Source organism: Cavia porcellus, unplaced genomic scaffold, assembly GCF_034190915.1.
Source record: "Cavia porcellus strain 051 isolate PalLab524CR breed Dunkin Hartley unplaced genomic scaffold, mCavPor4.1 scaffold_2, whole genome shotgun sequence".
Lineage (NCBI taxonomy): Eukaryota > Metazoa > Chordata > Mammalia > Rodentia > Caviidae > Cavia > Cavia porcellus.
In genome coordinates this window covers 95386454-95510968 of record NW_026947485.1, presented here as the reverse complement: position 1 = coordinate 95510968, position 124515 = coordinate 95386454, and the positions used below count along the sequence as shown (strand labels likewise).

At 37.5% G+C, this 124515-nt stretch overlaps 1 protein-coding gene across 6 annotated transcripts; it reads right to left on the bottom strand.

The window, feature by feature from the left end:
- Positions 1-26640: 26640 nt before the first annotated feature.
- Positions 26641-95545, bottom strand: Plekha1 (pleckstrin homology domain containing A1). 6 transcript variants are annotated; one of them, XM_063244881.1, is made up of 13 exons: positions 95307-95544; positions 73315-73475; positions 65187-65243; positions 62515-62560; positions 57192-57289; positions 42541-42666; positions 39965-40108; positions 38443-38511; positions 33897-33961; positions 33332-33395; positions 31511-31600; positions 30240-30310; positions 26641-29045 (listed from the first exon to the last, which is right to left on the bottom strand). In XM_063244881.1, exons 2-13 carry the CDS (start codon positions 73453-73455, stop codon positions 28835-28837), a joined length of 1182 nt encoding a protein of 393 aa, XP_063100951.1. In that variant the 5' UTR covers positions 73456-73475; positions 95307-95544; the 3' UTR covers positions 26641-28834. The 6 variants fall into 6 exon arrangements, with proteins under 6 accessions (XP_063100951.1, XP_063100952.1, XP_063100949.1 ...); XM_063244882.1 differs by having other exon boundaries at positions 30270-30310; positions 95307-95482; XM_063244879.1 differs by lacking the exon at positions 30240-30310 and having other exon boundaries at positions 95297-95545.
- Between the last annotated feature and the right edge of the window lie 28970 nt (positions 95546-124515).

Here is a 124515-nt window from a genome sequence, read left to right as displayed (position 1 = left end):
TTGCGCTTGCCCCTCCTGGGCAGAGGCAGCCAAAGAGTGATGGACAGATTGCTTCTAAATTTGGGGCAGGGAAAAAAAGAAGAAGAAAAAAATAAATTTGGGGCAGGGAAGAGGCTTAGGGATGTTTCTCTAACCTGCATCAGGTTATTTCTTTGTGTACACGTCCCTTTTCCGAGAAAAAGTTTGAAAACTAAGATGTATAGCCTTAAAATACGCCCCAATATGAGCTTTGTCAGCGTCTAGGTTTCAGAGAAGGCCCTTGCAGCAAGGGCCAGGAAACCCGAGGCCAGGCAGCCTGGGACCTGAGGAATGTTTCAGTGTCCCCAACCTAACCCTCAAAACCCATAAAGCCAGAACCTCGTCCTGTGAGAAGGAGGACCTGACCCAAATTCCCGAGGGGTGGATATCTGTGTTGACATACGGGAAGCCCTAAATTTCCAGCCAAATGAAGTAAAAGGGGCGCCTGGTGGTGAGTAATTGAGTGAACATGTCTCTTTCCAATTCCCTTATTTTTACAGAAAAGTACCAAAGGCCAAAAAGGCTAAGTGACTCCCCCTGACAGTCCCTCCTGCATTCACAAGATCAGAGATGGAACCAGAATACCTGCTGAACAGTCTGTGCCTGCCAAGGCCCATCCTTCTGCCTCCAGTCAACTGGCAGGACCCAGGAGCAAACCAGTTCATTAAAAACAGTGTACTCCCATCACTTGGGAGGCTGAGGCAGAAGGATCATGAGTTTGATGCCAGCCTGCACTACAAGATAAGACCCTGTGTCAAAAAGAAAAGGGGAAATGGGGGCTCCATTGTGTGATCACGGTTTCCTCACTGTTTCCTGGGGACCTGCGTGGGGAGGGGTCTCCAAGTGTTACTGTGGGTAACGATGTCGGTGAGGGGTTTCCAGGTCCTTGTGCAGGACAAAGCATTAGTCATTGAATGCAACTGTACAGAAAAGGCAGCTAAGTTTAATAAAGGTTAAAGGGCAAAGTTATATGGCAGAAAGGAAGAATGGCAAGAGTTTATTCCCAAACTTTCAGATTTGAAATTTCAAGAATCTATCAAGGTGGGCCCAGGGATCTTCCTTTCTCTTACTTCTGGCTCTGGTATAACCCTTATGGAAAAGGTGGGGCCGGTGACCCTGGGGCATTGCCCAGTTCAGGCAATTGGAGGGGAAGGGGTCCCTTAGTCACAATTGTACTCCCCACATTAAACAGCGCCTTCTGTCAGTCTATTCCCAGACCCCTTTGCCTGGACAGTATCAAAATAAACCAGAAGGGTTTAAAAATAGGCAGAAAGGAAACAAAGTCGTAATTCTGTTTTGTATTTTTCTGCACATGGTCTCAGGAGCTGGTTTTGAACTCCTGGTGATCTTCCTGTTTCTGCTTCCTCCCTCCACCTTATTTGTTTCTGGTATTATGATACTTTTGGCCTCAAGTTCATCTCCTATCTAAAATGCTATGTGATTTGTAGCTGGTAAGCAACATCTCCAGATCTTTTAAACCCTCTCTGTGTTCCTTATGAATGGTACAGGTCCCTAGTCATAAAGATCTTTGGGGTGAATTTTGAGTAAAGCCCAGCTGTGTGTACAGAACCTTTTCGCTGCTTTCCCAGTCTTTTGATGAAGGTTGGAGCGGCTGTGTGCTTGGAAACAAGGATAATTACTCCGAACGTAAGCAACAGGTTTCTCCATGACTAGCAGGGACACCAGGACAAGGCAGGGCAGAGCTGCCCATCACAGGTGCATCTGAGCCTAGAGTAACAGAGCTGAGCTGCACCACACCACCATCCACACCTCCACCCACCCCACCCACCCCCACCCCAAGCAGTGCTGACTCCGCTAACAGAGCCGAACCCTCTCTGTCATGTTCTCTGGGATAACGTAGGGGAGCTGCCCCCTCACAGTTGCAAATCTAGGAAGCAGGGCAGAACTGCTCCTCTAGGCATTTTTGGCTCTGGGAAACTGGAGTGAGAGAGCCCCTCCACACAGTGAGACCCAAGATGGGGCAGCCCCAGCTCACCCAGCCTGACCTGGGGGCAGGGAATAGAATCCCATCTTTTCTTTTTCCTTTCTTCCTCTATTTGTCTCCAGAAGTACACAAGAGGGCTTAAAGGCATGAAGTATATCTTAGGGATGATTATGAGTAGTTCATCATTTTCCCCTCAGACATCCGCTTTAGGTTGTATTTTATGAACTTGCAGGAGTTTTCAAAAGTTGATTGTTCTCCAAATGTAAAAGACAAGGCCTCAAACTTGGTTTACAATAGAAAGGGAACAAAAACAAAACTCCTATCTGGCAACATGCAACTCTTCTCACCCTCATTGGTTGTGTGTGATGTTAACTAACAAGAGAAGGATACTCAGAGTGGCTTAAAGCATGAAAAATTACGACTGTTAAGAATTATGTGCAAGTTTCTCTCCCTGGGTTGGTGGAAAATGCTAAATTGGCAGATCAGATTTTAAATAAAAGATCTATAACTCTTAAAAAAAAAAAAAAGAATTGTGTGAGAAAAAAAAAAGTGCTAAGTGCTAACCCTAAAGAAAGTGCAGACTAGTCTACAATAGTTATAAACCCAGAACTGTGAAAAAGAGTACTGTAATTCAACATGGCCTAAAAGTGCACCTTGACTTAATATAATTGTTTTATGTGTTCTGGGTTTTCTTATCAGTCTGCCTGTTAATCTGTTTTAGTAATTGGTTAGAGTTCCTGCAACTGTTTGATTAATTTTTTTTGAAGGCATATAAAATTTTTTTTGTTTTGGTTCTTACAGACTTCTGGCTCTCTTAGAAATTTCCAGTTAAAAAACACAAATAATCAAGGGTCACCAAAATCACTTAAATTATTAAAGGGTAAAAACTACTGACTCAAGGCTTACCTAAAATTTGTAAATAAGAACCCTAAAATTTGGTAACATATGATTTAGGTTAATATGTGTGTTTCTGGTTGCTAACTTTCAGGTGTATGTTATTCTGTAGAAGTTCTGTTTACGTTGGCTTATACCGTAGATAAGTGGACATTCATGCCATTAGACCAAATGGTTTTGTTCATGTGGTTTACTGGTAAGCTCATTAAAATTGCTTAGTAGGTAAGAGTAAATATGTCTTTAAAGTTGGTGATAATATTTTTGTCCTGGTCATTAGTCAATCAAGATAATATTTATCTTTTAAAAATTGGGTTTGGCCAGACATGGTGGCACATACCTGTAATCCCAGCACTTGGAAGGCTGAGGCAGAGGGATCACCTCAAGTCTGAGGCCAGCCTAGGCTACATACTAAGTTCAAGACCAGCCTAAACTATGTAGGGAGATCCCCCCAAATTTTTGATTTTATAAATGCAATGTCCATTGTTTTCTGTATACAATAATTTAAAAGTTTCCTCTTGGTTAAAGATATATTTTTTAATTATTTATAAATAAATTGTAAATGTTTCTACTTTTAATAAATTATACAAATTATGTATCTATTTTATAAATTATATCTAAATTATATATTTTATACTTTGATTTATACATAAATTATATATTTTATAATTTATATATAAATCATATATTTTTATAATTTATATAATATATATTTTTAGAAAAATACATATATTTATCTGGAGAGAGAAAGCTTAAGAATATTAACTATACTCTGCTTTGGTTTTCATGAGTAATCTGAAGTAATTGTTATTTACTAAAATTAATGCTTATAAATGTAACAACATTTGGGTCATCAGTTGCTAGGTATGAATTCAAGTATTGGCTTCAGGTTTATAAAAAATATATTCAGTCTATTAAATACATTTTCATAAATTATTAACATATAAAGGTTTAGGATTGCTTCCTTAAGTTGACTAAGGATTAAATTTCTAGTATACAATTTTATTTTAAAACAATGTTTTTTAAAATGTTGCCCTACAGCGGGGCACCCTTGGCCTCAAGGAGCCGCTGGACAAAACTCTCCCCTGTGACTGAGAAAACAGCTCCCTGAACCAATTAGCTTCAGTTTTCTCCACTGATAAGTGGCTTCTCTGGTTTCTCCCCGAGTCTTACTGTTCCATGCCCAAATAAATGTTATTTAAAAAAAAAAAAAAAATATATATATATATATATATATATATATATATATAGAGAGAGAGAGAGAGAGAGAGAGGGGGAGAGAGAGAGAGAGGTTGGCTATAATTAAAACAGTTAAAAGCTTTCTATAAGCAATAAGATTTTCTTAAAATATTTAAATTCTCTAGGTTAAACTTTTGAAAACATGTTTTATGTTATGTGCTTTCCATTGTTATGCTTTTTGTTAATTAAGAAGCAGTTTTAAGAGTTAAAAATTATTTTTAAAAAGGAGTTAAAGATTATTTAAATGTTGATTTGTAAAATGTTACCAGTAGTTTATAACTGGTTAAATGAATAAATATCTTAGTATGTAGTATACCCTATCTATCTAAGACTACAGATGTAGTCTTAGAAGACAAAATACAAGTCTTGAAGACAAAATATACTACGAATCTAAGCTTTAAAGCTGTACATACAAAATAAGTGATAAGTGCTCTCTTTTTTACAGTATGCACTACATCTAGACCAGTGATGATGACCCTGTATGCCTCAGCAGGCTGTTTGTACCACTGAAAGTTCTGAAAGGTTTTCCATCCTGGATCTAAACCTTAGACATGTATAGTGACAACATTTTTGGCATGTCTTTAAATTTGGACCTGCCATTTTTGATCTATATCTATTGGCTTTGACTAAAGCATTTTGTTATTGTATAAATGACATACACGTGTATATTGGGTAATAAATCCACTTATAGTCATTAATATGTCTTTTAATTATTGTCAGTGTGTTGACACCCTGTAAACCTGTTAAAGGAATCTAAATTTTGCCTTAAAAACTAATATCTATGAAGTAAAAGCGAAGTGAGTATCTAGAAGACTTCTGTGTAGCTGTGGTGCTGGTTATTCACCAGCCTCATGGTGTGCTGAATACATTGTGTTTCCCAAGTGAAAAGGGACAATCTATTCATAGATGGGAAGACCAATTTACAGGTAAAAGAAAGGACCAAGGCTTATTATGTCTTTAAGGCCTTAGGAATATTTTTTACTAGGTTTGTGTCTTGAAGTTGCAGTTTTTTACTAAAAGTACAATATTAAAATTATGATTTGCCTTGTCCTTCACTTTTTTCTCTTTCTCTCTATCACACCCCATTTTCTGAGATATCACCTGGGAAGAGACTGTTTTTTGTTTTTTGAGTTAGGGTCACGCATGCCAGGCAAGCACTCTGTCACTGAGCTACATCCCCAGTTCTTTTTATTTCACTTCAAAATAAAGTCTTAACAAGTTGCCTAGGCTGGCCTCTAACTTGGGATTCTCCTGCTTTAGTCTCCCATGTAGCTGGAAGTCTATGTCAGCTGGCCCAGCCTTTTTCCCTCTTTTAGATTCATCCCCATCTGCTGCCCTTTATAAAAACTTTTTCAGGAGAGGCGTTTTTGTTTGTTGTTTTTCTTTTTGGTGTTGTTGTTGTTTTTTGAGACAGGGTCTCGCCATGCAATTCAAGCAAGCAAATCAATTTACAATGATTCTCCTGCCTCAGCCTCCTGGATGCTGGGGTTACAGGTGTGTACCACACCTGAACACAAATGATAATTTCTTAAAAGCTCAGCAAAGATAGTTTCTTAAAAGATGTATTTTTTTTTTTTGATGCATCATGAAAATGCATTTCTTACCCACCAGATCTTGGCACTGTTTTCTAGAAAGAATTTTTCCAGAGAAACTGGGGCAGCTCTGAAGACAAGCAAGTGAATTCCCTGCCATTCTCTCTACAGCCCTAATTGAAAGTGTTTAAGCTTTACTTGAACAATCAAGTCTATTCATAAGTAATGACCTATGAAACGCCATAGCTGCCAAAGCTTCAATTATGAGATGAGGCTCCTGAATTGGAACCCAGCAACCATGGTTGCTGCCCAGTAGAAGAAAGATCTTCCATCCCAGGCCTCTGTTCTAGATGTACAAAGAATTCCAAATACCGGGGACTCAAATTGGATGTCCTATTTCACAGGACCTACAAGCTGAAGAACTGTATTCATAATTTGAAGTTTTCCTACAATCTTACCCCTATGCTACTTTGATCGCCAGGGGCTGTCTCAGTAAGATCAAGTCCATTCTGCTTCACCTGACTTCCAAAGCCCACCATGCACTCACCCAAACCGCCATTATGCTAGTCCCAGGGTTTCAGGCATCTTTTTCCACCCATCCAGTCTCCCACAGTGACAGAATGCTGCCTGGGGACATGCCACCAGATGAGACCTGAATTCACTGAGTTGTTGCACTGGCTCATGTGGTTTTTTTAGGCACCAGGAGTCAAACTCACGACTTTATGCTTGCCAGGCAGATGCTGTGCCACTGAGCTACCTCCCCAGCCTCTGAATTCATTTTTATTTTTAGTTTTTGAGACAGGGTTTCACTATGTAGTTCAATTTGGCCTTGAACTCACTCTGTAGCCCAGGCTGACCTTGAATTCAGAGTGATTCTCCTGCCTCAGCCTTCCGAGTGCTACAATTACAGGTGTGTGCCACCACTCTCATGTTCTTATTCATTTGTGGGACCCTAAAAAATTCATCATGTACAAAAGAATGGCCTACTGGCCACTAGAGACTAGGAAGAGTATGGTAGAGGGGGATTGAGAGGGTTTGGAAAGGGTAGCAAAGCAGTTAGCTAGAAGGAATTAGCACTAGATATCTATAATATATTTCAAAATAGCAAGACTAGTCTGAAGTTCCAAACATACAGAAATGATACATGCTTAAGGAGGTGGAAACGTTATTCTCCCTGATTTTATCATTACATATCATATATAGTTATTACACTGTACTCTAAATATGAACAAATATTATATGTCAATGTCGTATGTTTAAAACATTTAAAATTTCCTGAAAAGAAGAAATTATAGTACTTCTTTGGAGAGGATTTGGCTAGTGGAGGCAAGGAGAGAAGCACACAGTTAGGGTCAGCATTATTAATCAGCCTGGCAGGGTAGAGGGGTGTCCAAGCTGTGAAATGTGACTGTTGACCGGCAGGGGTCCTCAGTGCAGGAGAGACAGCTAGAGCGGGTGTTGGGCCAGATTGTGAAGGCTTTGGCTGTTCTTGCAAGGAATCTGAACTTCTCACTGGTGCTGAGGAGAATTTCCAATCAGCGTTTAAGACATATGTGTTTTGACATAATCATCTTGCTAAAGCATGGATGATAAGATTTTTTAAAAATTCAATAACACATTTTTAAATGTAGATACATGCATTATTATATTTTAGGCTGAGGAGTACTAGGAATTACATTGATGCAATTAATATAACCTAACTAAGAAGAGAACCCATTAGCTTTGTTAGCAATTCATTTCAGCATGACTTTTTCATTGTAAACTCATCTTCAAAAACAGCACAAGGTGGCAACATTTAAATATTTTTTGAGAACTTCTAGAGTACTTTAGAAGTGCTATTTTCCTAATATAGTCATCAAACATTCTTGTCTTTTAATGAAAGAAAGAACCCTAAATACTAATCCCTGGCCTGCCTGCTGCCATTTCCCTTTCATCTTTTTTTTTTTTTTTTTTTTTTTTTTTTTGTCTTTTTCCTTTTTATCAGTACTGGAGATCGAACCCACGACTGCCTGCTTGCAAGGCAGGCACTTATGCCACTGAGCCAAACCCCAGCCCCTTCTCTTTCATCTTTTAAGTTCTATATATTTTAAAGATCCATAACTCATACTTTCATTAATTTAGACTAACCTTTCTCCTAAATAAATTGCACAAGACCAACAGTCCATTTTTGCACTATTTGGTTCCTTAGAACATATTTGCTTTAGAAAATTAAAAGTGTGTGACATGTGACCGGTTCTTTACTCTCAGTGATGAAGATCAGAGAGACCCAAATTCAAATAGAAACCACAGGCAGCTGCCAAAACATAATGAATGATAATTTTCTGATATCCTGGGGCAGCATGTAAAGCTGAGCAAGCAAGGTCACACTGAGGATGTGCTGCCTTTCAGGCAGAATTGTTTGATTTTGAATCAAGGAAATTATGACCCAGAATTTTAAACATTCTTATAAAAAGAAAAAAATTAGAAAGGAGACAAAATTTTCCACCTTTGAGTTACTTCATTATCTAATTGTATAGTCCTATAGTGAGCACAAAGGGCCAAAATTCTATAAGCTTTAAAAAGCATTTTCCAAGTGTATTTGGCAACATGGTTTCAGCATTTTAAACCAACTTGACCCAGCAGATCCAGATTCTCCACAAGCTTGGGGTTGTTTTCTTATGCATATAGCAAAATGTTCTGATCTCTAACTGTATGAGAAAAATAACAATATAAGACTAAGAGCTTATAGAAAGAATGATACTACTCCAAAAATCTGGATGAGAACTGGTTGACAGCTGACGTTTATGCTTCCTTCTCAATCTAGTTTGCCTGCTGGAGGATGCAGTCAGGTGGCCTTCTATGTGCCCTGGTTTCTACATCCCACTCACAGTCTCTCACTAGTGCTCCTTTCTGTGGCCTTTGTATGGCTCATAGTAGACGTAGTAGATGTATTCATTAGTATTCCCAACTTTCCAGCTATAGAGAATACATACTTTGAGATACTGAAGCACAAGAGGAGTTACTTACTTGATATGCTTGAGTTACTTTGTACTACAGTGGCCCTAACCCTGCTTGGCCTCCCCACAGCTGTGGCTACAAGGTCTTCAAACTGAGCAGGCGGCAGAAGCCCCTTTGGGGCTGATTAAAGTGCAAATTGCTGGACTCTCCCTGGAGCTTCCTATTAGGTGTGGGGTAGGCCTGAGAAGGTACATTACTAAAAGTTTACTGTGATGCTGATACTGCTGGCCCAGGGACCCCACTTTGGTTAATAAGCCATGAAACTGAGTCCTCTGTGTCTCCTTCTGTCCCTTGTTTACCTCCAGTTCATTCTGGGTATTATGCAGAAGGAACAAGGCTTTGGGGAAATCCGCAAGAGCCACTGAAGGGCTCCCAGGGACTCCAGAGTTAAGTCGAAAGAGTGAAAGGGGTCCACACTAGTGGTAGCAGGGGCCAACCATCCACAACACTGCTGCTATTTATTGAACATGAAGGAATCTTGGTTTAAGCCAGGAGAAGGATGTGATCAGAGTTCTGGGTCGAAATAGTCACGAGGTAGAAGCTAGTCTGAGAGGGAGAAGCAAGGAAGAAGGAGCCCAGAGGCAGTTCTAGAAAAACAGAAGAGGGGCTGGCAATGCGTGGATTTCAGCACCTGAGATCATGACCCCTAGGCCCTTCCCACTCCAGTGCCAAGTCCAGTCCTTCACAGTGGAAGGGTACCACCCCACTAAGGAGGACAGACTCTCTGTCCCAGGTCCCTCCCCCGCGTCACTTACAAGCCTCCGGGTGTGGAAGGGAAGGTGTTGTGTTCCAGGGTACAGAGATGAGACTCAGGGACAAAGGTACTGTCCCATTACACAGCCGGGTACTTATTTTTTCCTGAGTCACACAAAAGTACCCCAGGGGCTAAAGCACCATGACAACTGTGCCCTAAATGTTGAGTGCCCTTGAGAAGGACACTTCTTTCTGGCTCTCACAGTTCTTATCTGTCAGAGGACAGAAGTCCTGGGGTTATAGAATTATCTGTGTAGATTTTAGAAAGTTCTGATACCCAGGACGTTGGGAAACTTGACTAAGTTCACTAGTTTACAGAACCCAATCAGTGCTGATTTTCTGATTTTGATAATTTTACTGCAGTTGCATAAGAGAAAATTTTGTGTTTTTAAGAAAAAACTCACTGAATTATTTAGAGATAAAGGACCTGCATGCCTGTAACTCGGTTGGCTTTAACTTTTCAAAGAATGTGGTAGCAAGTGTGGTAAAAGATAACATTTGTGGAATCCAGATTGGAGTTTTATGCTAGTTTGCAATTTCTCTTTACACCCAAAATTATTTCAAAATAAAGATTTGTGTGTGTGTTGGTACCAGGGATTGAACTCACAATTATGTACTTGCAAGGCAGGCACTTATGCCACTGAGCTAAATCCTTAGCCCCAAGAATTTTTTTAAAAGGGAAGAGAAAATATTCTAGATCAATCGAATCAAAAGTCTAAGGGCATTAATAGCACACAAATAGATCCTCAGTATGGTTCATTAGGAACAAATCAATAAATCAAAACCACACTGAGATCCCCTTTCTTCTGCCCTGGGCGGCTAGAATCAAAAAGTCAGGCAATAATAAGCAATGGCAAAGACATGGGGAGATGGGAGCCCTTGGCCCTGCTGGCGGGAATGTAAAATGGAACAGCTGCTTTGGAAAGCAGTCAAATAGTCCTTCAGTTCAACAGAGAACTTATGACCCAGCATTTCCACCTCCAGTTACCGTGTATACCCACAATAAATGAAAACAGGTTCCCACATAGAAACTTGTACTCAGAGGTCCATAGCAGTACTATTCATAAGAGCCAAAAGGTGTAAACAACCCAAATGTGCATTAGCTGGTGAGTAGATATAGCACATTCACAGTGGAATCTATTCAGCCACCTAAAACAATGACGTTCTGGCACATGCTGTACTGTGGACCCACCCCAAGAACACTGCAGCCAGTCGACCCAAATACAAAAGACCACACAGTGCATGACTCCACTCATGACAAATGTCAAGAGCGGGCAAATCTACAGAAACACAATGATTAGTAAGTGCCTAGGGCTGAAGGGTGGGAATGAGGAAATAGAAGAGCTCAGGAGAATGTTTTAAAATTGTGTTGATGGGTGTACATCACTATGAATCTAAAAAAATCATTGATTTGTACAACTTTAATGGGTGAACTGCATGCTATTTGAATTACACATGCATAGCACTATTTAACAGAAGAACTCTGGAGAGGACCACGGGTCTCTAGCATCCCAGCAAGCAGTAGGTCTGACGGCTAGTTACTGTGTATTATCACAGTGTGTATATGCCTTTAAACCATCTGGTTATTCTAGGCAAGGTAATGATCCTAAAGGTGTGACACTTGATGACACTGGGAATTCCACTTATTTAGCTCCCCCCCCCCTTTTTTTTAAACAGGGTCTCACTCTGTAGTTCAGGCTGGCGTTGAACTCTACATATCTGCAGGTGCATCCTGAGTGCTGGGATGACACATGTGCGCCACCACGCCCAGCATCTCCATCTTTATTTGCCCAGGCAATCTGTGTCCAGATGGGCCACCACATTGTCCTTCCCCAGCAGGCTGGGCACTGTCTGGTGCAAGAAGCTGATCTCCACATTGTGCCTAACAGCACTGGCCACATAGAAGGCTCTGGGCTCCTGTTGCTTGTGTGAAAAGATGCATGTGGCAGCAGTCAGGTACAGCACAGGAAGAATGCAGTTTTTGTCTCGGTGTTTTCTTAAACTTGGTTCCATTTTTTTTTTGTCTTTTTCCTTTTTATCGGTACTGGGGATCGAACTCTTGACTGACTGCTTGCAAGGCAGGCGCTTATGCCGCTGAGCTAAATCCCCAGCCCTATTGGTTCCATTTTTTGATGTGACTTTCAGCTGTCAGTTGTCTGCACTCCTGGACGGGTGATGGCATGGCCTTGGCAGAACATTATCCCTGATGACTCACAGCGAGGTACTTTTCCACTCGGCCAGCTGCCACACTCCCTTCTTCATCCTTCAGGACTGCTCTGTCACCTTGCATCCTGGAGACTCGGGTCTCTCTCCCCGGCTAAACCCTGGTTCTTGGGAGCAGTTTCTGTGAGTATTCTTTTGTACTTTAATGCATCCAGTTATGAAATCAATTCTGGATTCCTTTAAAAGGAATACCATTTTGAGAAATCAGGCCCTTCAAGGCCCCACCGCTTTCCTCTCAGAAAGATCTACAGCTTGGAAGGAGAGGAGGGAGAAATAATCTAAAGCCCTAAGCTTCAGGAAGACCAAGCCCAGCCACTGTGATCATTCCAGGAAATTCAGGAAATCCTCCCTAATAGTTAAACTTCCCTGGCTTGAGATGTGAAAGGAAATCGGAGCCCCAGGTAATGCTTTTAGACTAAGCCAGAAGTGCAGGCTATTAAGCCAGGCATACTGTTGCTCCCAATGAATGGTTTAAGAAAGTGATACTCAGATTCAGACTTGGAAGGAACTGAGGTTCACTGTGATTCATTTTGGATGACAGAGTCCTGGGTGATATTGCGGGGTATTTTCTACATTTTTCATGCACTAACCATTAATACTGGGAGAGATGGGCAGTTATTTTCAGAGGTTTTTCAGTTAGAAGGCAGGAACCAGGCTGTAGCTTAGTGGTAGGAGGTTCAAGCTTAATACATGTGAGACCCTGAGTTCATTTGTTCCCCAACACTGTCCAAAAATTAATTAAAATCAAAAATGAAGATGACTTCTTAGATTCTTTAGGCACCTCATTCTCTCAACATATGTATGCAGTCTTTTAAAAAGAACCCTTAAGTCTTTAGATAAACTGTTTCAGTTGTGGACACAGCTTACTCAGTCTGTTTTCCCAATTTCACCTTCCTCACCCCTCATAACCAGGGCATGTGTTTCCTTGCATGAGGAAATGGCCTATCAAACTCTCCCCATGCAGGCAGCGATCCCAGGATACTTTTGGAGGTGGTGTCTAGCTGTCACAACATGCAACAGTGAAGATGGTTTGGTTTTGGCACAGGTCATGGTTTATGTCTGTGGCCCCCAGGCCTCATGAATTTGCATTGTGTACTTGTGACTGGTTCATTGTCTAGTGCTTGGATTGATGGTGTCAGTGCTCCACCCACATAGGGTGGAGCCAGGATGTGATGTAATGGCAGGAAGAAGGTATGTCTTGCTCTTTTGCTGGTTCCTGTTTGCTGTTTGCAGCTGCCATGAACAGTGACACAGTCATGCCGGCCTGTCTTGGAGCCAACTGAGTGTGGACTGAAACCTCCAAAAACTGTAAGAAATAAACCTTTCCTTTCCCAACTTTGGGCTTCAGGTATTTTGTCTCAGTGACGAGTAAAAAGTAACCAAGACAGCACACAAATAAACAAATAAATCAACAGAATAACAGGGAGTCCACAAGGGCTCACATATGCTTATACTCACCTGATTTAACAAAGACACAGCTGCAAATAGGGAAAGCAGGATCATTTCAATAAACAGTACTGGGCTAATTGCTACTCATGTGAAGAAAAAAATGAACTTTGGTTCCAAACATTCACCACACATAACAATTAATTTGAAGTGGATCCTGGACCCCAATTTGAAGGCAAAATATAAAAGCTCCAGGCATAAACAGCCCATTTAGGAAAATCTCTTCATGATTTTGAGATAGGCAAAAGATTTCATAAATAGGATGCAAACCCACTAAAGAAGAAAAAAGACTTTAATATGACCTAATTAAAATAAGGAACTTAATGTTCATCAAAAATGAAAAAGAAAACAATGTAAAAACCATATGTTCATTACAAATGGATTGCCCATTTCCATGCATGGCTTAGTTGTATATGGCTTCCTTGAGGGAAAAATACAGGATTTCTGAATATTCTCATATAAATTTTAAGCGCTGATCATTTGCAATTTTGTTGGGACTGCTATAGAGTAGATTGCATTGTTCAAGTACTTATAGGACTTCATTGGGCTAAATGACACATCATTTGATTATTTTGACTTACTAAAATGCCAATCTGACATAGTTTGATCTAATATTCCCCTGACACTTTGGTGTCCAGCTTGATTGTGTCTTTTTCTCCATGAAATGAAATGAACTGTGAGATATAGTGGCAGTGTCACCTTCTGAACAGTTTTAGGAGTGACAGGGTTGGCCTATATCTTATTGTAGTAGGGTCCTTCCCAAAGGAATGTAGTGAGGACCTTCATAGGACAAAGGAAAGCAATGTGACACGATCAACTCCTATGTCCACATGTGTAATTCTGACCTGGCTCTGTAACCTAAACTGTACCCCAATCAGGCTGTAGTATGCTACCATGTCACCATGTAAAGGAGACAAAGAGACAAAAATTGTGAAACCGCACTGTGCTTGGGGCTCAGCCTTTGAACAAGCATCCACTTAATCAGTGCTGGCAAGAATAAAAGCTGTTTCCTGGAGAAAGCTTTGGTGTCCTGTCACTCTATGCAAGAATCATATAATATTATCTGTCAGCCATGAACATCAGACATTTTCTGATAGAAACTGCTCAATTTTCTTGGGTCCCAGGTGAAAAATGACAAAGAGTAAGCTATTGTCAACCCATGTGGACATATAGAATATACATTTAAGAATAAGAATCCACGATGAGCCAAGTGCATTGCCAAGAAAAATCCAACAATTAAAACTGCCTCCATTAAAATTGCCACAGAGTTGTTTCTAGAATCAGAAGGAAACCCAGTTGCACATGGGTGCTAGTCCCTGACCTTTGGAGCATCCTTCTGTCAGCAGAAGGATGGCCCCCAAGCCCAAGGCAGCCGGAAGCTAGAGATAACTAGATGACTTGGGGCCTTTGTAGTCTGTGAGACAAAAAGTGGTGAAGATGAGGGATGGGAAACTGTCAGAGATATTTCCACAGGAAGGTAGCAATGTTGTGAGACCCCATTGAGCAGAGAATAGATTATAAAAAGAGTAGAAACAGGGATATAAGAGATATTCTCTTGGCAATCATAAATTACTATTATAGACAGCTAAGTTAGGTAGAAATACTACAGGCAGTGAGACAGGGCTGGGCCCTCAAGGGAATGTGTGCAGGGGATGAGAGCACAGTGCAACTGTGGTGGAAGGTGCATCTGTTAATGACCAGACCTCGAGATAAAGATGGAATGACCTGGCCTACATGCCTCCGCAGGGGGTAAGATAATTAGCACCATCTGGTCCAATAAAGTCTAGATAGGCATCAGTCACCCAAGCGGATGACCAGAAAAATCTCCTGATCCATGTCTTAATAAAAAAGTCCTAGTTCTTTCCACATACCCTTGCTTTGTGACCTGCTTCCCCACTGGATCAATATTACCTAAGTGGTTATACTTGTAATCTTATTGGTCAATCAGTTTTGACCCATGTTGTGCCCACCTCATGATTTTGCTCTATAAAACTTCCTTCGAGAAGTGGGCTCATTGGCCACCCACTTTTTGGGCCCCTTCTCTCAATATATTCCTTAGAATACATGCTTTGATTTTAGGGAACATAAACTCTGTATACTTGACATCTAGCAAGTTGGAAATTATATTTCTGCTATATCAATACCAATACTGACAAAAGGGAAAAAATTTTTAATAAACCAGGACCTACATTGAAAAGACATATTTAAAAACAAATCAGAACCTGCTCTGGAAAAAAATCAAGGTCTAATAGTTTCATGTCTGAATTATTTGACACTTTAAGTGGACGTATAACTTCACATTCTTTTAAGCATGGAAAAAAATGAAAAGTTTTCCAGTTAATTTTACAAAGCCAGTTCACCCCAATACTAAAATTTGTCAAAACAAGTATCCTATCTCAAAAAAGATCTGCAAATCAAAATAGTTTATGGGTACAGGTTAGAGCTACCAAACATAATTTAAACAAACCCATCTGGTATTAAAGAATATAATATGAATGAAAGAATGGCTTACTATTAAGAATGGCATACTATTATAAGGTGTGTTACATTCATTTATTATATTACTTCATAAGCTGCCAAGAAGTCTACAAAAATTTCCTGTCCATGTTTGAGGGGAGTGAAGTGGGACCTAAATTTTAGAAAATTAGGAACTTTGTTAGCACAGTAAAGATTATCTCAAGTTGATAATCAGCATCTTACAAAATAATAAAGCAAAAGAAATGTTCACATTTGTGTAGGAACTAATGCAAGGATGCCAGCACTTGAAACTCTGATCAACATAGTAAAAAAAAAAAAAAAAATGAAACCCAAAAATAAAAATTGGGAAAAGGGAGGTGAAAGAATCATTTATTGTTGATGATACCATTGCATTACTAAAGCCATCAGGGAATCAACTAAAACATATGGGTAATTCAATCTAGTTGCTAATATAAAAGATTAATTTACACAAGCTGTAACTTCACTACAGACCTCAATAAGTGGTTTAAAAAGAACAGAAAAGAGATGCCCTTTAATGAAACTAAAATTATAAATAGAAAAATTACATATAATAAAATAACACCACAAATACTTAAACAATTTAATAGAACTACCTAGACATTTACTGAACAAAAGCTCACAAGAGCTCTATGAGTCCAATTACTGAAGGCTTTAAAGATTTGGCTACAGGAAAGATGTACAGTACTATTCCCAGATAAGAAAAGTATTACTTATCTGGAATGTTATGAGTTCTTAGTGTGCAGATACAGACATTTTGCCAGCTCACAGGCTTTTCCTCATTGATTTTAGGGCCTCATCCCGACATCAAAGCTCCCAGGATTTGTCTGATGGTCTCCAGAGTGTTTCACATCACACACAAGCAGGAACGCTCTGCTCCCCTTCTGCAGCAATTCAGGTCAGCTGCTGGCAAACTCTCCCCTGGCCAGCTCACCCCACTCGAGGGCCAGTTGTGCACAGGGAGCGGATGGTGGGAGGAAGAACGCCTCCTTCCCTCTCTCCTCACTCCTCTACTTTCAAAAGCACTTGAAGCAGTGGTACGCTGACAACCTGTTTCCTAAGGGAAAAATAATATAAATTTTACTGATACCAGGGAGATGTAAGGCATGATTTACAAATAATGCATAACATTCATGAAATCCATTCCTCCTTGGGGCAACTTGTGGTTTAGAAAAATGGTGTTTACAGTTTTAAATGGTTTAAAAAGGAAGAATAATGTTTCTTGACACATGAAAATTATGTGAAATTCAAATTTCAGTGTGTGCAGTAAATTATACATGTTATATTAGAATGCAGTCTTGTTCATCCACTTAAATATTATCTATGGTTGCTTTTGCTCTATACCAGCAGAATTAGTTGTTGTGACAGAGACTGTGTGGCCTACAATGCCTACAACATTTACTGTCTCTGACCTGTCACAGAAAAAGTTTGTCAATCCTCCTCATCTAGAAAAATCATCAAAACAGTGATGCATGCTCTAATTTGTAGCGTTTGCCAATTTCCATGTTTAAATACTCTTACTTGCCAGTAACAGCTATCAGTGTGACATCACTGAATGTGGAATTAAGAAGAGATGTGTAGCAGCACACCATTAAATACCTTACCAAAAATATTAGATGCAAATAATCTCAAGAGTGCAGACAATAGTGAGTGAGGGGTAGCAAAATTGGTGGAAAGTGATGAGCTTGAGAGTTTCTTATCTTTGTTTTTAATATAATTTTAATATAATCCAGCTACAAGTAGGTAGAGTTTAATTTTTAATAATATTTAACAGCCAAACTTGCAAAGAGTCCTGAAAATTTGATGCTTGGCTCTCACCAGCTGATTTGGAGTGACCAATGGTGATGGAGATGTCAACCCTTGTGATTCTACAGTTTCCACAGTAATGAGCTGAACAGCCTTCTATGTGTCCCTTCTGCCATTGGGGTCCAGAATGAGTGGCACTTCTTGTCAGGACCACCACTCCCCCCACCCCCAAACTGCAGATGGCATTGACAGCCTTGAAATCAGAGCACACAACTCAGGCTTCCTCTCTCTCTCCACATCCGCAGCTTCCTCTGGGCAAAGCTTCACCCATGAAAGCAAGCAGTTCCCTGGGCAATGCTTAACTGGGAGAATCCTCTGTCACAGAGTCATCAAACACAGCTAGGGTTGAAGTGTGAATATTGATGTTCCCGCAAAATCTGTATGTTGGAACCCAAGACCGCTGAGATAGTCTTAAGTAGTAAGGCCTTGGGGAAGTTATATTATGTGGGTTCCTGAGATTATTCCATTTAGAAAAGAGGCTGGAGTGAGCTCCTTTGCCTCATGCAGTGCATGACGACACAATAACAATGAGCCAGCATCTCTGAAGTACAGAGTGAACCCTTACCACACAGAGTGTGCTGGTGACTTTATCTTGGAATTTCCAGCCTCTACAATAAATTTTGTTGCTTAAAGATTACCCAATCTAAGATATATTGTTGCAGTAACCCAAAAATAACTCAAAGGATACAAAACAACATGCATAGAATTGTCACAAACATGTAAAATTGGTTGCACAGATGTGCAGGTAAGCATGGTGACACTTAGACCAAAGAGAGGTGACTGTTACTTTTGTTGTTTTGTGTGGTATATAATGTTTGGCTTGAATATCAAGACTGAAACAATGTGCATACACCTAAGCCAATTGAAATATACATATAGTAAAACACTTGAATGGTCATTTCTTGGTGGTGGCAGATTATTTTAATTTGTTTTTTTTTTTTTTTTGCTTACACAGATGTTCCACAATAGTGTTCCACAATAGTATGTTCATTGTAAAATCAGAGAAAAAAATTAAGGCTATTCTTTTTAGATAAAACAAGTATTCTCGCCTGGAGGAACTCAATTTTGAAAAAAAGAAAAAAGAAAAAAGAAAGAAAAATACAAGGTATTATTAGTGACTACATGTTTACAGGAGCATAGAGCCCTTAAAGAAGGAGTAGCCTGCATCAGCAGGAAGGCTTTGAAGAGGGTAATCCATGGCATGTAGAGTCATGGAAGCAGCAAAGAGTTAACAAATGGGCAGAGAAGGAGGCAAAAAGTGCTCAAGTCAAAAGGAACTTGAAAGGTTGTTGCCGTAGTATAAATTACTGTACAATTATGGCGGTGGTCTAACGTGGCAGAAGACCAAAGCGGAACGCCTACTTCCTGCTTCTTCTTCAATCCTAATTGCAACTTCCTGTTTGCATGCACAGAGAATTCCAATTGGTTCCTCACACGTCAGCAATATCCACCCCACGCGCCACTTCCATCAGAGGTCATATAACCCTCTGCCTCTCTCTATCTGGTGAAGGAGACAGCCCAGCTGCTATGGGATGTGTGCTCCTTTCCATGTCCTCAACTCAATAAACCTGTTCATTTTGTACTTTTACTTCTCTATTGTGCCAGAATACTCTAACAGAACGTATTTTCATAGTATTACACTCAGTGATAGTTTCTTATTCCAAGGATGAAAAGCTAGAGAATTTTTCATCTACAAAAACTGTCAAGAGAGCATTCACTTTCATCTCACTCCAGAAAGAATGAGATCACAAACTCAAAAAAAAAAAAAAAAAAAAAAAAAAGCAAAATAACTGGTGAGATTACGGAGAAGAAGGAAACCTTCCATATTTTGGGTAAGAATGTAAATTAGTACAACCGCTGTGGAAATGGGTATGGTATTCTTCATAAAACTAAAAATAGACCTTGTATTCAACCCAGCTATACTTTATCTATGTATCTTCTCCCAAAAAGTTAAATAAATCATATTACAGTGTTATATGCATACCCATGTTTGCAGCAGCAAAATCACAATAGCTAAATTGTGGAAATAGCCTCTATGCCCATCAACAGATGAATGGATAAAGAAAATGTGATATATGGGAATATTAGAATATTTATTTGACTATTGAGTCATTTGTAGGAAAATGAATGCACCTTGAAATCATAATCCTACATGAAATAAACTAGACATGGAGGGTTAAATATCACATGGTTTCTTTTATTTAAGAAACCCAAAGTATAAATACTTCAAAGAGAAAAATCAAAGATAGATAATAGAAAACATGGAGTGAGACCTTTTGCAGATGGGTAGGGAATCTAGGGACAGAGGTACATGGAGGGAAGAGAAGGAGGCCAAGTAAAAAGGATTAAGACACAAGATGTATATGCACCAACTGCCTATGATGAATGTATTCATTATGTATCACAAACATGCACTAGCAAAACATTTAAAGAAAACCTTAAAACATTGGTCCCCATGTCACTCACTATTCATAACATGACCCACATGACAAATTTCTGCACACCAAATGCTTAGAAAGCTCTCTGCCTCAAAAAAGTGATGCTTCTTTCTGTCAAACAACAAAGACTCTCACAGAACTTAATGCTTTTCTTTTTGGTTGCCAGAAATCTTAGTCAAACCCTCAATACTTGCTAAAATTCAGTCTCTATAAACATCAGGTATAGAACTCTTTTTATGGGAAGTTTAATTGGTCAGAGTATGTCCACAAAGGTTTTGTACACAAAACCTTTCCCAGTGAGTTTCCTCATGTGGACCATAAAACAGAGATACTGATCTGGGCGCCTATTTCTCAGCTTTCCTAAGGATTCTATAACACTGTGTGGCATTCTAGATGTATAGGACAGAAGTCAACTTGTTACATGCAGTGGGTACCTTAGGGAAGAGGATTGCCAACTTGAATGGGCATCAAAATGACCTGAAGGGTTTGTTGAAAACAGGTTGCTGGCCATATCATTAGACTGATTTTGTAGAACTGGGATGGGACCCATAATTTCTATTTCTAGAAAGTTCTGTGGTGATCTTGATGGTATTCATCTTGGGAAACACAACTTTTCAAAATCTGTTAGGAACAGCCTAACAGAACACTCTCCCATTTTTCCCATGAAATCAGGTAATGCCATAAAACTACAAAAGATTGGAACCACACAAAAGGAAAATATGGCCCAGTATATATAACACACTTATGCAAAAAATGAAATAGTAGCAAAGAGAATCATGCAACAAATTTTTAAAGTAATAAATCATAACCAAATGGGATTTAGTTAGAAATGTAATGGTAAGTATTAAGAAGAAAATTCATGTTTTTACCAAATTCATCTAAAAAGTAAAAGATGATTTCTGTAAACATTGAAGAATAGATATTGAATATCTTTTAAATTTTATTTAAAGAAAGACTAAACAAAACAGAAAATGGGTAGAAATAATACATACGTTCAAAGAAAAAATAAACAGTAAGAAATCACTAGTTGATGTTTACATATTGCCCTCTTACAAACTGTTGTTCAAGATAAAAAAGTAGAACATAAAGTGGGAATTCAAACAGTGAGACTGCAAACAGTTCTGTTCAACTATCCAACCAACACTTAGTAATATGGTTATCAATCCTATACACTTAAACATACATGCAGTTATCCATATCTTCATAGATTTTGAATAGTGACCAAATTCATCCATCATTCTTTATTTAAAAAAAAAAATCTTGATAAGGCATGAGTATTTAGATGCTTCCTTAACCTGATTAAACATTTCTGCCTTGGCACAAAAGCCAGCATCATGCTTACAAGAACCCACCAGAGCCCTTTCCCCTGTAATCAGGGACATGACAAAAATGCCTACAGTTACCGACGTGGTAATCTGTGACCCTGGAGCTCAAGTGAGCTCTCAGTGTTGCTGGGAGTTCCCATCTCCCTACTCAGTTCTTTTCTACTATCCTAGATAGTTTCACATCCTTTCTTCTCTCTTCAAGCCTCTCTCGCCCCCTTCCCCATCTCACAGTTAAGGATTCTGTTTCATAATGTGGTGAAACTCAGGCAGACAGACTTTTCAAGACTTATCCTCCCCACAACTACCCATTCACCCAGTGGTGGTGCCTCTGTATTGTGCTTTCCTACCACAGATAAATGACTGCACATGCTAAAAAAATAAACCCAGCCATTCCTCTACTTGTACACTGCTTTCCTTGTCACCCGACCACTCAAAGACTTGTTCTGGTATCCTCTGATCTCTTACACAAATGACCCTTTTACTACTAACTCATTGTATCAAGAATTAAGGCATTATTTCTTTCGTTTTCAAAAAATTCCTAAACTCTCCCCTGCAAAACCTCTACTTTTAATGCTAGAAACAATTTGATTTTTCGAATCCCCTTGCAACAAAATTCTTCCAAAGTTTTATTTGTTCCCAGTATTGTCACAGAACTGCTGCTCTCAAGATCACAAATAACCACCACATTGCAGAAACAATGGGCATTTCACCTTGTCTCCTCACCTATGTGCGGCCTTTGATACATCTGATGAGGCCCTTCCTCTTTCATCTCTAACTGCTCTTGGCTTTCCAGATAGCGCCTGCTCTTGACATACATTTGCCTAGTAGACAGGCCATCTAGTTAGCTGTTTCTACTTCCTCTTCCTCAGAGCTCTAGACGTTGCTGTGTCCCATGCTCAATCTGTGCTACTTTTCACCTTCTCAAATGGTGACCCCATCCAGTCTCGTGGCTTCAAATGCCATGTAATATGCTGAAATCTCTCAATTCCAAATGTGTGTATTTAACTACTTGCCTAAACTGTCTACTTGGATGTCTTTTGTTTTGTTCTGTTTTCCTCTCAAATTCTATCATGAAAAATTTCAAACATACAGTAAGCTTGAAGGTACTTTTCAGTGGATGTCCACCATCTGGTGCCACGTTTTGCTAGCTTCAATTTTCACATATCTGTCAATTTATTTGCTAGCTTCAATTTTCACATAGCTGTCAATTTAGCCATCTCTCTCCATCCATGAATTCACTGTGTGGCTTGATGCATTTGAATTGTAGACATTTCTCCCTAAATAAGTCTTCATACATGTCAGTAGAATTTTATATTAATACATATTTGCAATACGTAATGATTATATTTATAGTGGGGGATTTGCACATAACATATACTAATTCTTTTCCCTTCTGCTCCCATTTTTCTCTGCTCCTCAACTTTTGTTCCCCTTTCCTTTGTAGAAGCTCTATTTCCATTTTTAAAATTCTTCATCCCTTTTCCCTTTCCTTCCTCCCCCCCTCCCCTCCATCTCATGGTCCCCTTACCACTTGAAAAAGGTTTCTCTACCTCCCACTCTTTATTTTGCTCTTTATATTTTGGGTTTCTCATCCAAGAGAAACCATGTGTGTGTGATTCATTTCACTTAACATGTTCTTGAGTGCACTTTCTTTATGGCAAGGTAGTACTCCATTGTGTATAAATACCACCTTTTCTTTATCCATTCATCTGTTGACAGGCATATAGGCTGTTTCCAAGATTTAGCTATTATAAATTACACAGCTATAAACATAATATGATAACTTCAACTTTTTGGAGAAGATACCTAAAAGGGGAATACCTGGGTCACATGGAATTCCTAATTTTAGCTTTTTGAAGAATCTCCATATTGATCTCCACACTGGTTGTACATTAAAGGATAGTCTATATTCTTACCAACAACATAGAATGTTTCCTTTTTTCCTGCAGCATCACCAGCATTTATTACAGTTTGATTTCTTGATGATGGTAATTCTTTCTAGAGTGCTAACGATATCTCAAGTATTGCTTTAATTTGCATTTCTCTAATGGCCAACAATGTGAAGTACTTTTTCATGTAGTTATTGGCCATTTGTACTACTTATTCTGAGAAATGTCTATTAATTTTGGTTTCCCAGTTTCTGATTGGGTCTTTTATTTGGTGGGGTTTAATTATTTTTCAGTTCTTCATATATTCTAGACGTTAGCACTCTGTTTGAGGAATAACTGGTAATTTTCTCCCCAAACTGTAGATTATCTAATCACTGCTATGATCCCATTTGTTGATTCTTGGTATTATTTCTTGTGCCTCTGGTGTTATGTTCAGAAAGTCTTTGCCTATGCTCATGATACTGTATGATACTTTTTCCAAATGTTATCACTGGGTAAAACTGACTAAAGGGTATGCAAGATCTGTGCTTACAGCCACTGTGAAACTACAATTATCTCCAAATCAAAGTTTAACTTAAAAATCCATTTTTAAACTGTGGAATAATTTTGATACTAATTTTAAAACTATCCAAAGTTCTTTATGTCAGGTGAAACAAGGTGACATTATCATCAAATGACTATCAATTTATCATTGGGATATCCAGAAGGTGGCGCTCATGTCACATAAATAGGCAATGATTCTCTTCACTTTTAAGTATTTTAAGAATAAAATACTAGAGTTTTATCAATTAAAATTGTAAATTTTACTCTTAGCAATATTTTCAATATATCTTGATGTTTTGGAACAATAACTTTCAAAAAGTCATTTAAAAACAATTGGTTTTGAATCCCTATAATACTGAAGACAGCACATGAAAAGTATAAACCATCTAATTAAATGTAATTTTAATCATGTCCTATATGAAGTGCCAAACCCTCCCAAACACAAGGAAGGTCTAGTATCATTATGCCAAAGTTGGTGTCCATTTGTTAAATGTCTTCGTTTGTAATACAAGTGTTTCCTGATTCACTGTTAACTGTTTTCTTTCAGAGTCAAGGTCTCACTATGTTGCTCAGAGTGGTTTTGAACTCTAGGGCTAAAGCGATCCTCCTGGGTAAGCTGTAATTACAGGTATATGCCACTTGCATCTGACTTGTTAACAGAACATTCAAGATACAAATGCCATGCTAAGCAAATTCTTAAACTGCAGAGGAAAGGTTCTATTTTTAGAATTTTTAAAAAATTAGTGCATGTTTTAGTTTTGGGGCATTGGCAAACGGATATATCCTGATAATTTTTAATCCCTTTCCTCCCCCTCTTCCTGTTTCTCCCTCTCTTTCCATGATTCTCTCATCTATTTCCAAGAATTTAACTTCTAATTTTATTATTTCTCCTTTTATTCATTTATCTTAGGTTTCTCATATGAGAAAACATGCACTGTTTGTATACTTTGCTTAACGTGATGGAATCCAGTTTCATTTTCCTGTGGTAATTTCCTTCTTATATTCGGCTGAATAAAATTTCATTATGTACACATTTTCTCTAACCATTCCTCTGCTAATGCACAAGTGGACTGTTTCCACCACTCAGTTACTGTGAGTCGTGCCACTGTAAACATGCACGTATTACTGTAAGACACCGTCTTTAATTCTTTCAGGAATATACCCAAGCATGGTATAACTGGATCAAGTGGCTACTTCGGTTTGGACTTAGGAATCTCCATACTGGTTCTCACAGTGATTTTACTAGTTTATATTTTCCCACTAGTAATGTACGAGCATTTTCCCCCCTCATTGCCACCAGCATTTTATATTCTTCACGATAGCTGTTCTAGCTGAGGTGAGATGAACTGTCAATCAGTTTAACTGACATTTCTCTAGTGGCTAAAGATGACAAACCCCTTGGCCCCTCTCTCCCATAAACTTACTGGCCATTTGTACTCCTTTTGAAGACAGTCCACTCAGCCCACCTGCCATTTCAATTGGGTTGTTTTGGGGAGGTTAACTTTTTGTGTTCTTTATACACCCTCTACCAGAAGAGTAGCTAGTACAATTTTTGCCCACTCAGAAAGTTGTCTCTTCTTCACTGTTTCCTGTGCTGTGCAAATAAATTTTTTATTTTAATGCAATTCCATTTGATTCTTGATATTTTCAGTGCTACTGGAGTTCTACTCAGGAAGTCTACCAGGGCACATGGGTTCAAGCGCTTCCCATTGTTTTCCAGCAGTTTCAAGGTTTCTGTGTGTATGCATCTAGTCTTTGATCCATTATGATTTGAATGGTTATCTTTTTCCCAGAAACCATTTGTTAAGCAGGTTATCTTTTGTCTACCATGTTTTTGGTTACTTTGTCAAGTATCCTATAGCCATAGGTTCATGAGTTTCCTTCAGTCTTTTTAATTCCACTTGTCTGTTTTTATGCCAGTACGAGGTTGTTTTTGTTACTGTGGCTTTGTAGTATAACTTAGTAACTGGCATTATGATACTTCTAGCACTGTTTTTTTTGCTCAGGATTGTTTTTGGTTATTTCTTTTTTTCAAATTCCCTAAGAATTTGGGGATTGGTTTTTCTAGCTGGGTGAAGAATATTCATACAGTAATTTTAATGATGATTGCACTGAATCTGCAGGCACTTTTGGTAAGGTGATATGGCCATTTTAACAGTATTAGGCCTGCTGATCCATGTACAAGGATTCTTTCCACTTCCTAATGCCTTCAATTTCTTTCTTCAGTGTTCTGTAATTTTCATGGTAGTTTTTTTTCTTGTTTGTTTTGCTTTTTGGTACTGGATATTGAACCCAAGACCTCATATTAAACTACATCCCCAGCCCTTTTTAAAAATTTTGATAGCTAAGTGGCAAATTTGCACAAGGCTATGATCTTCCTACCTTGGCATCCCAGAGCACTGAGATTACAGGCATGCACCATCACAGCTGGAACTTCCTTCTCTTTGATTGCTAGGTATTTAATTTTTTTTAAGCTAATGCAAATGGAACTGCAAACTTGTCCACAGCAGTCAAGGAACAATTTATTATCAAAAGGGAAAGTTTGCAAAGAATCTTTAACACTTGCCCTGGAGTTTTCTCAGTGCATCTCAATGACATTACTGGGGATCCAAGGCCCCCTGCATTCACTCTTGTATTACACCCAGTCTAACCAGTAAATAAGCCCAGTAAGTGATCCAGATGATTCAAATATGCTCCACAGAGACACATTTGATTTTACTTTTCACACTATGGAACTTTTGAGACAAGGTCTCACTATGTAAGTTCAGGCAGGCCTTGAACTTATGGCAATTCTCCTGCTTCAGCCTCCCAAGTGCTTGAATTACAGGCATGTGCCACTATGCCCAGCCAGAATGTGGTTTTTAACTAAGTAAAATAAGTAAGTTCCTTTTTTCCAACAAACACATTTTCACTTATATGATTTCACATGAAGGTATGCCTTAAGAATTCACAGACATGGTTTCTTATTCTTTTTAAGATTACCAAATTATTAGTCTTTACATATGTAAATTCAGATTTGGTTAATTAACCAAAACACACTCTGCCAGTTCTGTTTACTTGTTTAAAAGATACTAACTAAAATAAAACGAGAAGTTAGAATGAATTCTGAATAGTTTATTATCAGTCATTACAGTGTTCAATCAGATCGACATATAAAGATAAAAGACATTAACAGTAAACATTGGGAGGTACACATTCTCATTCTGAAAGAAGACATGTTGTATACACAGAAAAAATGCAGCAAACATTAAGGTATTCAAATTTCTGACACTTTAGGTGTGACATATTTACAAGAAAAGTGTAAGTTTTAAAATAATTAAATAATTTCCATAGACTTATAAAAGATGGGAGATAAATATTAGGAGACCCTGACCATCACAAGAACATTTTCCTATGCAACAGGATAGTTCTATTAAAAAAAAAAAAAAAAATCCCAAAATAGAGCTAATATCTTGCCACCACGAAACATCAAATTACTAATACCAAAATATGCTAAAATGCACATGCAATGTGGACATTGTACGAAAGAAAACGGCATCAGGCTCTCGAATACTGCAAAGTGTCTACACATATTTCTTAGATATATTTATAAAAAACAAATTCTGCTTTAAAAGAGCCATTATAATGTATGTCAGCAGAAAAAGTGGTAACTACTTAAAACCTTTTCATTCTAACAACTTCCAAATGTAGTTGCAAAAGAAAAATCTGTAACTTTAAAAAACATTAGCTTATGAATAAAAAGAGTTGGTGGTATATTCTTGTACATTTCAATTTTTAAACTAAAACTGAGTAATTCTATTATGATCTATCTTAACTTCAGGACCCCACTACTGGAGTAGGAAATTCCTCTCTCGCTCACAGATAAAGTCACTTTAGAAAATGAAAAGAAACAAAACAGTATGCATGAATTCAAAACAAAACAGCACTGTAAAATAGTAAAACATCATAAAATAGCAGCATGTGAAATTCAAGACTGTTTTTCTTAAAGCAACTGTTAAGGATTGAACTGCCAAATAGTATTTGCTCAAACTGTTCTACTATTCTACAACTGAAACTAAGGATTCTTTAGGGAAGTGATTTTATTCATGATATCCTCTTGATTGAATGTACACTCAGATTTTGTTTTATAAAATATATATTGCACATGTAGAAAAACACCAGAATTCTGGTATCTCTTAACATAAAATGATACTTTTTTTTAACACATTAAACTATGCTATTGAAAATTAATTTATTCCAATATTTAAAGCCAATCATATAGGATTGTTGAACACATTAACCTCAAAACATCCCTAAACGAGATGAAAAAACACAGGCACTTGAATATAGGTTATTAGTGACAAAAAATAGAGGCCATAACAATTTCATGACTAAGGGCAGTTATGTCTTTACATATAAACTTGAGTTCTTTCACTGATCCAAATATAGAAATAAGAATTATTTACAAAACTTTGATAAAAATCAGAGCTCCTCAAAATTTCCAATTTTGTAATTTTTGCTGAATAAAGCACTAACCATTCCAAGTCCTAGGTCTTTTCAACCAAATATCTCAGATATACACTTGTTTGAATTCTCATTTTCTTTTTTCTAACCCAGGACAACCCACCATAATTATCAAAGATCTAGTCATAGCTTCTTTGCAAAATTTACCACTCAACTCAAGATCTAGGGATCAAAAATGGTTATAATTTCAAAATAGTCCACATTGCAGTAAAAATTTTGCAGCACCACAGACATTATGACTTTAGACATCTTAGTCTGGCATATTTCATGTGATAATATTAATGAGTAAGAATGTGTAAATATTGAACATTTAATAGGAAGTCATAATAGCATTTTTTAAAGGGTCAAAATAATTAAGCATTTTTAATGTTTTTAGTTGCTAAATATGTAAACTGGCAAAGTCACTAAGGAAAAAAAGTATCACACACACATTTTTACCACCCAAATGAGAATATATAAAGCTTCAAACAGCTGATATTGAGACAATTAATGGTTTTTGTTTCTTAAAGGAATTACATTTAGTTTGGCTGCTCCCTAGATTCTTGGTTTACCAGCTTGTAAAGAACGTATCTAAGAGCCAGTATAATACATATTATTAAAAACCACTTCAATCTTTATCATCTTTGGCTAGAAGCCTCCTGAAAGGACACTGAAGGATAGAAGGGGCGGTCAGGCCCCACATCACTTCCAGCTTACACATCGCTGACTGGAAGGCTTGCATCGTCCAAGTCCACTGGATCACCATCTTTTTCCTGAGGGCCATTTTGAGGTTTTAGCACAGCTTGTTCAGTCACTTTGGAAGCTGGTTCTCTTGGAGAGACAGTCTGGACCTTGAAGTTCCCTGGCTTGACCTTGGCAAGAGATTCGTAAAATCCTCGCTTCTCCATGGTAAGGCTTGAGACCAAAGAGTGGCTGCGAGAGGCTGTGGAATGTGAGGTGGCTGCTGCTGTGCTGGCAGAACGGACAGTGTGTTTGGATTCTGGAGGACAGGTGGAATGCTCCTGAAACAAGGAGGAGTGGTCAGACACCATCATTAACCACAAGAGTAGAAACTTAGTGTAAGACCTGATTCTCTGAAAAACAAACACACGCACACGCGTACACATAAAGCAGAAGCGTGGGCCATGCAGCATAAATGTGCAAGTTCTTTCCCAAAGCAATGCGTATTTAAGGGGTGAGTTAAAAGCTGTGACAGCCAACAACCATTTGCACTAAGAAACCAGTTCTTTCACCAAAGCTGAATTTGGCAGCCTGTAACACTTCGAAGATTTAGCCAGCCTAAAGTAGGATACAGTGTTCCAACTGCAACTGAACTGTGTTTAAAAGTAACATTATCAGATTTACCATTTTGAGTCTACTCTCAACTAACAATAGGATTTACACCACATATTTCAGAAAGATAAAAATAAAATGCAGAATGTTAAAGTGAAATCAGGCCATACATTTATTGAATAGGCAGGAATCAACATTTTTAAAAACATTATTTGTCTAGCATTCTGATAAAACTTAGTTTTTGCACCCTTAAATTTCATTGCAAACCAGTGACAACAGTGTTTTAACTTAATTTCATTTAATTTTGAATGTCACATTCATATGATTAAAGTTTTTAAAAGTGTACCTATTTTAAGAACTTTTAAAGCTTTAAAAACTTGTGTTTTTTACTTGTGTTAATTTTATTATGCTTCTAATTAGATCAAATTTGAAGAAGTCTCCAAGTATGTACACTCTAAATATACTACACAATATGGTTGCATTTATTTATGATACCAGTGGCGTTGAGGGGGAAAAAAATGCAAATATTATGAAACCACTATAGAATCCTACTACATGGCTAAAGTTGACCAGATATTCAAAGTGCCCTGTAAAATTATAGTGATACAGGGTTTGCATATATTACTAAAACAAAGGTATATTTTGAAGTCAATAGTGTAAAATTAAAACTTGCAGCGACTCAGCAAATTTTTAGAAGCTAGTCTAATGTTACTTTTCATTAGTAAAGTTTTATTATTGTTTTCTTTAATACCCATGTTCAACTTGGTAACTATGGTGAAATAGTTTGCGTTAGTGTTGACAAAATCAGTTATGACAACTGCAAAGGGCAGTTTGGTTAACTCAACTTTCTACGATCAGCTGTAAGTAGTGAGCAAGTCCAGGCCCTCCACTAAGAAGGCACGTTTGCGTGAGAGCCCACATACGTGCCGCATTCACCAGTTCTTGATGTATACCTCTGTATACAAGGGTTCGACAGCCTTCTAGCCTGCCGCATCTGGAACACAGTGCAAAGATTAGAGTTAACCTATACTTGAGAGAGAGAGGAAAAGAGAAAGTTCTGCTGACAGTCATAGCTAAGTAGTCCAACTTGCCCCCACCACAAAGCACAAAACACAAACACCCTTCTCCAACTTTCCTCTTCCCAACAGACATTGTTTTTGCAGAGAATCTCATACTTAACTGCTGAAAAAGTCATATAATACAGGCAGTTACAAAATTAAGACCTATGAAAGTGACTTCTTAAAGAGATTTCGAAAAGGATGTAAGTAGAATGATAAGTAAGAAATGAAAAGTGGATTTCTATTTACTGATCTGTAGTTATCACTACTAGGAAATACCAGAAAATATTTTAAAAGTACAGAATACCTAGCATATATAAAAAGTCTAAATAATAAAGGCCACAGTGCATACTAGATTTCTTTCTTGCTGATGACACTGCTACATTGTTAACTTTTAATTTTTCACTGAAATTTGTATTTTCAGCTCAGAGATAAGTGGTCAAAAATATTCCAAAGCAAAATTTATTTCTTAATGATGTATTTGAACATGAAAAATATTTTTCTTCCTATTTCTGAGTAGGGTGTTTTTAGCTGTTTCACTTTTATTATCACAGTACCACAAAGGTAATTACAGTAGTTTTCAGAAGCAGGCTTTTATAATTAACCTGCTAGAAAATAAGAATTAAAAAAAAAAGAAATGGAAAATTCTGAAAGGTAGTTAAGACTTCAGCTTGTTCAGTGGACTTATGGTATTGAGCCAGTAAATAAACAAACAAACAAAACCTAAATCAAATGAGAAAGTAAGGAAAAATTGAGATCTCACAAAACGGTGTAACACAAGAACTAAAGGTACCTTAAACAATTAGGCCAAATACCACACTAAGTGTCCAAATTATACCAGTTTGAGACCTACTGACAAGTAACAATTGCTAAACAAAGCAAGGAAATGTTTATTCTTTAGTTATCCTGCTTGTGCATTGAACACACTACAATGCACAGAAAGTTATATATATATACGTAACACTACAAGGAAGCATTAAATTAGAAATGGATTATTTTTTGCAAGTCCAATTGGTATGAAAGTCAACATGCAAATAAATTTCAAGAAAGAAACAAGAAGGATTAGGGGAAGAGGAAGGAATACAATTCAACAGGATGAGGTCCTACGGGAATATTACCCTGGAGAGGAAACCTACAGAAGATGCTGATCTTCCAGGCCCTCGCTGTGCTACGATGGCGCCAGAGACTGCTTTAATCCAACTGTGCATCTCTTCAGGACTATCAGCCTAAGGAAGGAAAGGACTCATTTAGATTTTCTTCAAAATTACCTTCTACTTCTATAAATCCAGTGCTCTTAATCTGTAATTTATACTGTCACCATTCCCCACCCCCAATTTTAGAAGCACTTTTTAAAACTAGGTTTTGCTGGCTAAGTTACTAAACACAGAGATATAAACTGTGCATTTAATGTGTTAAGATCAGACACATCAAAAATGTCAATAATGACATCTCTAGAAAGAAATTAAGAAAAGAAAGCTTTTATTTTCTTTTATCAATTGTTATATTATCTGAATATGCTACAAGAATATATACCTTATTTTGAAAATATTTTTCTAGGAATAAGTTTAGTCATATCCTGAATTCTAAGTGAAAGTCATATAACATTTTACTCCTTGATAGGGACTGGCTTCCACTGTGCATTTAAAACCTTACTATAAAATTAGTTCAATTAAATAGCTTCCTAGGAAGGTGCAGAGATATGATTTATTCTAGACTCCAGAATGCTATGATCCCTTACCTACATCTAGAAGTAGATCTAGAACTAGATTCTAGAATCTAGAAGTCCAATAACTTTAAAGAAACAGAATGCTTTTGAACTGAAGATACTTAGCAAAGAGTTTTTGGAAGGAAAATTCAAAGCTAGCAATGGTAGACAATACTTCCACTTATTACTAATAAGAACTGAATTTCAGAAACTAATTTCACAACATAAAAAGGTTCATGCTCTGATGGTTAAACCTAATCTAGCACTTATCCTAGAGAAATCAGAAATTCAGGCAAATTTACGCAAAAGATGTTCATCATCATGTTATTTATCATAGTAAGTGCACCAAACGTATGTAAATGGATGTTCAGCAATAGAATAACATAAGCAATTTACTGTGGAACATCCATACAATAGAGGGTGGTGCAATTGTAAAAATTCAGACAATTTTTAATAATGTGGGAGGAAATGACTATAATACATGAAACAAATAGGATTTAACACTATATGTAGTATAACCCCATTTGCTATGAGAAAGGCAAAACAAAAAACTAAGAATGGTTGCTTAAATGTATGATTACTGTTTTCTAAACCACCTTTTTAATTTTTATTTCCAGTTTTTCTGCAGTGAACATATGTAACTTATAAAACAAATGTTCTTTTTAAAAAACTCAATTGAAATAATTCACTGTGGAAATTAAAAAGTACATTTTAAACTTAAATATAAAGTGCTCTTATTAGTAAAACTCTAAGATATGCTTAACTGTATTAGGAATGCTTGAGCTCCCCTTTTTATAAAATGACAAAGAATAATACAATTAAAATTTCAAAATAAGTGGAAAATAATCCAATTTGAAGCTATACATGTAAATTAGAAGAACCTTTTCCTAGTTGGTTGCCTGTAATCCCAGCATTCGGAAGGCTGAGGCAAGAGAATCACTGTGAGTTTGAGACCAGCCAGGCTAAAAAGTTTAAGGCCATCCTGAAATACCTAGTGAGACTGCGTCAAGCCCTCAATCTCCCAAACAGCTTTTCTCTTACTCCAAACAGTTATATTTCACTAATTCATAACAAACATACTCCCATTCTTAAATATACAACCCAGAAGTAACCTTTTATATGTTTTACTAAGGTAATAAATTGCAATTGTCGTATTTTTAAGCTCAAAAGCAATTAACACCATTTGGTTATTCACCTCTACAGTTACTGATTTCTTATGAAAGACTCTAAAGTATCCACATAAGTATCTTACCTGCACATAGAAAGTTCGAGATGTTGTTACAATTTCAAACAGGTTGTCCCTCATCATTATGTCACTGTTAGAAAAAGTAATTATCCATTATACTTAAATGGCAATAGTTTGATAGTTTTTCTTTTACTTGTTTTCTCAGTGCCAAGTATGTGTCAATAAATATTTGAGATAAAACACTGAATTAGTTTAATAAGACTTACTATTTTTCTCATTTATTTTTTGTATTTAATTGTATAAATTTTATGTAGCTATTTTTAGAAAAAGTTCACAAAGCAACTTTAGAGTTCAAAACTTTGCCAGTTTGCTCAAAGGATGCAGGCACGGCTAATTTGTTTTTTATAGTCTTTTTCTGTTGTACTATTGAATTTTTTCTTCCCATTAATAAGCTTCTTATGAATTTTTACTTCTCAAATAAACAAATTATTTTATACTTTAATTTGAGGATTCACAAAATTCTAGTATATCCCAACTCTAATGAGTTAAAAATTAATTAGAAAAATATAATGAAACTAAGGCATTGCTCTGTTTAGTAAGTCGTGATAGTGTCAGCCAACAAGTTTCTTACCTTTGCTTACATTCCTGGACTTTATGAACTTCCTTAAGTGGTATCACACGGAGAGGTTCCTTTTCCTGGCAAAGAAGCAAACACATATAGGATATTTATTCTTAAAATCCTTTTAAGGGTCAGTTTTATTTGTAGGCCAATGGAAAAACTACAGTTCTCTCTTGAAGCACATCTGAGCCATAAATCTACCTTCTTAAACCACAGACGATGCAGAATATATCAATTCAATACCTGTGTACACACTGTCGTTTCAAGTAAGATTTTTGGCTTTGATGACAGTGTAGCATTTTAAAAGGCCATCTGTTTCATAAAAAGGAGCTATATTACTTGAACATGTTAACTATAAATAAAACAGGCATTTCTATGTTTAAAAGAAAAAAGCCATTAACCATCAGAGTTGGTCCTGGGAAATATCCCTGTGTACCAGTTAAGTATATTACTTCTGCTTCTGGAATGTCATTTTGATATACATAAAATGATTAAAATATACAGTGAATGTTTTAAAAAGTGGTTTAAATTACTACAATAAAAGACACTGCCATCAATTCCCCTTGAAATATCCTCCCTTGCTTTTGAACATTTACCACACTCTTGCACTTTCTGAAGCAGTTCCTGAAGTCTTCTTTCATGACTTTACAGAAATATTATGATGCTGGGTAGCATCCAGCAGAGAGTCTGGCTTGTAAAAATATTATGGTTGTGCTGATCCACCTTATTCCCTAGATCTTATTCATCATATGACTTCTGACTCTTTCACAAAGTCAAAATGACCATGAAAGGTAAGTATTTTCAATCAATTCAGGACACTGAAGCAGCCACAACAGTGCAACTCAAGACGCCCAGGGAAGAGAACTTACAGAATTGCAAGTGTGTTCAAAGTATTTTGAGGGATTGATGGCAATATAGCTTGACTTAAATATATTATTTTGCCAGTATCATTTTAATATGAAGTACCATTTATTGAACATTTACTATTGGTGAATGATCTGCTTTTTAAAAGTTATCTTAAACTTTCTACAGCCCTACAATACATACACTTCTTGTTCACCAAGAGAAACTGAGGATTAGACATATTAAATACTTCACCTAAGGTAATAAAATTAAATATAAGACATAACTGATTCCTAATAGTATAATATACATTTCAGTAAATTTTGTATTCTGAATTTTACTTAATGTTACCATGAGATTAAGATATAACATTATTTTATGCAGCAAAAGAAAAAAATTAAACCACAGAACACTTTCTCTTAATCAAATTATGTTTTACAAAATCATTTACAGAAATCACACAAAGAATGTCTACATACTTTGTACCCTGTTTTCTAAGATACTAATATTTTACGTTTTTTAAATGAGTAACATGAATATATAGGTATATATAATTATTGAAAATGTTTAAGGTAATATACAGATTAAACGTTACTAAATATTTCAGTGTATTTTGTTTTTGAAATGTTATAAGTAAATCCTTGCAGTGCACAATGATTATGTTCATTGTAGGCAATTGATATATATAAATATATGTATATATATAACACATTTTAATTCTCTATTCCTAGTTTTCAAATTTTTAAAAATGTTTTTCATTTTATCATAAAATTTGTCTATTTTATAAGTCTTTATGAAGTTAATTATTTAAGCACAGATCAACAGGTCAAAGAACATATAAAATACATAAAACAATTACATTAAATCAAACTATACTTTTAGATACATTGGGTATGCTGGATTACAATATTTTTTGTACTGTCTTCTATTTGTACTTTCTGTGTGTCTGACTTACTTTACATAACATTGTCTCAGTGTGGGTCTTCTCATGAAGATGAAAAGAACTGTCAGTAGTTTATTTGCATTTCTCTATTCGTGAGTGAAACTGAGTATTATTTTTATGGGCCATTTTAGTTTCTTTTAAAATAAACTGTCTCCTCATCCCTTCATTTCTACCTGATATAGTCTCTTCAATGTTTCCTATTTCTCTCTTTTATCGTTCTTTGTTTTGTTTTTTAGAAAGGGTCTTGTTTTGTATTTCAGGCTGTTCTTGAACTGACCGTGTAGCTCAGGCAGGCCTTATGACTCCTGGAGCCTCAGGAGTGCTGGGTGATAGGCAGGCACCACCACATCTAGTCCTTTCTCAACTTTTGAAAAAAATGATGAATTTACAGAAAGGTTGAAAATACAGCACAAAAAGTTGATTTTCCCAAGCCATTTTAAGACAAGCTACTGTCCTGGTCCACACTATCCCTGAACACTTTTGTGTATTTTCTGTAAGAATATCCTCTCACATAATTACATTATAACTTTCAAAGTCTGGAAATTTCCCAAATGTCTTCTATTAGAAAAAAAATACTCAGTTCAGAATCACAAATTAGATCTGCTTATGATCTGTTTCTCTTTTACTAATGGGACCATTCCTAATTATTTTCTTAACTTTCATAATCTTGACTTTCAGACTAAAAGGAGCTATTTCATAGCACTTCCCTCATTTGGGTGTGTCTGGTGTTTAATGACTAGATTCAGACCATGCACCTTTGGCAGGAATCTCAGTGGTGATGCTGTTTTTCTCACATTATTCTTTCAGGTGGTGACTTCAGTCTTGTCATCACTGATGAAATTCATTTGAATTATTTGGCTGCCTGATTAAAGAAGTATCTGCCAGGCTTCTTGACTCCAAAGTTATTCTTTTTTGTGTGTGCTTACTATCAATTTTGCAGGTAGGTATTTTTTTAACTATATAAACATCTTATTCTTCAATCTATAGACATATACTCACTCATCATGCAATCATTTGTTTCTATCTGTATGGACTCATGGATTCCTACTTTATTCAGTGGCTACAATATTATTACCATCATTTTTGAATTTTGACACTTGGATGCTCTCGTGTGTCCCAAACTGGGCTAGGAGAAATGTTTCCAAAGTGGCTTTTGGGTCTTTTTGTTTGTCTCTGTCATTCCTGAATATGTCCTTGCTTTCTGACACAAGACATTCCAAACTCATTGTACATTTATTTCTCTTGGCCCAGCTCTGGAATCTGCCAATGTCGATGAACTTCAGGTTTCTTTCAATGGAAAATGGCGGTCTTCTCAGAGCACATTTATATCTACATCTACCTGAGTATATTAAGTATATCAACATATCAAATTCCAATTGTTATGGTGATTATTTAAAACGTCCTTCCAAAATCTCATTGTGTTGGAAGACCTGGTAGCAGTTCTCATTCTTTCTCAAATGAATGTACCACGGGGTTCTAATTTTACTAATGCATTAATCAAAGGATGAGACCATGATTTGATGGCATTATTGGGAGATGCTAGGAATAGGAGGTGGGGACTAGCTGAAGTGAGTGACCTTGGCGGGCCTATACCTGGCTCCTGGATGCTTTGACTGTGGCTCTCTCACCCTTTCTGCCTCTTGGCTGAGAGAAGGTGTGCAGCTTTGCTCTTCCATTCCCTTCCATCATGGTATTTTTGTCTCACCACAGTCTCTCAAAAGCAATGGAGCCAAACAACCATGGAGCCAAATCTCTGGAACTATGAGTCAAAATAAACCTTTATTCCTTTAAATTGTTTGGTTCAGATACTGACTAAAGCTAAGTAATAAATACACCAATCAAATACCAAAATTTTTTCTTTTTCTTCATTATTCTTCTTTGACTGCAGGAAACTTGGCTTTGAGTACCATTAATATACAGAATTTCTTATTTTATCAATATGTACATATGCAAACATTCTCCATCTCTGCCATTAATCTTCTCCCCATGAGCATGCCTTCGTCTCCCTGCTCCACAGTGAGCTCTTCTGCTCACTCTGCATGGGCTCTGCCTCAGCTGCCTTGGTTGTTCCAACTCCTCTCCCCTGGCAAAACCTCTTTGGAGAGTTGACACCTGAGATGAATCTTAAATATTCTTTCCCCTATTTTCTAGTGCTACACATTCCAATATTAGTAACTACTAGCTATAGATATATTTAACTTAATGAAAATAAAATAAAATCAGTTTTAGTTTTAGAGATGAAATGAAGTCAGTTTCTCAGTTATACTAACCACATTTTCAGTACTCAAAAGCCGCATGTAGACACACAACAAGAAGAAGTATAGACCTGAATTACTTTATGCAATGACCTACTGCAGGGCTCAGGTCACCAAATATTTTAGGATGTCACTTGAACAAGTGGGAAAGAAAATCTCAATCTTTTAATTCTATGTTCAGACAGGACAAAAATAGCTTACATGGGCAAATTTAAGAGTCAATCTAAAATAAGAAAAGAAAATATTAAGGCAGGGAAGAAAAGACAAAAACAAAGGGTTAAATGTTGACATTAGAGACTTAATTGCATAATTAATGACTCTCTGAAGGCTAATTTTAGATCTTTAAGATGGGATGCCTCTTTGAAGACACTATCTTTTTAAGAAAAATGCTATTATACAAAAGCACCACAACAAAGTAAGCTCAACCCTCAAAACTAGATAGTTAAAAATGATACTTCACCTGAATGTAACACTTCTCAAGCATTTGTAAAGCAACACTTACAATGTAGCAACATACCAGTTCAGATTTGAAGTAGCCTATTGTGTTTTCATCCAACTGAAAATATCTTCGCTTCCAGTTTTTCATCTACCAGAAATGAACACAGAAATAAGGCTTCAGTTTCTAAGAATGTCAAATGTTAATCACTTAACCATTCGGATATGAACCTACAATAGAAAATGTGAATTACGGAAAACCTCATGGCCCTCCCTTACTAAGGTGGTAAATGAAAGCTCATCTCTTGTTTGCAGCTCAGGTCATAATTCCTAGTTCAACCTGTGGTGGTTGGATTCTAAATTTTATTAACATCTTTAAAAATATTTCATACTTTTAATAGTCAAAAAATAAAAATAAAGTATTTCCCTTTCCTCCCAACACTAATAAAGAGCAAGGAAATATACCACATCAGGTTTCTCCATCTTTAAAATACATGAATCCTTCTACCAGTACTTTACACCTAGTGGAAAAGCAATATATAATATATATGTAATAAGGTAAATATTTTATACAAACATTTTTGTCAATGAAGTGTACCTTTAGCGTGTAGTCTAAAGTATCTCTAAGTGACTGATACTAGGTAAAGGAGAAAAATAAAGAGAAAGGACCGTTTCCTTCAAAGCTTCAATTAATGGGTCCTGAGTACACAGCCTGTGAGAAATGACTCCGCCTACAGAAGCTGTACAGTGAGAAAACTCCAGTCCTTGCCTTCATTTCTCTAGTCAAACAGAACTAGAACTTTCCCTGGGCCGACCTAAAAGAATCAGTTGCTAGAAAGAGATGAGCAGTTCAAGCAGAAGTCCCAATAGGTTGTACCTTTTTATTCCTACACACCTTTCTGTCTTTTATTTTCAAAACTTAAAAATTTGATTTCTCATGCAATTTGAAAGATTCACACACAAACAAAATAAGTTTACAAAAGCACCTGTTTCCTTAGAAATACTTGATAAATGTACTTGTTTTTGCAGAAATCTTCCATCATGGAGCTGTGTGGCAGTATTTGGGCTCCCCTGTAATAGCTTTTCCTCAGTACTAGGTATTGTGCCATGGGCTACAACTTTCTAACTTTCCAAAACTCCCTCTAGATCTTAATTTTTATAAATGGTTTTCCTTAGAGAACAGAATCTGGGAGGTTAAGTAGCCCAAGCCTACAGGGACTTCCCCTGAGGTCAGGTCAACCCAGCACTCCATTCTCCAACCTCAAGATGCCTCCTCTCTAGGGAGCTTTCCCCTCACCCATTCCTGCAGGTGTGGGGGATCACCAGAAGAACATTCTGGAATAAATTTAAACTGTTAGAAAGACTCATCAAAATTGAAGGTCAGTGTAAACAGGTATTAACTCACTCAGTTGTCCACAGGCCAAGGAAATAACAGCACTACTTTATAAATATAGAACAACCCCCGCTCTGCCTCCGGATGTCCTTCCCAGCCTGGCAGTCTTCACTTTCAGTGTTTTATAAAATAACACAAATTGTCTGAATAATGTGAGTTGCTAGTGCAGCCTCCTTTTTTATAATGCTACACATTTGGTTAAGCTACTCACCACTGCTCCTTGCTTTACACAGTATCCAGCTTTGATGACGGTACTGTCTGGAGGGGGTTTAGGAGTAAAGTAAGGAAGATGGCTTTGTGATCTTTTCAAATTATTTTTGTCAGTATTTTCACCACATTCATTTACTTCTTCTTTCTAAAATGAAGCAAAATAAATAAGTATTTTTGTTTCTTAGTTAGCTCCGAAACATACTTCCATTTTATGTTGTTATGCTGGAAAATAGGAACACAATTTAATTTTAATTTTTTTAAACAGAAAAAATAAAATAAAAATTTCAAAACAGGTCAGTAGGAGAGTAACAATAATCAACACATTGCATATTGTTATCTTCAGAGTAGTTACTCAGGGTCATCCATTTCTTTAGGATAAATGGCTAGGAGTGCAAATACTGAGTTGTATAGAACTGTAAATTTATTTTTATAAAACAACATTACACAAGGTCCTAAATTCCATTCCTAGTACAAAAAAAAAAAAAAAAAAAAAAAAAAAAACCACAACCACCACCACCACCAACATTCCACCAGTAAAAGGTGAAAGATCCAATTTCTTCTCATTCTCGTTAGCATTTGTATTGACATCAATTTTTATTTTACCCATTCTGAAAGATATGGTGTCTCACTACGGTATTAATTCGCTTTTCCGTATTGGCTACTCATGGTGACCATCTTTTTCACTTGTTATCAGTATAGTATTTCATGTTTTGTTTTTCTGAATTATCATGAAGTTTTCCCATTTTCTAATTGGGATTTTTGTTTTTTGAATTAATGAATTTAGAGAATTCTTTGTAAGTTCTTGATACAAGTTCTTTGTTAGCTTTGTTGACTAAAAGGCTAACAGTATTTTTTTTCCTGGCATGTATAGCTTTTTATTTTTGAAACACAGTCTTTTACAAAGCAATTTTAAAATTTAATGAGGTTCAATTTACCTATCTTTTGCCCTACGGACTATGCTTTTGATGCTAACTCTTAAATACTTCACAGTGATATATGTGCACCCATGTTTATAGCAGCACAATTTGTAATAGCCAGATCTTAGAAACAACCTAAGTGTTCATCAATTGAGGAAAAGATAAAAAAGTTGTATTTTTATATATTGGGAGTACTACCTATCTATAAAGAATGATCACATTGAGATATTTATAAATAAATGGACGCAACTTGAGATCATACTCGTAAGTGAAATAAATCAAACTCACATGTACAAATACCATATAGTCTCCCTAGTGTAAGAAATGGTAAGAGTACAGAAGAGTTTATGGCAATCATGATTCCCCATTACATTGCTTCGCCTCATAATGTTTGCATTCATTAGTTGGAATGGTTTTATCCTGGTTTGTTTGATTTTATTATCTGTGATAGTATCAACAGCTATTTTGAAGAAAACAAGACATTATAATAGCCAGTGGCTACAGATACAAACTACTACATTATCTAAACACAACTACAGGCAAAAATATCTACATCAATTCAAGTCATAATACAAATAAAACAACTTAGTCTAGCTATAACTAGGTTAAAACAACTGCTTTTTGAAAAACCAAACACATACACAATCCTGTTTAATTTTTTTATTCAACTCTGGTAACAACTGCGAACTGCCAAAAGAGCAGGGATTTTTGTTCACTGATATACCAAGCATAAAGAAGGCACACAATAGGTAAATAATATTGTGTGATTTTTCTTTTAATTAATAATCCTCTGCTGGCAAAATACCTGAAATATGATATATAATTGGATTAAAAGATTTATAAACTATTAAAATCCTTTAAGTTCAAAAGACACAAATGTAATTTTAAAAAGCCCAACACTGACAGTAACACTTAAAAAACTTATTGACAAACGTTCTATCAATAGCAACACAAGAAACCTAAACTCATACACAAGTTTTAATGTCATAAAAATTGTTTACAAATTTATATTTTTCCTAATACTCAAGTAAGACATCAGCATATCATAGTTTTGGGACATCATTAAGAAAAATTCTTCTTTTGTTTTAGCTCATCTAATCTAAGTTGTAAAAAAAAAAAATCAATCTTAAAAAAATATACATATTTGTAAACTGTGACTCAGCAAATTTTTTCTAAGAATTGTTCATTTATAAAACATCATCTGTGACTATAAAGTTTAAACCATAAGAAGTTTATCATAAGAAAAAGAGAAGAAAAGGAGAAAAAGAACTCCATATTGAATTTGAAAATTATGAAAATTCCATGGGCAGAACTACTCTCTAGTCATGGAACGTAGCTTAGAATATCATCTCATGTCTAGGAAAATGCTTATGGTAAGTGAAAAACTATTTACCAAGCCCAAAATGCAACTCACATCTCCATTTCTGGGGGAGTGCATAGTACACATAAGAAGGTTCCAAGAAACATGCAAACCATTAAATGTTTATCTGTGACATATTTTTTTTTTTTAACAATAAACATATACTTTTGGAATAGGAAAAAAATAGTAGGTTTTGTAGTAATTCAGTATTTTATTAATTTAGAAGAGATGTGGTATTTTAGTTTGGATGATAATTAAAAAATTAATATGCAATGAGGTCCTCAAAAAATAAAATGTTACCTGAGTTGGAGTAATGATGGGTACACCACCAACAATGTCAGTTCGGTAAGACACTTGTTTTTTCCCACATTCACCTTGGCGATTAAGGTTATCAGAATTAGGCTGTGAGTCTGGCTGCTTTGGTACCTAAAACAATACATAAAAATGAGCCATCTTACAACCAGATTTATATATGCCACCCATTTTTTAATCATAGATTTACCAATTGTCCACTTATATATAATGAAAAAAGTATACATGAACTATTTACAGTGTATATGTATAGTCTTTTAAGTTCATTATTATTCTGTTCTGGTAATGTTTTATAATACAGTTGTCACTTACTAAGTGCTTGCTTACACAGGTACTTCACACATTTCCTCATTTCACCTCCCACCAGCTCTATGCCCAGAAACACTATTATCCCATTTGAGACGTAAGGAACATAGGCTCAGAGGCATTAAGGAATACAGGTATAGATCCAGGTTGTATTAATATTAGCCAAGTTTGTGTGACTCTTCCAAATCCAACCACTATGCTCTAGAATGCAGACCTTGTTTATTAGAACACTTTATTCTTTGCTGCTATCTTCCTTTCTTCCACTCCAGTGATCTGGAAAGTCTCAAGGACAGGGAATGCAACACACTTATCTTTATCATGGCTTCAAGACAGTATATTACCAAACACATAGCAAGTACTGAATAAAGGCTAAATGACTGACTTGATGAACTAATCTAAAAGCAGCAGAATAAAACCACACAAATCAAAAATCAAAATATGAACAGTAACAAAATTTCTTAGCACTAAGAGGGAAGAGGGCCACAGAGGGTATGAAAGCAAGGGTGAGTGGCTCCATACTGGTGCTGAAGAAAAACAGATATCCTGATGCAGGGTTTGATAGAGGAGGACAAAGGAAAAGAAAATCTAGCTGACTAAAACTTAGTATTTAGAATGTGTGTGATGAGAAATCAGACCATTCCTGGATCATGGAACCCCACCTCCACTTCAGACCAGGCATCCCAGGAAACAGATCTGCCCCTTTGGTGATGGTCTGGCCTACTGAATAGACACAATTACTGTTACCTCCTGACTGGGCATGGCAAGTGAGACATGCAACCACGGGATTTAAAGATGCCAAAACCAGCATGGAGTGGAACAAATCCTCATGCACCCATCTTATGAACAACAGTATTCTAGCACCTGTGAGCCATGGAACTATGGGAAGAAAGGCTTGTCTGACACAGAAAAAAATAAATCACTTTTCCTTCAATGGGAGTACTATCTGTGAAATGTTCAGCTCACTACTCACAACTGCCAGCAGGTTCCCACAGGGCAGCCCAAGACTGCCTAGCTGGGGACAGCAGAGCATGGAAACCTAGTCTGTGACAAATATGCAAAACAGTAGAGCAGTGAGATCTGTGAAAAGAGACACTGTCCAGGTCAAGGAGTGACTTGGCAGAGTTATAGCAGAGTAAGGGCTGTCTTATTGTTTCTCCAAAAACTAGAAAGGTCTGAAAAGGTAGAAAGTCCTGCCTACCACTCTACACTGGAAAAGAGGGCTAACACTAGGTTTTGTGGGTAGGGCTGAGAATCATAGACATCCATGGACAGAGAGAAGGTAAGGTAAATGTTGCCAGGGCCAGTGATCATTGGCTAAATACTGGTCAAGAAAAACCTATAGAGGGAAGACATAGAGACATCTTCAATGTTTACTCCCCCAAATAAATTAAGGAAATTGGATCCACAGAGGCCTGGAACACAGACATGACCAATTGCAACTAGGGCACATATTTGAAGAAAGCAACTCTTCACAGCTTTGGGCAGGCAACACAGAATAAACTGTCTGGCCTACAGAGGTAAACTATTACAATCAGACTGTGTCCCCAGTGTAAAGGGAGCTGTGCAGATGTGTTCTGGGTTAGTGGGGTGCAAACTGTGTGAAGGTTTTTATTTTTATTACTATTTTTCTTTTAGTTGGTTCCTTGCTTCTTCACTTGAATTAGGTCATCTGGAGTTTGTTTGTTTGGTTTTTTTCCCTTTCTTTCCATTTTCTTTTGTTAGTTTTGGTTGTCTTGTTCTTCTGGTTCTTGCTTCTTTCTTGTTTGGTTATGACACTTCATTCTTCAAGATTTTCTCCTTTTACTTGCTCCATTTTAGTCCTTTTCGTCTACCTTTTCTATTTTATTTTTTGTTTGTTTTATTTTATTTCATTTCGTTTTGAGACAGGATCTTGCTATGTAGTTCAGCTGGCCTCAAACTCATGACAGTCCTCCTGATTCACTCTTAAATGCTAGGATTACAAGTGTGTGCACCATGCCCAGCTTTCTCTTCTAATTTTTTACTTTCTTTCCTTCCTGTTCTTCTTCTTCTCTCTCATTATCTCACTTTCCTTCTCCCTCTTCTCTACTTATATAATGGCATAAATGTAACAGAAGCCTGTATAAGTGCATTAGAGAGCAACAATTAACCAGTGCTATAAATTTAACAGTACCATTCAAAAGCATATCAGGGTAATCCTTTAAAAATTGGAATTGGAAAGTTAAAAAAAAAAACTACCTACAAATATATTAACAAGTTCTGATAATCTTACAGCCTTCCTCAAACTCTACACTTCCATTTATCTGCACACCTTCTCCTGCCTAAACCAACACACTCTCAAATCTCTTCAATACTAACCCTTTACTAAAGATATAAAAATAATTTAAACACAGTACAACCTCCTATTTTTTTGTTTTGTTTTGTTTTTTGAGACAGGGTCTCATATGTAGATCATATTAGCCTTGAACTCACTATGTAGCTTTATGCTGGCTTTAACTCCTGGCAATCCTCCTGACTCAGTCTTCCCAGTGCTGGGACTACAGGCATCTGCAACCACACCTAGCTGACCTTGTACTTTTTACTTACTGACTTTTCTTACACCTCCTTCTCTTCCCACTGACATAATCTCATCCCTTTCCCCTTGTCTCTCCTTCCCCACTTTCCACATCCCAGATGAACCAAGAATATCAGTATAATATAGTATGGAAGGAATATAGACAAAAAGATGAAATTATTAAAACAAGTTTTAATGTCTGTGGTTGATGTACAGTTGGATCCATTGACACTGGTATAACCAGTAGAAACTGTCTCCTTACAACACACTAACAGGATCCAACCCAATTAAACTGAATACTATGAGGTGGCAAACACCTCCTGATGAATAAGGCCATCACAGAAAAAAAGAACCTAACTAAACAGATATTCACACCAACAAAAAACTCTTTTCATTTGATTTGACCTAAACTTTCGGCATAATTTATCAATCAAAAAACAGGAACATGAAAAAAGGCAACAAAATGCCTCCAAAGATTTCCAAAACTCCCAAAGCAGACCCAAAGGGCACTGATGGAAAGGAAAATAATAATTGCAAAAATAAAAGATGAAGCAAAGAAATTCACTGAGTTTAAAGAAGACATAACCAAAGAGAGAACAGAACTAGCACAAACTGATCAGCCAACAGAATACTAATTTGAAAAAAGCTGAAGGCTTTGCCTCTAACATAAGGAACAAGACAAATGTGTCTACTATCAGTACTCCTATTCGTTAGAGTACTTGAAACATTAGCCAGAGAATCAGGCAAGAGAAAGAAATATAAGTGACATATATATGAAAAGAACAAGTCAAATTGTCATTATTTGCAGATGACATGATCCTTTACACAGAAGACCCCCCAAAAAAATCACACAAAAAACACTTATTGAATTAATAAATGAATTCAGTAATTTAGCAAGATATAAAATCAACACACAAAAATTACCAGCATTCCTATGCACCAACAGTAAACCCACCAAGGAAGAAATCAGGAAACCAATACCATTCATAATAGTCTCATGAAAAATTAAACACTTAGGAATTAAATTAGTTAAGGATGTGAAAGATCTCTACAATGAAAACTTCAGTATTATGAAAAAGGAGTTTGAAGAGGTCATCAGAAAATAGAAAGACATTCGCTATCCTTTTTGGCCAAAATGGCCATACTTCCAAAACTGATATACAGATTTAATGCAATCTCTATCAAAATACCAACAGCACCTACAGTGATAAAAACAGCATAGTACTGGCACAAAACGGACACATGGATCAGTGGAATAATAGAACAGAACACAGAATGCAAAACCAATCCTAGATATGTTGAGCCACCTTATAATTGACAAACAGGAAAAAAAATAGTAGAGGAAAGAAAGACTCTTCAACAAACAGTGCTAAGAAAACTGGTTATACACATGCAGAACGATGAATCCAGATCAATATCTTTCACCATGTACCACACTAAAATCAAAATGTATCAAAGATATAAATAGTAAAACACAAACACATAATCTATTAGAAAATAAAATATGTAAGACTCGAAGTCATGGCCTAGACAGACTTTCACACCAGAATCCCAACTGTACAAGGAATAACATCAACAATCAACAGAGGCAGGGACCAGTGATGTGGAAAAGCCTGAAGCAGCAGTGAGAATACAAGTTATCAGCTGGTGAGTGATGAGAACCAGCACTGTGCTTCAGTACACAGATGGGCAACAGCAGCAGGCAGGCATGCTTGCCATTTTATACAAAGCTCAGGGTGAACTCCAGCAGCAGAAGGATCCTGGATCACTTCACTGTCAGCAGGTGGGAAGCACACTACGGAGAATTCTGCTGAAAAGCAGGAGTTAGGACCACCTAGACTCTGTTATGGTAGCTATCAAAACTCAGTTTTATCCCCAAATAAAAGGGATTAGAAGCATCCCTCTGGTCTGAGACAAGCAGAGCAGCTTTAGCCCAGTAGCATTAGCAGGCAAGCAGGCCTGGTCTGCAGTGGGAAAAGGGCATGCCTCCTGCCCAACGGCTAGCATGTGAGAGGAATCAGTGATATGGAACCAAGGAAGCTGTGCAAAGTCTGAAAGGAGCCAACTATACATGGTTCTGGGAACAACCTCAGGCTTTCCCTGCCTAGGGGTGGTAGAGATACTGGCAGAGGGATGAGGACACAAACACAGTAAGGAGACATCCAGAATGTTGCTTTTTTCATGCCCATTAATATTTATTTGAAGACCAGTCCCAGACCCATACTCAGAGGCCAAGATCAGCCTCTCACAAAGCACAAATCCTACCATAACTCAGTGGGATTACACAGCACATTTCTGGGATCCAACTTGGACACTACCAGAAAATTGTGAACACCAGAGGAATTTTAATATTTTTTTCTTTGTTTGATTGGTTTTCCTTTTTTCTGTGTAATTGGCTTCTTTCTTTCTTTTCCTTTTTTCACTTTTTAGGTTTCTTACTTTTCTGTTTTCTTCTGTTTGTCTTCTTTTTCTTTCCTCTACAATCTCTCTTGATTTTATTTGCATTATCTCTTTCTAGTTCACTTCAATATTCTTTTGCTTTCTCTGGCATTCTTTCCTCCTGTGTTCTCTAGTGTACCAAAACCTGGGTGTCCCCGAGCCTCGCTTCTACTCTACCTGTCCTCATTTATCTCTCTGTCCTTTCCCCTAGTCCTTTTAAATCTCCTTCTATAGGGTAAAATCACTCTACTAAGGGAAAATTCTTGGTGCACAAGTTCCTAGTGTATGTTGGATTTTGTCATATAACTGTAGAACTTGCTCTTATAATTTAAAATATCAGGTTAACAGTTTGTCACATTGTGTCAGTAGCTAGGCTGTGCTTGATGCTATTATTATTGCTAACTGTACTACTTTAGCCAGGAAGTTATACATATGTGTTATAATCATTTTTTTTCCTTGTCCGACAATACTGTGATTGTCTGGGGTCATAACCATTAGCATAGTTCAGTACCAAAAGACCAAGTCTAAGCAAAAAGACAGAAATTTCTGATCCTTAACAAATTGGAAAGTAGGGTCTTGGGATAGACACAAAGAATAAAACCACTGACAACTACAATACATCCTTGAGGAACACATATTTCCTAGGGGAGTCTCAATACTAGTGATAAAGCTATCTACCATAAGAAATTTAGAAGAATCAACACAGAAAACAAAATAGAAAAAGACAACACACAGCAGCAAAATGTAACCCTGGACCTCTAGCCCACCCAAGACAAGCACAGTGAGATAGAGGAAATTGGAAGCCACCCATTTGAATTTTCTGAAATGATAGCAGCAGAAGTGAAAAAAACAAATGGATAAATAAGGGGGAAAAATCTCTCAGGTAAAAAGAGACGATCAGAATGAAAGCTATTGGAGCAGACACAAATAAAAAGAATACAGGCACTTAGGAAAATAATAGAAACCAAAAATGTCCAACATAGGAAAAAAACAGAATCCATAAGACAGATCCAAACAAAAATCCAAGAGTCTAAAAACACCACTGAAAGTATATACAACAGACTGAATGAAGATGAGCACAGAACATCAGATCTAGAAGACAGGATTGCAGTTAGCAACCATAAAAAGAAAGCTATCTTAAAAATAGCATGGACTATGAAAAATTAATCCAACAGCTTCACAATGAAGAAGAACAAATTAAGACTGACTGGCATCAAAGAGAAAGCTGAAGATAGCACAAATGCCATAAAAAAAAAATCTCTTTACACAAAACTTCCTTGGCAGAAAAAAAACCAATTTAACATACAGTTAAGTGCAGCATACAGAACACTAAATAGCTATGATCAAAATAAATCTATAGGAAGGCATCTAATTATCAACCTTCCAGAAATTCAGCACAAGAACTTAATATTAACAGTGGTTAGAGAAAAGAAACAAACCACCTATAAAAGAGAACCCATCAGAATGATAGCAGACTTCTCAACACAAACCCTTAAATCAAAGGGAACCTGGAGTGACATATTTCAAGTCCTAAGAGAAAACAACCTCCAACCTAGACTGATGTAGTCTCTAAGCCTATCTTTAAAAATCAACAGAGAAATAAGACACTTCCATGATAAAGAACTGAAGAAATTCATGATCACCAAATCCGCTCTCTAAAATGCTCTGAAGGGTATTTTAGGAGAAAATGAAGACCACAATATCAAGAACACCAATAGAAAGAAGCCACCACCAAATAGGCTAAGCAATTTAACAGAGAAGAAAGGGAACCAAAAACAGGAAAATAATACAAGAAAGATAAGCCAATACATTATCAATTATATTCATCACTGCTAATGGTCTTGATTCATCAATCAAAAGAAACAGGCAGAATAGATCAAGAAGCAAGATCCAACAATATGCTGCATTCAAGAAACACAGTTAATTCAGAAAGAAATTCATAGAATGAGAGTCAAAGGATGGAAAACAATACTGCATGCAACAGGAAGCCAGAAAAAAAGCAGGGGTAGTTATTCTACTTGCAGACATTGGGAACTTCAAGTGAAGGCTGATCAAAGAGACAAGGTCACTACACATTTGTAAAGGGAAAACTTCAAGAAGAAATTATAATCATAAAAATATGTACACCAAATACCAGTGCAGCCAACTTCACAAAACAAATATTAATGGGCATGAAAAAAATCAAATAAACACTAACACAATTATAATGGGGGATCTTAATACCCCACTGTCACAAATAAAATCAATTAGACAAACAAATCAACAAAGTATCAGAACTAAAACCAAATCTGTGAACAAATGGACTCACTAGATGTCTAATTCCATTCCATAACATCAGAATATGCATTCTTTTCAGCTGCATATAGGACAATCTCCAAAACAGACCAAGTACTAGGCCCAACCCATAGAACATGCTTAAAAAACACAAGGAATTTAAATTATCCCACTATATTATATGATCACAGTGCAATGAAAATTGAAGTCAATGGCAAAAGAAACCACAAAAGCCACATAAATACAAGGAAATTAAATAACGCTCCCCCAACAACTAATGAGTCACAGAGAAGAAATTAAAATACCTACAATAAAATGGTAATGCTGATACAACATACTGGAACTTATGGAATGCAAAGAAAGCAGTCCTAAGAGGGAAATTTATAAGAATGTACATAACAGGAAAACATAATGAGCCCAAATAATCTAATGTTGAACCTTAAACTTCTAAAAATGAACAAATCAAACCCAAAACTCATATGAGGGAAGAAATTATAAACAGCAGAAATTAATGCAATCAAGACTAAGAAAACTATACAAAGAATCAATGAATCAAAGTTTTGATTCTTTGAAAGATTAAATAAAATTAATAAACTGCCAGCCAACTATAAAAAGAAAAGACTCAAATTCATATAATTAAGAAGAAAAAGGGTGAAATCACAACCAACTCTGCAGAAATCCAAAAGATCCTAAGTACCTACTTCGAGAACCAGTAGTGTAGTAAGATGGAAAACACAGAAAAATAGACAGATTCCTAGATATGTATGAATTGTCAAAACTGAATCAAGAAGATACAAAAATTCTAAGTAACCCAAGTAATGAAATTGAAAATATAATTAAAAATTTACCAACAAAAAGAGCCCAGGTCCTTTGAATTCCATAAGAAATTTAGAGAATATCTAATGCCATTAATGCTGAAACTCTTTAATGTAAATGAAAGGGAAGCAATATTCCCCAAATCATTCCTCGATGCAAAAAATCTGATACCAAAACCAGAGAAGGACCCAACCCAAAAAAGAAAACTACAGGCCAATTTCCCCAATGAACACAGACAAAAATTCCTCAAAAAAATACTGGGAAACAGAATGTAGCAAATCATCAAGAAGATTATACACCATGACCAACTGAGATTCATCCAAGGGATATAGGGATGGTTCAACATATGCAAATCAATAAATGTAATACACTATATCAACAGTCAAATACAAAAATTACATGATCATCTCAACAGAAGCAGAAAAAGAATCTGACAAAGTTTAACACCTATTTGTTGTAAGAACCTTACAGATAATTGGAATAGATGGTAATATATCTATAATTGGTAATTTACCTTAATTTGGTAAAAGCCATCTATGAAAGCTATCTATGACAAACCAACAGCCAACATCATATTGACGGTCAAACACTAAAAGCTTTCACTTGAAAATCAGGGAAAAGAGAAGATTATCCACTCTCACCACTCTTATTCAATATAGTTTCAGAAACGTTAGCCAGACCAATTAGATAAGAAAAAGAAATAAAAGGAGTATGGATAAGAAGAGGTTAAATTATTATTTGAAGATGATATAATACTCTACAAAGACCTCCATAACTCCAACAAAAGACTTGTAAAATATAATAACCAAATTCAGTAGTGTAGCTAGATACAAAATCAACACTCAAAAATCAATAGCATTCCTGTACATAAACAGTAAACTCAATGAGAACAAAATTAGGTAAACACCTTTCACAATAACACCAAAAAAAAAAAAAAAAAAAAAAAAAAACCCACGGAGGTAAAAGATCTATCCACTGCAAATTACAGTATTCTAAAAAGATGATCAAAGAGTACATAAGAAAATGGCATAGTAAAAACAATTCTTAGCAGCAACGACAAGGCAGGGGGGCATCACAACTCCTGGCTTGAAATTATACTACAATGCTAATGTGATAAAATCAGCATGATACTGGCGCGCGCGCGCACACACACACACACACACACACACACACACACACACACATACACACACACTGGCCTAAGGATCAATGGAACAGATTAGAAGATGCAGAAACAACTGTAAACACACTCGACCACTTTATCTTTGACAAAGATTACAAACACAGCCTCTTTAATAAATGGTACTGGAAAACTTGGTTTTCCACACGCCAAAACTAAAACTAAATCCCTATCACCATGCACTAACCTAAAATCAATATACATCAAAGATCTAATTATTAAAACAGAAGCACTAAATCCTCTAGAAGAAATTCAAATACCTGAATCAGTTATAAATTTTAAGTATAAATGAATAATAATTATGACAACAGAAGACTCTCAAAAATACTCACTAAAGTGAAATCAAAGAGTTAAGAGTATTATAAATGTTTTAAGATATATTTTAGCTCTTCTTATATGAACTAATCAGGGAATAAGGTACTCAGTTAATCCTGTATTTTTTCTTCAACTGTTAAACCATATGGTCCATACATGAATTGTGAACTGTAAAGGCAATGGAAAAAAATATAATAAAACATACTGAACATCAGTTATCATGCTGGACATGATTTAGTCTCTTGTCAATGATTTAAAGAGCATTTAGGGATCTTGTAATCTTTCAGAAATGTGAAAATACTTAACAGTGGTAAAGGCAGCAATATAAAAACATTTAATTCAAGGTTATCACATAGTTAATCCTGCTTTAACAAGGTACCAGCAGAACCATAAAGGACACCATTCATAATGTATTCAGAGACTGTAGCCATATATTCCTGTGATTCAAAAGAACAGTGGGTTCTTTAGATGTAGTGTCCATAAGGCATCACTGTGGAACACAGTTAAAAACTTCACATTTCCAGGCTCTGGAAATCCAAAAATTCTGATTCAATAAATCTGTAATAAATTCCCCAGAATCTTCATGGATGAACAGATTTCTAGAGGGAGGTGTTTCGCAAATCACACTTCAAGAAATAATGTACTGTTCCAAAACTTTACTCTCACTTTTTATGATGCTACTCTCACCAACTCTGTAGAAAAGCTGCTATACAATGCAGATAAGGATTTTCTAGGAAGCTTTATGCAAAATATTCAGCAAACATGTATTATGTAAGAGAACACTGAGCAATAGGAGATCCCAAATCTAACATTTTTGCACATAAATGTTTATAGATATAAATGACTTGTCTCTTAAGTGACTTCTAACTCTCTTTTCTCTCCCTCCTACCCTGTATTTCTTGTCATGCTTCCAAACAAAAGAGAAAGACAGACATAGGCAAAAAGAGAAAGGAAGTGAATCCTGAATGACTCTTTGAATCCTAAGAAGCTACATATTTTGGAATGCTTTGTAAGGAGGATACACTAAGGATGAAAATTTCATTTATCTACCAAAATTAGGATAGCAAACCCTAAAACAATTTACTGAGAAAGCCTACTGTATTTTTCTAATGAACAGTATCATGTATTTTAATTATTTCAACAGTGAAAATATGGTTGTGTTATCTCACTGAGAATACAAAACTGCACTAAGGGAATCTGAAACAGAAAATCTACTCAACTGTTTTAGATGAGATATGTTGCTAAGAGATGATCCATAAGAAAAGTAGTAATTATTACTCATTTCACTAAGTTGAGAGGTTACCTACACATGGAAAGTTCCAAGGAAAATCTTTAGTACAGCCCTACAAAAATACCAAAATTCGGACTGGTTTTCCATTTTTTTTTTTTTCTCCCAGAAATGATAATACATTACAATCTTTACCTATGCTGCTAAATTTACTGGCTTCATAGTTCTAGAGTTAAAGTCTAATTATTAACTTAGAATTGCATTTTTACAGTCTAAATTATAATTGCCTAAGAATAGGAAAAATATAAATAAAATACCTACAAATACAGGAAACTTCCTTAAAATTACAAGTAACTGAATGAAAAGTTACTTTAAATTCAGCCACTAAAATAAACATTTTTAGGCCCATCTTCTACAAAACTAGCCAACTGTTAATGAGAATCAGAAAAGACAGCAGTGAGACCAAGCATCAGACACTGAATATGCTTTGGTTTCTCTGATTGGTGTCTTTTCTCTTTCACCTATTTTCTATTTTTTTATATGGCTATTTTCCTTGACAAATCTGAATTTCTTTCTAGAAAACATTTACACATGATTCTAGTAAAAAATCTGAAGTAGTAAAAAAGGTAAAAATGACTAGAGAATGAAAAGAGGAATAAATACACCTCAATATTTATGAATGACATAAATAAAAATGCCAGCTTTCTTGTGCAAAAAAATTGAAGGCAAGATTAATTCACCAAGAATAATGACCATGTGTAAAGACTGAAAGTAATTCAAACACAAACTATGGGTTACATGAATTTTCTCTGTCCTCTAAACTTGATCAGCCAGCTGAAAACATTAGTATGAGGAAAAAGCCTTGCTTAACACTGATTAGGGGTTGGGTGAAAGACCATTTTGGGTACAAAGACCATTTTGTTAGGACCAATGTCCTCTATTCAACTTACTCTTTCTTCTACTTGCTCCCACTTACGATTAAAAAATAAAAATAAAACCCACACAACAGTTTTGCCACAATTTCAAAAGACTAATTTTAAGTTAAAATCTAGTATTATTTTTTACATTAAAATCTACAGTAGAAAAGGACACTTTAAAAACAGTGAATTTCTGCTTAGAAATAAACCACATACATTTCTTAATAATCAACAGGAGACCAGAAACTACCATATTTATACTGTAATTTACATAAATAAAGTATACTTTAAATTTTGACTTTCTAAACTCTAGTCATTGGATACTTCCCTCCCTTTAAGGTTGGTTTCTCTCTTAGTCCTCTTTAAAAAAAATAAATAAATAGATAAAGAATATTGAGGGTAGCCACCAACCCATCTTCATACATAAGGAAAGCAAAGAAAAAGACAGAATAGGGCATTAAAATAGAAAGTTACTATAGTTAGCAAGTAGTTAAATAATCACCATTCCTTTTTCTACTATCCTCTAACCACCTTTATGTTGAAACCACAGTCTCAAAATCTAATTTGGGATTTCTAATGATTTTAAATTTACATACCACATAGTACTCGGCAGGCTACTACATTACATAACTGACCAAAATGTATAAACTGCATATGTATCAAAATAGAAACTAATTTTTCAAGGTATCTACATGAAAATTAGTAGTAATTTCACATTCTAATACATTGAAGTATATAAAATGCATATGAAATTAAAAAATGACAAAATTATATAAAAATAAACAAAATGGATCTTCCTAAAAGTATGGGAAATTCTTAACTGCTATCTTACAAGCTAAATTTATCTGTTCAAAAGTAACTTTTTAGTAAGTGCTATCAATTTTGTATTCACATTAATATAAACATTTTCTTAGTGAAATAAGGATTTTTGTGTCTTACACGTATAATACTTTAATGTGAATTATAAAAACACAAAATTATCTTCAAGTTTACTTAAAAACTAAAAATTTCAACATGTAAACTAAAGCTTTAAGACCAGAAGAGCTAAGTAAAAATGCACACTTTAATGTATCACCCAACCCCTAATCAGTTTTAAGTAGGACTTTTTATCACATGAATAAATTACAAAAAGCTACTCCCCAAAATTCAGTAACCCCCGAAATGGTAAAATGCCTGAGACCATGCACTACTTTTTTCTAAAAGCACTTAACTAGCACTGCCACTTACAGCAAGTTGTAAAAAAACTTACTACATATTTCTAAAGAAATTTTCCAAACAGGGAATATTTCTTAAAAGAGGTAAAAATAATCAGTTAAACTCCTTTAAGAATACATATTTCTGAATCAGTTAAAAATAATGCTTTCCTTAAACTGTATAAATCCAAAATAACTTCTGCTTTATGTACAGATCGGATGCAGGGTGTGGGTGTCTTCTGTCACATGCTAACAAGCTGTTCTCTATCAGACAAAAAATTCAATCTAACTACAATACAAGCTTTAGCTATAGTAACTATTGAGTTGTCACATAAACACTGAATCATTCATTTTAGATGGAAACTAACAAATAATTAACATGCTGACTCTTGGTGCACCCTTCTTTGAGAGTTTAACTTTTACGGACAGTTGATAAGAGCACTTAACTAAAAATAAAGTTCAGTTGGCACAACCCTGCCCAGTAACTCTTTCCTGAACCTTTCCAGGCAGCCTACAATGTGTTTCTCTGTAAGTCTAAAAGCAAGAGGAGGTACAAGGCTCAGTCAGGGAACAGACCTAAACACTGTCATCATCAGCAATACACTCTAAAAGCTTGGTTCTACTTTCACAAAAGTATCAGAAGAGAGCTTTTTGTTCACAGGCTAGCTTGAGCTCCCAGCTACATAGCTTGTCAGTTTTAAAACTGTACAAGTCAATCTTTCTATGCCTTATTTTCCCAGCAAGTTTAGATAAAGCCTTTAGTTCTAAGACCTGATAAGAGAAGAATCACTAATATTAATATTCATCAGAAAATTAATCAGAAGAAAGCCCAGCTTGGAAGGAAGAAGCTAAAGCACTGAAGGAGGGGAAGGGTATCAAGCTCTGGAACTCAAGGCAAAAACACAAGTGAAAAAGATGTTTAGAGGTCAAGACCTACTCCCGAAAGCCAAATGGGCAGGCTCCTCTGGCTTCCATCACTCTCGATGCCCAATCCCTAATTCCTGAACATCATTTCTAAGCCCTTCATTTCCCCTCACCTTCAACTGTCATTTGATCAAGGCTTACAAGACAGGGATGCCTATTTCTATTGCCTGGGTAGAAACCTACTTCTGAAAATAAAGCATACCTCCAAGGTAGAACTCTGAGTGCTACATGCACTTTCCCCTGAACATTCCTATAAACACTGGCTAAAAGCTACAGTGATATACAGTACATCCTTATTACATACTGGGTAAAAAAGTGATCCACAGGCTGATCGAAGGGCTAATAGTCATCGTGTACAAGAAAATGTTTTCATATGCTCACCGTGTCTTTTAAACCAACCTTGAGTATAACACCTGTTGGTAAGCTGCTGACATGTATTCAGTAGATACATTTTTCAAAATGTAAAGATTACTTCCATATATTGAAGAATTCTTAAAAACATATAAATACTTACTGTAATTTTTATAGCTTTGTTCAAGACATTCACCCATTCTACTAGGTCTTGCTGGTCATTGGCTTGTAGGAAGTATTTCCTCATTCCTGCATTCATAACTGGTTAAGATAAAAAATAAACCCATGAAACTTTGTACTTGTTACCTCAAAATTTGTAGCAGCTCAAAAATCTTGCTAGATTCAAAATTATGATTTTCTTGGATTTGATAAAATATATTAGGTCATATAAAGTACTCAATGACATAGTTAAAACTTTTATAGTGACATTTTTCATTAAATAGATAAACCACAATATATCAAGTCAATCCTTCAAGGACAGACATTTAGGCTATTTCCAATTACCAAAATCAGATAAAACATTAGAGGTTTATGGGATAATTATCTTGACAGAAACTTAGGTAATAGGGAATTCATATTTACAATTTTTACATTATTTGCAAATCATCTTCCCAAAAGGTTGGATCCATCACATTCTTTCCAATAGGCTCACAAAACTCTCTTTTATGCTGCACTCTGCCAGTCCAGGCCAGCAGCACCCATGCTAGCTAGAAACTTCTCTTGCTTTCTGTCACACACCTCTGCTACACTGGTACTGGAAGTCTGCAAATGTTAGTACTTCTCAGGCTTCTCTGCCAGTTGGGTTACATTCTGCCAGGGGGAGGTACTGGTGGCAACCTGAACGGTGGGAGTGGAAAGGATGAGGGAGATTTGTAGGTTCTTGCCGACCTCCCTCCAATCATAGCATGCAGCCAGCTACCATTTCAAAACTTTCCAAAGCTCCTTCACCAGCCTTGTGGGGCCCCCACGGATACCAATGACCAGTTTACTGGTGGCTATTCCTCCATAGACCTGAGGAGTACACTGTCTCTTCACTTTTGCCTCTTTAGCCCTACAGTAGAAACGGCTTCATGCAGTTGCCAGTAATTTATAGGTTACTTCAATATTCCACCTTCCAATATTTGGAAAAATAGTTCTCTAAAATAAGTCCCTTGATACAAAAATACTTTATATAGTGTCTTCCTGACCAAACACTAACTAATACAGCATTCTTTGACAACGCAACTACTGAATATATCTTAACTTTGAATTTCTTTGATTACCAAGACAAATTAGTTTTGTATGTGTATTAGTTATCTCTGTTCGTTTTGTGAGCTTGATTTTCTTTATTGATATTTCTGTTTGTGTGTCTTTTAATAATTCATAGGGACGCTTTTATTTAACCACTTTCCTTAGTTTGTTATTTGTCATTTTATTTTCTTCATGGTATGTATGATTAAACAGACATATTCTATTAATTTTTCCTTTAATATCTCTAGATTTCATACATTGGGAAAACTTTAACTTAGTATTATAAAAATAAACACTTTATTTTTCTATTCTTTGAGTTTTATCTAAACTTTTAAGAATTTGGAGCTTTATAAACAATTTTCACACATCTCTTAGGGAAGTAAATTATATAAAGCAAAGCACACCTGTGCATATATTTATTTACAAACTTATTGATGCTGTTGAATAAAAACTATTTATTTTACAACCTGCACATTTGTTAAAAAAAAAAAAACAACAAAAAAACCCTAAGTATTATTATAAGAACTAAGGCATCTGAATGCTCCCTGTTGTGGTTTGTTTAAATGTCCCCCAAAAGCCTCATGCATCATGAGAGGCAGGTTTTTTTAGGGTGGGTGAATATCGTGTTTGTGATTGGTTTGTTGCCTAGCATTAGGATTGGTGGTGTGAGTCCTGCACCCATCCAGGGGCAGGTAACTCATGCACAATATAAAGGAGGGAACAAGGCATACTTTCTCACTTGCCTTTGTGGCTTGTAGCTGTTAAAAAAATGGTTGTCCCTTAGCTACCCCACCCTGCTGAATATCGACCCAGCTGAGTATGGACTGAAACTGCTAAAAACTGTAAGCTAAATAAACCTTTCCTTCCTTGATTTTGAATGTTGGGCATTTTGTCCCAGCAATGAGAGTAAACTGACCAATACACTTCCCTGTTGCAATCATTCAAATATAAAAATAATCCAAAATGCTCTACAGCAAAACTTTAAATGATACCAGCACCCAGCTGAATATGACTAAGAAAAGGAGGAAATGAAAACCCTCAAGAAAAAAAAAAAAAGTTATTTCTCAAACACACAAGATTTTGAAATTGGGACAGAGACCAAAGTATTCAAAACCAGGTCTTCCTTGGTTGAGATGAGGGTCTCAAAAAGGAAGTAAAGCACATTGTGTGAAGTACCACTGGAAAACTAATCTACAAAATAAAGAACTTTAACACACTGTAAATTATTCTTTTGTGTTTCCAGAGATTAGAGAAATTATAAATACCATAAACATTTTAAAATAAAATAGCAACTCAGTATGACACTGCGTACATCAATAACACCCTTCTGTTTTTAACTCCTGATAATCAATATGGTAATTGTTTGGAGTCTTTTTTCAGCTCTCCTCATAACAGCTTTTTCCTCTCAATGTTGTTCTGGGCATTTCCTCAGCATACTGAAGAGTTTAAAAATCTAAGCATTTATTAATAAACTATACTTGGTAAAAAGTAAATGTGTACTACATACACTTCTGAATGAGTACTACTTATAGCACATGTGAAAAGAAGGAAGAGAGGTTAGTATACCTCTGAAAAGCTTCCTGGCACACCTTGCAGCCTGAATAAAAACTCACATGCTTTTATCATTTCAGGGCGAAAAGATCACATCAAGGTGCTATAGAAAAAACAAAATCAGAGCCTGGAATCAGTCACACCAGATTATCTTATCCTAAAGGTATCTTATAAACACATCACCTGACCTCTCAAGCTATTTCCTCATATATGAAATGTGATTGCTATTCACTCCTTCCTTCAGTGGTGGATATGAAGTCTGTAAAGAAATCAGTACAAGCTGGCATGTTGGTACACAAACATCTGTAATTCCAGTGCTCTTAAAAGGCTGAGGCAGGAAGATCCCAAGTTAAAGAACAATCTGGGCAACTTAGGAAGACCCTATCTCAAAACAAACAATTTTTAAAAGAGTTAAGGTTGTAGCTTAGTATAAAGGCCCTGGGTTCAAATCTCAGTATTACAAAATTAATTAAAATTTCAAAAAGAAACTACCACAGTGCTGTGGGCAGAATATTCCCCTTCATCATCATCATCTGGAGATTTCTAAGGAATATAGATGCTTTGTGGAAAACAAAGAAAATTGCTGAAAGGCGATGCATTTGCAATGTCAAGGGCAGACAGGGAAAGGAAGAAAAAAAATTGAAAAAAAAAAAAACAACAACAAAAAACCAGAACTAGGATAACTCCAAGTCACCACGTTTTTTTAGGCAAGGGTTTCACTGTGAACAGGGACATGGCCCCAGAAGTTTGTGTGCTTTCTTAGCACACCAAGTACCATCACACCCAGCACTGTTTTCAGTATTCAGATGGGTATTATGTTAAATCTGTAGATTGTTTTTATTCATGGCCACTGTAACAATGTTAATTCTGCTGATTTATGAACATGGAGATCTTTTATCCTACTCCTATCATATTTCATCCTACATTTATAGCATTTATAGCATTCTGGGTCAAGTGAAATATTATACCGTGTTCTCATCTGCCTTACTCACCTGATCTGACACCATGAGACTGCTGCCTCTTCCCCAAAGTGAAAATGCCCATAAAAGGTAAATGTTCTGAGTCAATTCAGGACCTCAAGGCAGCCACTATAGCACATCTGAAGACACTCAATTTCAGAGATGCTTCAGAAAGTGACAAAAAGGATAGGATAAGCGTGTTCAAAGTGAAGAGTATTTTGAGACAGATTAACAGTAATGTGTGTTTCACTGTAATAATTTTGTACAATTTTTACCATTCACTGTATTTTTTACCACACCTCCTATGATTGTCACCAGATGATACTCTTAACATACTGCTCACCACAAAAACTGTTTCTCACAAGCAAAGAACTTTAGCATTTATTCTGCTCTCTTATACTTCAGTATAAAATAGTCACCTTTATATCAGTTACCACTTTTAATATCTGTCTCTTCTGACACTGATGTCTACTAACATCTTCTCTAAGAGGGTATAACAAGTCCCATATTCAGCTATCACTAAAAGACCTCCAACCTATCCATTATTGACCTTGGAGTTCTATCTAGCCCTCAATCACTGCCACTACAAGTCCAATTAAAAATTTATTTTAATCATATTAAAACTAATCATTAGACCTTGTATTATTCCATACTAAACAAAAATAAAAGGATTTAGTCTTCAGCTTATAATGAGAAATCTGCAGTCTGGAAGTAGGAATAGATAAGGTATATTATCGTGGTGAACAAATATTTAGTGAACGCCTAGTTTATGCCAGGTACTGTGCTTACTACGAAGTTAATAAAAAGCAGTTCCTGCCCTTAAGCTAATCTCACAGACTGGCCTTCTCACAGGCAGATATAATTGTAAGGTTTTGATTATATTTATCATGATTAGTAGGTAGAGATGAGCACAATCTATTTAAGAAGAGTTTCCCAACCCAATGAGTCAGGGGAGTCACAGTGTATGAGGAGACTCTTAAGTTGGAATTCATGTAAACACCTGACCATCCTTTACCAGCTGGGAGAAAAGGTGGGAGAACTATATGCACAGAGGTGTGCAGAGGAGAAGAGCACAGTGTGTATGCAACTGAACACTTAGTTATGACATGATTTGGTTGGGATATAGAAGTGAGGCTTTGGGGTTGGGAATGTGGAAAAATGTTTTATTTCCTCATCTAGACAGCAGTAGCAAGGAATTCACCTTAGAATAAATCCCTGAGCTACACTTTGTTTTCTGTACACTAATTGTTCTCTAATATGATGTAATTGTGTCAGTCTAATTTAAAATAACTATCATAGTACTAATCTTTTACAATAACTTTTTCTTGGTGGCATGATAAATAATGCTAATATTTTAGTATTTTAATAAATACTAGTATTTAGTATTTTAGTATTTATTAAATGTAGTAACTATAATATGAAAGTCAGCAAAAAGAAGAGGAAACCCAGTTTTACAACTCATCAGTAAGGTCAAATCTGTGTAAATTATGCCTGAATGATCACCAAGCAGTATTACGCCACAAAGCTAATGAAGAGGGAGGACTGATGAAACTACCAATTTGGAACTTTTAGTGGTGGCAAATTCAACTTCAATGGGAAAATAAATAAAAGCCAAGACCAAAGGACTAATTCTTAGGAAATATCTACATTCAGGGTTAAGAATGGAAAAGAAAACCCAACAATGAATTATGAAGAAAATCTGCTCAAAAGAAAAAATAACAGCTAGCATAAAATATAACTACTTACCAAAACAGAACTCGGCTTTTGGTCTTAGTTTAGTTGCATCGCTAACCTAACAAGAAAAAGAAATGAATTGCTCAATTCTTCATATGATACTATAACCAAATTTAAGTACTGTATAAGTGTCCATGTGTATGATTTCCCACTGATCTACATGACTATATAATCACTGGAAAATCAAACTTTAAGACATTCCTGCCGACTGGAACCACTGGTGGCACATGAATGACTCCCACTGAGCAGCTTACACTACTGCTGGTATAAACAAATCTCATCACTCTCATCAGTCATTTTACTACTAAAATTAACAAAATGTTTGTAAAGTAAATGGGCCAAATCTAGCTGGTTCTTTGATGTGAATAATTACTGCCTAAATATAAATACTATTCACACCAATTGAAAAGTTATTATAATAATTAACAAATTTATCAAATTAAAAGAAACTTCTTTATATTCAGGAATTTCTTTAAAATATTTTGTACATAAATGCAGCTGATTTGTGCAGAGTACGCAAAATATCATAATGCATTTGGCTTTTTTGGAAGTGACCACAAGACCCACTTTTTCAGATAGTCATGAATGTACTACAGTGATTCAAGTCAGCATAAGTCAAATTCAAATCAGCCACCAAATAGCAAGACAAATGAACTGTGGCCCTGTCATCAATGAGTTAAAAGCAACTGTAAAAAACAGTAAACTACATATAGGATCTGGGTCTAATTCTAATATAGTTAAGAGTAATGACACTCTTATATTTTCTTTGAACAAACTACTTTTTCTCCAAAGGAAATGTGAGAAGTTCAAAGTAAACCAATAGACTTTATGTCACACATACAAATATTTTTAATTTAACATAATCTTCAAAATGCACTCAATGAATACAGAAATGACAAAATGTTTCCAATTGCTTATTTCTAAATAAGCTATGAACTGCATGTAAGAAGTGAAGGAGAGACTCTATATTCAAAGTAAAAAAAAATCCAAGTCTTAATCTGCTATGAGAAATCAACATGATACGCAATTCCCTCTTAATACTTAAGACTACCCCATGGATCATTTTATTGAATGCAGTACAAGATTCATTTCAAAAGGTGAAGCAACTCACTGTACCTGGTTTCTGTTGTCTCTTTAAATAAGGAGCTTTTAGAAACCCATTTGTGTCTATCACTATATTGTTGTCCTATGATATAACCTATAATTGTGGCATCTGTTTTGTACCTCCAAAAGGGATTCTAAGTCTGAGGTTCTCAACTGATCCCAACTACAAATTTACAGCTGAGTCACACTCAAGTTTGTCCCAGGAATAAATTCCAGAAGAAAAAAAAAAGAAACCTAGAATGTCTAAAGTAGAGTACAAACTGTACAACTCAAACTCCAGTGCGCTAAAGACAGAGACAGGAATTTAATAGCACTGAGAGAGAACAGGATGTACTGTATTTTAAAAGGGGAGCAGTGGAGGAGAGAAAGTAGCTGGTCAGTCTCTGCGTCTGCCTCACTGTTAATACTTTCAGAAAAAGCTCCTATTCTCAAAAAGACTAGGCAACAAACAATTGAAAAGATACAGACAAATGGGTAACCTCACTCTCAAAGGCCTATTCTAAAAAAAGAGTACTTTCCACACCACTTCGTTGAGAGTAAAAAATGCTCAGCAAAAAAAAAAAAAAAAAAAAAAAAAGTGGTATATTTCGACTGTATCATTCATGTAGTACAGGCAATCAAGTAAAATAAAAAGTTTATTTTACAATGGAATTCTACCTTTTTTACTAATAATCTCTAAAAACTGAGCCTGCAAACTATACTGAAGAATTTTTTAAGTGTTGTTATAGCCACATGACATATACAATACTTATCTTCTACAAATTTATGTAGTATGACTTCAAGAGAAAATATTTCATTTTAAATATGTACTCTTTTATTATCCAATGGCTTGTACATACATATTTTGTCAGAGAACAACTATAATAATTTTGATAAAGTTTTTATTTATGAAAATGTGTCTTCTAAACAGAGGCACATTTATAAGTTGATACTCAGTTGCAGGAATCCACCTTTGCCAATGGAATGCAGCATATGTGTAACATTATTTAACGACATCTGTTTCTATTTTTGCGTCTCATCTTTCAAGTCACCAATATACTTTCATGTATATTTGAGCACTATCTTAGTGCTCAAAACACTAACAGAAGAAAATTTAATTTATCTGACAATATAAAACCTGAATTTTTAAAAACAGAAATAGTATTATAAAATACAGAAAAGCACTAATGGGAACTAGCAGACACAGAGTAAAACGGACATGAAGATGGTCTATATTTCCTTAAAACATAAAGAAAAAAGTCAAAAACAATGGGATTTAACAGTTAGAAAAAGTCTATATAAATATACAGACTTTATTAGATATAGTCTAACTATAAACTAATTCCTCCCTTTCTGATGTTCACAACCTGATCATAACAGTATTAGCTTCTGCAACTTGCCACACCCTGTAACATCAATTCATACTCTTCCCAATTTTATCAATTTAAGGAACTTCCTAACCATAGCTTTCAGCATGTGTGAACTTGAGCATCATGAAATGATACAGGAGATTGTTAGCTGCCTCTTCTGTCCACAATTCCATTGGGGGAGAAGGGGATTTTAAGTCACACATGAAAAGTAAGACAATATATAACAGCTACCTTTGAAATGTAGGTAAGTTTAATGGCTCCAACACGTGCTGATCCAGAGGGTAGGTTCTGGAAACAAAGTAATAAATCATTATATATGAATTACAAATTCATCTTATAGCAATGTTTTACATACACTAAAAATGATAAGAAACTAGATTTCTTAATATCACAATTTACTCATCAATTTTTTCAGCTTCAGCATTTACTAAGTCTGAGATTATGACAGTCTGGTTAACAATGCTCTATTCCATCATAATGCATTCTATAATTAAGAGGCCACTCTTATCAGTATAGCTAATATTCTTTTTCATGAGCCTAAAGAGCCATGAACAAAATCAGATTTTGTTTCTGAAAGGAGTGGGAAAAACACCTAGAAGCATAAGACAAATACAACTGTAAGGAATTTGAAAAGACCATATGTAGTCTTTTAAATAAAGTTTGATCTATTAGAAACTGTTTTGTTTTGGTTAGGGACAGGATCTTGTTATGTAGTTCAGGCTGGCTTTAATCACACTATACAGCCCAAACCGGGCTCAAACTCACAATGATCCAGGCATGTACCCAGTCTATTAAAAATTCTTAACCAAATATATCTTTTGAAAAACTGTACTAGAATTTTTCCCTCATTTAAATGGTTTAGTACCCATAATAGCATTAATTAATTAATAGGTAAGTTATCTATCTACATTTTGAAAAATATTCTCTCTAAGTCATATGTAGAGAATGTATGAACTTTAACTTTACACACAAAATATTTTAGCCTAATGTTCGCATCATAAAAGAATTAAGGGAAAAGAATTATAAAGAGAGAGTTATTTCTGATGGAAGATATTAGGAAAAACTCTGAAGAAAAAAAAAGACTATTCCAAGCTGAGTTGACAAGCTTTTCTGCAAGCAATTGACAATGCCCAGGAGCTCAAAATGAGAAAGTGGCTGGTTGTATTGGTGTACAATAGAAAATGGTGCTTTAGGAACCTGAACTGAGAATCTAATCATAGAAGAGTTAAATGAAAAACAAAGGAAGAATTGGTATTTAAAACCAATGAATATTTATGTAGATCCATAATCAAAATCATGCTTTAATTAATACATCTTAAAACACAATACACTAGATGGATTTATAAAAGGGAAAGATAATGATAGTAAAACCAAATAAACAAGTCGGAGAAAAATTACAAGGAATATAACTGAAAAGACTGACAGATTTCAAAAGTAAAATTAAAACAGCACTGTAAACTACTTCTGCTGGAAACTAAGCAGGGTCAACTTTTTAAATGACTTTACAATAATGCACACTAAAAGAAAACCTATAATCTTGTCTTAATGAATAATTAGAAAGTACTTTATTCAGACCTCCAAAAGCTTACTAGATGGACTGGGGATTTAGCTCAGCGGGCATAAGTGCCTGCCTTGCAAGCAGGCAGTCGTGAGTTCGATCCCCAGTACCGATAAAAAGGAAAAAGACTTAAAAAAAAAAGGCTTACTAGATACCTAGACATACTTAGATACCTAGAGTTAAGATTCTGAAACATGACCTCGTTATTGTTAGCGGGAAAAAAATCTTCAAAAAATTCAACCCTATGTATTATAAAACAGCATGATCTTCTCTGTGTTGTGTTCCACACTGTATACTACATGGAAGTTTCCCAGTGTAACATGAATAAAAAATACATACATATATATAAATTAGGATTACACATTTTTAATGTGTAACTTGAAAAGGTTATTTACATATATATATATATATATATATATATATATAAAATGTTTTATGTGTAAGATTTTTGGTATTTTTAAGATATGTTTTTTTGGTGTTTTTAAAAAATGTTAGATAAATGCAGCCTGAGCTACATGAGACCGTCTCAAAAAACAAAACAAAACAAAAAAATCTTGGATAAGTAAATGAAATGTGAAAATGTCCACAAGCATCCTTAACTCGTTGGGAATACAGCTCAGTGGCACAGTACCTTCCTGGAAAGCACAAGGTCATGAATTGGATTACCAGTTCCTTAACTTTCACCACACTGGGTTTCTTAAACATTGTTTAAGAAAAAAAAGTTCCGGGGCTGGGGATTTAGCTCAGCAGCATAAGCACCTGCCTTGCAAGCAGGCAGTCGTGAGTTCGATCCCTGGTACCGATAAAAACGAAAAAGACAAAAAAAAAAAAAAGAAAAAAAAGAAAAAAAAGTTCCTTAACTATCACCACACTGGGTTTCTTAAACATTGTTACCCTTCTATTCAATATAATTTTTGGGGGACTTCCGGGAGAACATGGTGGATAGATAGCAGCAGCTATGGAGGCTCTCTGAGATACCCCACTTAAAATCCAGGACTGATGTGGGATAAGAAGTCCTAAGCAAGGGGAGATATACCCTGCCGATCCAGGAACGAACTAAACTAAGAGAAACTAACTGGAAGCGCAATCCCAGTGCTATAACAGGAACAGATAAGGTCTCAGCACGGAAGCTGGAGCCCACTCCACTGGAAGCCGCAATTTGAATTTCCTGCAGCTGCTGCTGTGTCCCAATTGGCACAGCAAAGAGTGAGGCGTGAAAGCTCTGAGAGTGGGAAGCAGCGAATGGAGTTGAGAGCGGGACTGGCCGGGAGCCCTGCATCGACCTGCAGTGAGTGAGCAGATCAGGAACCCTTCCATAGAGTAGGAGGCTTCAACAAAGGACATAACGGGACTGGGCAGACTAGCCGGAAAAGGCTGCAGTGTCTGTAGTCGCATATTCCCCTCTTAAGCGGGATTGGTGGGGAGTGCCTGGCCTGGGTGTTGTCACTGACTTAAGACCCAGTAGGCTAGCTGAAACCAGGTCCCAGCACCTGGAGATGCACCCTAGCAGTGAAGCCTTCGGTAGGTTGACCTGGAGGGGCAGGCCCAGCAGAGGCTGCCCAGGTCTGTGTCTCCCTAGTACACTGCAGTGGGCAGGAACACCTAGCTGGCGCAATTCAAACTAATTGTAACCAACAAAGAAAGAAACTGGGCTTCCTATATACGCTTGTATGGAAGAAACAAAAAATATGGGAAGAGGGAGCAACAAGAAAGGGTCCTCAGCCCCCAATCCTGAGAAACATGCAATATCAGACCCGGCACCAACAGACATAAAGCGGTATCTCCAGAGCCTCATAGACCAGTTCAAAAATGAAGTTATTAATGACCTAAAGCAAGATATAAGTAGAATAGTTAGAGAAATGCTAAGCACTGCCCAAGAAAAAAACAGATGGTAGAATGGAAGAACAGAAAAAAAGGGGAGAATTGTTTGATGGAGAAAATAGAGAAAACATAGAATACGTGAAGCAGGTTCAAAGACATTACCAGGAAACTAAAAACTCTATCGAAAGCTGCCATAACAGCTTGACAGAAACTAAGTAAGGATAGATTATCTGAACTGGAGGGCAGATTTGTAATGTGGGAGCATGAAATGAAAAACTTCTTAAAAATAACAAGAAAACAAACAACAATAATACAAAGGCTAGAAGATGATAAGGGGATCTATAACTTAAGAATTAAGAACATAAAAGAAGAAGTAGGGACACAAACAAATGGACTACAAAAGCTATTAGCAGAAATAATCCAGGAGAATTTCCCTAATTTAGCAAAAGGTAAAGATACTCAGATGTATGAGGCATACAGGATCCCAGCCACCTACAACCCAAACAGAGCTACACCCAGGCATATAATAATCAAAATTCCAGAAATCCAATATAAGAACAGAATATTAAAGCCGTCAGAGACAAGAAACAGATCATTTACAAGGGAACACCCATCAGAATTACAGCAGACTTCTCACCACAAACGATCAAATCACAAAGAGTGTGGGGGAAAATAATTCAAGCTTTGAAAGATAATAACCTCCAGCCAACATTGATATATCCTGCACAACTGTCCTTGGAAATTGATGGAAAAACAAAGTGCTTCCAGGATAAAGAGGAACTAGGGGAATTTGCAACCACCAATTCAACTCTACAGAGAATACTGCAGGATATTCTAAACAAGGAAAATATCAAGATTCCAGAAATAGTGGCAGAGAGGCCACAATGAATGGAGCAGAAAGAGAAATGAAAGACAAACTGACAACAAATGACAGAAAAAGAGCTCAACAGAACTGAGGCAGAGAAGATTGGATGGTAGGAACAGCTATTTTGGAGAAAACAAGACATCATAATAGCTAGTCCTGATTTAGTATCATCTTGTTTTGAAGTACCATCAAGCTTTTATTGTTCTGTCTCCATTGGTCTTAACAGGTTGTATCTTACTGGATTTTATTATATGTGATAATATAAGCAAAAACTTTTACAGACAAGATTATACAGAAACCATTGTTCATTTTCTGTTAGTTGGTTCTAAATTCCCTGTAATAATGTCATTCTCTTGAATGGTTTTACATTGTCTGGATATGTTTGGTGCTACAGTATACGAAGTTATACTCAAAGATTTCAAGGAAAGAGACACTATGGTAACTACTTTTAAGTCAGGATATCTTGTGATGAAACACTATTTTGCTTAAATGGTTATGTTTTGACCTGCGCTGTTTTGTTGTTATGCCCTCTTTTATCTCAATCTCCTTTTTTTAATTATTTACTTTTTTATTTTTATCTTTTTAATTAAGGGAAAAATAAATAAAAAATAGCAGGATACATTATAGTAACCTACTTTGATTTCCTATCAACTTGATTTGAAACCCTGTATTGCCCTCACCATCTTGTTTTGACTGATTTTCCCCTATTCTGCTTAGCTTGATAGTACCAAGTTCGAAAGTATAGGCAACAACTGTGAAGACAGTAAGATTCATTATGACGCCCATTCCGGTTGACTATTATCTTCTTTTAAAGTCCTGTAATGTCTCCAGTGTTTTGGTTTTATTCTTTACTGTTTTGTTCAATTTTATTATAACTGATGATATAGGCAATTCTTCTTAAGATAGCAAGAGGCAGTATGGTAACCATTGTTGATCACTTTGTATTTTGTTTTTACATTATCTATTATGTCCATCCTTTTGATTTGACTAACTCTGTTCTGATATGTCGCATTTGGTTTTACTCTCTTCAAAAAAAGTAATAAGAACTGTGGGAGTAATAACACCCAAAATGTGTAATTGTCATTGTACAAAAGAAAAGAAAGTGCTCTAAAGGTTATAACTGCATATATGTTTAAGTGTATAAGATAGATAACCATATTACTGAGTTTTGTTAGATCATTGAACAAAACTGTTTGCAGTCTCACTGTTTGAAAGTCCACTTTATATGCTTTAATTTTGTAACTTGAACAACTATTTCTAAGATGAGATTATGTAATCTATTAACTAGTGATTTCTTACTGTTTATTTTTTACATTTTGTATTACTTGTACCCTTTTTGGTTTTTTTTCCTTTTCTCCTTAAATAAAATTTTTTTAAAAAGGTAATTTTTTTCTTTTTAAGTCTCCCATAAGTCTATTATTCTAACTAGCTGAATAGAGCTTTAGGTTTTCACATGAAGAAGAAAAGTGAGAAAGCAAGGCATGACATAGAATTATAGATTAAACAGCAGCACAGTAGAAAACAAGTGACTGGAACATAAAAACTATCATAAATACCCATTTTATACGAATGAGAATAATTGCTGTCAAGTTCAATAAGAAAACAAATTTGAGTTTCAAAGTAAGTTATTTAAAAAAGAATAAGAATAAAGTATATAAAATTTATGATAAAGAGAAATGTTATTTCATTTATTTATGAGTTCCTGAACTCATTTCCTGAACACTTTTTTTTTTTGGAGACAATACCTCACTTCAATACATACTTCAAGCTGGCCCTGAACTCACTGTATAGCCCAGGCTGCCCTTTCTCTCTCTCTCTCTCTCTCTCTCTCTCTCTCTCTCTCTTTTTTTTTTTTTTTTTTTTTTTTGGTGAGACAGGGTCTTGCTATCTAGCTGAGGCTGACCTTGAACTTGCTATGTAACCCAGGCTGGCCAGGAAATCAGCGATCCTCCTACCTCAGCCCCCAAAGGGCTGGAATTACACGAATATCTCACTGTCACCATGCCTGACAGGCTGCCCTTGAACTTGCAGTATTCCTTCTACTTCAATACAAATGCTGGAATTATAAGCGTGTACCACCAAGCCCAGGTCAAATACTTTTTCAAGCCTCTTCAAATTCATTTCCTAATGAGGCTACTTAATTAATTCTTCATATTATCAATCTCTTCAAAAAAAATGGAAAGCCCCACATTGATTTGCTTCAACATATTTAAATGGATTTTTAAACCAATGGTTAGTGGCCAAAATAAATAGCAGTAGTGAAAACAGGAAGTGGTTCCCTAAGGACAAGTAAACCAAACTAATTTTGTTTCTGTAGCAGGATTAGTGTGATCAGTATAACCATACTATTGCACTCAGATACAAGCAACAAAACTGAACCATTTGAAATAGCCATTTTTCAGTAATTTAAAATGGCTGTAAATTAACAATTTCATATGGTCTAACCTAATACAATAATCTTAGCAATATGTTTAACTGAAGTTTCTATGAAGAGCTATGTCTTGATCATTTCATTTAAAAGCAACAAAAACTGAGCATAGTGATAGTCTACAATCCACACTACTGAGTAGGCTGAAGGAGGAGGACCACAAATTCAAGCTCAGCCTAGACAATTTAGTGAGACACTGCCTCAAAATAAAAAATTTTTAGAAGGGTGGAGGACATAATTCAGTGACAGAGCATTTAGCTATCACACAAGGCCCTGAGTTCAAGTTTCAGTACCACAGAGGGGGGAAAAAAGTTGACACAAAAGTGAAGTTAATGATCAAACTAAGATTTTAATAGATTCTCATAAATTAGAAAGAAAAGATAAAATTAGTAAGAATTGAAAAAGGATTTAAAATCTTCTACTGTGTTCAGAAAAACCAATGCAATAATTAAAACGGACACACAGCTTTTAAAAAGTTCATGTAAGAAGCTTGGGGTGTAGCTCAGCGTAAAGCACACACTGAGCGTGCATGAAGCCCTAGGTTCAATCCTCAGCACTCCATCTCCCCCAAAAAAGTTCACACAAGTAAGACCTAGCTGAGTGCAACTTAACAGATACCCTCCCTACTAAAGCAAAATATTGTCCTAACATGCTGCCAGCTCTCTTGCATTGATTTTTCTTTGCCCACAGTACTCTTTGAACATTGCAGTACCACTTGCAGGTATCTTGATCAAAATTATATCCAACCCTCTAGTCAATTTCAAATGTTACCACTTCCATAAAGATATCAACCCCCTATAGTAGCTATAACTACTATACCCTTTCCTCTGAATTCAAAGTTCAGGTTCCATTCAAAGAGGCAAATACATAGTTTTATAATAAATCTGTTCAGTGAGAAGTTCTGAAAAAAGGAAGACTTATGAGAAGAATCTATAATGCATAAAGATAGAAAAATACTCAGAGGTTTTAAGTAAAATTTAGGAAAAATCAAATAATAAATTATGCATCCCTCATGAAGAGGCCAATCAACAGACCAAACTGCCATGGCTCTAGAGGAGAACAAGGAGTTGGAATCTGGTAAACCATGATTACAGGTAATCATGAGCCAGTTTCTACCTTGGGAAAGGAACTTTTAAGGAGGTCTTGTCCCAGACAAAGACACATAGAGTCATAAAAAGGAGAATCTCTGTGTATTTTTAAAAGTAAATGTGAACTTTTAATTTCTGCTGACAAGCTGTTCCTCCCACTGACTCTGGCCAAGTAAATAAAGTTAATAATCACATGGCAACACGGCCAGGTGGCTACCTCCCAAGAAAGGTGGTTATGCCCAGAGATAAGGAAGCAAAACAGACTGTCAAGCTCTGCAAGGACAGTGATAGTAGACAGTTTCTAGCGCCCTCCAAAAAAACCTCATTAAAGTCATTGCTCAAATAATGTATCAGAGATAAGACAGTATTTCTAGTCCAAGGAGAGAAAGTATATACTCATGCATAAATTTTTATCAAATAAAGTTGTTTCACCTTCTAAAATTTCAACAAGACAGGGTTACAAGGCAAAGAAAATAGAACTAGTACAAATAAATCTAATTTTTCATTTGGGAAGACAAATAGTAAAATTTATATGTCAAATGCTTGAATAATTCAAACTTCTATATGCTTTTGAGAGGTAATCTTTGGATTTTACAAACCTGTGGATTATCCATGTACCACACAAAACTATCTTCTTTGGTATCCAGTATGAAGTACCGTCGAAGAAATTTCCCACTGTTTTCATTTTCTTCAATATCTAGAAAACCACAAATGCGATTCTGACGATCCACATAAGGCATTTCTGGGCTTGAACATTACACTGTTAAAAAAAAAAAAATTAACAGTAAGCTCCCAGGAAAAAGAAAAGTATTCCTCAATAGACTTATTCAATCTATGCTATGGTGCAGTCTGTTCAACAAGAATCCTACTTTTCAGTATTAGAAGAGGCCAGCAAATATGAACCCATACCAACATCTGAAGCATGAACAAGTATCACATTAAAAATTACATTTACTATTCCTGCTTAATAAAGGCAACTGTTAACACTGATGGAGCAAAGAGCCATTTCCCTTCAGTTGAATAATTTACTCTATATGAGTCAACAATTAGCTACTCATATTTTAATTTCCTTGTAAGTGAAGATGATCTACCTTTTAGATTGTCTTAGAATACTCTAAAATTCACAGCAGTATTTACTACTGTATGCTAGGCTCTGCACAAAGTTCTTTTCTGTGCATTATCTTATTTAGTTGTCAAAACAACTCTATGAGTAGGCATATGGGCCCCATTTCACAGATAAGGAATTTAACATAAACAGGAAGTGATTTTTCTCAGATTTCAGAATTAGTAGGAAAAAAATAAAAACTTGAATCCAGATTCCTGAAGTACAAAATGCCTATCTTAAGACTTAAACCATCCTTTCTCTCTAAAAGCCCTTTGAATTATTAAAATGAAAATGAATCAGAAAAAGTTTAGCTAACAAAACAAAAAAAGAAAGAAACAGGTACTATCTATGTTCTGATGAACAACATTCAGACATCACCAGGAGGGAACACAAAAATCTTTTCCAATCGAAAATCTAAATCCAATCAAATTAGATCAAATTAGATCTCCTACCAATTTACAGAAAATCCAGAACATAAGAAACAAAAGGATAAACAATCCATTTTCTTCAGCCAATAAATTACTATACAGAAAAGATAGAGAAAGAGAGGAGTTATAAATTGAGACAAAAGGCTTATCATAATTGGTTCTAAAATATTTAAATTTTGGTTGTATTGATTAAAGTTAGAAATCATGACCTTTGTAAATAAATTTTGATCTAGGAACTATAGATACATGATTCCTTCCTGTGACAATCCAAATCTGCAGACAGCTATTTGTATTCTGGTCATTCTATAATCAATTACACATCTTTTGGCAGGATGAATTAATACAGTTCGCTTCATTTAAGGGCTCAAAGTAAATTTAATTCACAATGAAAATGCAATTACAGTGTACTTTGATATAGTGTATATTTATATGAAAATTCTGTATGTAGTCAAAGAAATTGTGAACAACAATTTTACATGAAATTATCCATTAAATATGTATATGTTATAAATCTGGTGTTTACTCAAAGTTTAAAAAGCTGACATGCAATTAAAGCTTAAAACATTAATGCCTTACACAAATATACACGATCAGTAAAAACCATTTTGTGTGATACTGCCATAAGGATAGACATACACAAATGAAACAGAATGGAGAACCCAGAAATAACCAATATATCCATAGCCAACTAATTAACAGCATGGGTGATAACACCATTCAATGGGAGACAGAATATCTTCTTCAATCAACAATGTTGAAATGAAATATTACTCAGCTATAAAAAAGGATGATCTTGACACTTATAGGTAAATGCAGGCAACTTGAGACTATCCTCATGTGTGAAATAAATAAGACTCATTTTTAAATATCACATTGTCTCTAGTGTAAAAAATAATAAAAACTGAAGGAATAATAAGATCCAAAATGTATAATACATACTGTAAAAGTGAAAGGGAAATGCTCTAAAGGATATAACTGTATATATGTTTAAGTGTATAAGATAGATAACCATATTACCAAGTTTTTGTTGGATCATTGAACAGAATGGTTTCACTGTCATTGTTTGTCTACTTTTATGCTTTGATTTTGTAACTTGAACAACTATTTCTAAGATGACAATATGTAATTTATCAACTAGTGATTTCTTTGAGTTTTTTTTGAAATTCTGTATTACTGCTACTCTTCTTTCTGTTTTGCTTTTTTTCCAAATAAAAATAAACAAACAATGTTGACATAACTGAATAACCACATGAAAGAATGAAGGTAGACCCCTATTTCACATCACATACTAAAATTCAAAATGAATGTATAACCTAAATGTAAGAAATTAAACTACAAAACTTTTAGGAGAAAATGTAAGGGTAAAACCTCTGGATTCAATAATACACACTTAGCTATAACACCAAGAGTATGAATAGGAGAACAAATAAGGTAAATTAGATTTTATCAAAACCAAAAGCTTTTATGCATCTAAGGACACCAAGAAAGTAAAAACAAACAAACAAACAAAAAAACAGGATGGAGGGGGCATATAATTCATAAAAGTCTAGTATCTAGAATATATAACTCTTTTTTAGTAATTCTTAAAATATAAAAATAAAAATTTAAAAATGGGCAAAGGTCTTGAGGCATTTCTGTAAAGAAGATACACAAATGGCCAACAAAAACATAAAAAGATGCTCAATATCATTAGTCACTAGGAACAAGCAAGTTAAGATACCTCTTCAGCATGGTACAATGAGACACTTCTTCATACCCAACAGAATGGCTATAATTGAAGAAAAAAAATAACAAGTGCTGGCAAGGACATGGAGAAATTGGAACTGTCCTATATTATAAGTAGAAATATAAAATGATACAACTATGTAAAACAGTTTGGCAGTTCTTCAAAAGTTAAACATAGAATGACCACATGACCTAGCTTCCACTCCTGATACATACTCAGAATTGAGAACAAGTACTCAAACACTTGTATGTGAATAGCTGATAGTAACACAATTCATAATGGCCAAAAGATGAAAACAACTCAAAAATCCATCAACAGGTAAATGGATAAATAAAATAAAATAAACAATGTGCATATATGTAAATACGTATATATCCACATATATATCTAATGAGATTCTATTTAGATGTAGGAAAGAAGTACTGATTCACGTCGCCATCTGGATGAACCTCTAAAACATAATGCTAAGTGAAAAACACAACAATAAACAGCCACATACTGTATAACTCTTATCAATATGAAAGATCTGCAATAAAGGAAATAAAAAAGAGACTGATGGTTGTCAGGGCCTGGGAGCAGGGAGAAATGAAAAATAATCGCTTAACAGGTATAGGCAATGAAAATGTTTTCACACTAGACAGAGCTGCTGGTTGTAAATTTATTAAATACTATCGAATTCTAAACACTAAAAATGCTAACTTTATTTTAATTTCATCTCATAAAAAATTAACTACATGGTATCTTAACATTACTATGCAGTTTCTACAATGACTGCCCCAATGCAGTTATCTTATTAATTTAAAAAAGCAGAGCATGTATTTTATCTAGTAGGAAAAAAAAAAATCACTGTCTGGGAATGCGCACTGTGGGAAAACTCAGCTGTCATACAGGAACTCTGATTACTTTGAAAATGCCATGTTACATAATACTCAACTAAGTCCTGTACTTCAACAGGAGCTACGTGAAGAGGAGTGACAGATCCTACTCAGCTGTCCCAGCCATCCCAGAAATGATAAAGAGGCTGTGGTCTTCATTATCAGCCTACTCAAGCTCCAGAGGACTCTAGTCCCAGCTGCCATGTGACTACAACTGCATGAGAAACCCCAGGAAGGAACCACTAGATGAATCCAGTCAACCTACAACAGTAAAAGGTACCAACTTGTTTTTTTTAAGTCACACACAAAAAACCCTTCATTCATTCATATATGCATACACACACACATCCTTTATCCAGTATGCTTGGCTCCAGAAGTGTTTCAGGATTTGGAGCTTTTAGGATTTTGAAATTTACAGAGATTTTATTGGCTGAGCAACCTAATTTAAAAAAAAAAAAAAAAACCTGCAATCTGTAATACTCCACAATCTGAAACTTTTAGAGTATCAACATTACACACAGAAGTTTTAGATTTCAGATTTTAGATAACAAACTTGCATAATGCATTAGGGAACTTTGTTTAATACAGTCTTCTGGATTTTTGCAGCATTTCTATAGATCACCTGGATAGCATCTGAAAATCAAAATAACATAAGTAAACCATAGGTGAAAGAAAGAAGAGAAATTAGAAAATCTAACTGAATGAAAATGTAAAAAGTCAAAACTTGTGGGATGCAGCTAAAGAAGCATTAAGAGGATAATGTATAACTTTGAAATGCTCTAATTTAAAAATAAAGAGATCTAAAAATCAATGGTCTAAAGCTCCACTTTTACTGCTTGTTGGTGTTTTGGCCAAGACCAAGTGTAAAGTTCTACCTCAATAGGCTAGAAAAAAAAAAGTTTAAGTTTACTTAAAAAGAAAGTAAGTATTAGAAAAAAAAAAGTTTAAGTTTACTTAAAGAGAAAGTAAGTAAGTATTAGAAAAAAATTAATGAAATACAAAACAATAAAGAAAGGAAGTTAACTAAAATCAAAAGCTGGTTCTTTAAGCAGTAAACAAAATTGGTAAATTTATTTTATGTGAACTAAATAAAAGAGAGAAAAGAAGCTAATACTGCTGAGTATGCTGGTATAGCCTGAAATCCTAGCACTATGGGAGACTGAGGCAAGAGGATCACAAGTTTGAGCACAAACTGGGCAACTCAGGGAGACTCGTCTCTGAATGAATAAATGAATTGGGCTATAGCTCAGTGTAAAGGCCCGGGATTCAATCCTCTGTAACAACAACCATTTTTAAAAAGCCAGTATTAGCAACTATGCAGAAATTATTATTGTACACCCTATAGATACTCAGTAGACAATAAGAATATTATAACAACTTTATGTAAAGAAATGACAACTTAGAGGAAATGGACACATTCTGTGAAAACAAAGATTTGAAAAAACACACATGATGAAAATCTGAACTACCCTACAACTGAACTCATGACTAACACATTCCTCCACAAAAAGTACAATCCCAGAACATTTCATATGTAAATTCTATTAATCATGTAAGCAAGAAATACTACACAATTTTTATCAAGCTTTTCTAGTACACAGGAGAGAACGTTTCCTAAGATGTTTAATGAGATAAGCATTACTTGAATACAAATATCTAACAAAGATATTTCAAGAAGAAAGTGACAGACTAGTATTCATTATGAACACAGAAATGCAAGTAGTTTTTTAACAATATTTGCAAATGATATCCAGCTACAGATAACAATGGGTAATATATAATGATTAAAATTTATTCCAGGAATACAAGGTTGATTTAACATTTGAAAATCATTATAATTGTAAACACTAACAGAACAAAGGGACATAAGAATATATCCCCAAAAAGCACTACAGTATTGAACTCACATTCATGGTAAAAACTCTCAGCAAATGAGGACTACGAAAGAACTTAATAAAAGGCTCCTATGATAACACATAGTTTCATAATACGTAATAGTGATGAAAACTAAACTATGTCCCTCTAAAATTAGAAAAAGGAAAAGATCTTTGATTTACCATTTCTTGTTTTGACGGTCCCATCCACTGTCAGTAAGTTGATGAAAAAGGTGTGGTAAAGATTGGGAAAGAAATAAACTGTCCTAATGAATCTATGAAATTATTAAAATAAGTAACTTTGGGAAGAATAAGTCAATTTATATAGGTCTCAGGCTATAAAAGCCAGCAGTATCATTACAAAGAATTGGAAATTACAGTTTTAAAAGTTCTTTGTAAACTAGGTGTGGTCGTTATATACATGTGGTCAGTCCCTGATACTCAGGAGACATAGGCAAGATCACCTAAGCCCAAGTTTGAAGCCAGCTTGGGCACCACAACAAGACCTCTCCTCAAAACATACATACATACACACATAAATTCTACTCAGAATAGCATCAGAGATATACTACATAGAAATAAAAATAACATAAAGATATGCAGTCTTAACAATTACAAAATACTGCACATAAAATTTTTCTTGAAATAAATACAACAAAAAATATGCAGAGCCTCAATATTGATGAACACAGAATACTTCATAGAGAATTTTTCTTCAGTACAGTACTGATTGAACCCAGGGCCTGTGCATTGTGCTATCTCCCCAGCCCTTTTGTTATTTTTTACTTCTAATACTGGTTCTCACTGATGGTTGGCTCAAATTTGTAATCCTCCTGCCTCAACCTGTCAATGGACTGAGATTACAAGTATGTGTCACCACATTCAGCTCTGCATGCAGAAATTTAAAGGCCACCACAAATGAGAAGTTATATAATTTTCATAGATTGAGGTGGTTCAAATTAAATAAAAATTCAGAAAGATAAAAATTAATTTAAAAATTAGAATATTAAAATTAAAATAAAATTTCAATTCTCCCCAAATTGATGAATGGATTCAATTAAATACAATCAAAATTCCAGAACAGTTTTAGAAACTGATGGAGTAATATATTGCATATATTGAATTTCAAATGACCATCAAAAGCCAAATCTATTTCCCAAAGAACAGAGGAGGAAGGCTTACATTACTTGATTTCAAGATTCAGAGTAAAACAATACTAATTAAAACATTGTAGAACTGATGAAAGACACGTGTAAACAACAGAACAAAATACTATCTAGAAACTGATCTCTACATATATGACCAACATTTATAACAAAGACCCCAAAGCACTTCCACAGAAAATGGACATTCTTTTCAACAAATGGTGTTGAAATATCAGACTATTCAGACAGCAAGAAATTAAATGGACCACAGACAAGGTAAAAGCTAAAACTATAAAGCTGCGAGGAGAAAATATTTATGACCTTGAGGATAGACACATGTTTCTTGGATGACATTTAAAAAAACTAAATCACATAAATGACATATTGAATGTCATCAAAATTTAAAATTTGTTTCTCAAAAGATCCCATTAAAAAAACAAAGATAGACAGAAAGACAAGCCATAAAATAGTGGTTAACACTCAATATTCAGTATACCTGAATCTATCAGACAACTGATATTCAAGAAGTAGTAGTTAATTATTACATACAATGCAGCAAGACAAGCAGCCAAGTAGAAAAATGAGGGAAAAAAAACTTGAAAAGTCAACAAACATGCATTATTTGTGCATACAAGATACACAAATAGTACACAAGCACATACACACACACAAAACAAAAAACTAATGCTCATCAACATTAGCCAGAAAACTACTTCAAATTTTAAAAACCAACAGGTACTACAACATATCTACCAGAATGGTTAAACGAATAAAAAAAAGTGACAATAAAAATGCTACCAAAGATATAGAATGAACAAATTTTCATACACTGCTGATGCAGATACAAAATGGCACACCAACTTCAAAAAAGTTTAGCAACAATTTCTTCTAACGTTCAACATTAAAATACAATACAATCCAGCAAGCCCAGTATCTTCATTACTTTTTTTCTCACTGCTAAGACAGTACTCAAAATTAAAGAAGGAAAAGTTTATTTAGCTCCCAGTTTGTGGAGGTTTCAATTCATAATCTGCTGGGTCCAAAGCAGGGTGACTTGTGGCAGAGGAGAACAGTTCATGGTGGCAGCAGGTACCAAAAGCAAAGAAGGAAGAGTACTCAAAGTATTCTTTCTGTCCCTTATACCATATGTAGACCACACCCACCTTAGGGTGGGTATAGCACTCACACCCATAATCCCAGTACTGGACCAAGAATCAGTCATGAATTCTAGAAGCCTGACCCCTTGACTACATGAGGCCCTGGTGGGACATCCAAATACAAACCATTAACACCCAGTCTTAGGTTTTATTTAAGTGAATTAAAGGCTTTGTTCAGACAAAATCCTGCACACAGATATTTACAGCAGCATTAATTCACAATTTACAAGAAACAGAAACAACCCACAGCTACTTCAATTGGGGAATGAATAAACAAACTGAATATTACTACTAACACTACTAAATGGAATACTACTTGGCAATATAAAGGAATGCATGATTGACATACAAAACACTACAGATAAACAAGTGTATTTTGCTAAGTGAAAGTAGTCAGTTGCAAAAGGTCACAGAGATAGAGAACAGATCATTTGGTGGAGGATAAAGTTGGCTTAAAGAATGATTTTTAAGATCAAGGAAAGATGTTGAATAGATAACAGCAGCTAGAGAGGCTCTCTGAGATAGCCAGCTCAGATTCCAGGAATGGCGTGGTGTGCGGAATCCCAAGCAGAGGGAGATATACCCTGCCAACCCAGGAATGAACTAAGCTGAGAGAAACCAATTGAAAATGCACTTCACATGCTATGATTGGAACAGCTACAGTCTTGGTGCCACTGCCAGAACTCGTGGATTGAACTTGCTGCTGCTACCGCACCTGAATTGATTTCAACTCATTGGAGACCGGACGCTCTGAGAGAGGGAATTGGTGAAACCAACTGAGAGCAGAGCTGGCAGGGAATCCTGCATCGACCTGCGGTGTGAGTGAGAGGAATAGGGACTTTTCCATAGACAAAGAGGCTCCAACAGAGGACATTCTGGGACCAGGCAGACTGGCTGGAACAGGAAACTGCATGACATCAGTCACATATTCCCTTCTCAAGCAGGATTGGTGGGGAGCGCTTGACCTGGGTGACACCACGGACTGAGGCCAAAAAGGCTAGCCCAAACCAGGTCCCTGCGCCTGGCAGTGCACCCTAATGCAGTGAAGCCTTCAGTAGGTTGACCTGGAGAGGCAGACCCAGCATAGGCTGCACGGGTCTGTACCTCCTAGTACACTGCAGTGGGCGGAACTACCTATTCAGCAAGCTTCAGACAAACTGAAACCGACAAAGAAAGAAACCGGGCCTTCTATATACGCCGGTATGGAAGGAACAAAAAATATGAGAAGAGGAGGCAACAAGAAAGGGTCCTCAGTCTCCAATCCTGAGAACACTGACCCAGGAAAGGTAAATGGAAAGGAGAATGAGGACAGAAAACATGCAATACCAGCATGGCACCAACAGACATAAAGTGATTATCTTTAGGACCTCATAGACAAGTTCAAAAGTGAACTTGTGAAGTATTTATAGAAGTAAAGCAAGATATGAGTAGAATAGTTAGACATAAGTAGAAATGCTAAGCACCTCCCAAGAAAAAACAGATGGTAGAATGGAAGAACAAAAAAAAGGGGGGAGAATTGCTTGATGGAGAAAATAGAGAAAACATAGAATACATGAAGCAGGTTCAAAGAGATTACCAGGAAACTAAAAACTCTATTTAAAGCTGGCATAACAGCTTGAAACTATGGATACATTATCTGAACTGGAGAACAGATTTGTAATATGGGAACATGAAAGGAAAAACTTCTTAAAAATAACAAAGAAACAAGCAGTGCAGTAACAATACAAAGGCTAGAAGATGACAAGAGAATCTATAACTTAAGAATAAAGAATGTAAATGAAGAAGCAGGGGTACAAATAAAGGAACTGCAAAGGCTATTCACAGAAATAATCAAGGAAAACTTCCCAAACATAGGAAAAGGTAAAGATGCTCAGATGTATGAGGCATACAGAACTCCAGCCACCCACAATCAAAACAGAACTATGCCCAGGCATATAATAATCAAGATTCCAGAAATCCAATATAAGAACAGAATATTAAAAGCTGTCAGAGACAAGAAACAGATCACTTACAAGGGAACACCTATCAGAATTACAGCAGACTTCTTGGCACAAGCCACCGAATCTCAAAGAGTGTGGGGCAAAATAATCCAAGCCTTGAAAGACAATAACCTCCAGCCAAGGTTGATATATTTTGCACAACTGTCCCTAGAAATTAATGGAGAAACAAGGTGCTTCCAAGACAAAGAGGAACCTGGGGAATTCGCAACCACCAATCCAACTCTACAGAAAATACTGCAGGACATTCTAGAGAGACAGGATTCCAGAAACAGTGGCAGAGAAGCCACAATAAATGGAGCAGAAAGTGAAATAAAGAAGACAGACTACTAATGATAGAAAAACAGCTCAACACAAATGATGCAAAGAAGGTTGGATATAATTTCTAATATAGATGGCCTAGATATACTTACTTAAGGGAAAAAAGAATTGCAGGCAGAGTGGATCAAGAGGTAGGGTTCTTCGAGAGGCTCTTTATAGGAAATATAACTAGCCTGAAGAAGGTTATGTGGACCAAAATCAAACATGAGAAAACGGAACTCCATGTGATAGGGAACCAGAGAGTAGTAGGGGTAACTAGATCAGTATTTATGGATACGTTGAACAGACAGGCTTTAATAAATGAAGAAATATAACTAGAAATCTAGCCCAGAAGTGAGAAAGTTTGGAAACACTTAGGTAAATAGCAGGTTGCTCCCCCAATACAAAACCATGAATGTTGGAGAGACCCAAAAATACACAGTTCATTCTGGGGGAGTAAAGGGAAGGAATAGAATTCAAAAAAAAAAACAGCAGAAGATATAGCAAATAATGTATCAGGAATTAAAACCCCTATTACTCATACCACTCTGCTTGGCTGGAACTTGTTCCATCCTAGTTTGTATACAAGCACTGGATCTGAGGGCACAGACAGCCATCCTGAAGATATCAGAACATAGCACAGTGATCATCTTTAATTTCCTATTAGCTCAATCAACATCCCTGTATGACTTACACTGTTGTATCATGACTGATCTTAATTAAATCTGACTTGATTGCTGCTTATTATTGACAGATTTTATTCAAAACTGTTAGGTTGCTGGTATCAAGTTGAGGAGTATAGACAACTATACTGAAAATGACAATGATTCACCACGATATCCATTCTGATTAAGATTACTACCTGTTTTTTGTAGCTATACACTATCTACAAAGTTGTATTTCTGTTAATCCTGTTATGTACTGATATGTTCCATTATACTTTATTTGATGATATAGCCAATTCTGTTGATGATAACAAGAAACAGCACAGTGACCATGGTAGAACTCCTTATACAGCAGATTTGTATGTTTCTTTAGTTTTATGTGTCTATAGGAAAAAGTTTAGTTTTGTCCTGCTTTGTTCTGTTTCTCCCTCTAATATAGAAAGGGTAGAAATACATGTTAAGACTTATGCTTGTGTAAAACCTATAAACAGTTTATGACAACTAATCTTATGACACATGATGAAATGAACAAATACTTTGAAGAAAGGAGCACTACAGTACCCAGTGCTGACTCCAGAGTGTTACGATGTGAAATCCAGCAATATTCTTAATCTTTGTTCAGAAGGATTTTAATCTAATAAATTTTGTTAGGTTTCAACGTAAATGAAGATATGGATAAATGCGTACATGTCTAAGTGTATAGGAATGATAGCCATAATACTTAGTTTTTGTTGGATAGTTGAACAGAACTGTTTGCAGTCTCCCTGATTGAATTCCCATTTATATGTTCCACTTGTATATCTTGAACAACTATTTGTGGGGGGACAATATGTATCTATCAACTAGTGATTTATTACTATTTATTTCTTTTCTTTGAAAGTATGTACTATTTCTGCTCATTTTCTATTTTGTTTTGTCTTTCTTTAAATACAAAAAAAGAATAATTTTTAGGGGTGATAGAACTATTCTGTTTCTTGACTATAATGAGACACAAAACTACATTTGTCTAAACTATTGAGCCTACATGCTACAAATAGTGAACTTCATGGGCTGGGGATACAGCTCAGGGGGACCATCACCTGCCTGGCAAGCACAAGGTCGAGTTCAATCCTTAATACCAAAACAAACAAACTAACAAATAAAAGTAAACTTCATGTGGAGAAAAAAAAAACAACAACAAATAAAACTTATGGTAACAGAAAAAATTAAAATTGGTAGGACTTAGAATGGAGAAGGGCTGACTATGACAAACATGAGGAAATTTTCCAAATGTGTCTTGTTTTAGTGGTTATACAGTTGTATACATACACCAAAACTCTAAAATGGGTAAAACTTACTGTATGTAAATAACATTACAATAATTCTGCATTTAAACAAAACATACTATACATGCTCATCAGAACAGTTAAAATTAGGTAATACAAAATGTCAAAGATGTGAAACTTGCACAATTTATACAGTGTTGATGGAAATGTAAAATAGCATGACTTCAGAAAAGGTTCTAGCAATAAAACCACATATATCTATCCTATGACTCAACTATTCTATCCCTAAATATCTACACCGAGAAATGAAAACATATATATACAACACATAAAAATTAACTGACAAATGTTTATATTGACTTTATTTATAAGCTCTAAACTAGAAACAATCCAAACAGCCATCAATAGGTAAACAAATAAAGAAAATGTAATGTATCTGTACAATGGAATATTGGTCCACAGTTAAAAAAAAAATCACTGATTCATGCAAACAATATAAATGAATCTCAAAATCATTACACTAAAAGAAAAAACAAGCCATAATAAAAAACTACATACTTTTAGATTTTTACACAATCCTAAGAGACACAAAACAATCTATAAGAGTAGACTGCAGATCACTGATAGCTTAGAGTTAACCAAGGAAGGGAAGATAAGCTAAGAGCCTGAGGATGCTTTCCACAGTTATGGAAGTGTTCTATTAATACAAAGTAGATGTAGTTGAAATTTACACTTTAGTTTATTGTATCTAACTTAAAAAACGAATTATAGTCAAGTAGAAATAAAACCCTCAGTGACAAATGACTACAAATACTTTTTTAAGGAGCCTTTGCATGGCAAAACCTGACAGACAAAGTCAAAGCCAGGAGAAAATATTTTCAAATTAAATCACAAAATGCTAATCTTCTCAGCATTTAAAGAGCTTACCAAAAAAAGTCAAGAAAGATACATCAAAAGTTTAATAGAAAAATAAGTAAAAGATATGCACAAATTTCACAGAAAATGCTAATAATGGCATTTACACATATGAAGAGATGTTCAATACCGTTCATAAAAGAAACAAAAAAAATCCCAAAGAGGTACTGTATAGGCATTACAACTGACATCAAAAAAAAAAAAATTCAGACTTAATATGCTTTCTGACAGAAGACTATGACACCATCTATAAGCCCTTTGAGAGGAAAAAAACACAAACACACAGACATAGACACACACACTTGAGTCTAACTTCAGCTACCAATTTATAGGAAATATAGAAGATAATGGAAGGACAAGGATTCAAATGGCAAAATCTATACAGTAAGAATTTCCTTGGGATGGGCAATTCATTTCTTTGAAATTAAGTGAAAAAGCAATAGAGGAAAAGGAACTAGAGGGAATCTACAAGAATTTTAAAAGGAACTTTAAAAAATATGAGGACCACAATGTATGGATGTTATTTATGGTCTACTGAAAAAAAAAAACTGAGATGTAGCTCAATAGTACAGCATCCCTAGTTTCGATCCCCGGTACTGTAAATATAAAAAGTAAAAAACCTTGACATATTTAAGAAAATGGGAAAATTAAATATTGCTTGATATTACAGAAGACATAAATATTTTGCTATGGCACTGATATTGTAGAAATATTAACCTGCAGATAAAATTATCTAGGACTTGTTGCAAAATAACTTCGATGGTGGGAATAAATGGAAAAGGCAGGCCTGAGCTGAGCTTCTGAAGCTAACTGATGAGGGCAACATTAGTTTAATTATAGTACTTTCTAATTTTGTGGATGTTCACAATTCTCCATAACACAAAAGTTTTAAAATTTATACCATATAAAAATACCATTTCTCATCAACCAGATTGGTAAGAATTCAAAAGCTTGACAACATTCTACAATACAAGAAAATAAGGATTGTCTTATATTGCTGATGAGAATGCAAAACAGTAAAACTCTATGAAGGTAAATCTGACATTATTTAACAAAATCACACATGCATTTATCCTCTGATCCTAATTGGTACTGTAAACTTAAACTATTTTATGAACATGATAAGACTTCATATACATTATAGGACAGTATTTAAAATATATATCATTTAAAATATATTTAAAGTAAAATTATTAAGATATAAAACATTTGTTATGAACTAAGATTGTCACAGTAAAAGCAAAGAAATACACAAAAAGAAAAATACCATGAATTCAAAATATCATGAACTCACAATCTTTGAAAATATGACAGCAACAAGCTAGGTGTGATTGTGCACAGCTGTAATCCCAGCACTTGGGAGGCAGAGGCAAGAAGACTGCCATGAATTTGAGGCCAGCCTGGGCAAAATAAGTGAATTCAAGGCCAGCCTGCACTGCATAAGGGGATCCTATCTCAAAGAAAAAAAAAAAAAAAGTAACCAGTTTACAATTCTAATATAATTACCAATTTAAGCAAATTTATCTCTAACGAACACTAAATGTTGATGAAATGTTGTCAGGAAACAGAATTATCATAATCTCAAAATCTTAGCCCACAATTTTCTTACTAATTACAAAGAGAAAAGTGTTTCTCTCCAACAAAGAGATCTTATAGATTTGCTATTACCCAATGATTTAGAAGCTAGTGAATCCACAAGCTAGGTTCTAACAGATACCACTTCTCTCTCAGCAGGCAATGCACTGTATTTTATATTGATGTGAAATATCCAGAATGGGCAAATTCATAAGGACAAAAAGTAGATTAGTGATGACCTAGGAACGGAGGGACAGGAAGGAAATGAACAGGTGCTTAAGAATGGGAAGGTACAGGGTTTCTTCTAAGTAACACAATCATTCTAAGGCTAATTGTGGTAATGCTGCATAACTATGAATACATTAAAGTCAATGAATTGTACACTCTAAGTGGGTAGATTATATGGGGTTAACTGGGTCTCAAATCAGGTTGCTTTCTTTAAAAAATGAAAAATGAATTGTAATTATCTTAAATCCTAGAAAACATGAGAAACCCTAAGAGTAACACTTCACCTCCCAGACTTCTGAATGTTGGAGTATCTCGGGGAGTGCTCTGTAAATCTCTTTTTTATGCACTTGGTCTCTTGATAAGCTCACTCACTTACACTCATAAATAGTAAGAATTCCAAATTGCTGTCTCCAGCCCTAAATACTCTGCTGAGCGCTACATTTGAGTATACCAATGCTCAAATTATAGAACTATTTACTTACCCAGCATTCACCTTAGCCTCACAGAACTGAGCTCCAGATACTCCCCACAGAAGCCTGATGCTCCTTCTTCCCTATCACAGAAAATTGTCATTCCCTTCTTCCAGTTATTCACGCAAAATATCTTGGAGTTACACTTAATGAAGTCTTCTGTCCCATTCCATGTCCAATCCAACAATAAATTCTGTTGTCTCTATCTTCAAAATATTGTATATCTAATATCCCACTACTTTCCACCACTTGTTATCATTCTGGTCCAAGTGACCATCTCCTACCACCTGGATTACTACAACGACCTCCTTGCTCCAGCCCTTGCCCCACTTCCATCTATTCTCAACAAGACAGAGTGATCCCACTGAAACATGTTTTCAAGTGTTAACTCAACACACACATACATTATTACTTGCCCAGACCTGTTCTAATCCTTCTAGTTTAATCCTTGTAACAACACTTTTATAGATGAGAAAACTAAAGCACTCACCCAAGTAACTGGTTAGGAAGTGGCAGAGACAGGATTCAAACAAAGGAAGTTGATTCTCTGCAGTAGACGTCAAACTTAGCTGCTTACTAAAATTCCCTGAAAATTTTTGAAAATCCTATTTTATCAGATTGCCTGATGTTCCCTGTCAGACTAATTAAAGCAAAAACCCTAGGTTGGGATCCAGGGATCAATACTTTTTTAAAACTCCCCAGACAATTCCAATGATCAGTCAAAGCTGAAAATCATTATTTCAGTAAGATTCCATCCCACTCAAAGCAAAAACCAAAGCCCTCACAAAGACCTATATTCTTTGCCTCCCTGCTCAGTGCATCTCAACCCTGAACACTTCATTCACTTATCTGGCCACTTGGATCCACCAGACAAGCTCCTTACTCAGGGCCTTTTAACTTCACTGACTTTCTTTAGTGAGGCTTTCTTAAGATCTTATCTCGGGGCCAGGGATTTAGCTCAGCAGCATAAGTGCCTGCCTGGCAAGTGCTAGGTCTTAAGTTCAATCTCTAGGATCAAAAAATAAAAAAAAAAAAGATCTTATCTAAAATTAGATATTCTCCAAACTGGCCTGCTATTTACCATCTCTTTTCCCTGCTTCATTCTTCTATTTAGCTTTCATCATTATATAACAAATGATACAGCTCAGTATTTAGATCTTTCGTCACACTGGAATCTAGGAAACATGCAGGAAATCGTTTTATATTATTCACTATGTTTTCTTCAATGCCTAAAACAGTTGCTATATTCAAGGCACTCAAAAACTATTTGCAGAATGAAGTATTAAATAACCCATAATTATTGCATCAAATATTAAGGTTAACATTTCCAGACACAAAGTCGCTTTTGCATAATCAAAAAAGAAACTACGTAGCAGATTTAATTGATTTACATGATGGAAAGACAAAAGACCAGACTAAGGATTGAACTCAGAGCCCTCAATCTGAGTTACATCCCTGATTCCTTGCTTACTCTTTATTTTGAGACAGGGTTTCCGTATACTGCTCAACTTTACATGCTGGGCTCAAATTTGCAACCCTCCTGCCTCAACAATGCACAGACTACTGGAACTGCAGCTGTAGAACAACACATCAGCTAAACACTGTATTTCTGTTTGAATGTATATCCTTAGTAAAGCTTTTGTAAAGCAAAAAAAGAGACAAAATCGCATTATTATTCACTTCCCAAAGTTGTTTTTCAGCTTTCTTTACTCATACTCTAGTATAGGTTTTAAAAAGTCAGTCATAAATTACCAGGAAGTAAATTTTAAAAACCAGGAAGAGACACAGAAATAAAGAAAAAGAAGGAAAAGTTAAATTCTACACAGTGAAACCTCTTCAGGCTCACAGGACTTTGTATTACTGTTCATCAATGTATGGACCTAATCCACTTGCCCCAGAATTTGACAAAAACAATGCTAAGGAGATACAGTCATCCCTTTTATCCACAGGGACTGATTCTGAGACTCCCAGATATCAAATGCACTAATGCTCAAGTCTCTTATATAAAATGGCATAATTTACACATAACCTGTACACATCCTCCCTATACTGTGAAGTATCTTTGGATTACTTATAACACTTAACACAAATGCTATGTAACTAGTTGCTCACTTTGCAATGAGAAGAAAGAGGCCTATACATGTTAAACACAGATGAATTTTCTTTTCAAATATTTTCCATCTGTGGTTGGTTGAATGTAAAGATACATGGCAAATGGTATAAAAATTAACCTAAGGGCTTCCATACCTCCCTGCCACACATACACCTCAATGCTCTGTCACCTTCACCATCACCTTATCACCTCTGCCCTCTACCAAAGTAGCTGACAGAAGAGGGACAGAATTAGAAGTCTTCCAATTTTTCAGGGAAAACATGGGGAAAGGAAAAAGACATACAAAAAACAGCAGCAAGACCTCCAAGAGAAATTATTTACCAAAATCTTAAGTGCCTAGAAAACAGAAGACTGGCATCTCACTTTCCCGTCCAATGTCTGCCAAGTCAGTAGATTAACGATGTGAGCAAGGGGACAAATAGCACTATGAGAAATAGCAAGACACAGTCTGCATACCACATTTGACATCAGAAGGAAGTGACTTTCAAGTAGGTTGAGTGGAAACTGCAGAAGTACTCAAGTAGTCTTGTTATCAAGACACTTGGCTAACAGAGAAAAGATCCTCACCCCAACTCAAGCCCACTCGCAGGAGCAGATAGGCAAGGGTATAGGTTAGTTTGCTTTAGCAACAGAAATTTCGCATGCAGCAACTACAAAGTAGGGCAACTCTCTGAAAGATTGAACCCAAACTGTCAATTTTGTAGTTTATCAGTGGACATCAATGGTCTACCACTATAAAGAGAAGACTTCAAAAAACCAGATACAAAATACTTGCCTTTTTAAAATTTCTCTTCTGACTAGTCTGGTCCAAGTAGATTCCACACGAGGAAAATTAAAGAGGTATTCTAAGATCATACCACAATCCCTTCTTACCCTAAATGCTTTAGGTGTAAGTAGCCAGACCCTGTGATAAGGGGAAAAAGGAGTTCCACACTGAATATGCGATTGATAGTTTAAACTGAAATAGATTAGACTGGAGATTTTAATAGCTGTAAATGACAGAAATGCTATTATTTACCTATGATGTCATGAGGCAAGGAGAAGGAAAGGAGAGGAAAATACTACAAAGCATAGCTAAAAGCAGTGAACAGTGAAAATTAAAGCTGTTTTGTTCTTACCAAGCTTTAACTGATGAACAACCTAATGACTTATGGAACTGCACCTTTAGAAATGACAGGGAACACCAGACCAGAAATTTCCAGGGAGGATTTATTGTACTGGGTTAGAAGCTACTTGAAAAGCCCTCTGAGATGACTTCCAATTCAAATACCTGTAACTAGCTTTTCTTCAAGAAGAGGTTAAATTGAAACCAGAATCTAAAACTCAAAATGCTTAAAAGGCTGGGCTATCTACAAGGGTAAAACCACAATTCTTTGAAGAATAAAACTATCAGACTTACAAATGTGATAGGAGTTGCATTTGGAAATAACATTTTAATTTAAAACAGTTTCAATTTTTAAAAATCTTAAATGATTCTTAATTTTTTTATATTCAACAAAACCTCCAGCTCAAAGAAAGCTTGCCATAAACTCCCCAAAACACTCTTACTGAACTACAGCTATGCAACTAGTCAAACTGTTAATAAAATAAACAGCAAACAAATGCTTGCTACATATCTTCTAGGAATTACAAACTCACACATTCTTTATTGCACAGTACCTACAAGGAAAAAATATTACTTAGGGTTAAATAAATTTCTTTTTTCTTTTCTTTCTTTCTTTCCTTTAAGTCTTTTTAGACAGGTTTCAGTATGCAGTTCAGGCAGGCCTTGAACTCACTGTATCCCATGCTGGCCTCAAACCTGTGCAATCCTCCTGCCTCAGCCTCCAGAGTGCTGAGATTACAAGCATGTGACACCACAAGCAGCCAGGGTTAAATGATTTAAAGTTACTTTTTAAATGTAACGGGGCCCTACTGCTATCATAAATACCAACAAAGAGTTTCATTTTTACATGAAAACATCATATACATATGCACTTAAGCATTATAGTTAAGTATTTAAAGCTACCGAAAGTTTCTGCCCCATGAAATTCTTTTAAGTATCATATCAATAAATTTCCAAATGCTGCATGTTCACAAATGGTTAAAAAACCTAAAACTATATTTTAATATTTGTCTCTTACAAAATCTGTTTTACAGTATCTTGGAGGATGTGAAATGCAATAAATCTTTAAATTTAAAATTAGGTTTAAGGGGCAGGGATTTAGCTCAGGAGCATAAGTGCTTTCCTGCCAAGCACTAGGTCATGAGTTCAATCCTCGATATCAAAAAAACCCCTCTCATTTAAAACTAAGTTTAAATATTACCCAAAGTGAACTATTCAAGCACATAAAAAGGTAATAGGGCACTGGAATCAAATGGGGAATGGGAGTTACCACTGCATAATACTTGAAATTGTCATATCTGAATAATTATTAATTCTATTAAGAAAACTTACCTTCCTCATTCTGACATGGTAGAGTTACTTAAACAAGAGTAAGAATAACATCAAGCATATCAAGCAATACGTCAATGTCAAAGTCTGCCTTAAATTATGCTAACAAATACTCTCAAGATTTCATTCTGAGTTACAAATTATACAATGAAAATAACTGGAATGTGCAGTGTAACTGTAAGAATAACAGTAAGAAACTTTCAAGTTTAGATCAGAAAGTCACTTTCCAAAAACTCTATTAAATGATTTTTAGGGAAAATCCTTATTAAAATGTGTCCACTTTTCCCAAGTACCTTCCTATCAGTTCTTTAATAATATACCTCCTAAGTTATCAAAGAACATCTGAATAACCCTCACAATAATTTTTTTAAAAGAAAAGATCCCAATGCTATTCTTAACATCCTTAAATACTTCTAAAAAGGTCCTTCCGGCTTATGAATTCACAGCAGTTTCCTCACAATTGTATACTTATCCTGTTCCACTGTCTCTCCTATGACATACTCAAACTTACACACCACTTCTATTTCCTATTTTGCTACACTGCTAAAACTAGAAAGAAAAGGGATACAAACCTGCTACTGAAAGCAACAATAAAACTATTAGCAAGATAAAATGAGATAGAAAGCAACTTATGCCACACATATTAATGTGGCAAAAATTATCCACTGCTTACTGCAAAGGATAAATTCACAGCCATCTACAACACACAGTACCTTAATACATTTTTCAAGAGAATCTGTTAATGGAAACACTGTACCATTTATAGCACTATAAAATAAACTATTAAATTTTGGCAAACTAAATGTTCTTCCTTAAATGTGTCAGTATTCTAAAATGTGATTTCCCTTGAGAAGATCTGGTTAAGGTAATGATTATTTATTTGGGGAAATATTTTGCAATAAGCAAACTTATTTGGGGAAATATTCTGCACCACAAGTATGTCAATATGAATAAACAGTAGAATGAAAATAGGCACTTAAGTCAGAATAAATCTTATTTTTTGAAACAAAGTTCTTCAGATTGTTACAAAAGCTTTCAAAAAAAAAATTTGGCAAAGTTTCTCTTGAATCACTCAAATTTTGCTGTAAATTCTTTCAACAGCATTAAACATAGAAAAAAGCATGCAAGTCGATATTTGGAGGAAAATAAAAGCAGACAGCTCAGTAGTTCTAAGATAATAGACAATGATACAAATCTCAGCGCTTGCTATTTGTTCCAATGATTGAACACACAGGAAATAAGATTTTCTACTTAGAAAAGTAATTCACAAGCAGCAACGACTTCATTAAAGCAAAGAAAATCATTAAAATAGAAAATCAACTGTAAGTAAGAAAACAAGTATTAGAGAGGATTGGAAGGTAAACAAAAGAGGCACATGACATAAATTTTCTAAATATTTGTTCTTTAAACCTCTTCTCAGACTTGCCCCTCAAACATAGCAAGAGTTTCGTTACTTATGTGAACCGTGGTAGATGCTCTGCTTCGTGGCTTAGTGTAAGTAAAATACTACCAAAGTTGTCAGCACCTGGAATCAGACCACTTTCATTATGATAACAGTACTTCAGGAGGGTCAACAGAAAGCATTTGACATGAACTACAAATCACCCAGACTGCCCCTCCAGCTGGGGTTGCTTCCCGCCTCAAAGCCCCAAGACCTAGAATCCGGCCGCCTCCCTAGTCCACCTGCGGGACCTTAGGCAAGTCACTGTCAACTCTCTCATTGGCCATACGCACTATCACGGTGCGAAGGTCAATCGCGAATGCTCCGTGGTCTCTGGCTGGTCGAGTGCCAAGGTGAAACTGCACTAAAACTCTAGAAAAAGATGCCCAGCGCCATCAGCCCCGAGGGAACGGCCCTGGAGTGGTTCCACTCCGACAGGCGTCGCCACTGGGAATCCCCGGACAGCTGCCCGGGCACAGCGCGTCCACAGCTCGCTCTGGAGGGAGGGAGACAGGGGCGCGACCGAACTTCTCTGCGGGGACGCCGAGCGCTCCTCGGCCCCGCGACGCGCGCGCCTCCCTGCCTTCGCCGCCGTGCACCGCCCAGGCTGAGGTCCGGAAAACTGCCAGCGGCCCCAGCAGGCGGACGCCGCCCTGAGCCCGCACCCAGGTGAGCCGGCCCGGCGGCCCGCCAGGTGCGGCGGCGCGCAGGGAGGGGGCGCGGCCCCGCATTCCCCGGCCCTTCAGCGGACGCGCGGGCGCCTCCCGCTCCCCACGGCCGGCGTGGCGCTCCGGGAGCTCCGCCGTCGCCTCGCACCCTGGCTCGCCACCACCTTCCCCCAATCCCAGCGCGGCCACGCTCCACACACCCCACTTTACCGCGGACTCAGCCCGGAGCACCCGCGCCACCGCGGCCCCGGCTCCCACAGGGACTCAGCTGCCGGGAGCGGCGCCCACGACGGCCCGCCCGCGCACTGCGCACGCGCGTCCGCGTTGCCTCAGCTTGGAGACAGCAACTGAGATTCCGGACCGGACACTCCCAGTTTGTAGAGACTACAAGTCCCAGTAGGCCCCGCGCGCTCCCAGTGGCGTGGCGGGTCAGAGATCAGACGTCTTCCTGGTTCCACAGCGCAGCCGAGGTGCGCCGGTTACGAGGGTCGCTAAAGGAGCGCCAGGCCCCGGCGCAGCGTTGTGTCCTGGGACTCGTAGTTCTTGAGGACCACGAGGCTTGGCTGGGAGTTGGGACTTAGGATTCTCTGATGTCATCGCCTGGGGCTGCGAGACTCAAGAGATCTTTAAAAATAGGCTTCGTTCGTTTGCAGATAATATGTTTGCAAGCTGTCCCACAATCCGTCCAAGAGGCTGCGGTGCGACTAGGAGAAAAAGTGCTTTATAACTCTGCTTTCCAATTTTTCGCTTCTTAACTATTTCTTTCTGCCTAGATATGCAGCTATACCTCCTACTTGGTGTTAATGGAACAGGAGGCTAAGAAAAACTTGAGGGGTAGCCAAAATTCTTCTCATGTATTCTCATAATTATTTATAAGTATTTAACGCAATTGAGCATTTACAACATGCCAATCACCTGCCCTCTTGGGGCCTGCGTTTGTTTGCGTGGAGCTGGTGTGTATATAAGCAAACAAAGTTGGAGGCAGAGAGGTTGAACCTGGGGCCTTTGCTCTAAGTTGCCTACCGTGGGCTCGAAGTTAAGATTCTCCTGCTTTGGCCACCACAGTGCTAGGATTACAGACTCTTGACAGGTTTTATTTCCATGGAGAGACAAGTTCCAGAGGGAGTTTCAGGAGAGGCTTCTTCAGAAAGAATAGTCATGGAAAGTTGCCCGAGGACGTGATATTCGAGATTAAACCTGAATAAGAAATATTCAGACATACAAAGAGGTGGCAAAGAATTACTTTCCACACCTTTTACAGTACCTGACATACCCAAATCTTAATATTTGTTCCTTTTGTGCCCTTCCTTTCCTCTCCCTGCATAGCCTTAGATTGCATCTTTCCCTCTTCAGAATTTTTTATCAGTATCTTTCAGCGCATCCTTCCAACGTGAAGACAACCCAAGACAGCCAGTGTCCTGAGGCAGGATGTGCTGTTCTCTCAGATGAATAAACTGATGAAATCAGCTGCATACAATCCATGAAACTCCATGGAATGTGTTAGGTCTGGGAGAAGGGGGAGGCGGAGAGAGAGAAGTCCGCGGGAGGAATGGAGCGGAGTGGACGGCCGTGAAGGTAGTGGTCAGCGGTGGCTTTATTCCGGGACTGCGGGGAGGGGGCCCCCGTCGCCGGCCCCGGGCATCCCTGTACCCGGGGCCGGTGGTGTCTCCGGGAACACGGGGAGTGGAGACTGGCGCGCTGGAGTCTGGCGAGCTCTCTCTCTCTGGCGAACTCTCTCTGGCAAACTCCTCGGCAAACTCTCTCGGACACGTGGCGTGGGGGATCTAAATAGCTTAAGCTTAGGGCAGTGCCCCAAAGGCCATTAGGGATGCACAGATATCCCATTGGCGCACAGGTCCTTAAGGATGGGGATACAGAATCACAATCAAGTCCATAGGGGGCAGGGTAGGGGAGGAGTTTAGCTGCAGCCTTTTCTGGCTACAGTGTTTCATCTGGGCGGGCAACTCTTTCATATCCCGTCTTCTGGTTATTAGGAAAAGGGGCGAAGATCTCTCTCTGTAACTACTTCCTGCTGGCTGAGGGCGCTGTATTGGGGTCTAGGGGAGTTTGACGGGATGAAGGTTGATGCCCAGGTAGACACTGATGAAATGCCTAGGTTGTTTTATTGTTTTGAGAAGCCTTAGCTCTCTGCATCTTCATTTTCCTTATCTGCGTAATAGTTGAAAGGGATTGGCCTCATGGGGCTCTGAAGTGGCCAATGCAGATTGTTTCCTTTGATCCATAACATCGGTTTTGTTGGTGTAACAGAATGTGTGGCTGACATTTAAAAATAACTTTCCCATAAAAAATCAGATGTCACCTATCTGATCCTTCTAGGCATTTGAATTTTGGCCTTCCCTGGCTTAAAGATCTAGAAGTCTGTAGCTTTTCATATTTTGGGGCCTGGAAGATTCCCCAAGGGCTATTTGAGACATATTTAACACCCTTTTCCTGTTTATCTAAAATTAAAATTAAAATTTAGCATCTTTAATTTGACCTAAAAACCTTAACCCTAAAACCAGACCACTGAGGGAAGAGTCTCTGACTTCCTGTGACCTGTAGTAATTTTCTTGATTATTATTACAGTTTGACATAACCAACTTACGTGATATAAAGCTTTTATCTTCGGTGTGTACCAGACCCCCAAGACCAACTTTGAAAGCCAAATCTATGCGGGATGAGGGAAGCCAGAAAAATAACGCATTTTGCCCAGAGACACATAGCAAATTAATCCCAGGCTTACTTTGAGGCTTTGAGGCTGGGATACAACCAGAGCCTGATAGCTATTGAGGAGGCAGTAAGTACCAACTGGAAGCGGGGGAGCTTTTTGCTTTTCCAGAAACTTTTTTTTTTTTTTTTGATGAAGCTTATTACATAATCATACTTTTGTGCTATTTAAGGGGAAAAAGTATGTGGAATATTCCCCTGTTACAGTCTGAGAACAAACCAAGAATACTCAAGACACAGTGAAGGACCTGAAGAATGCTAGAATATTCCCTGGATCTTCGTTATTTGAAGTAAAAAGAGGAATCCAAATTCAAGGTTCTACAATTTACCTTTAAAACATCTTTGTACTACCGTCACCATTATCAGCATCATTATCATTTTTGCACACATAAAGTACTTTGATGTTTTGTTCAAAAAAAATATTTTTTAAGACAGAGTCTCACTGTGTAGTTCAGGAGGGCCTTGAACTCACTATACAGCCCAGGCCAGCCTTGACCTCGCAGTAATCCTCCTGCTTCAGCCTCCCAAGTACCAAAAATACTTCTTAATTTTTGTCTGCATACTTAATTGTGGGCCCTATTTTGTCGAAAGACATCAGCCTCATTGATAAAACAAAGTACAACAGTGTAGAGAAGCCACGTGATTTACCCCAAAATACACAGACTCTTACTAAGCACAGGTCACCTTTCTAATACAGTATTTGCCTCCCCACTTCCATGGACACTTTACATCGTCTCTGCTTTGTTTTTTCTCCAGATACAGATACAGATATACACAGATGTAAGGTATAGATTTTATGAGCTTTGATTTGTTTTCTGCCTTTCCCACAGAATGTAACTTCCATGCAGATAGGAATTTTATTTGTTTTGCTCATTTCTATATTCTTTAGTGCCTTAAATATAAATATCTGCTTAATAATAAAATCCACAACATCCTTTAGGGAGAGAATAAGAGCCAAAGTCAAAGAGAAGGGGCAATTCCAGAAGTAAACCCACATCTTCCTAGGAACCAGAATCTACATAGTGCAAGAATTAAACATGAACTGAACGCTCTCTGAACCTAGTTTTGCTCTTCTGTGTCCTATCCAGCAGAGTTCAAAACACTTCTTCCTTATGTCTTCCTTATGCCCTAAAAAAGTGGAACTAGTACCAGGGGAGGGAGTGAGGGGTTTGCTTCTGCAGCTGGAGATGGGAGGCTCCCAGGCCTACAGACACACCAGGAAACAACCTAGAAACAGGAAGGAAGGTTCTTTGTAATTAATTACCCAGAGCAGGCCAGGTAGAAGAACTTGCCCAGGCTACAAATGAAAAGACCAAAGTCTCCTTTTGGAGCTGATTCTGGCATCCCAGGATTTGATACACTCCTTTATAAGGAAAGAGGATCACTCCTGTCTTGTATTTACTAAGGTACAAGAATAAGACTTCCAAACAGGTCAACAAATAGCCCCAATTCCAGAACCATGAAAGAAAAAACAAAATAGGAGTCAAGGAAGATGATAGCCTCCAAGACTTGTAAAGTGCAGAAGCAAGTCTCCCTGGTCTTCTGATCATCAGGCAACAAGGAAAGGAGCCTAACCCTGAACATCTGGATCTCAAACCACTGAACACCCCTGGGCCCCAAAAGTCCCCAGCAATCCTGCATCTTCTGGGGTCTAGGAGATTCCATCTGCACAAGACAGCCACATTAGATCATACTCTTAACTATTCTGACTGTTTTTGACAGTTTGGGGAGGCTGATAAGCCCTAATATTGAGGAACACATTGCCTGTTACCATGTAAACATGTACACTCCTGCTCCAATGTTATTCAAACTTAAAACACAAGGTTTTTGAAGGTCTAGGTTATCACCCCGGGCTGTAGCTATGTTGCTAATTGCTGTGTTGAAGTAGGAGTACATTCTAGATGGTGAAGATTCTTTAAAGACAAAGCTGAGAGAGGCTCTGGGACAATTCCATCTTGCCTTCAAAGCTCCTTGACCTTTGGGACTTCCTCCTCAGACCTTCTGCTTATCTGTCCACCTCCAGCAGAATTACTTCAGTCAGAAACCACCAGTTTCTCCCAACCATCTCACCATTTCCCAGCAAACATTATTAACATTCAACCACGAGAACAAATGCCTCAATAGGCTGGAGAGTTGACTGTGTTCCATACTCTGACCCCCAAAGAAGAGAAGTATGGAAGTCATAGCTTTCACCATCAGCCCCTGGCTGTCATGGCCTCCACCCCAAGAAAAGAAAATGAGGGACCAAGGCTCCTGCATTAACCAGCCCTAAGACTTTGAGCCCATTACCATATTGCTCAGAGCTTTAACATTTCCTTATCTGTAAAATGAAAATGTAATCGATCTTACTTCAGAGCTTCATTGTTAGTCTTAAATGAAATACCGCATATCAATCTAGAACATAAGAATGTCAGCAATCAAATTAAGTAAATTATCTCAATTCCTGAGCCTGCTTGACCAATGAAGGCAATAACGCATTCACAGTTTCAGCCATGGCAGTGGATAGAGTCTAGAATTCCTTTGACTACTGTAATCTTTCGCACATACTGGGAAGATTGAAGTGGGATTGTAGTCTAGGATTTTGGGGATTTAGTAGCTATGGAGCAAGGCCATGTTGATCTGGAGTTGGAGAAGCAGAAGAACTGCTTTGGAAAGGACTCATGAAGGACTAAGCCTGGATGGAAGGTCTTTGAGCTGACTCCTTAAACGTACCCTGTCCTTTTCTCTCCTGCCCATAAAAATAAATACATTAACAAAAGTAAACTATGGCATGACTGGAATAGCTTCATTGTCTTTGGCCCTCACTGGCTCCCTCAGAAACATTTTGCTTTCTTCTGTAAGCTTCCAGGTTACTTCCCTTCCCCAGGACTGTCCCACCCCAAACCAAACTGCAGAGGCAGCTCTAAAAATAGCATGCCTTCCCTGACCCCCTGGCATGTAAATACATCTTTGTTCCTGGCTGGCATTTAATAACTGTACTTTATGGTGAAACAAAAGCTGTAATCAGAGCCCAACAATGGAAGCTGCAGTCAGCAGGAACAATACTCAGAATTCCCATGGTGATCTCCCCCATCTGCAGCTGTGAGAACCAGAAGTCTTAAGCACGAATTCCATTCACAATTATTTGCCCAGTTGCACTATGGCTTATTCGAATCAGAGCTTTCCTGCCTCCTCTGCGGGGCTTTCGAGGGGCTGAGAAGGGATGCCAGGTACCGGACCCTGGCCAAGAGCAGGTGTACTTGCAGGGGCTGACTATGAGAAGCCTGCAAGAGGTCCTGCTGGCAGAGACAGACTGCCCCAGGCTGGAAACTTCACCAGCCATTTCTGCAGCAGCACTTCATGCAAGACTTCCTTCAGATAAAAGAGCGTTGCACCTATTTCCTGAGCCAAAGCTTCAGCTTGCACATTCCAGGATAAACCCAGCAGCTGGCTTCTGCTCTAAGGTCTGGAACGTTGGAGAAGGAAGTCCTTCAAGGGGGACTATGCTAAGGGGTACCAAGCCCTGATGCACAGTAGAATTGTTGGGGAACTTTACAAAATTCAGCCAGAATCTCTAGTCAACAGAAATGGGCATTGCTATTATATTTTTCATTTGTTTGTTTTATTTTGAATTATAACTTAAAGTCTAGAACTCTAAGTAAAAGCTCAATAAGCTTGTATTCACCTCCCAGAGCTAGATACACTTCTTATGCCAACCAAAGGTAACCACTCTTCTGATTTCTATCATTGTAGGTGCATTTATTGTATTCTTAAACTTCCATTATAATAATGCATGTGTTATACTCTTTTGAAGTTATAATTTCTTTTGCTCAACATCATATCTAGGAAATATATTTATATCATTGTGTTCACTTTTGTATAATATTTTATTTTTGTGGACAAATCACAATTTATCTATTTTACTATTGGTGGATGAGTTTCCAAGTTGAGGTTATTATGGGAAACATTGCTATAAACTTTCTGCAACTCTGGTGAACACTAGTGCTCTTTTTTTTCTTGAATATCAAGTGAAACTGCTGAGTCACAGGATAAGAGTACGTTTAGCTGACTGTGATGGTGCACACCTATAATCCCAGCACTCTAGAGGCTGAGGCAGAAAGATTGCTTTGAGTTTGAGGCCAGCCTGAACTGCATAATAAAACTCATCTAAAAAAAAAAAAAAGACCAAAAATATTCATTTAGTTTTAGAAGAAATTGTTTAAGTCCTTTTCTAATTTCACACTGGCACCAGCAATGCATGAGAGTTCCAGTTGCTCCATTTTCTCAGCTTTTGAATTTTATCTGCTTTGGTTTATAGATGAGAAACTGGAAAGGGGAAAAAAACTAAAGTCAAATGGGATTTCCACTCCTGATCTAGGGTTCTTTGTGTGAAGCCTCTCATGTGATGTTTCTGATTTGTCTGTCTTCCTTTTAGAATGAGAACAGTTCTGGGGCAGCAACCTGCTACAACTTTTGCATTTAACACCACACTGGAGGGAGAAGAAAAAATTGGCAAAGCTCCTCAAGTGGCTTTAGACAGACCAGGAGTATTCTGAGTCATCACATCCCAAACACACAGAGCTCAGAGCTGTGGCTGGTACCTAGAGAAGGGAAGAGGATACCCATCAGCATCATGGACATCACCCAACAAAGCCATCATTTTTGTGTGGTCTCACTGCAGACCTTTTACCTCTAGTCACCCTAACAGAAGCCTGGTTACTTTCCTGGGCTCCATCCTGCCCTCCTGCCTCATACCCATTGAATGCCAACTGCTGGCAATCCTAATTCCTGTCTTGCAAATCCATCAGTCCTATCTCACCATTCCTAACCTGATCTGGGGCCTACCATTTGTATCTGGACTGCTGACAAGCCTTCCTTACATGGCTCTCCATGGACTCAGGATAAGATCTGAACTCCTGAACAATTTTCCTCTGGCCTCTTTTCTTTTTTATTTTTCTTTTTTTTTTTTTAAACAGGTTCTTGCTTTATACTCCAGACTGACCTCAAACTTGTAGTTCTCCTGCCTCATTCTACTGAGCACTGAAATTACAGGCTTATGCCACCAACCCTGGCTTTCCACTGGCCTGTGAACTTTCATAGACATTGCTTCAGTGTAATCTGACAACCTGGGATTCTCACACTGAGACTACTCTACCCTCCTACCGCTAAAAACAGCTCTATTGAGTGTCTTAGTTACTTTTTAGTGGTCACTGAGACAAAAATACCAAATTTGGGAAAGGAAAGGTTTATTTCTTACAGTTTTTGGAGGTTTCAGTACATTCTCAGTTGGCTCCAAGGTAGGGTGACATGGTGGGGCTGCAGTTCATGGTGGCTGTAAACAGCAGGCCAAACCAGCAAGAAAGCAAAATATGCCTTCTTCCTGCCATTACATCACATCCTGGCTCCACCCCTATGTAGGTGTAGCACTGACACCATCAATCCAAGCACTATACAATGAACCAATCACAGATACATAATGTAAACACATGAGGCCTGGGAGCCACCGACATAAACCATGACACTGAGCATAATTGATATGCAATAGACTGCACAGTGGGTTTTGAACTATGAATAAACCTCTGTAAACATCACCATAATCAAGGCACTGAGCCTATTTCCTCCTAAAGTGTCTTTTCTCTACCCTTTTATCATTTCTCCCTCCTGTTGTCCCCACCCCAATTGCCACCACTTGTCTGTTTTCTGTTACTGTAAATGTGTATTTTCTAGAACTCTCTATAAATGGCATCATACAGCATATATTTTTGTGTGTGGCCTCCTCTGCTCAGCCTGTTTTGAGCTTCATCCATGTTGTATGTATCAGTAGTTCATTCTTTCTACTGCCAAGTAATATTTCATTGTATGGATACATCATCGTTTATCTGTTTACCCATTGTTGGACATCTGAGTTGTTTCCCCTCCTACATCTTTTATCATTTTGCTTTCTCTGCCTAAAATGATTATTTCCTCCATCCTTATCACACCTCCTAGCCTCCTCCAAATAAAATCTGTTTACCCTGAAGAACAAACTAGGACTCTAGACAGAATGCATCATCTCTGAGAAATCCTGAATTTTCAAGGATAAGTGGTCTCTCTCCTCTGTGACCCCACTGTTCCTCACCTTTAAATTACACTGGTGTCTATAACCTATAATCTGGGGACTCTGATTTCCTCATAAACCTAGGCCACGCCTTAATTATCTCTATATCCTCAGTACTGAGTGCAGTGTCCAGGATGTTAGAGAAGTCAAGGAACAGCAGCCTGTTTTGGGAGCAAGCTCCTGCTAGAGGGTAAGAGTATGATCCTGAGGGCCGATCTGACTTCCTAGCTCTAGGCCTGTAAGGGACTAGAAATATGAAGGAGAGCCTGTCAGAAAGTCCAGTGCAATAAATTCATGTAGCATAGTGGGCAGCTACCCAAGAATCTCTTCTAGTACCAGCCCAGGTGACTTGATTCCACACCTCTAGCCTCAGATGTTGAGATGCTCATGGCCCCAGATGGAGCCTGGGAGAATGGAGCATAGATGGGGTGTCAGTAATTCCAGCAACAAGGAACTGGGGCTCAGAGTCCAAGCATAGCCCTGAATTTCATTTTCAGTCAGTGGCATGGTCCTGAGCTCTTAATTGCCATCTGCCTCCCAATGGGGCATTAGGAGTTACCCAAGAAGCTGTCAGGAAAAGAAAAAAAAGCTGGAGATCATTCTAGAATTTTCCTTGCAGAACTCCTTTCCTTTGTTTTCTTTCTTGTCCATTACAGAAGTAAACTAAGTAAGTGTATCAGTATAGTTCTCAATGCAACATGGCAACCCTTCAGCACTATTCAGAAAGCCTAACTCTGAGGGTGAGCAGTGCTGCACTTGGGTATGCTTTTGGTCATGAAGAGATAGTAAGCATTGTTTAGGAATTTAAACTTCAAAAATTTTTTTAAAATGACTAATCCTTTATAAATCCCCAAACAGTCTCATCTCTGCGATCTCAGCTTTTTGATTCATGATACTGATGCAGAGGAGTGCTGTTGATGCCAGACAGACCTGAATTAAATTATAGCACTTGCGGACCAAGGATTTAGCTCAGCCACATAAGTACCTGCCTTGCAAGCGCGTGGTTGTGAGTTCAATCCCTGGTACCAAAAAAAAAAAAAAAAATTGTAGCACTTGCTAGCTGTCTAATTTTGAGCCACCTGCTCAAGTGCTGAGCTCATTTCCTCACTGGACAATGGATCCCCTGGCTACAGAGAAGTTGTGAAGATGAGGTTTAGCCATAGCAAGGACTCAATAAATGTTTTTCGCAATAGTGTCTGCTGATCCATTACAGGAGACATGCCCTCACTCCTGTTCAGTCCTGTTTCAGGGTTCATCGCCTGTGCTTCCTTACAATAAATGAGCTTTTCTCTGGATGCTCTCTTACTTATCCTGAAATGCCCTCCTGCACTTCATTCTGGTGCCCACATGCCGCCTGCTAGACTGTTTGTTTTGGATGCCAGAGACCAGCCAGGGAGTGGCAGGCCTGTCCATACGGTTCCTTGAAACAAAAGTTGCTCACTGAGTCACTGCTAGGAGAAGCCAATGCAGCCAAACACCCACGCAGACATGTCAGAGGTAAATTGCCCCAGAGATAGAGTGACAGGGACAGAGGGCACTGTAAGGTGTGTGGGCTTTATCAGGGGAAAATAGAGACAGAACATTGAAGGATTTTGAGTATGAAGGACATGATAAAGTCCCAGAGTAGATAAGTTCCCTGGACTCCTTGAACAGTCTTTCTGGAAGCAAAGACCCCCCCCACCACCACCACCACCATTCACTCCTGCATTATTCTTTGCCCAATACAAGTGCCCAGGTGTTCTGCTTTAGCCAAACCATTGAGAAGACTCTGTACTTCTGCCCCATTTGGGGTGCTCTCCACTGGCAACCCCCTCACAATGTCCTTCAAGTGTGATGTGGCTCCATTCACCTCCTCCAGTAATCCTGTTATGGTGCCCCATCCCCCTGGCCCCAGGTTCTTACCTACATGCCCAGTATACAGAAGCACTCAGAACTTGTGCCTTACTCTGAACACAAGATGCTGTGGAGTGAACCAAACTTTTGTAATCAGACAACCTGATCTTAAGTTCACATAGTGCCTTCAGCAGCTGCCTGGTCTCAGCATCTCATACAATCTCTCTGAACCACACTTTCCACGAAATTTGCTTAGTGGAGCAATACACTCCTTGGAATGGGGTCAGTATCAGGTGAATGTAAAAGAACTCTGAAAAGAGTGGCATGAACAAAAAAAGTAGAAGAGGCTTGGCTGAAGGAGGAGATGTAGAGTGGAGCCCCTGCTCTGGCTCTTATTGGTTGACTGTACCTAGGCAGATAATCAAGCCTCTCTGGCTTACTCTTCTCTTCTCTAGGTGGGGAGCTTAATACCTGTTATCAGTGTGAGGGTCACGTGTGTGAAGAGGTTAACACCACAGTTGGCACATAGGCACCTGGCTATGGGATGTTAGTGCCCTTCCCTCTTCACTGCCAAAAGAAAAGCGTTTTGGACACTGTAGTACATATGTATGTGTTGATTACCTGGATAATTCAATTACTGACTAATCAAATGAAAGGTTAGATGGATAGGTGGGTAGATATGTAGGTAGGTGAGTGAGGAGTGGATGGAAGGATGGATAGATGGATGAATGGATTCATGCATAAATGAATAGCTAACCGAGTATAGGAATGAATCAATGAATATATAACCAAACTGATAGCTGAATAAATCAAGGAGCAAATAGGTGCCTGTGTGAATGAACAATGAAAGGAGAGAGGGAACCACTAAAGAAATAACAGGATAGATTTGGCAGGAGATGACTGTTCTCCTGTGGCCCAGAGGCTGATCTTCCACCTGGCCTTTGAGGTCTGAGTAAAGCACTAGTTACCTCAAAGGACCTCCCTCAGCAGCAGATAGATGTCTCTGCCATGATTAGGGTGTTACTGTTTAGATCTAAAATATTCCCAAAAGTCTCATATACTCAGAAATGGGACTTTTAGAAGGCACCTGGGTCATGAGGATGCTGATGCTTGCGTAGATAAATGTGCTGTTAGCAGGCAGGTACTTACTGATCAGAAAGAGGTGGGTCCCTGGGGGTGTGACCCGAAAGTATGCATCTTCCTTCCTGGCTCTCCCTTTGTTCTTTGCGTCTTAGCTGACGCAAACAGCTGTGAGCAGCTGTTCCCTGTCTAGACCTTTGCATCACGCCGTTTCTACCTTGGACCTTGTCAACTATGGACTGAACTATGTGCTAAAATAAATTTCTCCACCTATAAGTTGTAGGTGTTAGGAATTTTGTCCCAGTGATGAGAAAACTGACTAAGAAGCAAGGAAACAAAGTTCCTGAAGAGAAGTATCTTTTGTCTCCTTTGAAATGCATCTGGGCCTCTGTCTGTAACTAAGGCAGATGGACTGGGGCTATGTGAATTAAAGGAAGTGCTCACTCTGAGCTGCTGCGAAGCCCAGCCCACTCTGCTCCTTTTGGGAGGTGGAGCTGCATCTCTGGCAGACACCAGCTTCCGTCAGTGGGAGAGGAGGTCTCATTTGCTGCCTGAGAGAGGAGACAACTGACGTCAGTAAGCAGAGAAGCAAGTTAGAATACCAGGAAGTAGGGATCTAAAAATAAGACATGCTCTGACCCTGCTGGTTGTGAGCCTGTGGTCAGGACACAGCTCTGTGGGTCACACCACTACTTTCAGGGCAAGGAACAAAGACCACTGGCATGCAGGCATGGTGGTACCTGCTTGCAATTCTTGCTCTCTGGAAGGCTGACATAGAAGGATTGCAAGTTCAAGCTTTGCCTGAACTTAGCAAGTCCTCAGCTCAAAATAAAAAGGGCTGGCTCAGAATGTAGTTTAGAGCAAAAGCTGTTAGTTCAGTCCTCAGTAACACACACACACCCACACACACACACTCACAAAGGCTCCTTGAGTGAGGAGCCTCTCAGAAGTGCTAGCTTCTTTTTTAAAACCATCCTGGGAGATATCTAAGCAGTGCCAGCCCCTCTTTCCACCCTTACACAGGTAAAAGGGTCCCTTATCATGAATCCCCAAATTTATATGTTGCTGGTATTTGGAGGTGGAGTCTGTGGGAGGTAACTAGGATTAGACAATGCCATCACGTTGGGATAGTGGCTTTCTAAGAAGTAGAAGACCTACCTGAGCTTACGCATGCTTTTCTGGAGACCCTTATCAGATGCTGAGCTAATGCTGGTTCCAGGCTTTTGAATCTCCTCTGGAGGCCAAATAAACTTGTATGCCTTATAAGTTTCCAGAGACATTCTATGTTGAAAAGCTCTCCTAAGGGTTAAAGTGACAGCCAAGCATCCTAATACTCCCTCCTTCCCTATGGGCTCTTAGAATAAAACTCAGCTTCCAGTTCAGTTCAAGAGTCCCAACAACCCTTTGCAAAGGTTGGTCTGTTTTGCCATCCATCCACTTGCCCTTTTGCCTGATTCTCTCTGCTAGGCCCTTTTGTATCTTTGTACCTAGATTTTTTTTTTTTACCACTTTTTAAGGTGATGAAGCCACTGTGGGCCTGTCATCTCCTCTTCACTGGTGGACACACAAACAGGCAGGAGAACCCCAGCTACCATGTTGCCCAGATCCTATTTGAGACCCAGAGTGAGACCCTGTTTTACAAACATTGTTTCTTTTACAACTTGCTCAGCCTTGCCAGCGTGCATCCCATTTTACAGATGAGAAAGGTAAAGCTCATGTGTCTAGGAAGTGAGAGAGAGGGGACTCAAGGCTTATGTATCCTGCCATACCAACCTAGAGGATCTAAACAGGCATGACAATGTGCTGAACTTAACAAAAACACTCACTCACTCACCCGCTCACACCTGTACACCTGCACACACACACATACACATACACATAAACACACTCCACACCCCAGTTCATTTTAATGTCAATATAGCATATACAAATTCTCCAATAGGAAAATCAGAATAAACAGTTGCTCATCAAATCAAACAGTAATATCACTGAATCTCTGTGTGTTTATCTAATTACTTGCATGAAAAGGATTCCTTCACAAAGTAGTAAGAGTCAGTGTCATGATTATTTAGCACATTGGGGCTTAAAAATTATGAGTACATTATAATCATTGCTACTAGGTGGAATAATCAGTATCTTTCAGTTTGAAAAAACCCCAGCAGAATCCCTGTTATCTGTTTTCTATTTGAACTTAAAACCAAATTTAACAATTTCTGGCTAACGTGAGATTTTGGAGTTGAGTTCGGTGGTGTTCTCCAATGCATGGTGAGAAGGGCGGAGAGGGTAAGGTTAATGTTTAGGCCTCTGCTTAATGATCAGAAAGCACCTCATGTGGTACTGGGCCTCTCAGAGTGGCTGTTATCATGAGGATTCTTTTGTTTTTGTTTTTGTTTTTTTTTTTGTCTTTTACCTTTTTATCGGTACCAGGGATCGAACTCACGACTGCCTGCTTTCAAGGCAGGCGCTTATGCCGCTGAGCTAAACCCCCAGCCCCAAGGATTCTTGTCCTAAACATCCTTCCCCGGACTAAACTCCCAGGTCTTATAGCCACAAGAAATCAAGTTCATGCCAGCAGCCTCATCTAAGTCAAACACAAAAATGGATGGTTGGTTTTTTTTTCTATTTTCCATCCCTCTTCACAGTATTTATCTAATTTATATTTTAAATTAAAAATAGCACAAACAATACATAGACTATGAAGAAAAAGGTGAAAATCATTCCCAAATGCTACTTTTTGATAATAATCATTCAAAAACATCCAAACGTTGTTCCAGGTACTTCCCTACACAGATACATTTAGCTATAGATGAAGCTAAGTGGCTTTATAAGATTATCTCATAGTCTATGTATAATTTCCTTTAAAAATTTTTTTTAAAAAAAATTTTTACCTAACTAAAGTGTATAGAAATACAAGGAACTCACCCGCAGTACCTTTCACCCTATTTTGTTCTAATGATTACATTTTATACATTTGCAATACAATATCAACTCCAGAAAGTTGAGGTTGAAGCAATGTATGAGTAGCACTATGTGATTTTGTTCTGTCATGTGTAACTACTGCATCACACAAGTTCCAGAAGTATCTTATTACAAAGATGTCTCTTATGCTATTCATTTATAATCACACCACCCTTCTCCCTGCCCCAGCAGCCTTAAACTCCGAGAAACCAATCATTTGTGATTTCAACATTTGAAGATTAAAACATGTGTCACCACAGTATGTGAACTTTTCAGGATGATCCTGAGATCCATGACTGTTATTACTTATATTAACAGTTTATTCCTTTTGGTTACTAAGTAGTATTTCTATAATTTTAATATAGACCAGTGTGCTTAATCATTCATTTGCTGAGGGATATTTGTTCCCAATTTGGGGTTATTACAAACAGAGATGTTATGAACAATCAGGTATTTTTGTGAGGATACAGTTTTTATTTCTTTGTTATAAATGCCTCACAGTGAAATTTCTGGATTACGTGGTAAATATATGTATTTTTTAAGAAATTACAAAATTATTTTCCAGAATGACTGTGTGGTTTTGCTTGTACTGTGTTTGTGCTTTTGTTTTTCCTGTGGATAATCCATCATTTCTCTCTGGATGCTTTAAAGACATTTTGCTTTATATTTTTGTCTTTAGTTTTCAGAAATTGCTTAAAATGATTCTGGGCATGATTTACTCTGGATTTATGACTCTGGAGTCCACTTATTTTCTTGAATACATAGATTTATATTAGGGACACTTTCTGTCATTATTTCTTTGAACGTCTTCCAACTCATTTTCTTCTATCCTTCTGGGTCTCTTATGATACAACTCTTATAATCTCATCAGTCCTTTAGGCTCTGTTTATTTCATTTTTCAACTTATTTTCTGTCTTTTGTTCAGACTGAGTAGCTTCTATATTACTGCCTTCAGTGTCACGATTCTTTGATCTTTTCTATGTATTGAGTTTTAATTTTTTGTCATTGTGTTTTTCAGCTCTAAAATTGCCATTTGGTTCTTCTTTAAACCTTCAGTTTACTTACTGAGATTTAAATTTGTGTTGAGAAATTTTTCATTTATTTCAAAGAAATAAATGGCAGCATATTTGCAGTTGCTTATTGAAACATTTTTAGTGACAGCTCTTCTAAATCTGTCATCTTAATATCAATGTCTGTTGGTTGCCTTTCTTCATTCAAGTGGCGATCGTCTTGGGTTATTGGTATGATAAGTGATATTTTAAAATTGAAATCTGAGTGTTTGGAAATAATGTCAAAGGGCCCTAACTCTACATTATGTGACTCGAGTTTTAGCAGGTCCTCTGTTGCAGCACTGTGGCAGGAAGCTAAACACTACCTTGTTACTGAGAAGGGAGGTGGACTTCTGGGTTCTCTACTTGGCCTCCATTGCTAGGGAAGGCTGAGGCTACTATTACTATTACTATTACTATTGCCGGATAAGATAGATCCACTGACGCTGGTCAGTAGTGAAAGTCCTGCTTTTTACTAGTCCTCCTCTAACACATCTTCAGTTAGAAGGGGGAGAGATATGCCATCATCTCTGGATGGCAGTGGAAGTCTAGGCTCTCTGAATATTTCTAGCACACTGTGCTGTGAGAAGGTGAGGGACTTGTTACTGCAAGTCTTATCTTCCCACTTGGCTTGCTCCAACAACATCCCAGTGAGTGGGATGGGCGGGGGAGGGCAGAATTAGAGCATCTCATTACAGCTTGGCAGTGGTGAAAGTCTATTGTCTACTCAGCTTTTCTGGCTTGTGTGGAGGTGGGGCCGCAGTTTTTCTGAGGCGTTTGGCTGGAGTAGAGTGGCTACTATCTAAGAGTTGTTTTGCTTGGCTGCTCTTTCTGTGGTCCTTTAATTAGAGAGAACAGGATTTTCTTGGAGCTGTCTTTGTCTGCACCCATCGGTGTTTCCAGGTGGCCCGCTTTCCCAGCATGCATTCTGGAACAGAAGAAGTGAAGAGAAACCCAGGGAACTCACTATCACACTGTTCTTTGGATCCAGGGGCCCTAGTCAGTTTGCCTTCTACTCTATCTTTAAAAGTCTTCTTACATCTGTTTTTCTTGAGTATTTAGCTGTATCTAGATATGTACAGGGAGTCCTATGGTGTTTTTATGTCCCTTTTTAAAAATTCATTGTGAGCTATACCTTTTTCTTTCATGTCAATATAGATCCACTTTATCAAGTTCAATTGAATGGATATCCTATAACTTGCTTGATTAATCCTTTTCTAATGGATAATGTAGTCTTTACAAAATTTTTCTAATAAATAATATGTCATAAAACATATTTATACACCATTGTGGACTTTGTTCTGGTAATAAATTGCATATTGTAGAATACCTGGCACAGGGTAAACAAATTTTGAAGGTTTTTGATTTTCTAAAAAGTTGTGGGTTTATGCTCTATCCTAAATGCCCATATCTCCGCTACTTTACCATTGGGCTGTACTACCTTGCTGTTTCTGAAGAAACCTTATAGTTACCTCCCCGCTCTTTTCACATTCAAATCCTTCTTGCTTCTCACAGTAACCTTGTTCTGGTGGACCTACAAACTGTAGCTGTGAATCATCCAGCATGATCTTCACCCTGAATTGCAGGTAGTAGCTGTTTTCCACAGCTGCTCTGCTCAGGCTATAAACATTCAAGGGAAGGAGGGAAAAGTGAGAAGGCTAGAAGTTGAAAGACTTACCGCACCCAGAATCTGTGCTTGTTCCCTCCTTGGCATTCATGGAAGGTTGCAAGAGAGGAATCACCACATACTTTTCCTTATAGCCCAAACAGCAAACGGGAATGCCCACCTGGCACCCTAGCACAGTCATTAACTTCCACATCTCACCACACGTAGGAATTTACTGATAAGAATTCAGTCTAAATTTATTTTTGTAAATGAGAGATAGTGCTATTGTTGGAATATGGCTTTTCTCCACCAAAACCCATGTTGAGGCTTAGTTCCCGAAAGTAATGGTGTTAAGCAATGGTAGGGCCTTTAAGAGGCATCTACGTTCCGAGGGATTTCCCCCCTCATCAATGGGCTAATTTTGTTTGTAGGGATGGGATCATCTTTTGTCAGAGTGGGTTGTCATAGTGAATCAGCTATTTGCCCCACCCCCACCCCACCCCACCCCTGTTTCCGAGCCCTCCTTCAGCATTTCTGTAATGCGTGGAGTGACATGAGGTCTCACCAAAAGCCATGAAAATGCTCGTGCCTTTATGGCCTCCCTGGATGAGAATGGAGAGAAACTTTTTCTTTATAGAGTACTCAATCTTGGATGTTCATTTACAGTAATAGAGAATGGACTCAGACAAATATGTAAAAAGGATTTTTTCATTTTTATTTTTTAAAGGGGCACAGAAAGGATTTATTAGGCAGAATTTTAGAATAACACTCTCAAAGAATAGCATACACATCCTCAAGAGAGAAAGGTACCACAAAAAGAACTTTAAGATATGTAATTTTATCTATCTCCAGGGGACTAAACTATTTGTAACTATTTAAAAATGTTCCCTTCCCAGTGTTTGTCAGCATTTCTGATGATAAAGAACTAATGGAAATTTGTCCAAGCTCTAACTCAAAGTCATCTCTCTGCTCTTTAAACTCAATGAGGCCTGTTGTATCCTGAGTAGAAATGGTTGATTCTCAAAGAGAAAACCTTTCACATGCTGAAAAACCTACTTTTGACAGACACTGCCCTACCCCTGACGTATCATATCATGAAGACATAGAGATGTCTTCATGATATGGTGAGAGTGACCATTTCACCCAGCTACTCCCACTTCAGACCACAGAAGATTGTGCTCCATTTTTCACTCCCTGTATCTCTAACCAGCCCTGGCTGTAGATATCAGCACTGGGTGGCAGACAGTTCCTGTCACTACAATGTCAACTGTCTGACCATCTCAGCACCAGGCCCATAGTGAAAGAGGAAGCCAGAGCAGTCCACAGTCTTGGGATCTGTCACTGTGGCCTACCAAGGTCATTGACAGAGTCCCAGAAGATATCAATATATCTTTGGTCTCAGCCCCATGACGTGTTCCACAGGATTAACAAATGCCAGCTTTCTGAGGGATTCTCCAGAACACACAACTCATCTTTAGCTCTGTCCTCAGGTGGCACCTTGGTGTGGCCCAGGTCCTTGCTCCCTGGCTCGCCGCATGCTCTGCTCCTGCCCTCTTCCTTCACTACTTAATCTCCTTAACATCTCCTTCCTTCTCCCGAGTCCCACCTCCAGTGAAGGTGATGATCAGTCAGGACTCCACATAAGGTTCTGGGGTACAAGGCCTGAGAGGGAGGGATCCTCACAAAGATCTGTGCCCAGAAAATGCCCGGAAGCAACGCACAGACCTTTTCCACCTTGTAGACAAAGCTTTGGCAAGCAAATCTCTTAGATACTATTACACAAAAGGAGGTACCAGCTCCTTCCTAGCATTAGATCACATAAGGAAAGCTCAATGACCTCTGAGTACGTTAAGACGTGTACTTTTTTCAATATGGGGGCTGGGCCTCATTCTGTATTTAATCTGGGGCTTAGGTTAGAGGGATAAATAATAATAATTACAATAAACAAATCAAAAATGTACATTGAAGGTAAAAGAGTCAAACTGAACAAAGGGAATTATGGATGCAAAGGAGGGGAGAGTATGGCTCAAGTTTGCCTCATGAACAAAGTGATGCTTGTGTGTGTGCCTGGAGGAGATCACAAGTGAATTGCCAAGGCTGTTTTGTTTGCAGAAGCAGCATCTTCATGGCCCATGAGCAGCAATAGTTTAACTTTTAGGCACTAAAAAGCCACGACTGGGTTCTAAGAGCCTTTAAAAATAACTAAAACCAGAAAAAGCTATAACTACCCCCTCAACAAATTCAGCACCCTAATAAGGTCACTGGAGATGATTTCTGGAGATCCTAACACAGTAAACACTTAAGTCATCCTAACTACTAAAGTCATTTTAAAAATTCATAGTCATAACTTGAAATCAAGTACATGTTTCATTTTGAGCCCTGGAGCTCAAATAGCAGTAAAGATTCCACTCATGAGGGCCAGCTTCCATTTTAGGACCAATGGAGGAAGAAAGTCACACCCTTACCCCCCAAACCAATGGTGCCTCCAGATGAGTGTGGTTCCCTCCATTTTCCTAGATGGCCCCATAAGGCCACCTCTGTCTCCTACTACAGAGAGGGTGGCTTTGATGACTCTCTTTTTGTTGCACAGAGCATGCTTTCCTGACACTGCAAGACCAGGCTGGACATTAAATCATCAGAACTTTCTTTCCTTTTGCTGAGAAAGTATTTGGCTACAGATTCATATACAGTACCAAAGAATAAAGAACACTTTCAGGATTCTGACTGTGAATAAGCAGTCTGTGCGTTAATCTATGCATGTACTCAAAGTATGCTCTGTGGACTGGTACCAGGGCCAAAACATTTATTGTTTGTCTTCAATGGGATATTTGTAAAAATGGAGAGTCAGCATTTAGGAATAATTATAGCATTTTGATACTGCCACGTGCAAATGCAAGATCTTGTATTGTAAGTTTTTGTTTTTCTGCTCATTTTCCATTATATTTTATGGAAATGATATCTGAGATGGATTGGGGATTAATCCCCATTACACGCAAGCATTGTCACTGGCAGCTGTGAAAGGCTCAGGGATCCACAACCTTAGGGATCTGGGTGTGCTGGCTCACATCTGTAATGGCTCACATCTGTAATGGGTGTGACTGCAAAAGGCTGAGGCAGGAGGATAGCTGCAAGTTTGAGGCCAGCCTGAACTACAAAGCAAGACCCTGTTTCAAACAAATAAATAACCGTAGGGACCTGGAGGACTGACTCAATCCAGAGAGAGGCCAAGACCTGGAGACAATCTTACCTAAACAAAGAATTTCCCTGGCTTTCTGACCTTTCTCTCCCCTTCTTCCCTGTCTTTGGTATTACAACTTTTGAAATTGTGAAATGATTCAGGACATTTCCTTCTGAGAAAGGAATTTAGAGAAAAATTTACGGTGACACTAAGATCCTTTTGGGAGATTTTTCCAGACAAACAGAGATCAGGAGGAACTTTCCAAGGTATCTTTAACCCAAGCCTGGGGGAGCTAAGCATGAAAAGAGAGAAGAGGTAGGGCCTGGGCATAAAGATGCACTCCATATCGACGCTACAAAATAAGGCCAAGGGAGAGAAGGTGGGAAGAGAAAGGAACCCTAAAGAAGACTCCAAAGGAGATCTCCAGCTCCATCAGGGAAGGAAAGGCAGTCTCCAGCAGTAGCAGCAGGGCTTTTCCAGAGCTTCCCACTAATTCCCCTCAGGCCATCACAATGGAAAAAACCCTCATGGGCTTCCTGTAGCTCATTCACTCAACTAATTTTGGAGATTTTTCAGCCCAGCGAGCCATGGACTTAGAGATATACTGTAAGTATCTATTAAGCCCCAAATTTTCAGCTTCAATCATTACACTGGAGGTGTTAGCCAGCATTTGACCACTGCTGCATAGGGCGTAGCATTGTGAGTGCGGACATTCTTCAGACAAAGCACTGCATTGTGGAACCAGCGATACACAAGCTCAATCCAGAGAGCGGCCAAGACAAGGAAGAAAATCTGAGAAAGAGAAGAGTCAGGACTAGAATGAGCATGTGTGATGGCATGTAGTGCCTCACCTTATCACGTTTGGTGACTCCCTGAGTGGACTCACAATATGTCATACATAAGAAGAGTGATTAGAACTGGAAATCATTCTCCCTAGAAAATTACGAACAAGCCATGCTTTGCAAAGATGAGACATGGTCAAACCTGTGCTGTGATCCTCACCCCTCCCCCGAGCATCACTGGACCTGCTAGGAAACATGTGAGCAGGCCCTGGAGAAACCTGAGAGTACCAAGCCTTCTCCAAGTGTCAGGAGTCTCTGTTTACCCTGCCATTGTGCATCCTATTAATTCTCTGTGGGAGCTTCTGGAGAACTTTGTGATTCTGGCTTATACCTCTTGGTTATGTCTTTTGCCTGTAGAGTAGCATTTCTCCACTATCATCTATGCAGTGATCAAGGATGAGGTCTGCTGGTAGCTTGGGGTATAACCTACTGGATACCACAATATGCCAGTGTCTACCAGGCTGTAGTAAAACTGTGTGGTATGCAGGAATGGAGTGAGCGAATGCTGCTGCTCCTTTGTCTCGTGTCACCTGGGCATGAGCTTGTATCCATGTGAATGTCAGAGAATCTTGGAAAATAATTTCCTCAGATCCATGGAGCTACTTCTTATTAGGCTCAGGCTCAAATACAGTGACCAGGCAGAGGTAGAAAACAAATAGGATCCAACAATAAATCCACTCACAACCCTCCTTGGGAGCACCTCCCCTTCCTCCAAATGAGCTCACATTAATAAATGACACCTGTAGGCTGATGCTTTGCTGGCTCACCAGGCACACCTGTGCCTTTTATTTCTGCTGTAAAATTAGTTTATCTTCAGGACAGCAAGTCGTTCCATTTTCATGGCACTTCATATCAGCCTGTATTAGTTACCCGTGGCTACTGTAACAAATTACCCCCAAACTTGGAGGGTTAGAACAACCCACTTGCTAAAGTCAAGACGTTGGCAGGGCTTGTTCCTTATGAAGTGTCTAGTAGAAAATATGCATCTTGCTTCTTGCAGCCCCTATGGAATGGTCACTTTACCCAGCTGTGGTCACATCACTGTATTGTGTGCTTCTGTTTTTTTATCATCTTCTACCTCTCTATTCCCCAGCCTCCATCTTATAAAGATTCCTGTATGTATGTCAGTCTCACTTAGATACTCCAAAATAACCTTCCCATCTAAAGATCCCTAATTTAATTACATCCACAAAATCCGATTTGTCATGGAAAGTAACAATCCTGGGTTCTAGGAATTAGGATACAGATATCTTTGGAGGTGTTATTCTGCCTACCACCCTTCCCCATGTATCTCCTCATTCTGTCTTCACAATGGCTCTGCAAGGATGAGGTACTGAGGCTCAGAAAGGCTAGGCAATTTGCTAAAAGTCACCAAGCTAGGAAGTGGTGAGGAAGTGAGAAGAGAATGCAGAGCTCTCCAATCCCAACGTAACCAGATTGTATCATGGAGGAGGACAAGACACAGCAACTCAGAAAAGGGCTGCTGCCCTCCCCACTTTGTGCGTACTGCTCCTCTAACAGCCAGGCACGCCTTTGTCTCTGCTGTCTTCTTCCAAGGGGTAAGAGCTGAATGTTTGTCTAAGCACAAAAAGAACACCTGCAGGCTGTCCTAGTTCAAGAAGTGACCCACATTAAAAGAGGCAAGCAGGCCACAGCAGGGTCCAAATTTCCCTTCTTGTACTAGCCTTTATCACAGTCCAAGGGTGACTTGTCTAGCACACTCAAATGTGGTTTGGTCAATGATTTCCTTAATTAACCTGTGAGTTAATAACCCTTGTGTTACCTAAGAATATGTTATGCATCCTTGATCCAACAGCCAGAAAAAGGTGAAAAAAAATGGAGACTTATCTCTTTGGCACTTAGCCCAAAAAACTGACCTAGATTAACTTTCATTTGTTTGAACCAAGATATGGCTGATCCATCTGGAGTTAGTTTTGGAGGGGACCAGGAAGAATTATATACTTTCTGGGTGCCTCAAGGGCAAGTGAATGAGCAGTTGCACCTGCCTGAAATAAAACATGCTCCACCTCTAGTAAGACAGCAAGTGACTCATGCAGAGCTTGTTGGGGAAGCAGGCAATTGTGCTGTTCAGTGGTGCAGAGATTAAAGAAAAGTTAATCACTGTTGTCAGGCCTTTCTGAGCTCTTCCTGGTACACTCATGATAAGCCCCTCCACCCAGCTGCCCTCCTCTCCAGATCTCCAAGCCTGGCTTCCAGCTTGCTGTCACCATATTGTGCTGAGTTTCCCTCTCCTCAGCCGAGCCCATGAGCAATCAGGTTCCTTTGGTTGATGAGAAATATGTCAGGGAAAGGTGTGTCTGGATGGCTGAGAAACCAGGAAATTCTGTGAAGTGAAATAAACCTAGAGCTCACTTTTGTTTTAACTCATAGCTGAGTTAAATGCATTGGGGAAGGGCCTTTGCCAACTGTGGCACTGGCTAGGCTGGTGGGAAATGGCTGGGACTAAAAGAAACAAGCAAGCTCCTCCATGCAGGTGGGAAGAGCATAGTCACATCCATTTCAGAAAGCAATTTTACAGTTTCAAATTGAAGTTGCTCAAGGTTTTGGACGCATCCATTTCACATTAAAAATTTGTATTTAAATCGTATTTGCATACTCTAAAAATTGTTTCCTTTTTTCCAATTAACAGTATATTGTATTCTGGACACAATGACACTAGAATGCTTCAATAATAACTTTTTTAATGATTCCCTCATATGCAGATGTATCCTATTCTGTCTGGTTTCCGCTGGCAGGCATCCCAAATCATGGCGGTATTGCTTATTTAAAAGGTGCTGCAAGGAACACCATTGTAAATAAATCCTTGGCCCTTTCTGAATTTTGTTCTTAATAATAAAATTCTCACACAAATTGGCTTCCATCAAAAGGGTATATATTTCAGCGAGGCACAGTGACACACCTGTAGTTCCAGCTACTTCAGAGCCTGAGGTGGGAAGATCACTTGAGCCCATGAAGTAGAGCCCAGGCTGTTCAATACAGCAAGACCCCATTTTAAAAAGGAAGGAATATGTACTTCAGTTATCTCATGCCAACTAACAAACTACCCCCCAAAACTTAGTGACTTAAAACAACAATGAATTATCTCCTCCATGTTTAAGCATTGGCTCAAGTCCATCTTGGGGTTTCTTGGAAAACACTTCTGGGGGTGTATTTTATGGGAGGAGCCTGGGCTGGAAGGTTCCAGATGGCTCTGGTGACACATCTGGCAGATGGAGCTGAAGTTGGGCTGGGGTACTTGATTCCCTTCTGTATGGTCTCTCATCTTCAAGTAGGCACTGTGAGATCAAAGGTCTCCCAGAGGACAAGAGCAGAAGCCACAAGAGCCCCTTACCCAGCCATATCCCAATTCCCAAATGGGTAATGCTGATATTTTTGCCACTATAGTGTGTCTACTAGAGTGGCCAAAGCAACCCAGGGCCAGCTCAGACTCAAGGGAACATAGAAACAGACTCCAGTAATATTCTCCAGGGCCTCTGAGGTCCCACCCTTCTACATCTCCAGCCACAGAGTCTCTTGGCTCTGGGCTCATGGGCCTTCTGACTTGTGTTTGGAAGGCACCAGTTTCTCCTGCATGTATTGTCACCTGGGCTGGAATTCTCTCTTTAATATCCAAATTCTTTTCCCCCCATCAAACAGCTTTGTCAAGGCAGAATTCACACACTGTAGAGTTCACTCATTCAAGTGCGTGGTTCATTGGTTGTCAGCATACTCCAAAATGTGCGACTATTAGCATGCATTTAGAACATTTTCATCCCATCAAATAGAAACGCTGTGCCCTCTAGCTCTTGGCCCTTCCCTGACCCCTTCAGACCTATACTCAGCATCTAATTCTTTCTTCCTGTAGATGTCCCTCCTCTGGATATTTCTTATAATGGAATCATATATGTTTTGTGACCAATTTATTTTACTTAGTTTAATATTCTCAGGACTCATCCATGTAGCATGGGAAAGATTTTTTTCTTTTCTGTCTTTTTTTTTTCTTCCTGTCCTGGTGAGCAAGCTCAGGCTTTGCACATACCAGGAACTGAGTTATACCTCCAGCTCCCTTTGTTTCTTTTTAAGGCAGAATGCTATTTGATTGTATTATATTAATAGACTATACATTGTGTATCCATTTATCCATTAATGGGTGTTTGGGTTGTTTGTACATTTTTGCATCATAACTATTGCTTCTATGAACATTCATGTACAAGTTTCTGTATGAACCTGTTTTCATTCCTTTCAGATACATACTTAACTGTAAACATCTGGATCACATGGTAATTCTAATTATTTGAGGAATTGTCACAGTGTGGAGTTTGAGGAGGTCCCCCAAAGAAAAGACGGGGTTTTCAATTCATCACACCTACAAGGTAGATTGTAGGTTTATGGACTCCTGTCACATAATAAGAATTTTCAAGACACATTAATGAAAGGCATAAAGACATTAGGCAAAAAGAAGTGCACAGAATGTGCGCACTCCTAGAGTGAGTTGCACTATGGTCTGGTGTTAGGAATTTTTATGTGGTCTTAGTGGCACTTTAAAACGTGCTGTCTTCTGCTGCCTTGAATTGTTGCTCCTGTGCCATGCCACCCTGCTTTGGAGATAGCTGATTATGGAGTGAAACCTCCACAAACAGAGCTAAATAAACCTTTCCTTGCTTAATTTTGGGTGTTGAGTATTTTGTCTCAGCAATGAGAGAAAAATAACTAAGACAGAATTTGGTACCACCGAAATGGGGTCATTGCTGTAACTATACCTGATCATGTGGTTCAAGAGCTTTTGGAAATGGCTTGTGGGAAGAGTTTGGAAAGGTTCAGAGATGTTGCCTGAAAGAGTTGTGCTGGAATTCTTTAGGCTGTTTTATATGGAAGATTCTGGTCAGAGCTCAGAAGACTAAAAGGCTTATTAGAAATCCTGCTGGTAAAGACCAGGTTTGGGAGATTTCTGCCAGGAAGGACTGCACTCAGTCCTGGACTCCAGAAGATGTATGTTATAGCTTGGCAAAAAGTTTGTCTTCAATTTGCTCATGTTCAAGGAATTTGAGACTAAGATTAAGAGCAGCAGACTAATTAATCTGGCAGAAGAAATGTGAAGGCAGTCTAATGTTGAGGCTGTGGCATAGTTATTGTTGGGGGCTTTTAGCCAGATTTATGGGTTTTTTTTTTTTTTTGTCCTTTTCCTTTTTATCAGTACTGGGGATTGAACAGATTTATGTTGATAATCAAAAGCACAGAGCCCAGCAGAATGATTTAAAGTTTTGTGAGTTTGTCCAGAAAGGAAGCTCCAGTAAATCTGTGGACTGCAAAGATAGAGCTGAGGATATAGTGATTGCTGAGAAGGAACAGGAGAATATAAAAGATAGCTTGAGGGCATCACAAGAAGCAGCATGTCTCCACCCTTTGCAGCCTCAAAACTGCAAAAGTGAAAGACTTTGCTTTGAGGAAAAAGCTGCAGAGAACCATGTTCCGAATGGTAGTGGCCACACTGTTCCAGAATGGCAGCAGCAGTTGCACCTAGTACAGAGAATTTGTTCCTTGGAGTCAGGTTCAGAGTCCCCAGTGATTCAGACACTTGGCTTCTAGAGTCAAGAAAGAAGCAACTGGTAACAGACCTTGGCATCATCCACATTGCACTGACTTTAAGCACATGCTGAATACAAGAGTTCTGAGGTTAAAAAGGCTTCCACCCAGATTCAGAAGAAGGCCTGGAATCCCAGGCAGTGTGCCCTTGAGAAGGCAGTATGTGAAGCTGTGAGAGTGAAGCCAAAGGTGCAGTGAAAAACCCAGAAGTTTGGAAAAGCCAGGAACATGGATCATCTCATAAAAGCTGCAAAGGTTAAGCAAAGCAGGCCTAAAAGAGTAGCCCTGGGAGCTACAACCAGAAGTGCCATAGGGGCAGAGCTACACAAGCCTTTTGGAGCTCACAGTTAGTCACACATTGCTTTAGATGTTTTACATGGAACTACAGGACTCACAGTTTGCCCTGCTGGATTTTGGACTTGCTTTGGTTCCATTCCTTTGTATTCCTCTCTTTTTACCTTTTGGAATGATAATGTATATTTCATGCAATTGAGTGTTGGAAGTGTTTAACTTCCTTTTCATTTGTACAGGGGCTTAGAGCTAAAAGTTTGCTTTAGATCTCGAAGGAGACTTGGGGCGTGGAATTTTAAGCAATGCTGAAACTTTTAGGACTTTGGCAACTCTTAGATATGGACTAAACTGTCTTTTGCACAAAGGGATGTGCATGAGTCTTTGGGGAGCCAGGGTTGGAATATTATGGTTTGCATCTACATGCCCTCCCCCCCCCCCACAAGGCTCATGTGATTGATTCACAGTCCAATGCTGGGATGAGTGTGTGCTACACCCATCCTAGGGTAGGTAACCTACACACAATGTAAAAGACAAAAGGAGTCTTTTCTCCACATTCCTCCCTTTCTGCCCCCTTTTGGTCTTGTTGCTTTTGCTATTTTCCACTGCCATGAACTGTTGCCCTCTTGCCTTGAGCTACCCTACTTGGGAATCAGCTGATCATGGGCTAAAATTTCCACAAACTGTGAGCTAACTAAAACTTTCCTCCCTTCATTTTAAGTGTCAAGTATTTTGTCTCAGCAACAAGAGAAAAGTAACCAACACAGTATTCCTACTGTCTGTCAGGCAACCCATTTGGTGGGCTAAGTTAGAATGCAAACCATTTGCATGTACTTGAAGTTTAAAGATCTGCTGCCCACTAAGTAGGCTGCTTCCTTGAGAAGGGAAGTCTGAAGGAGGAAGAGCAAATTATAGGTGAAAAATATGGGCCCAAGACTACAGCCTTGTTTCTTTAAGTCCCTTAGGAATTTTTTGGAATACTTAATTTTCCTGGAAAGTAACCTTGGGTAACTTGTGTCCTGAAGCTGCAGTTTTTCTTTTAAAGTATAATGTTAAACTTTTGATTTCTTTTATCCTATCTCTGAACCACCAGATTTTCAGAGTAACAACACCATTTCACGTTCTCACTAGCAAGGCATAATAAGGTTTTTGATTTCTTTGCATCAGTCAAGGCTGTCCTAATTCCCTTTCCTACTTTGGATCTTGATTTAAGTAACATTTTCCTCGAGAGGGTCCTCATTGGAACTCACACCCCCTCCTAGGGTCTAGTTCAAATTTCTTTGCTTTACACTATCAAAGACCTGCCTTTGTTAGTGTAATTATTTCATTAATTACTAGGGTTTTCCCTGACACTTTGGCTCAGGGATGGCAGAGACTGTCTTTTGTTCACCTTCACAACCCTAATCTGAAACCTGGCCCAGCGTTGTAGCTCTCAGTGATCTGTGGAAAGAATCAAGTCAAGCAATGAGAGCACAAAGGTTAAATGACTCATTCAAATTCATTAAGCTTAAAGTCACAAGGAGGAGTGATGACATCTTGTCTTTTATTTACCCTAACCATATGGTAGCTGCTAGGCACGCGCAAGCACTGAGTGCTTGCAAGGTGGCTAGTGTGACAGCATGAGGTTTTAAATTATATGTAATTTTAATGCAATTAAATTTAAATAGCACAAGTAGAAGGAACTGGGAAACCATAGTTACACTGATTCACAGCTGAACTCTGCTTCCCTGGGCTTGGAACCTTCCTTTCCCCAGCACAGCTTCTCTCTGACCCTAGGAATTGGGCTTCTCCCAGTGTTGCATACAAAATCCTGAAGTGTCCAGTGTCTGAGTCTCAGGCATGGCTGGACATTGTTATTTTATTTGTCCAGGGCATAGGGAGAGGCTGAGAGGCTCAGACACTGGCGAGCCTGCAGAATCAAAAAGGAGTAGTCTTTGTTCCATAGTGAGCACTGTGCTATGACTATTTAAATTTACATACAGTATGATATAATAAAATTAAAAACTCATTTTCTTTATTGTGCTCGTCACATTTCAATTACTTAATGGCCATACATGGCTAGTTGTCACTGTCATATCTGACCTGTTAGAGATCGTCTCAGCAAAGATGTTGCTCTTTACAACAATAGGAACCACTAAAGGGCCATACAGCCTTAGTAAAAAGAACAGATAGCCATAAAGAAAACTTAGACAGGACACA

Excerpts from the sequence above, each read along its gene's own strand:
- Plekha1 (XM_063244879.1), bottom strand. The coding sequence starts at position 73,455 with ATGCCTTATGTGGATCGTCAGAATCGCATTTGTGGTTTTCTAGATATT. Across the intron at positions 33,396-33,896 it reads GTCCAGGAATGTAAGCAAAG|TGACATAATGATGAGGGACA; the intron begins GTAAGAAACTTG and ends TTTTTCTAACAG. Across the intron at positions 29,046-31,510 it reads CTGGAAGATCAGCATCTTCT|GAGCATTCCACCTGTCCTCC; the intron begins GTAGGTTTCCTC and ends TCCTTGTTTCAG.